The sequence below is a fragment of the Oncorhynchus nerka genome, linkage group LG25 (assembly GCF_034236695.1).
Source record: "Oncorhynchus nerka isolate Pitt River linkage group LG25, Oner_Uvic_2.0, whole genome shotgun sequence".
Taxonomy (NCBI): domain Eukaryota; kingdom Metazoa; phylum Chordata; class Actinopteri; order Salmoniformes; family Salmonidae; genus Oncorhynchus; species Oncorhynchus nerka.
In genome coordinates this window covers 46480123-46624301 of record NC_088420.1, presented here as the reverse complement: position 1 = coordinate 46624301, position 144179 = coordinate 46480123, and the positions used below count along the sequence as shown (strand labels likewise).

At 43.5% G+C, this 144179-nt stretch overlaps 1 protein-coding gene and 1 long non-coding RNA gene across 2 annotated transcripts in view; both read left to right on the top strand.

The window, feature by feature from the left end:
* The window catches only part of LOC135564547 (uncharacterized), a 3748-nt gene extending 3152 nt beyond the window's left edge, over positions 1-596 (top strand). Inside the window, exons 1-2 of the long non-coding RNA XR_010461134.1 lie at positions 1-329; positions 447-596. The exon at positions 1-329 is cut by the window's left edge and continues 3152 nt beyond it. This is a non-coding gene — a long non-coding RNA (uncharacterized LOC135564547). The remainder of the gene's footprint in view (positions 330-446) is intronic.
* Positions 597-39020: 38424 nt separating this feature from the next.
* Positions 39021-142522, top strand: tspan9a (tetraspanin 9a). Its single transcript, XM_029634646.2, has 7 exons — positions 39021-40191; positions 109125-109316; positions 112016-112090; positions 133742-133843; positions 134323-134454; positions 138591-138674; positions 142142-142522. Exons 1-7 carry the CDS (start codon positions 39808-39810, stop codon positions 142211-142213), a joined length of 1041 nt encoding a protein of 346 aa, XP_029490506.2. The 5' UTR covers positions 39021-39807; the 3' UTR covers positions 142214-142522.
* The last annotated feature ends 1657 nt before the right edge of the window (positions 142523-144179 follow it).

Sequence of the window (144179 nt, the reverse complement as noted above, 5' to 3'; positions counted from 1 at the left end):
TTGTGAATGAGACTGGTGAAGTGTGTGCAAGCCTGCGCAGGAAACAGCAGAGCTCATGCCTTTCATGCAACTTTTTTTCAAATCATCATTAGAGTCATTATGTGTTCACAGATACATGAGACGCAGAGATGCCTGGCACTCTCAACACATCCACCATGAAGTGATTAATAATAATAAGGTACAGCAGAAATGTCCAATAATAACAACACCCTTTTCATTCCATGTGTTGCTGATGAACTCTGCCTCAACTCTGCCTATTTCTACTGATGGACTGGAGATGCTATTTCCAGACGGCAGCCTCAGTGGTTTGATGGGGAGACCATAATTGGGTAGGTTTTTACCTGACCTGTTCAATCTTCCACATAGTACATGTTTGTGTGTCAGGTATTACCTAACCTAACTGCCATTGGTAATAGAACAGTGACTATATGTGTATGTGTTCACAGAAACATGTATGGAGCCAGCACATGGAGACCTGCAAGATGATGTGTGAAGTCCAGACTGAAAGACGGGCTTGATACTGATGTCTTCTGAATGGAGATAGTCCTGTCACTTTGCATTAAAATGTTGCATTAAATTTGTTCAGAAAACTTTGACTTGTATTGTCTTTTTTATTATTGAATTTATTGGTATCTGTCAACATGGGGAGAAACCCTGTGTATTCTGCACCAGGGTCAGGGGTCAGGGACACCACACAGGAAGGTATGACCACTCTGACATGTTTGACAAGGTAGCCCCATTACCACCAGACAAAATACTGATAGGAACAGTATCTGTATCGGCTGGGAAGGACAATGAAAGATGAAAGGTGGTCATTGTTATATTAGCAGAATACTGATTCTATGGTATTCAGTAAAGGGTTGTTTATTTTACATGGACCTGTTACTACATCTGAAAGTTATCCAAACACATAGTTTAGAATATCTACATCAATTCATCAATTGCTTTCTCATATTACTCTGTAGGCTACTGACCTATTCAAAGCTTGCTCCGGCATCTCACCATACATCTGCCTGTAGTTATTTGTTGTGATTGGAGGGGGATGGGTGGGTTTTGGTGGTGGCAAGGATACACTGAGGAAACATCCACATCAAATCACACCTCCAAGCCAACTCACGGTTGGCTTCTGTCGTGGCCGCCAGCATTTCTTGAGGAGAAAGGCAAAAAAACGAGGCCATAACAGCATGTGCAGTTCCCCTTTAAAAGCACCACAAAAAGAGAACATTACATGGATTGCTGCTGCTGCCTTGGCTGCATTATTTCTGAGGCGCCTTGCTGTTAACTTTTAGTTTTGATGATTCCAGATAGGGAAATGTCAAAATCCTTACAAATGACTAAGAGTGCGAAACCTCTACCTTAGCTTACCTTCTACCTCTTCCCCCTGCAGTCAGTATAGTTTAGAGAGAATTCAATCAGGCTGTGTTCCGTTCGTTTGCTCCGCTCAAGGGGATTTTGTCAAATCACAATGAAATATGACTTTGGTAAAAATGTGTCAATAAGTGAAAATGGGAGGGAGAGAATTGGGAGGCCAGTCAGAATGTGCATCTGTGGCTTGAATGTAAAAATGGTCCTTATTACATGCAGGCGTCTCCTCTAGGTGTGACCTCGGAGTTGCCTGTCTAGCTGTCATGTTTGAGGCTGAGTGTATTCACCTTGTCATAATAATGAAGCCATCCAAGACCTCTTGTCCCTCCCCAGAGCCCCCGACAGACAGAGCCGCTCCTGGAAAAGTCTTGAGCTCCATGGCTCAGCACTGTGACAATTATAGCTGTCTCAAAGGCTGCTGCCTCTGTCTGAGCTCCTGGGTCGTGTTCATTATGGAACGGAACCAGAACACTTTGAAACGTTTTGCAACAGAAACGGAAATTAGTATTTCTTATTGGGCAAGTCCAGGTAGTCCATTCCTTGTGTCAGTGAGTTTTCTTTTGTTTGGTGCCTAATGAAAACAATCTTGGAGAAGTATGTCACTTTTTTATCTGTGGGAATACTTCAGAACAGATTATATATATTTGTAGCTGAATTGCTGGTGATTGTACCTGTTTTACTTTTTTATTGCAGTACCAGTCAACAGTTTGAACACATCTACTTATTCAAGGGTTTTTCTTTATTTTCACTATTTTCTACATTGTAGAATAATAGTGAAGACATCAAAACTATGAAAAAACACATATGGAATAATGTAGTAACCAAAAAAAGTGTTAAACAAATCAACATTTATTTTAGATGATAGATTCTTCAAAGTAGCCACCCATTGCCTTGATGACAGCTTTACACACCCTTGGCATTCTCTCAACCAGATTATTGTGGTAGTCACCTGGAAAACATTTCAATTAACAGGTGTGCCTTGTTAAAATTTCATTTGTGGAATTTATTTGCTCTTAATGCATTTGACACAATCAGTTGTGTTGTGACGAGGTAGGGGTGGTATACAGAAAATAGACCTGTTTAGTAAAGGACCAAGTCCATATTATGGGAAGAACAGCTCAAATAAGCAAAGAGAAACGACAGTCCATCATTACTTTAAGACATGAAGGTCAGTCAATCCGGAAAATTTCAAGTACTTTGAAAGTTTCTTCAAGTCGCAAAAACCATCAAGCGCTATGATGAAACTGACTCATGAGGACTGCTGCAGAGGACAAGTTCATTAGAGTTAACTGCACCTCAGATTGCAGCCCAAATAAAACGCTTCACAGAGGTCAAGTAACAGACACATCTCAACATCAACTCTTCAGAGGAGACAGCGTAAATCAGGCCTTCATGGTCGAATTGCTGCAAAGAAACCACTACTAAAGGACACCAATAAGAAGAAGAGACTTGCTTGGTTCAAGAAACACGAGCAATGGACATTAGACCGGTGGAAATCAGTCCTTTGGTTTGATGAGTCCAAATTGTAGATTTTTGGTTCCAACCGCCATGTCTTTGTGAGACGCAGAGTAGGTGAACGAACGATCTCCGCATGTGTGGTTCCCACCGTAAAGCATAGAGGAGGAGGTGTGATGGTGTGGGGGTGCTTTTGTGGTGACATTGTCTGTGATTTATTTAGAATTCAAGGCACACTTAACCAGCATGGCTACCACATCATTCTGCAGCGATACGCCATCCCATCTGGTTTGCGCTTAGTGGGACTATCATTTGTTTTTCAACAGGACAACGAGCCATAACACACCTCCAGGTTGTGTAAGGGTTATTTGACTAAGAACTAGAGTGATTGAGTGCTGCATCTGATGACCTGGCTTCCACAATCACCCGACCTCAACCCAATTGTGATGGTTTGGGATGAGTTGGACCGCAGCGTGAAGGAAAAGCAGCCAACAAGTGCTCAGCATATGTGGGATCTCCTTAAAGACTTTTGGAAAAGCATTCCAGGTGAAGCTGGTTGAAAGAATGCCAAAGCTGTCATCAAATCAAAGGGTGGCTACTTTGAAGAATCTCAAATATAAAATATATTTTGATTTGTTTAACACTTTTTTGGTTACTACAGCCTGGAGCCATGCAACCACACTGACTGACTCAGAAAAGCCTGACCAACCAGAATGGAGTCACTGACCTGGCTCCTCAAGATTCCTAGTTTCACACAGGGACATTCCCTCGAATATATCTAAAGGCCACGCAGCTTCCATATTCCACAAATAGCGCTGCTGGCTTTGTACTGTTTACTGTACTGTAGTGTACTGACAGTCCTTCATATCTCACATTCAGCACTTCAATTAGTATCTAGAGTTGTCTATCGCACCACAGTCTGATGTCAATGGGGAGTAAACACACATAAAGAACAGATCCCTGCGCAGACAGGTTTGTATGTGTTTTATATTTATTTAAAGAGGTAGGAGTGAACGGGTAGGAGTGGAGAAGTTGTCCGAGGTTGTTTTCTCTCTCCAGTTAAGGTCAATGTCTGAAGAGGCACTCAAGGCCTCGCCTGCATTAAAAATACAGCATCTCTGTAGGCAAGTTCTGTCTTAGACCCAGTATCTGATTTCTAATGCCGCGTGTGGTTAACCCTTTACACTTTTGGGAATTGGCCTATATGGATAGGGCTAAATTGAAATGTTTCTTACAAAATAAATATGAAAGTGCATAAGCATGGTAGCAATTGAACGGGAACAGTTCACCTGACATAAGACTGAATCCAAACATTACACTGTTGATTTGATGTGCATTTTATATTTACTGTACTTTTTGCCGCACTTGTTTATAACGCAATCTGAACATACTCTGGATACATTCAGTAACATGATAAGAATATTCCTGGAAAATGTGGGGTTGGTGCAACATAAGACAAAAAAAATGGTTTGAGTGAGAGGACCAACTGGTGTCTCCAAGTGCCTTCACAGTTCCTAAATCATTTCAATGCGCTTTTACAACTTAAAGAAGAGTCTTCAACTGTAAGGTGTTTTTTTTTGTAGCTCTCCTAGGCTGTGCCGTTGAGGAACTAGAGTAAGCACACTTGTAGTTGTTTTGTTTGGTACACAACCCTGCATCCCACCATCACACAATTACTGTAGCCATTTATAAATTGTAATCTGAGTCAGGTGAAAGCTTGTTCTATGGCCAACATGACCAGCCACATTCTAAATTATGATTTTACAGTGTTAGTCTTCCACAGGGCAATTCAGAGAAGAAGAATGTCATTTTGGTGCATATTGAAAGGAATCATGAGTGCGTTCAGGTGCGTCTTCTGTTACAAATCTTTTTCACAATAGACAAACTCAGTCACATTCTGTTCAGAACAACCCAGAGTATGATGTCATGACATCTTGTAACTACATCAAACAGTGATCATAAACGTTGACACTGTATATGACATGAGTTTTAGGATTTGGAAATGTAAAGTGCACATTTGGACTCATGGGTGTTTGATTTGCTTGTATGACATCAAAGCGGTATTTATTATAATCCTCAATGTCTCATCTTTCAAAATACATTGAGTCCCTTTAATTTACAGCATTTCCCTCAGTCAGACAACAAACATTTGTAAAAGTTGCAAAATTAGCGAGAGGGATGGGGGCAGCTCAAGTTCAGAACAGCTGTCAGTCAAAACCAATGCAGCGCTGTGAGGTGCAGAGCCTGAGCTCTGACGTCATGTATAGCATGTTACTGTACAGCCACTGTGTTCCAATGTAGGTGTATATCAGTGCCTCAATCTGCCATTTTCAACCAGTATACAGGTGTGAGTGTGAAGGGCTACAGACTACGGTGTGAAACAGTATAGTAAGTGGCGCTGCATGTGAGGAAGTGATGCAGGCTTTATTAGAGGATAGACTGTGTAGTGTGACTGTCTCACTGCCATCCTGTACTGCAGTAACAGCTGTCAAATATTTTTACGTGGACGACTCATGGCAATGAGAAGTATCACATCCAGCCGGGTTCAGACCTGCAGAAAAACCACTCACTGCATAATGTGCATATGCAAGGTGTCTTTATCTTAGAAAGCCATGTCATAAAAGCGTGCAGGTCTGCTTTCTGCGTTTTGTAGCTCTCTCTCTCTCTGTCACACACACACACACACACACACACACACGCACACGTAGTTGGGGAAGTTACATTTATAATGAAGGAAGTGTGCCTGTCTGGATTAGAATCACAGGCTTGAGAGAAACTACTAAATCCAGCCCGAGCGCGTCTTTTCCTAACAGGGTTAATTTTTCCAGATGGAAGATGATGGTTTTTACACATGGGAGACATATATTATAGTCCAGTGCCATGGGCGCTCTGGGGGAAGCTATTTTCTGGCCCTAAATCATTATGAGTGGGACCTTGTGCTCCTTAGCGTGATTTAAAATTGATGACGGAGTGGCAGACAGGGTTTGTATGCCCTTCTCCACCTGCCACTTTCCTCTGAAATTTCGGAAAGCTGTCATACCCAATCTCACTCAAGGCACTGTTGGCACATTTTGCCATGGGGTGGGATTAACATGATATGCTAATTTGCCCCGTATTATTTACTTATAGCCGCATCTAATGTATATATGCATATATGGGTGTATTTAAAACATGTTCTATAATACATAATGCACTTTCCCACCCTCCCAATATGTATTGGTAAACAATAAAGGTGTTTTATTCAAATCATCTACAGGCAATTTTATTTCAGTATACAGTATCTCAGTGCCAAACCCTTGCTTGCTTGGAGTGCAAGTGCGGTGTTGGGAGCCCTCAGTGCAGTGTGAATAAGTGTAATATTAACAAAAGTAGCCTGAGCTAATTTAAACTAAAACCCCTAAGAGTTTCCTCCTTCTGAAGACCTTAATTAAGAAAATCTGTCAGCGCCACGCGCAGTTTGTTCAAATACACCATGTATTAGCAGTACAGATTTGGTTTTGTGAGGGGAATTAATAAATGTGGCTAATTGATTCAGGGCCGTAGCTACATATGACGACATGAGGTCCAGACCTCGAATTGAAATTCAGTCGGGGTTTCAATTTACTGTTGTGAGTTAGAATAGTAGAATTCAAAAGGTGCAATTTTGAAAATTGGTTGTGCATCAGTAGTTTTCTCTTGTTATACACTGAGTATACAAAACATTAAGAACACCTGCTCTTTCCATGACATAGACTGACCAGGTGAATCCAGGTGAAGCTATGATCCCTTATTGATGTCACTTGTTAAATTCACTTCAATCAATGTAGATGAAGGGGAGGAGACGGGTTAAGTAATGTTTTTTAAGCCTTGAGACAATTGAAATGTGCATTGTGTATGTGTGCCATTCAGAGGGTGAGTGGTTAAGACAAAAGATTGAAGTGCCTTTGAAGGGGGTATTGTAGTAGGTGCCAGGCGCACCAGTTTGTGTCAAGTACTCTAATCCTGCTCGGTATTTCACGCTCAACAGTTTCACAATTTCAACTGTCCCAAACTGAACTTGAACCATCCCTAAATGGGTCTAGTTCATTTGCAGTGATTTTAAAGTAATTTGTGTATTTCTGAGAAAGATACAGACAGTCTATAATACATCAACTTAATTTGTTAATTTTTGCACATTATTGATAATTATCATGTATTTATTGAACATGTTAACCACATGTATGCAATATATCTCAGAGAGAACAATGTTATTGTGAACTGGTTACTGAATAAAAGTAAGTTAGAAACATTACGTTCCACCACCAGCTGCCCCATTGAACAACATGACACAACAATATACAATACAATAAAGAACGTGTGTGTGTTCCCCAGCCTTCACTTCCTCTGCTTCACCCTCCCTCTTCAGTCATGAAAGAATGGTCGCCTTGACCCATTTTAGCGCCACCACTTGCTAACAGCCCTCTATGCCTTGTAGTCCTCAGTCTCCGGTGCATGGATGGAGATCAGCAGCAGACTGTTCATCAATGCTGGTGGACAGGCTGAACTCCAGTCTGACTTGATGCTCTTCATGGCCGAGAACACTCGATCACAGCAGGATGTCACCTCTGTCTCTTCTGCACTCACTCTTTTTTTTTAAATCGTAAAATGATGTCATGGTTGTTGTGCCGAATTGTTCTCTGTTTCAACTTAATGAATGGGTGTGAAACATCAGCGTATGTTGACTGGGCGTTAAACGGTGTTCCACTAGATTACATAGGCACAAAATCAGATTCCTCTTTCTTGAATGACCCGACACACGTAATTAGAAAGTGAGGAAGAGCTGTCAGTCAGGCTAAGATTCCACAGGCACAATCCTATTGTTGCATCTTCAAATATTCCCTCTTTCTAAGTTTCTACCATAAGGCTGTATATCCATCTCTGTCGCTGTCACGGTTGTCGTAAGAACGGGACCAAGGCGCAGCGAATGTTGAGTTCCACATATTTATTTCAAAAGTTAAACTTAAAGCAAAAACAATAAATTAATAAACGAAGAACGAAATGTGACTACGTGGAGCACAGGCGCAAACAAAATAATATCCCACAAACAGGTGGGAAAAATAGCTACTTAAATATCCCCAATTAGAGACAACGATTACCAGCTGCCTCTAATTGGGAATCATACAAAACACCAACATAGAACAATTAAACTAGAACACCCCCTAGTCACGCCCTGACCTACTACACCATAGATAAACAAGGGCGCTGTAACGGCGTTCTTCGTTTGTAGAAGGAAGAGAGTCGGACCGAAATGCAGCGTGTTTGTTACTCATGATCTTTAATGAAGAAAACGAATGATACATGAAATAACTGTGTACTATGAAAACAACAAACGGAACGTGAAACTTATTACAGCCTATCTGGTGAATACACAAAGACAGGAACAATCACCCACGAACTACAAAGCGAAACTAAGGCTGCCTAAATACGGTTCCCAATCCGAGACAACGAGAAGCACCTGACTCTAATTGAGAACCGCCTCAGGCAGCCAAGCCTAACAACACCCCTACTCAACCGCAATCCCAATAATACAAAACCCCAATACGAAATACAACAACATAAACCCATGTCACACCCTGGCCTGACCAACATATAACAAAAACACAAAATACAATGATCAAGGCGTGACAGGCGCTCTATGGGCAGGGCGTGACAGTACCCCCCCTCCCCCCAAAGGTCCGGCCGCAAAACCTGAAACCAAATGGGGAGGGTAGGGGGGTGATTCGTTCGGTAGCGGCTCCGGTGCAGGTGGTAGCCCCCGCCCAGACCCCGGATCCGGCCATCGCGCCGAGCTGAACGCCGTGCCTGGACTGGGCATTGGCACAAAAGAGGACTCCGGCCATGGAGCTGGGTTGGACGCCGTGGACTGGGCACTGGCGCAGAGGAAGGCTCCAGCTTTGGAGCTGGACTGGACGCTGTGCCTGGACTGAGCACCGGCACAGAAGAAGGCTCTGGCCTTGGAGCGGGACTGGACGCCGTGCCTAGACTGGGCACCGGCGCAGAGGAAGGCTCCGGCCTTGGAGCGGGACTGGACACCATGCCTGGAATGGGCACCGGCGCAGAGGGAGGCTCCTGCCTGGGAGCGGGACTGCACACCGTGCCTGGACTGGACCCCGGCACAGAGGAAGGCTCCTGCCCTGGAGCAGGACTGGACACCATGCCTGGACTGGGCACCGGCGCAGAGGGAGGCTCCTGCCTGGGAGCGGGACTGCACACCGTGCCTGGACTGGACCCCGGCACAGAGGAAGGCTCCTGCCCTGGAGCAGGACTGGACACCATGCCTGGACTGGGCACCAGCGCAGAGGGAGGCTCCTGCCTGGGAGCGGGGCTGGACTCTCCGGACCATTGACCGTCGCTGAAGGTTCCGGACCATGAACCATCGCTGGAGGTTCCGCACTGTGGACCGTCGCTGGAGGTTCCGGACCATGAACCATCGCTGGAGGTTCCACACCGTGGACCGTCGCTGGAGGTTCCTGATTAAACTAGAACACCCCCTAGTCACGTGACAGTCGCATTTATAAAAACCGCTAGCATCATGTGCGAGTTTGAGAATGGTGTTATCCCGTAATAGGTTTTTGAAACATTCACACATATGGCCGTGACGAGTGAACACATTGCTGAGCTTCAGTGGCGATTTTACAGTTGAAGTCGGATGTTTACATACACTTAGGTTGGAGTCAAAAAAAAGTTTTTTAACTACTCCACAAATGTCTTGGTAACCAACTATAGTTTTGGGAAGTCGGTTAGAACATCTACTTTGTGCATGACACAATTAATTTTTCCAACAATTGTTTGTAGACAGATTATTTCACTTATAATTCACTGTATCACAATTCCAGTGGGTCAGAAGTTTACATACACTAAGTTGACTGTGCCTTTAAACAGCTTGAAAATTCCAGAAAATGATGTCATGGCTTTAGAAGCCATCATTGAGTCAATTAGAGATGTACCTGTGGATGTTTTTCAAGGCATACCTTCAAACTCAGTGCCTCTTTGCTTGACATCATGGGGAAATCAAAAGAAATCAGCCAAGACCTCAGAAATTGTAGACCTCCACAAGTCTGGTTCATCCTTGGGAGCAATTTCCAAACGCCTAAAGGTACCACGTTCATCTGTACAGACAATAGTACGCAAGTTACACCAGATCTGTTAGGAGGAATGGGACAAAATTCACCAAACTTATTGTGGGAAGCTTGTGGAAGGCTACCCGAAATGTTTGACCCAAGTTAAACAATTTAAAGGCAATGCTACCAAATATGTATGTAAGCTTCTGACCCACTGGGAATATGATGAAAGAAAGAAAAGCTGAAATGAATTATTCTCTCTACTATTATTCTGACATTTCACATTCTTAAAATAAAGTGGTGATCCTAACTGACCTAAGACAGGGAATTTTTACTAGGATTAAATGTCACAAATTGTGAAAAACTGAGTTGAAATGTATTTGGCTAAGGTGTATGTAAACTTCCGACTTCAATTGTACATCTTGGTGGGGCAAACTCTTTTTATTTATTTTTTATGCATGACAGCAAAGCCACTACACAACACTAAATAACCCTAAATAATACATTCATTCCACTTTAACATTGAAAAACGGTGCCCACAAACTGTTCGGGCCTGTTATGGCCTACATAAAGCCTTCTTTTCAGCCCAATGGAGTGAATCCTTACCACTGCTACACCTGGCTGTCATCAGAGCCTTGTCTGGCAACAAAACAGTTCATTCAGACTCATTTACTGCCTTTAAAAAAACATAGCTACTTGCTTTAACAAATGTGGTTTCAACTGACAATTGAGTTGTACAAACTATGGCATAAGGGAATGATGAGCGGCTAAGAGGCAATTCATAATTTCGATTAAGACATTAATGAGTGATCTTAGACGGATGTAGTCAATATAACTATTTGTTCAGCACTTTTGAAATGTACAGCGACAGAATTCAGAACATGGTCCGTTCTTACAATATTCTCCCTGTACACAGTCAGAACCGTAGGATAAATAAAGGGTACATATTAGCAGACTATAAAAGCTCTTACAATATCCGATGATGACATTTTCTCTAAAATAGGCTATAGGCTACATGTGCACCTCGGAGTCGGAACAATAGTGTGAAGAAGAAGCCGAACCGGCGGATCGGACAGTGAGGATACAGACAGGATGTTCTGGTGCTCACCTCTCTTAGAGGCTTTTATTTACAATATGCAGGACTAATTGGCCAATAAACTTTGTACAGAAAATAACAAACAGGAAGTTGACAAAGACTTTAATAAATCAAAGATATTCTCAGTATAAACTATTCCAGCAACAACTATTTGTCTATAGCAAAACTCAGGCATGGCTCTACTCTAGCCAACCTGTTACCGGCCCAGCCTGCTCTCCCCCAGGCAAAAGCCAACTGAGCACCAAAGTACTCTTTCCAGAAACTCCCTTCAGGTCGGAATGTTCCATCATGATAGCCCCGAAACACATTTCTACCATAAATACGTAATTTCCCATGGACATATAACATCATAAACAACAGTTTTACATAAACACACACTTCAATAGCTTGTTCCATAACTTCTTCTTTAAGTCACACAATACATATTCATGAAGTAATTCACCCCCGGGATAATTCATCACTTTGGCTATTCCCGTCACCCAATAAATGTTCCTGGATGACTTGTAGACTAATTTGCCTCATGCGTAATGCACACCGGCACTTCAACAAGGAGACAGCACGGCGCTTAAGACAAACACACAAGGTAGGTTAAATTACATGATTATACTCTACCAACGCTCCGATTTATATTCAAATCATATATTTCACATTGCTAGAGCATGTACGTTTAAATGGGCAGCTTTATATACGGTATAAACATGATTAACTAGTTACATTGTTTTAGTAACTGGCTTGCACAACAAACACTCAACTTTGGCACCTTATGTGTTGTTGGCAAATGGAAAGCTCTACTCAATCCAACATATTCTCTTTTGTTTCAAGATTTTTGCTATACCTTTTATTTTTGTATTACTTTTATTTAACTAGGCAAGTCAGTTAAGAACAAATTCTTATTTTCAATGACGGCCTAGGAACAGTGGGTTAACTGCCTGTTCAGGGGCAGAACGTCAGATTTGTACCTTGTCAGCTCGGGGATTTGAACTTGCAACCTTCCGGCTACTAGTCCAACGCGCTAGCCACTAGGCTACCTTGAAGAGATACAATAAAGAGTCTTTCTCCAACCAATCATTTGTTTGAGTGTCATTGCCTACAAGTCATGGACATGCGCTCCATTACAAGTAGGCTAAGTTGTGAGGGGGTAAGGGGCCAACTTATTAAGGTGAGGCACATGGGCTACTAACAGCTTACTACACAACATAGCTTACTACACAACATACTTAGTATTACTTAGCTACAGTGTACATATCTCCCTGGCATATTACATCATTTATGCAGCAGCATACAAGACATTTTTGGACTCACCTTGTTGTGCTGTGCTCACTTGAAAAGGAAGGTGGTGCGGCGGTACTTGTGGGCAAATTTGGTCATCAAACTTTGTCATCAAAGTCTGTCATTCTCTGCATTTAAGGTGCTTTCAAGACAACTGTGAACTTGGCATAAAACACAGTCAAATCATGACGTCAGTGATCTTCAGGTCGGAGCTCTAGAAAGAGGCCCGAGTTCCCGACTTGGAATTCCGAGTTGGATGACCGTTCAAAACGTATTTTCCCAGTCGGAGCTTGTTCCCAGTTGTCTTGAACTCACTGAAGTCTGAGATTTCCCAGTTCTGAGTTTACAGTTGTTTTGAACAAGTCAGACGTCATGCTGGATTGACAGCATGGCCAATGTATTCAATATTTTCTGGCCCATGGTGTTGCATGTGAATCTTTATCCTTTTCAGCTTGGAAAAGAGACCCTTGAACCCATACTTGGACCACACACCCTCTCCGCCGAATAGCAGGCTAATGATTGCTTTGCAACGCTTGCAGTTAGCTACTGATTCCTTCCAAACCACTCATGCGATTTCCAACTTGTTGTGTTTATGTCCAATGGCCGATGAGCATCGATATGTTTTATCTATAATTTCTCTTCATATGATGAGGGTTGAAAAGGATTTACCAGTAGATTGTCGACTTGATTCATGATGGTGACTGCTTGTCTAGTTTACTAGCTAAGATTTTGAAAGTATGATGTTGACATGATCATTCACATCAAAGCAACGGTAGATATAACGTGATTTGACATCATTTTATCTGTGGCCAATGACCTTGAGCCTTCTTGGATGGGCACTTCTAATGTAAAACTATGGCAGCACCCAGCATTCAAGGGCCTTGAACTTTCTAGCTCTCTCTGTAGATTTTGAGGTGACACAGTGTTCCCATGAGTGACAGAACACTTGAGCCCATCAAATCAAAATGACATTTCATTGGTCACATACATGTGTTTAGCAGATGTTATTGTGGATGTAGTGAAATGCTTGTGCTTCTAGTTACGACAGTGCAGCAATATCTAATAAGCAATATCTAACAATTTCACAACATATACCCAATACACACAAATCTAAGTAAGGCATAGAATTAAGAATATATAAATATAAGAACGCGGTATAGACTAAGATACAGTAGAATAGTACAGTAGAATAGTTTAGAATACAGTATATACATATGAGATGAGTAATGCAAGAAATATAAAGTGACTAGTGTTCTATTTATTAAAGTGGCCAATGATATCAAGTCTGTATATAGGCAGCCACCTCTCTGTGCTAGTGATGGCTATTTAACAGTCTGATGGCCTTTAGATAGTTGCTGTTTTTCAGTCTCTCGGTCCCAGCATAGACGCACCTGTACTGACCTCGCCTTCTGGATGATAGCGGGGTGAACAGGCAGTGGCTCGGGGGGTTGTTGTCCTTGATGATATTTTTGGCCTTCCTGTGACATGGGGTGCTGTAGGTGTCCTGGAGGGCAGATAGTGCCCCCGGTGATGCGTTGTGCAGACCGCACCACCCTCTGGAGAGCCCTGCGGTTGTGGGCGGTGCAGTTGCCGTACCGGAAACTTGAGAACATTACCAACACCTACGCTGTGTATGTTCCGCTGGCTGCCCCATTACCACATAAAGCACTGAGCTAGGATGAAATACCTGCATGTTGGAGCATGTATTCAGCTTTATTAACTCAATTATAATTGTTTTTACATTGTTTGCAAACTGACATGTGACAAGTATTAATGCTAAAATATCATGCAAAACAGGCACAAAATATCTAGATATAGTACCAGTCAAAAGTTTGGACACATCTTCTTATTCAAGGGTTTTTCTTGATTTTTTACAATTTTCTAGATTGTAGAATAATAGTGAAGACATCAAAACTATGAAATAACACACGTGGAATCATGTAGTAATCAAAAAAGTGTTAAACAAATGAAAATAGATTTTAGATTCTTCAAAGTAGCAACCCTTTGCCTTGATGACAGCTTTGAAATTGACAACCTTTTTTTTCAAGCCCTGAACATGCATCCATTCGAGTTTGTTTCTGGCTTTTTAGAGTGTAATCTGCTAGTTTGTTGGGTCTGGTGTTACCCATAGTGTAGCACTGTGGTGTCGAGAGTGTGAAGCCACCGGGAAATTGAATTATACAGGTACTTTACAGGTACCTTCTGAATGTGAGCACTTTGTCACTTAAGTGACTCTCTGGTCATCCTTGGTCCTCTGATCCTCTGGTCGTCCTTTTACAGCCTGATACAGTATTTCCTGTGGGCTCACCTCCATGCACTGTCAGGTTTGTTAGCAGAAATGATTGATTCGCAGCAAGAGGGGAGCATGTCCACGTAAGAGAGGGGGGCTGGCCTCTTCCTTGGACCAGGGCCATAATCCCCTACTGGATGACGTCTCTAATGCTAATCCAAATGGAAGGTATCCAGGGAGCTTTGCCATGGTCCACTGCTTACTCTGCTCCTCTCTACTCCCGTTATCTCGCCACACCATCTGGGGTGGCTAAGGCCGGAGTAGGGCTTGGCCGGGTCTGCTTACTGCTGGTCTCCTGCCCTGTGTTTGTCCGTCCGTGGGTGGTTGGCCAGGACGGAGCGGCTGCTTAGATCGACTAAGGGCCATATTGGCCAGGTTTGGGCCAGCGTCCCATTCTCACTCTCTCTCACACACACACAGGATTGCAAAGGGAGGGTATATGACTGGAAACTTTCAAAGTTTCACAGGTGTCTGTAATTATCACATGATTATATGAAATAATTACATGAGATGATTTTAAAATAAAAAATGGAATGACAAAAGCTGTAAAACATGATCCTAAATATAAACCATCAACAATACCATTGGTGTTTATATGATTGTTTCAGAATGAAATATCCTTTATATGTTTTACACACGTATTTATTTTACTGTCAATATGTATTTTTTGTCAATGTTTTTGCATCAAACTGGTGTTAGTTGTGAAAAAAGTCAATATTTAGACGAGTTGCAGAGGTAATGGAAAATAATGGCATTGTTGATGAGATGCTTTTTTCATTAATTAGGCTATTTTCTCTTGAACCATATGATCCATCTACTAGAAACTCATCAACAGTATGGACACAAATATAAACATTTAAATAAAAATGACATATGACTACCTTTTTTTATGTGTATATTACTAAAGTTACCATAGATTGCCATAGTTTTGCAAACACACACACACACACACACACACACACATACACACACACACTGAGATGGTGTGTCCTAGTAGGAAGTCCACTGTGTGCAGCTCACCCTGCACTAACATACATAACATGAAAATATCTACTTCTGCTAAGCTTCCCAGTAAAGCAATGAAAACAAGCAAGCATCCCAAAAAAGTGCTCAAAATAGCCCATGTTAACATATGAACCGTTTGTTGAGGTAACGTAGGCTAACGGTTGAGGTAACGTAGGCTAATGCGATTAGCATGAGGTTGTAAGTGGCAAGAAAATTTCCCAGGACATATCTGACATATCTGATATTGGCAGAAAACTAAAATTCTTGTTAATCTAACTGCAATGTCCAATTTACAGTAGCTATTACAGTGAAAGAATACCATGCTATTGTTTGAGGAGAGTGCACAATGAACATGAAAAGATATTAATAAACAAATTAGGCACATTTGGGCAGTCTTGATACAAAATGTTGAACATAAATTAAATGATTCATTGGATCACACTAAAACTTTGTACATACACTGCTGACATCTAGTGCCCAATATCTAAATTGTACCTGGGCTGTAATAATACATTATGGCCTCTCTCTTGCATTTCAAAGATGATGGTACAAAAAAATACATTTTTTTCCTTTGTATTATCTTCTACCAGATCTAATGTGTTTTATTCTCCTACATTCCACAAACTTCAAAATGGTACCAAGAAAATGCATATCCTTGCTTCAGGGCTTGAGCTACAGGAATTTAGATTTGGGTATGTCACTTTAGGCGAAAATTGAATAAAAGGGTCCAATCCTTAAGAAACAAGGTTCATGAAATGAATAACAGATGACAATCATATTCTGACTATCTCTGAAACGCATTTAGACAATACCTTTGATGATACAGTGGTAGCAATACAAGGTTATAACATTTACAGAAAAGACAGAAATGCCAGTGGTGGAGGTGCTGCTGTTTATATTCAGAACCACATTCCTGTAAAGATTAGAGAGGCTCTCATGTTAAATACTGATGAAGTAATATGGCTACAGGTTTATTTGCCTCAACTAAAGCACATTATTGTGGGAATCTGCTATAGACCGCCAAGTCCTAACAGTCAGTATCTGGATAACATGTCTGAAGTGCTTGATAATGTACAGTATTGATACAACAGTAGCTAAGATGGGTGGGAAGTCCATAGTAAAGCTCTGCTCTACCTTCTTAACAGCACTATTAACAAAGCAGGTCCTACAGGCCCTAGTTTTGTTGCACCTGGACTACTGTTCAGTCGGGTGGTCAGGTGCCACAAAGAGGTACTTAGGAAAATGTAAATTGGCTCAGAACAGGACAGCACAGCTATTAGACTTTTTACTGTATTGCAAAAGTGATATTGAATTGTGTTTGGTTGTCAATGCCATATTGACATGAGGTGCTGCCCAGCTGGATCTGAGATCTTTCCCATTTGAAGAAGATATTTTGTGCCACTGACTTAGTCCGGCTTTAAATCCATTTTGTCTACAAATGTATAATTGATATGTTGTATTCATGTCTCCATCTCAACCAAAGAATCAAAGTTAAAGAATATTGTTTTTTTTAACGTGCATTTAAAGTTGGATTAGATTAGATTTAGTCCTATTCTTTAACTTAAATTTTTGGTTGAGGTGAACATGTGAATACAACATATCAATTATTAACTACAAGATTATATTTGAAATCAAACAAAGCGTGAAACCCTAGGACTACATTTACATTTACATTTAAGTCATTTAGCAGACGCTCTTATCCAGAGCGACTTACAAATTGGTGCATTCACCTTATGACATCCAGTGGAACAGTAGTGCATCTAAATCTTTTAAGGGGGAGGGGGGGTGAGAGGGATTACTTTATCCTATCCTAGGTATTCCTTAAAGAGGTGGGGTTTCAGGTGTCTCCGGAAGGTGGTGATTGACTCCGCTGTCCTGGCGTCGTGAGGGAGTTTGTTCCACCATTGGGGGGCCAGAGCAGCGAACAGTTTTGACTGGGCTGAGCGGGAACTGTACTTCCTCAGTGGTAGGGAGGCGAGCAGGCCAGAGGTGGATGAACGCAGTGCCCTTGTTTGGGTGTAGGGCCTGATCAGAGCCTGGAGGTAGTGAGGTGCCGTTCCCCTCACAGCTCCGTAGGCAAGCACCATGGTCTTGTAGCGGATGCGAGCTTCAACTGGAAGCCAGTGGAGGGAGCGGAGGAGTGGGGTGACGTGAGAGAACTTGGGAAGGTTGAACACCAGACGGGCTGCGGCATTCTGGATGAGTTGTAGGGGTTTAATGGCACAGGCAGGGAGCCCAGCCAACAGCGAGTTGCAGTAATCCAGACGGGAGATGACAAGTGCCTGGATTAGGACCTGCGCCGCTTCCTGTGTGAGGCAGGGTCGTACTCTGCGGATGTTGTAGAGCATGAACCTACAGGAACGGGCCACCGCCTTGATGTTAGTTGAGAACGACAGGGTGTTGTCCAGGATCACGCCAAGGTTCTTAGCGCTCTGGGAGGAGGACACAATGTAGTTGTCAACCGTGATGGCGAGATCATGGAACGGGCAGTCCTTCCCCGGGAGGAAGAGCAGCTCTTCCCCGGGAGGAAGAGCAGCTCCGTCTTGCCGAGGTTCAGCTCTTTCCATGACACAGACTGACCAGGCGAATGCTATGATCCCTTATTGATGTCACTTGTTAAATCCACTTCAATCCGTGTAGATGAAGGTGAGGAGACGGGTTAAACAATTATTATTATTATTATTTTAGGCCTTGAGACAATTGGAGACATGGATTGTGTAGGTGTGTAATTCAGAGGGTGAATGGGCAAGGCAAACAATTTAAGTACTTTTGAATGGGGTATGGTAGTAGGTGCCAGGCACATGGGTTTGTGTCAAGAACTGCAACACTGCACAGTTTCCTGTGTTTATCAAGAATGGTCCACCACCCAAAGGACACCTAGCCAACTCAACACAACTGTGGGAAGCATTGGAGTCAACATTGCCCAGCATCAAGGAAAAGGGTGGCTACTTTGAAGAATCTCAAATATAAAATGTGTGGGAAGCATTTGAGTCAACATTGCCCAGCATCAAGGCAAAGGGTGGCTACTTTGAAGAATCTCAAATATAAAATAAATGTTGATTTGTTTAACACTTTTTGGGTTACTACATGATTCCATATGTGCTATTTCATAGTTTTGATGTCTTCACTATTATTCTACGATGTAGAAAGTAGTAAAACTAAAGAAAAACCCTTGAATGAGTAGTTTGTGCCCAGTGGGTGGGCTCTACCGGGGGACCTTCTCTGTGCGGGCGAGCATCAGTGCCAGTGGGTGGTTGGAAAGGAGAGAGGAGGCAGGCTTTGTACCTCTCAGATTGTTTTTAGAGATAGGGCTGGCTGGACCTGCTGGGTCCTTCTCTATGATCAGTATGACTCCCTTCCCTAGGGGTAGTACTGTACGTGAGCAAGCATGTGGTATTTTATTTCACAATTATGCTAGCGTGCTAATAGTATGGAGATCAAGAATATCAAACATAAGACAATAAATCAGAGCAGCCAACATCTGGCAGTATTAGAGGAATGAGGAATGACAGTCTTTGTGGTGTGGCGCAGGAGCACAATGGCTCCTCAGTCATATAGCTGCTGTGGCTTGAATCCATCATGTCCTCCGAAACGTCCTCCAGTAGCGATAGACAGCGCTGAGCAGAATAAATAGACGGACGCATGTTCTCTCCATGTTCCATCACCCTCCCTCTCTCTCTCTCTCTCTCGACACAGCAGCGCGTCGACACGCCTTGCTATGTTTGCATTGCAGGAGACAGCCCCTGAAATATTAATGTGATTCATCTGACCTCTCAGCGCTGTGTCAGCAGGTTGGAATCTTGTAGCTACTACCTTGGTCCGCCTGGTTTTATTGACTAATGCTCATGTATAAGACACTCCACATACTGTTCCAGACGTGGTATTACCAGCTGTTTCCCACTGTAGGAGCCCCATACTAAACCCAAGTGACCTCTCTGCAGAGTCTGACCCCTTAATCCAGAACCATGGACAGACAGAGAGCCTAACACCACAGATCTATGGGTCTGTGGGATTTTCCATAGACTCCATTAGAGTCTGAGCCTAACTGGAAAACCACAGAGGGATCTGTAGCACCCCTTTTCTCTTGTCTTCCACCAGGTTAATAAAGGATCTGACCCAGGACACCGATTAAGTTGAGTTGGTAATCTCCTTTCAGAGAGATGGCGGTGCAGAATGCCTCATGAGAAATCGTAATATTCATGATCTGTAAAACGGACTAAATAGTAGCACACTGATCCATTTACTCGTGGGCAATAAAATTCAAGCTGGTGATAACCCCCCCAAAAATGTATAAGGCCAGATAAGTTTATTGATAAATATTACGAACGCAGTCGAGGTTAAAACATGTCAGAGAGGAACCAGGGAAAAAATGGAGTACCAAACTCAGAGAAAAACTACAAGAACTACGATGATTATGCTTTTCAAGGTAAGAGTGGAAACCGACCTGCTAAAGTCAATAAATAATCAATTGGGCGTACTTGAACTTGTCAGTAAGGAAAGGGGCGGCAGGGTAGCCTAGTGGTTAGAGTGTTGGACTAGTAACTAGAAGGTTGCGAGTTCAAACCCCCGAGCTGACAAGGTACAAATCTGTCGTTCTACCCCTGAACAGGCAGTTAACCCACTGTTCCCAGGCCGTCATTGAAAATAAGAAGTTGTTCTTAACTGACTTGCCTGGTTAAATAAAGGTAAAATAAAAATAAAGGAGATAAAGGCGAACCTCGAAATGAGTGACGGAAAAGCTGCGACAATGTGGAGAAAGAAACAAACAAGCTAAAAGTTACATTCAATACTATTGAAACGGACGTTAAATAACTTCAAAAGGACAACATGTTTCCGAGAGAAGCCTTCCTCGGAATACAGACTAGATCCATGCGAGAAAATCTGGTACTTAAGTCGCTCTGGATAAGAGCGTCTGCTAAATGACTTAAATGTAATGTAAATGTACTTAAATGGTATAAAAGAAAATGAGGGTGAAGAGCTTGAAAGCGCGGTGAAAGAATTCCTCCTTAATATAGTGCTACAGATCCCACGCGATACTGTCAACAAAATCACATTTGAACGTGTACACCGTTTCGGACAGGGAGGACAGCGATACGAGTGACCAATCATTGCCAAATTTGCATTCTTTGAAGATAAAATAATGTAAAAAGCCTGGGCAAAAGACTCGCTGGCACAAAAATAGGAATTAATGATCCGTTCCCGAAGGAAATTGCAGAACAGGGCCAAAGTTCTTTACCCACTCTTCAAGGTGACTTAAAGGGAAACGTGTAGCTCTTGTAGTCGATAAACTGTACATTGACAACCGACTGTTCGGAGACACCAAGACTACTCCATGGCTATTCTGAATAATACAAAGTTCCCATAGAGGTGTCAAATAATGGAACACCCAATACTATCCATGGTAGGGATTGTAATAACAAAAACTGGAACACGATCAAATACAACAATTGATAAAGAAATAAACTACAAATACACTATACCATTCAAGATAGGGAATGTTGTCAAATATATTGTCAACTTCCTATTCCTAGTGTTTATAAATAGATAAAAGGCAGCATTAGAAGAAAGGATAATAATAATCTTCATATAAGATAATCTTCAGCTAACAGAGGACACAGAAGTCACAGTATGTGGGTATGTGTGGGTGTAATGTGATGGAAGGTGGGGTGTGTGTTTCTGTGTTTGGAAAAGTCTGGAGTTAAGTAAGTGAAAAAGGAAAATGGTTGCAAATGCCAGAGCCCATGTGTGTCTGCGAGCAGAAGTTGTGACAGAGAGCACTTTCAATTTTGTGCAGAAATGTGATGTACGTTTCAAAATAGATTACAAATATAGTTTATTTATTTATTGCCTTATCATGATGGAGCGGTCCCCAACCCTGTACCCTATACAGCCACCTGAGCTACCCACACATCCTTATCTGCTTTATAGGCCTACTGCAAGTAGCCTATATGCAGCCAAGACAGAAAGATAAACACGGTCAGAGACCCACTAAAGCAGCGCTGCCCACTCAAGAGTCTGAGCCTGCCTGGCAGGGTTGGTCCAACAAAACCAAAGCCCCAGGATGGGTGAGCGTAATATTCAAGGAATTTCTCAAAGCTGCTAATGAGAACCTTGATGACCTTAGACTACCGGTCCAAAGTCTTAGAACACCTACTCATTCAAGGGTTTTTCTTTAAAAAAAAAACTATTTTCTACATTGTAAAATAATAGTGAAGTCATCAAAACTATGAAATAACACATATGGAATCAGGTAGTAACTAAAAAAGTTATATTTGAGATTCTTCAAATAGCCACCGTTTGCCTTGATGACAGCTTTGCACACTCTTGGCATTCTCTCAACCAGCTTCATGAGATAGTCACCTGGAATGATATGGTTTTAAATACCTCAATGGACCATAAAGGTAATCACACTACAAACTATCACCCATATGCACTTAAGGAAATCACGAATATCATTGAACTAGTGGATATATGGAGGCTTAAATATCCTGACAGCTAGTTGTCTTGACTACTTTCTTATGTCATTCTCTCTGGCACCAAAAGTTTAAAAAGTGTTGATAGGGGACAGAATGCGGTCGGACCATCAAATAATTGGCATATACATTACTCTTACAGAATTTCCACGTATGCATGCCTATTGGATTACAACTTGTTTTTCAACAGGACAAAATAATTGATAACTGACTTTTTCCTACATAACATAGGTACAACAGATCCCCTTATTGTATGGGCCACTTTTAAATGTGCCTTTAGAGGCCATGCAATGCAATACTCATCTTTAAAACAAAAGCAATTTAATTCAAAGAATGCATATTAAGAGAGGAAATAGAGGGACTAACACGGTGGCAATCCAAACAGTACCATAGAGGCACAGAATACGTTAGAGGAAAAACTCAAATAAATGGAGGAACTTATTCAAGAAAGATCAGGTGTACTGAGAAGGGAGGGTTAAAGCTCCCTAACATGAAATTGTATCAAGAAGCCTTTGTCGCTTCCCAAATAAGGTCTCTCTTTGTTGTGAACTCGACTAGGCCAATCTGGGTGGACATGGAAGAGGAACTTAATGCCCCATTTGAGGGAATCAGATTATTTGAGTCAACAAAAGGTGGGACCCCAGAATCCAATAATGTCCCATACTAAAAATATATGGAGATAGAGAAGAGAGAGAAAGATCTTCACCTTTCTTGATAAGCTATGCTTCATTATGGAACAACCCTGAATTGAAAATAGGGGGACACATGGTCAGGGACACATGGTCAAGGTCAAAATCCCAGTACATTCCGATATAAGCGTTTTGATAGAAATCCTATGCAAATGACCACATGCCACATGGCTTATATATTGCCACCGTATAGGTTCATTTAATGGAACTTGTAAGGGCCTAAAGGCCGTATGGGAAAAGACCTGGAGGGAACATTTGGAGAGGAGGAATGTAATGTAATAGTACAACAGATGCTCCTCCCTATGAGAGATTCCCGGTCCAAGCTGATTGAATTTAAAGTGTTCAATGGGATTTATTGGACTCCTCTGAGGTAGAACAGAATAGGTTTGATAGAATCCAGTCTATGCTGGAGATGTGGCGTGGTGGTGTGCGGGTGGGCGGGCGGGCGGGAGACTGGGTGCTTTCCGGGTGCTCTGTGTATTCATGTCTGTCAAGTTATTGTTTAATGCCAAATATAATTCAATTGCATTGTTGTTATATCGTAAAAGGAAACAAATAAAAACTACGCATAATTAAAAATAATAATAATAATAATAAATAAATGAAAGATAAAGCAATCTGGATGGAATATGGGGGGGGAAAATAAAAAATCTATCTTCAACATGGAAATGCTACCAAAAATAAATTACTGAAACTTGTTACAAATGACGGAGTCACCCATGATTCACCAAACTATATTTTGAAAGAGGAAGCAAAGTACTTTAAGCATATATTTTTGTTCCAGTCTCCATCTCCACTAACTGAATATAATTGTAACAATTATTTTCCTATTAATAATGTCAAATTAACAGCTGTACAGAAAGACTCATTTGAAAGCCAAATTGCAGAGGAGGAACTTATTTATGCCATAAACCCTAAGTACAGGAAAACTCCAGGGCTGGATGGTATACCAGTGGAGGTATACCGAACCTTTTTTGATGTACTCAGAAGACCGTTATTAGCATGTTTTAGCTAGAGGTCGACCGGTTAATCGGAATGGCCGATTAATTATGGCCGATTTCAAGTTTTCATAATAATTGGAAATCGGTATTTTTGGGCGCCGATTTGCCAATTTTTTTCAATTTTAATTTTTTAATCTTTATTTAACTAGGCAAGTCAGTTAAGAACACATTCTTATTTTCAATGACGGCCTAGGAACGTTGGGTTAACTGCCTCGTTCAGGGGCAGAAAGAGATTTTCACCTTGTCAGCTCGGGGGTCCAATCTTGCAACCTTATAGTTAACTAGTCCAACGCAATAACGACCTGCCTCTCTCTCTTACAACCAACCAAATTATGACAAGTGTACAATATTATGCATTGGATCACACACAAAAAAAGACTTTGACATTACCGTGTCGTTTATCAATAAAATGGTCTGACGGTGAATGTGGAAAGGAAAATACCTGGCTATTTGTGGGAAAAATCTCCCTGATTAACTCTTTAGTCATATCCCAGTTTACCTATTGTCACGACCTGGCTCGAAGTCCGTAACAACAAGGGAGACAATGTGGAGGTAAGGAATAACAAATATATTTATTAACTGAAGTAACCTAAATACAATTAACAATGGTGTGTGTAGTCAGTAGTCAGTAGTGTGAGTGGTTACGTGCATAAATGTGATAATGAGGGGTGTTGAAAGGTGCCAACGCAAACAAACAAAATGGCCACAAAAATGCCACGACCAAAATCCAACAGTGAGTCTGCATGGACAGAGTCTCCTCAATGAATGGGTAAAAGGTCTATTTACTCCGGGACACACACAAACCCAGGTGTGTCACATTTGATCTACCCCCTAAAAAAATCAAATAAAATAAAAATCGGACCCAGAGTCGAACGACCTCTCTCTCTGTCTCATCCTAGCAAAAGCCCAGGGTGTATATATTTCTATCCCTATCCCCTGTCGTGTCCTGTAACCTGTTTCCACAAACACAAAGGAGTATGAGTACGTGCCTTATTGCCTGTGTGGCGCCACAGGAATACTGCTCACAGAGGGAGCCGGACTGACAGACTGCTGATATAATCACATACTGTGCTGCCAGAGCCCTACATACTGTAGGTGTTGGTTGTGGCTGCAGAGCATCCACAGGTTTTTAGGAAACATGAATAAAACAGGGATGAAAGTATGTGCCCAGAGATACGATTCCATTACGGGTGGCTCCATGCGGTGAGGCCAGGGGGCTGTAAACCACATCCCCTTTTATCCGTCTCTCTTCCCCCTACTTCACCAAAATAAAAGCCCCACGTATTACCCATCTATTCTCCTACCAGTCTAGGACCAGTAACTTAACCCCCTGTCACTAACTATAGTAGAGGAAGTGTTTATTTCGGTCGCTGATTTCCGATGTGTGTTTTATAAGATTTGTGGAAGTGTCCAGACGGCAGGGCACCCACCATGGCAAGTGTAACTGATAATGACCGTTACTCGTATCTTAAAGCTAAAAAAAAACAGACTGCAGTTTAAAACTTTGCATCTCACAGCAATTTTGCAGGTAACTTTCTGCAGTGTGCAATTACTGTGTGTACACACAAAAAATACTATAGTGGTAAGAAATACAACCACTGTAGTATTTATTATCTTTAAAAAACTGTAGTGTTTTGCAGACATTTCTGTAGTATTTACTACAGTGGTTTTTGTGGATAACACTGTAGTATTTATGATAGTATTCTACAGTATACTACAAAACTCTATACTAAATTCTACATGTGATCGAGGGATACTACAGTGTGGGGCGGGTAGCAGGTAGCCTGGTGGGCAGGAGCTTTGGGCCAGTAACCGAAAGGTTGCAGGATTGAATCCCCGAGCTAACAAGGTAAAAAATATGTTGTTCTGCCCCTGAGCAAGGCAGTTAACCCACTGTTCCCCGGGCGCCGATGACATGGATGTCGATTAAGGCAGCAGCCCCCCACACCTCTCTCAATCAGAGGGGTTAAATGCGGAAGACACATTTCAGTTGAATGCATTCAGTTGTACAACTGACTAGGTATCTCTCTTTCCCATAGTATAGTTCACTACAGAATTATATACAGTGCATTCAGAAACTATTTAGACCCCTTAAATGTTCTACATTTTGTTACATTACAGCCTTATTCTAAAATTGATTATATATATTTTTTCCCTCATAAATCTACAAACAGTACCCTATATTGGAATCTTTGCAACTTTTTAAAAACAATCTAAACTGAAATATCACATTTATTCATACCCTTTATTTAGTTCTTTATTGAAGCACATTTGGCAGTGATTACAGCCTCGAGTCTTCTTGGGTATGGTGGTACAAGCTTGTCACACCTGTATTTGGGGAGTTTCTCCCATTCTTCTCTGCAGATCCTCTCAAGTTCTATCAGGTTGGATGAGGAGCGTCACTGCACAGCTATTTTCAGGTCTCTCCAGAGATGCTCGATCGGGTTCGTCCGGGCTCTGGCTGGGCCACTCAAGGACATTCAGAGACTTGTCCCGAAGCCACTCCTGCGTTGTCTTGGCTGTGTGCTTAGGGTCGTTGTCCTGTTGGACGGTGAACCTTCCCCCCATTCTGAGGTCCTGAGCTCTCTGGAAGAAGGTTTTTATCACAGATCTCTCCGTACTTTTCTCCGTTCATCTTTCCCTCAATCCTGACTAGTCTCCCAGTCCCTGATTTACATTTACATTTACATTTAAGTCATTTAGCAGACGCTCTTATCCAGAGCGACTTACAAATTGGTGCATTCACCTTATGACATCCAGTGGAACAGCCACTTTACAATAGTGCATCTAAATCTTTTAAGGGGGGTGAGAAGGATTACTTTATCCTATCCTAGGTATTCCTTAAAGAGGTGGGGTTTCAGGTGTCTCCGGAAGGTGGTGATTGACTCCGCTGTCCTGGCGTCGTGAGGGAGTTTGTTCCACCATTGGGGGGCCAGAGCAGCGAACAGTTTTGACTGGGCTGAGCGGGAACTGTACTTCCTCAGTGGTAGGGGGGCGAGCAGGCCAGAGGTGGATGAACGCAGTGCCCTTGTTTGGGTGTAGGGCCTGATCAGAGCCTGGAGGTACTGAGGTGCCGTTCCCCTCACAGCTCCGTAGGCAAGCACCATGGTCTTGTAGCGGATGCGAGCTTCAACTGGAAGCCAGTGGAGAGAGCGGAGGAGCGGGGTGACGTGAGAGAACTTGGGAAGGTTGAACACCATGATGCTAAAAAAACATCCCCACAGCATGATGCTGCCACCACCATGCTTCACCGTAGGGATGGTGTCAGGTTTCCTCCAGATGTGAAGCTTGGGATTCTGGACTTCAATCTTGGTTTCATCAGACCAGAGAATCTTGTTTCTCATGGTCTGAGAGTTTTTAGGGGCATTTTGGCCAACTCCAAGCAGGCTGTCCTGTACCTTTTACTGAGGTGTGGCTTCCGTCTGGCAACTTTACCATAAAGACCTGATTGATGGAGTACTGCAGAGATGGTTATCCTTCTGAAAGGTTCTCCCATCTCCACGGAGGAACTCTGGAGCTCTGTCAGAGTGACCATCGGGTTCTTGGTCACACGATTGCTCAGTTTGGCCGGAAAGCCAGCTCAAGGAAGAGTCTCAGTGGTTCCAAACTTTTTCCATTTAAGAATGATGGAGGCCACTGTGTTCTTGGGGACCCTCAATGGTGCAGAATTGTTTTGGTACCCTTCCCCAGATATTTGCCTCGATACAATCCTGTCTCACAACTCTATGGAGAATTCCTTCAACCTCATGGCTTGGTTTTTGCTCTGACATGTACCGTGAACTGTGGGACCTTATGAAGACGGGTGTGTGTCTTTCCAAATCATGTCCAATCAATTGAATTTACCACAGGTGGACTCCAATCAAGTTGTAGAAACACCTTAAGGATGATCAATGGAAACAGGATGCACCTGAGCTCAATTTTTAGTCTCATAGCAAAGGGTCTGAATATTTATGTAAATTAGGTATTTATGTTTGGGGTATTGTGTGTAGATTGTTGAGGGGGAAAATAATTTATAATTTAATAAAATAACTTATTTTAGAATAAGGCTGTAACTGTGGAAACTAAGTACTATAGTATTATATAGTAAACTGTAGTATGTTTTATGCGGTTAGACTTACTGTATGTAGGTTTTCTTGGTTGATTACTTCAATTGTCCTTGGTCCCCAGTTTCTCCAAGACAATGGATTCAACACATTTTACAGAGAGGAGGCAAAGGGTAGGAAACCCATGACTATCAACATTTATCACAGACAGTAGCTCCCAGGGATATATTTGTATAATCCAGCAGCTCAGCAGTTTGTGCATTGTTTACCTGAAAATGCAATTTAATTCAAAGGCTTATTCCTCTTTGTTTTGCCCTGTTCCCTTTTTCCTACACTAAAGGGCTTTTTAATATAATTTGTGTGCGTACATGTGTGTTTCTTGAGAACCTTTGAATTATCCACAGTAAGCTAAATAAAAATCACAAATCTTCAGAATCTAAGGTTTGAATGTATCTCATGTTGAGGATGACTTGATGGCTTCAAGGGGTGTTGTATGTAAGCCGTTCACAGGCTTACAATGAACTTGAATTACCGTACAGACAATAAATCGATGACAGGGACCTGACTTCAACACTCAGCTGATTTCCCACTGAACTGAACAAGATACATATTGCTGACGTTCCATTTTTTCATATACCATTATGGGCCTTTGAAATATTACGTTAAGTCTTCCACCGTCCAGAGGACTTAGCTGTTCTGCTCCTTTGATCAACATAATCATGATACCCTGTCACTACCCATATGTATTTTGTTGCCGTTTCGGATGCATGTAAGTTACTGTACAACTCCAGGAATTACATGCAGTTCTATGGTATTTAACATGGTAAACAATATTATGAGTTAAAAGATGGTCCTTTAACTGTTGCCTTTTTGTTGTAGCCTATGTTGTATTTCAGTGATGGGGAGTAGTGACCTACAGTATATGTAGTTCAACTAGTAATTTAACTACATTTGGCAGTAGCTTGGTGGGGGTTGAACTAAAATCCAATCTAGGTAGTGTTTTCAGTAGTTAATTACTTTTTTTTGTCATGTAGCGTTGTAGCTAACTTCTGGAACTACTATTCTACTTTTCTTGTGGAAAAAGAAAATAAACTTTGGATGAAGTAAGCAATCATTTCCTTTCTATTTTGGCATCAGACCTGCATAATTTTCACTTGAAACATAATTTTTGTACACTGAGTGTACAAAACGTTAAGGACACCTTCGTAATATTGAGTTGCAGTGGATTTAACAATTGTCATGAAGTAATTAGTAGCTTGGTTAACTATCTTTTCAGAGTAGCTTCCCCAACACTGTTGTATAGGCTGTTTTCCTTGGCTAAATGCTAAGGAACTAGCCTGTGTTTGTCTGTTTGTGCAGCCCTGCCTGTCCTGTCTTCTCTTAGCTGTTGCAGCTCTGTCTGACGGATGTGCCTGCAGGTCTACTGTTTAGACTGGGGGACTTGGCTTTTCTTGGTGTGTGTGGTCTGTCCGCTCTGTCATCTCTACAGCTTATTCACACTCCGGTTGACAAGAGAGCACAGACATGTGTCCCCCTTCTCCTGTCTCCTGCGGTCATTGGCTCGGAACTAAGAATATATGGCAGAGTTAGGCGTAGTTTTCCATTGTATTACAATAAACAGACCTGAGTATGTTTGTTAAAATGTGTGTGAAATTCACAAACACAAACACTGCCTTTTTAAACAACCACAAACCACCTCTCTCAGATTATGCTCGGTAGCAACTAGAGCAATATGCAGAAATCACTCCGCCATTACCTGGTTGCTAAAATTCTAATACATTAGTTTGCCTAATTTCAGTTTATGTGGCAAAACAAACAATATATAGTGTATAGAATTATTGTACCATCTAAACCGCTGGGAAATACATGTTCAATATTGTATTTTCAGCTGTTTGAAGCTGGTGTACAAAACCAAAAGTAAAAGATGCTAAATCTAAACTTAAGAACGGGAAGTATAGAAATAGCACATATAGAATATATCTACCACTTCTTAGACTTGCTTTCAATGAGAATGACAGATCTGTAATTTGGCAAAAAAGTTACACATTGCAGCTTTAACAACACAACCATAAATTGACACTGATTTCCTGGGACCTGACTGACTGGCACACACTCTAGTTGTGTCTGCTGAGGAGGAGAGCATGATGTCAGAAATCCCTAATTAGTTCCACCATCCAGACACCTTTATCAACTTTATTGTTGTAAGTCACCGGTAGGGACTCAAAATGTCCGCTATCGTCTTTTTGCCCAATTACCTGGATGCCAGACTTAGTCATAAAAGGCCAAGACAGAATCGTAAATATCCGATTGTATTGACGTCTGTCTGTCAATTCGATTTGGCCAAGTAGAAAAGCGCTTGTTAGCATACTGACAAGGACGGACAGGATGGTCAGTCTTAGACCACATGTCTATTTATAACCTTTAGCCAGCCGGAATGATAAGCAGGGAGGTGCCAGACACGCTGGAGACTGACTGGTGTCCGACAAATTAGGATGACCCCCAACCCTTTGTTCAGTTTGGACCCTGTGACATTTGAGTTCCTAGAAGTGTGTGGTCCATTTATGCAGTTTTTTCACCTGACAAGTACTACATGTTGTCCTTTTTGTACACAGCAACAGCCTTGGCCCCAGTATGTATAGAGTGTATAGAGTAACCAAGAGGAATGAGAGCTGAGATAGTGTGGGCAAACATGCCCTTTGTAGTCCTAAAAAAAAAGAAATCTGTCATTTAGCAGATGCTCTTCAGTCAACCTTATAGTTTTTTACCCCCTTTTTCTCCCAATTTCAATTACGATCTTGTCTCATTGCTGCAACTCCCCAACGGGCTCGGGAGAGGCAAAGGTGGAGTCATGCGTCCCCCGAAAAATGACACACCGTACCACGCTCCTTAACACACGTCCGCTTAACCCAGAAGCCAGCTGCGCTAATTTGTCGGAGGAAACACCACTCAACTGACGACCGAAGTCAGCTTGCAGGCACCCAGCCCGACACAAGGAGTTGAGCCAAGAAAAGCCCGCCCGGCCAAACCCTCCCCTAATCCAGATGACGCTGGGCCAATTGTGCACCACCCTATGGGACCCGTGGTCACTCCGTCTGACTCTGCCATATATTCTTAGTTCCGAGCCAATGACTACAGGAGACAGGAGAAGGGAGACATATGTCTGTGCTCTCTTGTCAACCGGAGTGTGAATAAGCTGTAGAGATGACAGAGCGGACAGACCACACACACCAAGAAAAGCCAAGTCCCCCAGTCTAAACAGTAGACCTGCAGGCACATCCGTCAGACAGAGCTGCAACAGCTAAGAGAAGACAGGACAGGCAGGGCCGCACAAACAGACAAACACGGGCTAGTTCATTAGCATTTAAAAAATATAGGACAAAACACACATCATGACAAGAGAGACAACACAACACTACATAAAGAGAGACCTAAGACGACAACATAGCATGGCGGCAACACATAACAACAACATGGTAGCAACATGGCAGCAGCACATCATGGATCGCAGCACAAAACAGGGTACACACATCATTGGGCACAGACAACAGCACAAAGGGCAAGAAGGTAGAGACAATACATCACGCGAAGCAGCCACAACTGTCAGTAAGAATGTCCATGATTGATTCTTTGAATGAAGAGATTGAGATAAAACTGTCCAGTTTGAGTGTTTGTTGCAGCTCGTTCCAGTCGCTAGCTGCAGAGAACTGAAAAGATGATCGACCCAGGGATGTGTGTGCTTCTTGGGAACGGGTGTTGCATGTGGAGGATGAGGGCTGCAGTAGATATCTCAGATAAGAGGGAGTGAGGCCTAAGAGGGTTTTATAAATAAGCATGTCATGTCTTTAGTATCATTAAAGGTGAAGACTTATTTTATCAAATTAATTCTCTGTCATTATTATTGCGTGATTAAACTAATCGTGTACATTTAATTAACTGGGAAGCCGGGAGACCACGGAAAATCTTCAGATTACAAAGTTATAATTTTTGGAATATAACTCTTGAGATATTATTATCTGATCAATTAGTTTTCTATTAATGAATGATTCTTTACCTTATATTAGTCTAATTTCAAACGTCGTAGAATTCTTGGTTAGCCTAAACCATGAGTCATCCATACACCAATTGGCTTAATAATGTATTTACTAACTAACTAAATAATCACAGAAATGCATAACAAACAGTAGATATTGGTTACTAACAATGATAGGGATGATCCCCTAGTGGGCTAAACCGGGGTGTGGACTGATAAAGGAGCGGGAAAGCCAAATGGATTCATAATTATATACATCGAAAAGCAAATCCTTCACACATGAACGGCCGCTCATTCGAGAATAATTGCAAGCATATATTTATGCCCGTATGTCATTGTTGTCTTCTCTGTTGGAATCCGGTCTGTCTGCTGGAGAGTTCATCAGAGTCTCTCTGGTTGCGTTTCCCCAAAGATCTAGAAGAACTATTTTGTGGTTAGAATGGATACTTCAGAGAACCATTCAGAAATGTTCTCATAGAATAGTTGTTTAGGCGTTTGTCGGTACTCGCATCCTAGGTTTACATCATTTCTAGCTGCAGTCTAGTAATTAGTATCTAAGATTTGCTCTTATTCTGTAAGGGTCAATCGTCTCAGAGTTGAACCACTTCCAGCCGTGTAACCAATGACCCATGTGGTATGGTTAGGAATTCAACAACCATTGCAACCTTAGCTTACACCGGGGTTTGCGTGGTCTGATGTGAATTTCCTCAGGAGGGGTTTTTATTTGTAGCAATAGAAAAGGCAGGTACCATGACGCCTGATCATGTCGGTGCTCACGGGGGCGTGGCCACTGACTAGTAAAACCTTACAGGGAATACAATTCTCTCAAATAAAAGATTAACATCACATTACATCATTTCACAAATAGTTTCATCTTTACTCATTCATTTTACACAAAAATTAGATGCAAACCCCTTAATTGAGAAATGTACACATTCAGATATATAGGTATGTGTGTTTCCTGTCCTTCATGAGGTCACCAAATGAAACACACTCAACATAACTGTCCCTTAAGTGTCCACGGACCATTCCCACACTCTCAAAAGTGGACATTTTGTTTAATTCTCCAATTTTGAGTATTTAGGAGTTTGGCCAAGTGAAATCTTTTGATCACTCTGTGGTCTCTCTCTGCATGACCAAGGGGAGAGAGTCTCCGCCAGGAATTTATGGCCTGAGATAACAGAACCTGGGTGTAGGAGAGAGTGAGAGAGAGGGGGAAGCCACGATCTACACCCAGAAAGGGCCACGTCATGACAAGCATGAACCAGTGTGTCTTGCGACGGGTATACAGAAATTACCAGTTTACAGAAGAGTATAGAGTGCAGTGATGTGTCCTATAAGGAGCATTGGTGGCAAATCTGATGGCCGAATCGTAAAGAACATCTAGCCACTTGAGAGCACCCTCCATAATCTAGCATGGGTAGGATGGTCATCTGAATCAGGGTTAGTTTGGCAGCTGGGGTGAAAGAGGAGCGATTGGGGTGAAAGAGGACGATTACAAAGCCTGCAGCTTTGAAATGTGCTGAGGGAAGGACAGTGTACCGTCTAGCCATACTCCCAAGTCCTTGTATGAGGTGACTACCTAAAGCTCTAAACCCTCAGAGGTAGTAATCACACCTGTGGGGAGAGGGGAATTGTTCTTACCAATCACATGATCTTTGTTTTGGAGGTGTTCAGAACAAGGTTAAGGGCAGAGAGCTTGTTGGACACTAAGAAAGCTTTGTTGTAGAGTGTTTAACACAAAATCCGGGGAGGGGTCAGTTGAGTATAAGACTGTATCATGTGCATATAAATGGATGAGAGAGCTTCCTACTGCCTCAGCTATGTTGTTTATGTAAATTGAGAAAAGCGTGGGGCCTAGGATCGAGCCTTGGGGTACTCCCTTGGTGACAGGCAGTGGCTGAGACAGCAGATGTTCTGACTCTTTGAAAGAGGTAGTTTGCAAACCAGGCCAAAGACCCCTCAGAGACACCATTACTCCTTAACCGGCCCACAAGAATGGAATGGTCTACCGTATCAAAAGCTATGGCCAAGTCAATAAAAATAGCAGCACAACATTGCTTAGAATCAAGGGCAATGGTGACATCATTGAGGACCTTTATGGTTGCAGTGACACATCCATAACCTGAGCAGAAACTAGATTGCATACCAGAGAGAATACTATAGACATCAAGAAAGCCAGTCAGTTGATAAAGTTTTTCCAACACTTTTGATAAACAGGGCAAAATAGAAATATGCCTATAACAGTTAGGATCAGCTTGATCTCCCCCTTTAAATAAAGGACTAACAGTGGCTGCCTTCCAAGCAATGGGAACTTCCCCAGAGAGGAGAGACAAGTTAACAATGGTCAGAGATGGGCTTGGTGATGATGGTGGCAGCAACCTTAAATAAGAAATGGTCTAAAGCATCTGACTCAGATGGATTAAGGAGCTCCTTTAGCACCTCGGACTCAGTGACCGCCTGCAGGGAGAAACTTTGTAGTGGAGCAGGGGGAAAAGAGGGAGGAGCATCAGGGCTAGGCACATAAGAAGGGGTGGGAGATGAGGAAATGTTGAACAGGCAAGGCTGAGTCCAATAGGAATCCTGACTTAATGAAGTGGTGATTAAAGAGCTCAGCCTTGTGCTTGTTGTCAGTAACAACCACATCATCAACATTAAGGGACATGGGCAACTGTGAGGAGGAGGGTTTATTCCCCAGGTCTTTAACCGTTTTCCAGAACTTCTTGGGGTTAGACCCACAGAGAGAGAACTGCTCCTTAAAGTAACTAACTTTGGCCTTCCGGATAGCCTCTGTGCACTTATTTGTCATTTGCCTGAACGAGAGCCAGTCAGCCTGAGTATGCGTGTGCCGGGCCTTTCGCCGAATGCAATTCTTGAGGTGGAGTAACTCTGCAAGAGTCCGGTCAAACCAGGGGCTGAACTTGTTTTTAATTCTCATTTTCTTTATGGGGGCCAGGACATAGACGAGTCCTAATCCATTCACACACTCAGTCCATCATGAGACATTCACAGTTCAACATATGCAGTGGGACGACTGTATAAAATACATTTAAAAAATAGTGAATTAAATTTTATGCTCCAAAAAATTTAAAATTATATTCTTAATACTAATACAACTGCTCAGAGAAAGATATTTATTTGAACACATAATCATTTATTTTTTCTCAAAAAGATAGGGGTCAAAATTATACCCACCTAAAATGTTTTATGAGACTGAAGAACACCTTGGGAGGGATCTTAGACCATTCCTCCATTTAAAATCGTTTCAGATCCTTGATATCCTTCGTCTGCACTTATGGACTGCCCTCATCAATTCAAACCACAGGTTTTCAATGGGGTTCAAGTCCGGGGACCGAGATAGCCATTGCAAAATGTTGATTTTGTGGTAAATTATTATACATTTTGGGGGATTTTGATGTATGCTTGGGGTTATTGTTTAAGTTTCAGCATCCTGGCAAGGGCAACCAGTCTGTTGGCTAGACTACATAAGCTTTACTCCAATAGAGCTCCACACAGATATGCCAGAATCAATGTTGTTTGTTTCATATTTACTCTGCCTGACACAGCCACAGGGCACTTTTACTTAGATTTTATGTTATACTCTTTCATACCATGATAGAAAAGCAGTAGTGTTTTGGCTGGAGGAGCCCTGAAAATGAGTATTCTAGGATGGATCTTCCTACTGAACTCCAAGCTCGCTTTCCAGTTTTCCTTTTAAACACGTATCGAAGGAGCTGCCAGGTTTATTCAGCATCAGAGAAAGTTCAAATGAAGAAACCCTGTGCAACCTTGCTCTGCTGCAACCTTGCTCTTGTCTAATAAAGGACTTCAGAGCCCCATGCCTTTTGGTTCTCTTCTGTTGAGTCGATGGCGATGAATGCAGCTGGGATCTGTTCACGTGGGAGTAAGAGGACGAACGTGCCCTTGTGTCGGGTGGAGGCATCAGCAGCACACTCACATGCTAGCTAAGGGCCCCCATAGCTCTCTGATAAATGCATGTCCTCCTATGAGGCAGCGGCTACTGACGCACAACGTATTGAATTAATAGTTAAGGGCCTGACGGGCTGTGATCAGACAACACACAGGAGCTGAGCCAACGCTTCTTCAGCTATCTGTGTGGGACCACTTTCATCGTTCTCATCCCACACCAGGCTTACGTGAACAGTGACGCTGACATTAAGGATTATTATTCAAGTTGAATGTGGCATGTAGAATAGTCTGTCACAGACACAGCTGCCCGTGGAGAGAGGAGCACTGCACTCTGAAACAGGAAACTGATTTTAGGTAAACAATTTGATTAAGGCCACCAGAGGAAAGTGGGAAAGCTGGTATCGCAGGTGCAGCAAAATGCTTATATTTCTAGCTCCAACATACCTAAGAATACACAGCAATACACATAAACCCCCCAAATAACAATTATGTAATTAAGAAACATCAGAACGGGCAATGTCAAAGTCCGGAATATATATATATATATACAGTACCAGTCAAAAGTTTGGACACACCTACTCATTCAAGGGTTTTTCTTTATTTTTAAGATTTTCTACATGGTAGAATAATGGTGAAGACATCAAAACTATGAAATAACACATGTTGTACATTTTTGATTTTAGATTCTTCAAAGTAGCCACCCTTTGCCTTGATGACAGCTTTGCACACTCTTGGCATTCTGCAAAGAAACCATTACTACACGACATCAATAAGAAGAAGAGACTTGCTTGGGCCAAGAAACACAAGCAATGGACATTAGACCGGTGAAAATCTGTCCTTTGGTCTGATGAGTCCAAATTTGAGATTTTTGGTTCCAACCACTGTGTCTTTGTGAGATGCAGAGAAGGTGAACGGAGGATCTCCACATGTGTGGTTCCCACTGTGAAGCATGGATGAGGAGGTGTGATGGTGTGGGGGTGCTTTGCTGGTGACACTGTCTGTGATTTATTTGGAATTCAAGGCACACTTAACCAGCATGGCTCAAATTTCATTCAGCAGCGATATGCCATCCCATCTGGTTTGTGCTTAGTGGGACGATCATTTGTTTTTCAACGGGACAATGACCCAAAACAGACCTCCAGGCTGTGTAAGGGCTATCTGACCAAGAAGGAGAGAGATGGAGTGCTGCATCAGATGACCTGACCTCCACAATCACCTGACCTCAACCCATTTGATATGGTTTGGGATGAGTTGGACTGCGGAGTGAAGAAAAAGCAGCCAACAAGTGCTCAGCATATGTGGGAACTCCTTCAAGACTGTTGGAAAAGCATTCCAGGTGAAGCTGGAGTGTGCAAAGCTGTCATCAAGGCAAGGGGTGGCTACTTTGAAGAATCTAAAATCTAAAATATATTTTGATTTGTTTAATACTTTATTGGTTATTATATGATTCCATATGTGTTATTTCATAGTTTTTATGTCTTCACTATTCTTCCACAATGTAGGAAATAGTACAAATAAAGAACAACCCATGAATGAGTAGGTGTGTCCGAACTTTTGACTGATACTGTGCATATGAAGCGGGTAGGTAAAACAGTATGTGAACATTATTAAAGTGATCAGTGTTCAATGACTGTGTACATAGGGCAGCAGTCTCTAAGGTGCAAAGTAGAGTACTGGGTGTTAGCCGGTTAGTAACACAGACTAAGATTCAGGGCAGGATACTGGGTGGGTGCCGGCTAGTGTTGACTATTTTACAGTCTGATGGCCTAGAGATACAAGCTGTTTTTCAGTCTCTCGGTTCCAGCTTTAATGCACCTGTACCGTGTCTGCCTTCTAGATGGTAGTGTGGTTAACAGACTGTGGCTCGGGTGGCTGATTGTGCCTCTGGTGATGCGTTGGGCTGGGTTGCGTACCAAGCAGTGATAAAGCCCGACAGAGGTTGCTCTCAATGGTGCGTCTCTGGAAGTTTGTGAGGGTTTGTCTACCCCGTCGTATAAACACCAGAGAAATGGATTAGTGTAGCTCTGTGTATATAAGGTAGTACTGGGTTTACCTTAAGACCATTCAGCTGAAACTCTGCCCCATCTGTCTCAGAGTTGCAGCCATCACAAGCACTCAACCTCGCCTTGCCGAAAGAGAGGGGGGGGGTCATTACCACAGCGCAGAGGTGTAGAGTTAAGACTAGGCTGTTTTCACAAACCCAACCTTGTGAAGGGGCTAGGTAAGTGGGTGTTACGGTGCTGGTATTGCTATTGTTTGTGCAGTAGTTCTCTGAGGGGAGAGAAGATGTATCCAAGTAAAGGAAGCGCGAGCGCTGTATCGAAAGGTATCAGATCTTTCATCCCCATCTCGTCACATCAGCATATGTACACTATAAAGGAAACGTCATCTCTCTCAGTGGGGGGGTTTGATATCTTATCAGGCTAAATGCATTTTCTCTTTGTTCACAGATCATTCACATTGAGTCATCTGGGGAGTGAATTTCAAACCAGATTAGATAAATATAAGGATGGTGTAATATGTAATATGTGTGTGAAACAACTGAGACAGTCTGTGTTTGACCCTTGTCTTCCATAGGATAGCTCTGAGTATCTTTAAGCTACTCTCCCATTTCCATGCTTGAAATGGTGCCATAATTCCAAAGGCAGAACCCCTGCCAATTTATCGGTGCTCCTTACATGGCAGTGAGCAAGCAGGTATTGAGCAACTGACAAGTTTGTGACAAGTCTGCAGAGATACAGTACTCCGCAAGTCTGCATGCAGTAATCGTCCTTATTATGACAGTGTCTTGATGTCATTATAGCCAGCTCTTCACAAATATAGGCGTAAACATAAGCGAATAATAAATAGAAGCGTAAATAAAACAGGGCGTGAATATAGCACGTGTCGTAATGAAATCGAAGGATTGAAGGTTGCATCGGAGAGCACTGGCCATCTCCACTATCTTCATGTGATATGTTTCACACTGACAGGAAAAGCCCCTCCCCCCATGCAGATATTAATATGAACCTAGCCCCTCCGCTCACCCTCCTCCGACACGTTTCCCTGGCCTCATGATATTTGAATTAATGAATGGCCTCCTGGACACCCTGACGCGCAGACAGCACAGATGAAATTGCTGAACTTGTATAGGCAAAGCAGTGCTACGATCAGCTTATTACATGGTCAGAGAGGAGGGGAGGATCCCGGGCTGCCTGCAGCCGCCTAATTGGTTGCTCCCTCAGCAGTGGGGAGGGGCCGAGGCGAGGCAAAGAGAGGAGAGGGAATGAGGGCAGTGTTCTAATTTAGGGGGGATAGGATTGGGAATGCCCGTTAGATGTGGCTTGCCGATAATAGCACACATCAGCCACAGCGCTGCAAATGAGAGCACAGGCAGAGAGCAGGGGACTGAGTGCAGAATGATACCATAGAGCACAGAGCGAGAGAAGGAGTGGGAGAGAGTGTATTGTCAGCACGTTGGAGAGCGCAAAGCACAGAGGACTGAGAGAGTGCAGGAAAGGAGGAGAAGAAGCGGAGAGAGGGAAAAAAAGATAGAGGATTGTGTTTTTGTAGGGGGGTAAAAGTTCCCACCGCTCCAGGCAGAAAGCAGACCTGAGGTCAGCAGCAGGGAGAAGTGAACCAGGTGGAAGAAGTGGAGCAGCTGACAGCAGGAGAGAAAGAGTCACAGGGGGTCTTGCTCTCACGGCAAACATCACAGCAGTGTGGAGAGCACAGGAGATCCAGGGGACACTATTGAAACTTACCGTCTCAAGGACGCAGTCTGCCGTCACTTGTCAGGGTGATAATGGTTCTCACTGGACTAGGGCTTCTCTGCATGGCTAACTCAAGAGCATGAGAGCAGACGCTGGGAATTGGGAATAGCGCCTGTGTCGTTCCTTCCTCTCACTTACCTGTGTTGGGGAGATAGAAAGATTCTGATATAGAAACATTCCGATTGTCTGGCCTTGAAGAGAATCAGTACAGAGCAGAGAGGGAGAGAGGAGCCGGTTAGAGTGGGAGAGTTCTGTCCTCTCATCTCTGAGACATGGTAGAGTGTGTAACAGTAGCGAGCCCCTCAGCAGCAGCAGCAACAGCCCCAGAGCATGGAGAAGTCCAGCAGTGAGGAGTCAGCCATTCACCGCAGCCCGTCCGTGGATAGCCGCGACTCTGACTTTGCCCGCGCCTCTACATCTGGCCGCCCGTTCAGTGGCCGCGGCTTCACCGCCGGCGCGTTCTACGGCTCAACGGGGCCACGTGGCGCCTCCGCCGCACAGGGGCAGGCTGGGACAGCGGCCGATGCCAGCGTCAACATCGGAGGAGACAAGAGCAGCAATAACAAGTACACGGCGCCCAAAGGCAGCAAATACGTGGTCTTTTACCTGGATCTATCCTTTGTGTTCCTTTTAGAATTCAAGAAGTGCAACATGGCACGGGGCTGTCTCTGCTGTTTGAAGTACACGATGTTCCTCTTCAACCTCATCTTCTGGGTAAGTAAACATGATTTATCTCTCTTCTTCTTCTCTCTCTCATGTCTCCATCGTGTTTGTTCTGTTTTGGGGACGGCTAATTATAGGATGCATTAGGATGAATTTGGGCCAACAAGCAGGAATGACACTGACACATGGTGCTGGAAATTACTCAGTGGATACAAATGTAAACGGGGTAGTCATTAGGTTTGCAGTAATATGAGTAAGGCAAGATGGTAAAATGTCATATTGCATAATACTTGTAAACTGATTTACGGATCATTTCAAGACTTCTGTTCAGGCGTATGTGAGATAAAGATTGGTGTTCAAGCTTATGAGGATCATTATGAAAACCCTTTTCTTCTCAAGGTGATACTGTAGGTCTTTGTGCAACCATGTGTGTTTCATAACTATGTCTGCCTCATCCTGGCATGAGGGGGCTCATTTGCATGTTACTATCGCTGGTTGTTATTGAGGCGTTGGAGTGGGGGTTGTCACTCCAACGCCTCAAAGTCCAAATTGGCTATATCGTAAAAATGGATGAAAACAAACATTTGCTGTTTGGTTTTAATTTGAGGATTAGGGTTAGGCATACGGTTAGCAGTGTGGTTAAGTTTAGAGTTAGGTTTAACATCAGATTTGAAAAAGAGTTTGAGGAGTGGTTGCTCCTCCATGTCTCCATGTGGGTGCTCTGCTGGGGTGCTGGGGTGCTGGCACTCATTCAGATGGCTTTACAACATGGCTCCATGTGGGTGCTCTGCTGGGGTGCTGGCACTCATTCAGATGGCTTTACAACATGTCTCCATGTGGGTGCTCTGCTGGGGTGCTGGGGTGCTGGCACTCATTCAGATGGCTTTACAACATGGCTCCATGTGGGTGCTCTGCTGGGGTGCTGGCACTCATTCAGATGGCTTTACAACATGTCTCCATGTGGGTGCTCTGCTGGGGTGCTGGCACTCATTCAGATGGCTTTACCACATGTCTCCATGTGGGTGCTCTGCTGGGGTGCTGGCACTCATTCAGATGGCTTTACAACATGGCTCCATGTGGGTGCTCTGCTGGGGTGCTGGCACTCATTCAGATGGCTTTACAACATGTCTCCATGTGGGTGCTCTGCTGGGGTGCTGGGGTGCTGGCACTCATTCAGATGGCTTTACAACATGTCTCCATGTGGGTGCTCTGCTGGGGTGCTGGCACTCATTCAGATGGCTTTACAACATGGCTCCATGTGGGTGCTCTGCTGGGGTGCTGGGGTGCTGGCACTCATTCAGATGGCTTTACAACATGTCTCCATGTGGGTGCTCTGCTGGGGTGCTGGCACTCATTCAGATGGCTTTACAACATGTCTCCATGTGGGTGCTCTGCTGGGGTGCTGGCACTCATTCAGATGGCTTTACAACATGGCTCCTGATGGATGCTGATTTACTGCAAACGTTTTGAGGATTTAGAGTGTTAAGCTGTCTAGTTAAAGGACAGGGGGCATTGCTTACATGTTTTAGATGGAACCATGACATATCTGGGGAATGGTTCTGAAAGATTTAGAATGATTGAGTGAATTTTTTGGAGAGCCACTGGAGAGTTGGATGGGAATAATCTGATTTGTTGGTTTTATTTTACACATTGGGATTTTTTGGGGTAACAAAGATATTTTTAAATTATTTAAAAAATACTAGCACTTTCACACATCATCATCAAATCCCCCAGATTGCAGTGGGCCTTATGTTGGCATCTGTCATTTTGTTTGTGAAAGTAGGCATCCCCAGAAATATTTAACCAGTGGATTACCGGGGGTTTAGTTGATGGACCGGAGCATTTTGTGTGGAGCCAGTCATGCGTGAAGCGTAATAACATCACAACACCACAGGGTATACCTCTCCAATCACGTCACCACTTGCCTACTACGTGCACCCTGCAATCTGGGGCACATTTAAGGCTCAGGCACCAGGCTGCTGCCCATTATTACTGAACCATGACGAGACCAATAGCCCACAGCACAGATTCCAATGTAGCTTTCGGGCAGAACACCCACACAGTGCAAGAGGGATATGTGTGTGCCTGATTGGCAAGGCCTGCTCAGATCAGGCAAGGTGTGTGTGCAGTACGTGATGCATGTGGAGGAATCAGAGGCCAGGCTACTGGATGGCGGCTGAGGTCATTGTGTCAGTGCTGCTTTGCCATCCGTGACAGCTACGGGAGGATTTAGCTGAGGCGCTTGCTCTCCCCGAGGGCTTTGTGTGGCTCAACCTGTACTTAACCCCTTGTGTTGGCAGTAAAACCCCCATGTTAATAACCTGATGCTCTAGCTCCACACTGGGAGGAGTGGGGAAAGAGACTTTGCCTTTGGCACTGAGCTGGATGCCCTAGACCTGCCTTATTGTCACTGACTCTCCTAGGGTTGGGGGGAGTAAGGAGGGCTATGGGCACCCTATGGTGTGAGGAAATTGTGACCTTCCTCTGTGTGTGTGTTGATCAGTGGGGAAGCCTCGAGCGGCCGGGGGGCTTTCACTAGCGCAGTGGCTCCCGCTGGGCAGTAATTGAGCTCCTCACACTGCTAATGTTCACTTAATGATCACGCCCCTTGCTAGTAGATTGATAGTCGTTGTGGCGCCTTGACTCCCTTTAATGACAGTTTAATAACTGTCCCAGGGGAGTCACTGTTTCCCTGGGTGGCCATGTATCCACCTCTCTGTGAAGGCAGGGGGTGTCTGTCTGTCTCTGTCTGTCTGTCTGCCTGCCTGCCTGTCTGTCTGTCTGTCTGTCTGTCTGTCTGTCTGTCTGTCTGTCTGTCTGTCTGTCTGTCTATCTGTCTGTCTGCTGCAGCCCCACCGGGTCCGGGTGTCCATAGGCAGCACTGAGGCTGGCTGAAGCCTGTGGCTGGATCCAGTTTAGGGAGAGACACAGGGGCTTGGGGACTGGGGGACAGGGTGAAAAGCAGCCCTGTATCCTGACACCCCTGGGACATTGCTGCTCTCCCTGTGGCACTCCATGAATCGCAAGTTTACGCTGCCTGCCCAAGGCCTCAGCTTTGACACCCCAGATCGGAGCGGAGTTGCATGGTGGCTGCCAGGCCTATGGCGTAACCCGACGCCAGGTGCAGACAGCGGGCCTCCCTCGAAACCCACAACCCCCAGCCCTCCACTCCCTCCACAGGGCTTACAGCGGTAACTTGAAGCACAAGGTAAATAGCGCAGGCACTCCAGGCATGTCCCATGCACTCATCTCCAGGCCTCTCCAGCAGTTGTTCCTGACCATCTGGCTTCTCTTTCTTATGGAGATGAGTGTTAGTCTGAGCTGCAGCATGGTTGGGGGGTCTGGGTCAGATCAGAGTATCTGGTGGTGTAGTAGTCAGGACTGAGAGCAAGTCTCCTTTGGATGACGGAGGACACCACCAATAAAGCCAGTGGTCAATCACACCGAATCACAGTGGCTATGCCCAAAAATACAGTGATGACTGGACGACATGTTGGTAGACACACTATGAGTCGGGGAGCAAGATTGGGTTGGCTGTGATTTCCTATGTGTGTCATCTTGCAGACTGGCTGTGGTGTATTTGCAGGCCCCTGCTCTGTGTCCTCTCTCTGTGATGTCTGATAGAATCTCTGGTCTGCTCTGCCCAGCCCTCCCTCCTTCACTCCCTCCACTATTAATCGGTTCCTTCCCTCCCTGAACCATCCTCCCTGTTTCCTTCCCTTCCCCAACACTGACACATAGTGCACCTTTGTTAGAGAGAGCTGCCTCCATCCCACCACTGTGTCATTATCATACCATAAGCAAAGCCTCATTTGATATTCATATTTGGAGAATAACTGGCCGCTCAGCATCCTTACCTTATAACGGGCCAAAGAAGTGGTGCAAATCCTTTGTTAGGGGAGTAGAAGATCCAACTGTGTTTAGCATTCATGAATTCCTATGCTTGCTTAGGGGATTGCTGGAGGATTTATATGCCATTTGGTCGAAGGAAACAAAAGATTAGTTTCCCCATCGATTTCATCACCTGAGTTGACATTTTAGTTTTAAATGTAGCTAGCACGCCGCCAGAAGAAAAGAGCTTGAAACCTAATGACAGTTTCAAGGTGTTTGTGTGTGTTTTCCTCATTGAACGGTGGCTTTATAAAGCATTGCCTTGGCAATCATTTCACTCATGCTGTCCCATTCCTTCATGCCACAAGGTTTCGAGCCAAGGTGCCGAAGCAATTTGCCTGCTGTTTTCCCCCTCACAGAGTGCTGAAAAGTTCACTAAACCCCTAGGCCCCAAGGAACTTCACATTGTAACAAACTTTCAGATGTACTCTCTCACCAGAAGTCTATCACAAGTTAACTTAATCCCTTACTAGGTGATGTGGAGGTTACACTGAAATTGAGGCGCAGTGAATTGTTTGACCTCATGAAACCAGCTTTCAATAATTCATGATGGATTCAATAATTCTTACATGGATTTCCAATACTGACATGCATACTGATAAAAAAAGATTGAACCTTTATTTAACTAGGCAAGTCAGTTAAGAACAAATTCTTATTTACAATGACGGCCTAGGAACAGTGGGTTAACTGCCTTGTTCAGGGGCAGAATGACAGATTTTTACCTTGTCAGCTCAGGGATTCAATCTAGCAACCTTTCGGTTACTGGCCCAACGCTCTAACCACCTGCCGCCCTGATTCAGGAGTGGCTTAAAAAACACAATATATTATTGTGAAGCTATATCAGTCAGTACTTTAGGGCAATATAATGTAGACAATTAATATCCGGAACAGTACAAGAGGACATGATCCTGCCATGTCAATTTTTACTCTCAAATAAGGACATGGCATATCTGATTCTCCTGCATTGGAAAATGTATTTCATTTATTTACATTTACTTAGAAGAAGTATTGACGTAGTTGATATGCATTTGATCATGTTAAGTGTTGTAATCAGCACAGGGCCTTTTGGGGGCCCTAAGAGAGATTTGGTAAGGGCCCTTTGGCACGTGCCCTTCATGCCCGGTCAGTCATTTTTGCCATGATTAATACAAGTTTAGACAGCTGGCTAGACTAATTTACCAATCAAAAAATGTTTTAATGAGTGACTGTCATTGGCTGACATAAAAAACTGCTGATGCACAACCATATTTCGAACTGTACAAAAATGTAACAATAATACTAAATTGGGGCGGGGGCCCCCTATTGGCCAGGGGCCCTACGCGACAGCTTATGTCGCCTATACCTGGGGCCGGCCCTGAATTAGCATCCCCACAGGAGAAGGTACAGCCTTGGCTCAATATTCCTACTCTAACCTGCACTCCAATATCTCCATATACTGTAACCCTGCCTGTGTCCAGTAGCTAAATGTCTGGGGAGATCATTTTAATTTACACATCTCCACCCGGCCTGCTCCTTCAATTGCCATCCTACCTCATTGTAGAGCTCTGCAGAGCTCATTAGCTTGTGTAACAGATCAAATGGGATATAGACGCATATAATGTGGTGGCTTGTGGTGGGTGTAGTTAGCCAGAGATTTAAGTCTCCCCACCCCCCATGCTGGCTGATTGGAAATTGAGACAGCCTGTTTTAGAGACTCACTGTGTCAGTTATGACTCATAACATACTAGGTGCCACCGTTCAATAAAAACCTGTTACTGGGTTCCCAGGGCAAGACCAAAATAGCATCCCCATGCCCTGTGAAAGAGGGGGTTTTAATGATCATGCTGACATGTTTATTTTTGTTTCTCGTAGTAAACATTGTAGCGTAGCGCATGAATCTAAACAGGCATTATCCTAGGGCAGGAGGACATTTTATTTGGTTTTAACAAGGTTTGATGGGCGGCTGGGGTGCTATTGTGTCAATATTGTGTTATTGACTAGAGTGTGCCAGGTGAACGGAGAGACATAGAGAGACCAGATGAAATAACAACTGCTATGAGAGAGGTAGCTAAGCTAGCTCCGTAAAACATTGGACATCTGCCATTGTGTGACAGTGGCTTGGCATCCCCCAGACCAAAGCTCTCTTATTCCTCCCACATTCCACACCACTGTCCCTCCCAATTAGGAGAACCATCCATACGGGAAGCTCTCTGGCCAGGGCCAAGCCCTGTATTCACAAAGGGTTTTAAGTCATGATTATTTAAAAGACACTTTGTGAACACAAGACCAGGGCTTGGCTATAATCCTTACTGTAGCGTTTACAGTGCAGTATTACTCCACATACCCTCTGACTCTGTCATATCTATAGGTCCCCTTAGTGCTAGATGACAAAACATGTACAGTACAATACACCTACTCATTCCAGGGGTTTTCTTTATTTTTACTAGTTAATACATTGTTGAATAATAGTAAATACATTTTAAAAAACTATGAATTAACACACATGGAATCATGTAGTAACCAAAAATGTGTGGAACAAATCAAAATATATTTCATATTTGAGATTCTTTAAAGTAGCCACCCTTTTCCTTGATGACAGCTTTGCACACTCTTGGCATTCTCTCAACCAGCTACCTTCATGGGGTAGTCACCTGGAGTGCATTTCAATTAACAGGTGTGCCTTGTTAAAAGTTAGTTTGTGGAATTTCTTTACTTCTTAATGCGTTTGAGCCAATCAGTTGTGTTGTGACAAAGTAGTGGTGGTATACAGAAGATTATTTAATTTGTATTATTTGTATTTGATGAAAGATCATGTCCATATTCTGGCAAGAACAGCTCAAATAAGCAAGGAGAAATGACAGTCCGTTACATTAAGACATGAAGGTCAGTCAATCCTGAAAATGTTAAGAACTTTCAAAGTTTTGTCAAGTGCAGTAGCAAAAACCTTCAAGCGCAATGATGAAACTGGCTCTCATGAGGACCGCCATAGGAAAAGAAGACCCAGAGTTACCTCTGCTGCAGAGGATAAGTTCATTAGAGTTAACTGCGCCTCAGATTGCAGCCCAAATAAATGCTTCACAGAGTTCAAGTAACAGACACATCTCAACATCAACTGTTCAGAGGAGACTGCATGAATCAAGGCTCCTGAGTGGCGCAGTGGTCTAAGGCATGGTATCTCAGTGCAAGAGATGTCACTACAGTCCTTGGTTTGAATCCAAGCTGTATCACATCCGGCTGTGATTGGGAGTCCCATAGGGCGGAGCACAATTGACAAAGCATCATCTGGGGTAGGCTGCCATTGTTTTGCTAGTAAAATAAAGGTTACATATTCATGGTCGAATTGCTGCAAAAGAAATCACTACTAAAGGACACCAATAAAAGTAAGAGACCTGCTTGGGCCAAGAAACACGAGCAATGGACATTAGTCTGGTGGAAATCTGTCCTTTGGTCTGATGAGTCCAAATTTGAGATTTTTGGTTCCAACCTCTGTGTCTTTGTGAGACGCAGAGTAGGTGAACGGATGATCTCCACATCTCCACTGTGAAGCATGGAGGTGGTGAGATGGTGTGGAGGTGCTTTGATGGTGACAATGTCTGTGATTTATTTAGAATTCAAGGCACACTGAACCAACATGGCTACCACAGCATTCTGCTGCATCAGATGAGCTGGCTTCACAATCACCCGACCTCAACCCAATTGAGATGATTTGGGATGAGTTGGACCGCAGAGTGAAGGAAAAGCAGCCAACAAGTGCTCAGCATATGTGGGAACTCCTTCGAGACTGTTGGAAAAGCATTCCAGGTGAAGCTGGTTGAGAGAATGCCAAGAGTGTGCAAAAGCTGTCATGGGTGGCTACTTTGAAGAATCTTAAATCTTAAATATATTTTGATTTAATTTAACACTATTTTTGGTTATTGCATCATTTCATATGTGTTATTTCATAGTTTTGATGTCTTCACTGTTATTTTACAATGTAGAAAATAGTCAAAATAAAGAAAAACCCTTGAATGAGTAGGTGTGTCCAAACTTTAAACTGGTGCTGTATGTGTGGACTGGAGTGCTTGTCTTCACGAGTCTAGTTAGTGATCAGCTCATCAAGGCTGACGGATGACACCTCAGGCCTTCAGGGCTCTTTTTTTTTCCCGAGAGAGAGAGAGAGATGACCATCATTAGTTCTGCATAGATAACCAGGACCTCTTATTAAACATGTCATGTCAAACCATGTGTCTCTGGTGATGAGGGATGTTTTCCCAAGCAATAGTGTCACTGAGTCACAGAAGGTTTCTGCCTTTAATGATCAGTGGGAGGTGTCTTTTGTGCTGGCAATATCACTTTTTCACTTCTGAGAACTATCCGTACACATAGTTAACGACATAACCAACAGATTGACCACAAAAGGATAATTGAATTGATTCCTAATTGCATCTCCATGTCAAGGAATAATGTGTGGATTGCACATTGCACAATAGAGGATGATTGAAATGCTTTCCTCGTGAAATGAAATGGGTCTGAAAGTGATTGTCATTGTGTTGATACAGCATGAGGCTGTGTATCAAATCCGCTGTAGTCGGTAGGAAAGGCTTAGGCACACATTGTATTTTGTCATATTCCCCCTGGAGAATGTATTTTTCTCAGTAAAAGACTTTGAGGCCTCTACTTAAAATAGGCCCTCTCTTTTGTGGCATTATATGATTATATAAGGCAAACTTTTGTTGTGCCAAAGTATTCTACCAACAAAACTGAGATGTGATGTTCTGGTGCTGTTTGTCTATGTAAAAGCCTCTCCTTAGTAGAAGAAGAACATCAACATGAAAAAAATGATTCATAACATTTTACTTTGTAATGTTTAAACGACTGACTTAAAAAAAAAAACTGAGGCAAAGAAGCGTGGGAGTTTTTTTACGAAGTCCCAGTCCCCTGGAGTGGAGTGACGCACAGAAGTGAAACCTGTCAATCAAACATGGTTTGACAACACAACAACAAACCCACTCACTGAGAGAGCATCGGTGGAGTAATACATAACATGGTACAGTGGAAGTAAAGTATGTACATTGTCAAGGGCTAGCTAGTGAATAAAGCAGATATTCAATTTGTCATCTACTGTATGACTGTCTCAATGTGTGGAGTTACCTTGACACTGCAACAATTAAGTTCACTTTCTTTTCAGAGACAGCCAGGTTCTTCATTCGGTCAGAGATACTGCTCTATTTTTAACACTTTTACAAAAATCCCCAGCCTTTAATATCTCGAATAATGGGACTCTCAGTATGTTTTATGATGCTAAAATATTTACTAAGGAGCTTCATGCAAATAGGTGTTGAGAATAAAACGTTATCATGCTCATGCTTGTCCTTGTAGGGGGTTGTAAACTTGTCTCCATCTCAGGCCTCCACTCACTCCAGGCATTCCGATCGATGCTATTCTGCACCTAAGCAGTGAAGAATGTTAGAATAGCTTGCCCGCCTCGCCCTACTCAGCATTTTCCTCTGTCACCCAAAGGCAAATTAAGGAGAAATCAATACCCCAAGTCGCACTTGCTCAGCCTCAACTCTGAGGGAGAAGGTTTGGGACTATTTCTTTCCACTTGGTCTGCTGATGAATAACTGGGTTTCGACCGGATTACCTCTCTGCTATTTAATTAATTATTTGGGGCGGCTGGCTTTGATGCACCTTGGCTGCAGACCCTAACACACTCAGTGTCCTGTGTTTGATGTAGCCGCCATAGTGGATGTTGAGCTTCTCTTTAATGGTCATCATGTGAGACTGGTGTCAGGTAGATATTGGGAATCCCTAATGTTTTCCAATTGAATTGATCAGGAAATGTTCTTAGCTGGCTTGTCCGTCTTACTGGCTGGCCAGGGCATCCAGGGTTTAGACACCATGGGCTGAGGATCCGCCATTGACTGGATCTAAGGGCTATCATCTTACAATTGATTCTATTGGGCTTGATTGCTTTCCCACCATGGTCCTCGTTCCCTCATACCCAGATACCATCCTCCTCCTCCTCCTTATTAAATATCTTCTCCTCTCTCCAAACCAAACATAGAAAACCCAGACATGTCACATCCTTTTTAGCTTGGCATTTCGCTCTCGAATAGTGATGCACTCAAAATATGAGCCTCAACTTGCCTTTGAATCTGTGCATTTCAAGAGGTTGTCACCTTGCATTTGGGCTTGGGGACCCAGAGGTGCACAGTCTGAATGAGAACGGGCCCTCGGCGACAGCGTCAACAACTTGGTCCCTTGCCAGCCTCCAATAGGACACAAAGCCCTAAATAAGACCCCACTCAGAGGAAGGGGGAGGGGGACTCATCCATTGGACACAAATCATTGCCATGTTTCTATCGTTGTTTTTTTAGTGGGCTAATTTTATTTGCCACATACGGAGCCTGTGATATATACAGTACTGTGTGCTCCCATTGGAAGTGTATGTATATACATCTATCACGCTGGGCTCAGAGAGAAATCCAGATCCACGAAACAGGTTGTTGCAGTGCTCTCTCATTCTTGCAATTGACTCGTGTTCTTTGTGCATGAGGTGTTCACATAAACAGCTCTGACATTCTCCCTGAAGATAGATGGAGAAGCAGCATCAAGGCAACATCGACTCTATTTGTAGCTAACTGGCTCTGAAGCTTATAGGGATATTAACATGGTTTCTGAATGCGGATTCCCAATCTTCTCTCCTTTCTTGAACTGAGCTTTACCGTGTCTCTGTGACCTTCCTCGTGTCTTATCAAACGCCGTACACTCGTATTCCTCATTTATTTCACAGCCGAACAGATGCGGGTGGATATAGATAGAGGCTTGAAGAACTGGGATTTGTACACTAATATGAACTCATCACCGCTATCACCTCTGCGTGATCTCATACAAGCGTTGAATCTGTGTGATTCGTAATACAGCTCTTTTGACACAAATGGAGTGCTACTACTCATCCTTACTGGGCGGGATGACGAACGCCATCATGATGTTTCCAGGTAGTGCTAATGGACAGGGAAAGGTCAGTGTGTTGCCCCATTCATTTCAGTGCTGAAATGGTGCTCCGAGCTAGTTCGTCATAATTCTCTGCACTAGGTGTACTACTGTATGTCCTATTTGGTAGTGGGTTTTGCTGTAGCTGGCATGGCCACATGGACCATATTGTCCTCAGCACCTGGAGAGATGGGGAACAGACGGTGCTGGACAGGGTTCCTACATCCTCCCTCTGAACACACAGACCCAAAATGGCTTCCTAGCCCTCAATCTGTGTATGGAGCATGGGCTCTATGCATGGAGTTGGGGTCGGGTGGGTGGTAGGGGTCCTACTGCTACCCCAGGGACCTGACAGCCCAGCCAGGTGAATACAGTGATGTGTAGTGGCAGCTCCCACCGAGGGGATTCACACAGCCGTATCTTAGTGGTCCTGTTGGCTATCTCTGTGGAAGGCATACTAATCATTCCAGCCCAGTTTTAAGGGATAATAACTGTATAGATTTTGGTTAGGAATTGTTCTCCCCTATTTGCAGCAACCACTCAATAGCACAAGTGTTTATATTTGTTATATTTGACCTACAGTACAGTGTCGTGGGTGTTTCTTGTTGTTGATTAGCTAGCCATTTGCCACACACTATAAATGTAATGTTTCCAAGTGGCTGCACACATTGATTAACAAAAGCACAAAACGCTCTTGAAGATGTTTATGAGTCATTTGCGCTGATGAAATGTTCACTGTGCAACAAGATTGAACAGATAGATAAACAGAAGCAGCAGCGTATGTGATTCATTTAAAAAAAGTTCAAATGTAGATAGTCCGGCTAGCTATTTGGTTTAATATTTAACTAACTATTTAGCAATCTTATAGCTTGGAGGTAGAAGCTGGTCAGGGTCCTGTTGGTTCCAGACTTGGTACATCGGTACTGCTTGCCGTGAGGTTGAAGAGAGAATAGCCACTTGAGTGGCTGGAGTCTTTGCCAATTTTTGGGCCTTCCTCTGACATCGCCACCTGGTATAGAAGTCCTGGATGGCAGGGAGCCAAGGAACCTGAAACTCTTGACCCGCTCCACTAAATGCACACCTGAGGGGCAGATGTGAGGGTCAGCGTGGCAGATGTGTTCTTGCCTACCCTCACAACCTGGAGGCATCCCATCAGGAAGTCCGGGATCCAGTTGCAGAGGAAGGTGTTCAGTCCCAGGGTACTTAGCTTAATGATGAGCTTGGAGGTCACTATGATGTTGAACGCTGAGCTGTAGTCAATGAACAGCAATCTCACATAGGTGTTCCTCTTGTCCAGGTGGGAAAAGGTAGTGTTGAGTGCAATAGCATCTGTTGATCTGTTGGGGCAGTATGCAAAATGGAGTGGGTCCAGGGTGTCTGGGATGATGGTGCTAATGTGAGCCATGATCAACCTTTCAAAGCATTTCATGCTCAGATGTGAGTGCTACGAGGCGATAGTCATTTAGCCAGGTTACCGTAGCGTTCTTGGGCACTCGGTCTATGATGGTCTGCTTGAAACACGTAGGTATTACAGATTGGGTCAGGGAGAGGTTAAAAATGTGCAATTCGTGCAAGACTGGGCAAATGTCTGCATACTTGATCTGCGGAAACATTGAAGTGCTTGGGCTCTCCTCGATGAGAGAAGTTTTCCGGCTTAGTAAAGCCTCAAACATAAATTGTCCGCAACACTGAAATTGACTACTTTTATGTGAATTAATGAGGAGGCAGAACACACCTTAATTCAAACTGTTAGAAAATAAAACTTCAGTTTCCTTCTTCAAAACAACTAACCAAAGCATCACCAAATTTATATGGGGCAATAAAAAACCTAGGATCAAGTTTTCCACTCTATCGAAACCTGAATCTAAGGGTGGTCTTGCCCTTCCCTCCCTTCAATTGTACTACTGGTCTGCCCAAATCCGCAACATGCTAACATGGATCACAAACAGACGTGAGTCAACGTGGATTCAGATAGAAGCCCAATCCTGTGGTTCATTGCCCTTAAGCTCAATTATATTCATTAATAACTTTAGTGAAGTGGGCAACATAGCCAAAACCTTTGTGATTTACAGGACCCTACTAGCGTGGAGGGACTGTAAGAAATACCTGGGCATTTCCTCCCAAATATGTTCTCACTCGCCTATAGTAGGCAACCCAGACTTGCCAAAAGCCCTGAGGGATGCCAACTTTAATCTTTGGCATACTCTAGGAATCAGGACCTTTTCAGACCTATTTCATCAGAAAACCACTACACTGAAATCCTTTCACGAGCTCTGCAGTGAATTCGATGTGCCAAGATCCCATTTAAAAAATATATATCTTCAAATTAGACATGTAATTTCCTCATTTACCTCCAAAAGGAGGTTTAGAACTCAGTTGAATGAAGTTGAAACCCTTCTTGTCACAGCATAATCCATTAAAGGCAAAATATCTTACATCTATAGACTCCTTTACCCCTTTGAAAATAATCTGGGAAAAGGACCTTGGTCTGACTATCAGTGATGAGTTATGGGCGGAGGTTTGCTACAGGGTATACTGCTCCTCTACTAATGTAAAAATGAAAATCTAATTACACATTTTTGTACAAATTTTATTATACTCCTTTGAGACTCCATAGAATGAAAACATATATGCCTCCTAACTCTAAAATATGTACCTCTGAAAGTGGAACCTATATGCATGTATTTTGGAGCTGTAGAGAGATTGCCAGATTCTGGCAATCTGTACATACTGCTGCACAGAAAATACTAGAGGTACAGTTTGATATGACCCCGTGTATCTATCTTCTTAATGCCCAGCAGGACTTTGTTCTTGATCCTGACAGAGATAATTTGCTTATGACTATTACATACTTTGCTAAGAAATGTATTCTTCTATTGGGGGCCTCTAATACCCCTCCTACATTTCAAATGTGGATTGACCAGATTGTTGACTTTCTTCCTCTTGAAAAGCTCACTTATGACCTCCACAAGAGACACCGCAAGTTTGATAGACTCTGATCTCCACTATTCAACTATATTTCAAACTGGACAGAGTGAACGGGGTGACTAGGGAAATGCGCAGATACATGTTGTGTAAGGTGCTGTAAAACCTAAAAACAAATTATTGGCCCGTCGTCTCAGCGAAGGCTAGAAATAGCTGATAAGAACCTTGATAGTACTGCTGCAAGTTTTATATATGTTTTTTTTGTTTTTTTATTTTTGAGTACGTGTGTGTACGTATGTATGTACGTATGTATGTATGTATGTATGTATGTATGTATGTATGTATGTATGTATGTACGTATGTATGTATGTATGTATATATGTGTGTATGTGTGGGTATGTGTGTATGTATGTATATATATATATATATGCACCAAGGAAAATAAATAGATAAAGTCAAATAAAAACACTTATTTTTCTTAATCTTTCATTTTAATTGTATTTTAATTATTTTCAAATGTATTATTATTATATTTTTTGACTTTTTTTTTTAAAGCCTGTCACATCTGTGAATGTGGAATGTGTTTTGTTGGTTGATTGAAAAACAAGAAAACTTAATAAAATTTTAAATTGAAAAAAATAAGAAAATAAAACTTATTCGAAAATCATTTGAAATTGACAAATTGAAACAGCCTATAGATAATTAGCAGGCAGTGCGTGTTAACTGTCCTATTGCGTAATAATCACATTTTGGAACAGTGAGTGCTTTCTGACATCATGTGCGTAAAACAACTCACGCTTGGAGCGACCGTTAGAAGATAAAGTGTTTCCAATGACATCATCAAACAATCAATGCCTACGCATAATTGGTTAAAATCACAGGATGCACACAGATGATGTCATTTATCATCCACTATCTTTTTTTGCTACAAAACATAGAAACTGGCCATTTCCACATATGTTGATGTTGGGGTGGTGCTGAATATGAAGTTGAAAAACTGTGACATTTCCCTTTAAACTGTACTATGCTAGATTAAGAATGACTTTGACTTTACCACGGTAGGTGGATAAATGCCTTCATTTGTTTGTTTATCCATCCATCATGGCCCATAATCACAATATTTGACGTGTTTTTAGATAATTGAAGTTAAAGGACAAAAAAAAGACAATTTTAATTAAAAAATAAATAAAAAATCAAGAAATTATCAAATAGTTTGACAACCGTGTTTGTAAGCATTTAAATGATATTAAACTCAACTGTTTACGTTTTCCAGTGATGAAGACGTGTCATGTTAGGGGCTATGCAAAATTGGTCAACTTTTAGCATGTTTTGACATTCAGGTCCAAAAAGTGACTTTGTGACCATTTTCTACGATGGGCAAATGTGTATAGAAGGTGTCATTCTAATCTAAAAACCCTGCAGTCAAAAAGGGATTCAAATCAAACGGAACGACCGTCAAATTTGACATGTGGCTAATGTATACTATACTTGTATTCCAAACATGATGACAGAGTTAGATGTGTCAACACCCACTGTACAGTCCGTTCCCACACACATCAATTGACACATTGTTTATGGGCGGTGTGACGTTGGTGTGCTGACTATGCTGTGTATTGACCCACCAGTTGAGGTCATCCTGTTCACGGCTGGACCTCAACCCGGGCTGGCGGTTGGCTGGTTAATTGTGTGCCAATGGCAAATTATGATGCCATTCTCCAGAAATAGGCTTATCCAGGGACAGCTGGGCGCAGGAGGACGTAACCGGAGTGGCCAAGACAAGAGCAAGTCAAGAGTTGCCGTCATTGCATTGACCCTTTCGTGTGATGGATGATACACTGAGTGTACAAAACATTAAGAACACCTGCTGTTTCCATGACAGACTGACCAGGTGAGTCCATGTGAAAGCTATGATCCCTTATTGATGCCACTTCTTAAATTCACTTCAATCAGTGTAGATGAAGTGGAGGAGACAGGTTAAAGAAGGATTTTTAAGCCTTGAGACAATTGAGACATGTATTGTGTATGTGTGCCATTAAGAGGGTGAATGGGAAAGACGAAATATTGAAGGGCCTTAGAACGGTGTATTTTAGTAGGTGCCAGGCGCACCAGTTTGTGTCAAGAACTTCAACTCTGGGTTTTCATGCTCAACAGTTTCCTGTGTGTATCAAGAATGGTCCACCACCCAAAGGACATCCAACCAACTTGACACATGTCACGTTCTGACCTTAGTTCCTTTGTTTTGTCTTTGTTTTAGTATGGTCAGGGCCTGAGTTGGGGTGGGCAGTCTGTTTGTTTTTCTATGTTGGTTTTTGTGTACGGCCTAGTATGGTTCTCAATCAGAGGCAGGTGTCGTTAGTTGTCTCTGATTGAGAATCATACTTAAGTAGCCTTTTTCAACCTGGGTTTCGTGGGTGTTTATTTTCCGTGTTTGTGTTTGTGCCACACGGGACTGTTTCGTTTGTTTCACGTTGTTTGTTTTTGTATGTTGTGATGTTCAGTTTTCTTATTAAATTATGGACACTTACCATGCTGTAAATTGGTCCAATCTATCTTACTCCTCACCAGAGGAAGACGACGATCATTACAACACAACTGTGGGAAGCATTGGAGTCGACATGGACCAGCATCCCTGTGGAACGCTTTCGTCACCTTTGTAGAGTCCAAAGCCCCGACTAAGTGACGCTGTTCTGAGGGCAAAAGAGGGTGCAACTCAATATTAGGAAGGTGTCCTTTATGTTTTTAGCACTCAGTGTATATCAATTATCGGTCCCTGTCACTTGTGTCTGTGTTCATGTGACATGAAAGCACACCTCATCTCACTATTGGAGGAATAACGCTATCCAGGAAATCTCACTCACAACCCCACTCAATAAAAGTGCCTACCTTGCAAAGGTGATAGGAGAAGAAAGTGCTATCCTGAGGCGTGTTCTTTCATGAGTTCTCACCTAGGTTTGGAGGGGAAAGAGGGTACTTTATACCTTCAGTTGTGGTTGAGTCTCATTTGCTCCCTTTGGAAAACATCTAGGTGTTTCTTCACTCTTCACTAATGAGGGTTTCACACTACAGATGATACTTCTTCTGGTCCAGCTCTTCTCATGTCTGGATACAGCTCAAAATATCCTCAGAGTTTTTACTTCGCAGCTAACACGCTGTTAAATCTTCCTGAAAGGGAATCACGGAGCCTACTCTCCTCTATCTCCCCCTGTCTATTTATCTGCTTTAGTTGCAGACACAACATTGCCGCTTGAAGATTCTCCGCCAGAGGAAGCTGGCTGTTTTACAGACATTAAGCAATATAGACGGCTGCCTCTAAAAGCCCTGAGTTCCCTGATGATCATCGGTTTCCATTCTCGTCTCGCCGACAAGAGTAACTTCATTCGGTGGCACGTTAAGTTACCCAGAAGCCCCGAAAAACAAACAAAACAAAACATTGATAAGTCGTCGATTACACAATCTCCCCTCTGCATCAATACCCGAGTGTGACTCTCATTACATCATGTGCATTTGGTGCATTTGGAATTCACGGAGAAGAGCCCATTGGATATGCATGGGCTTGCTATACAGCAGTGAGCACTTAGATGAGCGGCTTGCCATCTTCCCCATCGGTTATCTTGCTGTCTGCATTTCGTTTCTGCGTAAAGTAGTCCACGATGAGACCCAGCAGAGTACAGGAGACAGGCACGGTCAGCAGAGCATTCCCCGTGTATCGTCATTCAAATGTTGTATTTAATAAAAGAAAAAAAGAAAAAAACATGTTGTATTTACTGCAAGCCTCCTGACATTAAAATAAGCACCCAGATAATAGGTTTCCTTAGGAGTTTCAGTCACTGTGGGCTCCAGCTCTGTGCCCCGGCTAACTGTGTGTACACATCTAAGCCGCCACTACTTAATAACATTCTTTAAAGCCCCACTGATAGCATATGCCAGCTGGATCGGGATCCAGCGCTGCTGCTCTCCTTTTGTTCTCTTTTTTTGATGGGTTATTGTCTCGCGTCGCAAATGGAAACAAAAGACGCCCCACAAAGTGTAGCCTCGTGACAGGAGGAAGGTAAGAAGAAGAGTGGGCTGCCATTAAACGGGAGACTTTCATGGATGGAGAGATGCCCTCCTCGCCTTCTCTCGCTCCGTGCATCTTTGTTTCACTTTCTTTGGCGGTAATGTGACCTATTCTTCCCAGGCACAGGGGACATAAAGTGACAAAAAGTGGTCACAACTCAGAGAGAACGAGCGACGGCCCCTCTCTGTGTGTTTCCTCCAGTAATGAGGGGAAGAACAAACACACAGCAGAGAGAGTGGGCTCTAATGATTAGAGGTGACCACCATGACCGGACGGCCTTGTGATCTACCGTATGCCACAGCTTGTTAGTTGCCTTTTTATTTCATTGGATTACACTCACCATCTGTCCCCCTTCCTTTAATACGTTTATTTGAAAGACACTATCAACGTGGGTTGGATTGCCAAAGTGCAAAGCGCAAAGGATTGATTCAACTTGGTGACCAATCCTTTACATAACCAACATTTATGTCTGTGGCTGAAGCCCTAAGGCAATGTTTACAGTTGTGACTCATTTATTTATTGTCTTCCTCCTCCGTTCAGCATAAGTAGACAGAAGTAGACAGATGGTCGTTCTTGAGGGACCGCATGCTTGGGGTAACTTTGCTTGTCAGCCCGATAAAGGTTGACAAAGACCATGAAGCCTGCAACAAATAACTAGACGCGCTCAGCTTGTTAAGTTATGGTCGTATTGTGTGTTAAGTAACTCGGATGACCACTTCGGCATCCCAAAATGCTATTGCAAGCCATTCGATTCAGAGTTATAAAGACACCTCTTTAGTCTGTATCTGGATGTGTTGATAAACAGGACATTGGTGCATTCTGTCACTATGGCCACTAAGCATGTACAAAGTCCTCTATTGATCTGAATGTCCCCTGCACCTTCTACCATGTCCCCAGGTCATGTAGAACATGAGACGCCCGGTGGTTAGAGGGATCACAGTCGTCTTCTCCAGAGGCCAGGCCAGAATGTGCAACACAATAGAGTGGCTGCGGTCTGGCACACAGGACCCGAGACAGCTTTTTCCATCTCATAAACACCATTCATTATATATAACCAATCATATAGGGTGCACGGCAGTGGGGGTAACTCAAGTAGCTAGAGAAGAGGAACAAATGGCCACATCAGCAACTGCAATAATACCTCCTCCTCTTCCTTTGATATTAATGGGTCGGCTAGTGAAAGAGTTGAATTATGCTCTTAATTATACTCCATGCAACAGGAATGGAAATACTTGGAATCAGAATGCTTTTTGCAAAAAATAACCATAATAACCCATAATGACACCATGTAGCTCTAATCTAAGGGTCGGGTGATGGGTGTCTGTAGAATGCACAGATAAGTAGCTGTTGCGTGGATCAACCGTTGCTGTGTCGCCTGCGCTTCATTGCTCCTGTTTGGATTGGACAGTTGGCAACCAGGCTGCGGTGACAAGGTGACATTGGCCAGTGGTCATTTAGCACCTGTGTGACGGGCGTACGGACTGGCACCTGTCACATCCGCATGGACCGCCTCACTGTCACATGGGGCGGCAGGTAGCCTAGCTGTTAGGAGCGTTGGGCCAGTAACCGAAAGGTCGATGTGCCCTTGAGCAAGGCACTTAACCCAAATTGCTCCAGTACGTCGCTCTGGATAAGAGTGTCTGTTATTTGACTCAAATGGAAATGTAAACATCCACCACCATCGTCCCTCCCCGGCTAGGACAATTAGAAGGCAAAGTAGTGGAGGTGTCTGTTAACACTGCGTTAAGCATCAGGCTTTGTTGGTGTTCGAGCCGCAGGTGGGCTGATGGAAGCTTTTCCTCAGAACAACTCTCTACGGTATCTCTCTGCAGGAACTGTGAAATCTTTGGAAGATGAAGCACGAGGCTTTATCCTGCATTCAGTACAGGACTCTCCAAGCCCTCTCGCCATGTGGATCCATCTTAGGTGGGCCACTTGAGAGACAATGGGCTCCGGCACTTATCTAAACACACAAGCAATCTAGAGCCATTGCTCAGTAAACACACCGACTCTGAAGGAAGGCTATTTGCATAATAAGACGAGGGGGAGAAGGGGAAACCTGTTGCAGTAGTGGTTGGAGGATGGCTGTGATGTACTGTGATTTATAGAGAGAGAGAGCACTGCTGTGGCTCAATGTGTAGCCAACTATGCTCCCCGTTGAGATTGGAGTGTTTTTCATCTGCATTCAAAGTACTTTTTAGGTGCTCACTTCCCCATTCTCTGGGCTCAGGCTGAGAAGAAATGCTAAATATCAAGCTCTTAGCTGCAATTACAAACTGAAAGTTCCCAGCACCTAGAAACGCTATAGAACCCGCTAAATAGAACTCACTCGGACCTTCTACACCTCTCCTGAATGGACATCTTCGATTTTAAGGTTATGCTTGGGACATAGCCTATTTGTGGCGCAGAGCAGCCTTCCAACTGCTGTCTGACTGATTGTGCTCCCTGCAGGTTGGAACCTAAGTATGCCTGAGTATTAATAGCAGAAGAGAAAGCTGATATTTCCTGAGCCTCATGTACTGCGGCCTAGTTCATGAGCAGAGAGCTCCCGTGTCTGCAGGCCTGCAGCGACAGGCTACTCTCTAGCACATCCTGTAGTATCCACACATCTTCCTGCAGTCTGCACAACCCTCAAACCACAGACCCTTTCCATTACACTGAAACTAAGAGCCAGGGAATTAAGAGAATTAGAATAAACCGTTTGAAGGAGGCAGATTTCATTATAAGTTTGCCCAAAGACGATGGCTTGTGGAGAAATGTGTTTTCTCGATCTGCAATTACCTTGTGGCCGCTGCAGCAGAGCTCTTTTAATTCCAGTAATTGGCGTAAAGGCTGAACGGTTATTGGTTTATGTGAACCCCCCCTGTGGTATTGCTAATGCTGCTCCCTCCCACTGAGTTGTGCCTCTGCACAGTGACACTGACTGTACCCAAAGGACGCATGGTTACGGCACCAAGGACAGTAGCCATGGAGATATGAGGCTGCATGTAATTACTCTGTGGGTTGGTAAGCCTATATCCCTCCACAGGGCTGTCAATGTTTCGCAGTTGTTGGTGTTGTTGTTTTTTTCACGTGAACTTTACATTCGCTGTATCTCGACTCCCCTCTCTAGTTCCCAGTGGACTGCCTGTCCACTGTCTGTTTGGTTATCTACACCGTCTCCCTCTGAAGTTCCTGGATCCTGCACGTCTTTGAAAACTTCCAGCACCTCAACATATCAAGGGGAAGGAACACAACACAGAGCAGTGCTTTGGCTTTGGTTTACCCCTGAAGGGTGACTGGAGGTTGGAGAGGGATTCAGCATACATTGTCTCCTTAAAAGTATTCAAATACTTCCTCCTTATCGGTGTGGGCAGATGTTGTTTTGAGTGGGAACGTCTCTTTAGTGGTAATTTCATGGAGTGCGCATTTAATATTACCTCCTTCTTGTTTTTGTTTTCTTTCTTTCTTTCTTTGAATACTTGATTGATAAAAAGGAATGATTGAAACAGACCATCATCATCTATACGACAGTTTTCAAACCAAATATTTAGCTCGGTATGTTATACAACAGGTGCATTTTTGATTAAAGGATTCATCTTGTCTCCTCTAACGGGAGATAAATCCTGGCGTTTTGTTTACCCGGTAACTCATCTGAAACATCTGGAGACACATCAATTGGATGACGGGCCCTGTCCTGTAGATGCGTGGCCTGACCTTGTTCTGAGGCAGAGTGCAGTTTTTCAATACGAATGTGAAGAGAGGAGGTAGAGTAGAGGACCCCAGCTCTGCTCTGAACATATACAAGGAAATAATGTTTTCAGCTCTGCTGCCCTCCATCTATTAACAACCTTGTCTATTCTGTTTATTGCTGTAGCCCGAACGGCGGGAGTATTATTGGTGAAACAGTTCCTCTGACCTCGGTATGATGGAAGGGTTTGGACGCAGATTAGATTAGTGCCCAGTCGAAATCTAGGCAGAAATGATCAATCGTATTTGTTATTATTATTGTCATTACAACCTCTCTCATACTTCCTCTCGTTTGCCAGCCAGAGCGTATAAACAAATGGGAGTCAAATTATTACTGTAAGATAGAAGGACAAAAAGGAAAATCAGTAGAAATATTCAGCTGGGGTGGTGGAAACCACAGTGGTTGCTGTTTGAGGGCCAAATGTGGAGTTGGGTCTGTTAGAAGTGAAGGATATGACAACTGTGAAATCACCAGCAGCCCTGTTGGAGTTTGAGTCAACCTTGTTCAGAGTCGACACAGCCTATACACCTGCTGTTGTTGCTTTAGACACGGAATGGTGAGTTGTCATGGCCACAAAGCCATCTGCTGACATTTCTAATCAGTGAAGGGGTCTCGGTTGGCGTCACCCATCCAATTAGTGTCCTGTGGGTTAGAATACAAGCACACCCCACTTTACCTTTTGCTTTTTATCACACCCCGTCATGTCACACACTCCTGTTTATACACAGGATGACAGTGTAACTATAACCAAGGGCCTTATTAACTTTTGTGAGAGGACATTTGCATAGAGAAGTTCAGCGGCCATTTTAGCTCCCCATTTCTCTTTATTTCGACTGGAGGCTTCATGACCTTCTATTAGAATCTTCAATATTCACATTGTGCTCTGCTTTGATTCCAACTGGAAATCATATCAAGAGATTGAGGCTATGGGATTTTGGTGCGAAAAAAAGCTAATGGCAATGGCCATTTGGATACAAACACATTGGAAATGTGTTGAGTCCCCCAACATATTTTTGTAGTGATATGGCTCTCAGAGTGGACAGCATGGAAAATGTGAGCTGAAAGAGGATTGTGATTTCTCAGAGCTCCGTGGAGAAAAATACTAAGATGGGAGGGTATTGATCTTTCCAGCAGGTGTAGCTTCACAGACCACTGAGTTTCTCAGGCAGGCAGGCATTTAGCTCCAGGAGGGATCTCCTCTCTCCCTTTGGTTATCACCACTGCATTGAGCTGGGACTGCTAAGAGGCTTTATGTTATCATTGGCCAGAATATGAATGACCTTTTATCCCCTCTCTGTGGGAATAAAAACTACTCCAAAAAGATAACGCGTGCACGCGCGCACGCACATATTTGCGTGTGTATTCGCCGAGGAATGATGTCATAAATGAGACAGATTCCACTGCAAACAAGCCCATCCCGGTTCCATACTCCACAGCTCGCCCTTTCCAATTTGAGATGTTGTCATACTATAAAGCTCTCGTGTCATATGTAAACATCTAGACGCCACTCAGCTTGGCAGTGCCACTCGTGAAATCAGCGCGTTGAATTTGTGCCTGAGGTGCTCCCATATTGCGAGGATCGCAAGTGCCTGTCTGCCTCAGTGGCGGGGGGAGGTCTGTGGCAGTGGTGTCACAGCGTGGGCGTGGGTGTTTGTGTAGAGAGGATTCTCAATGGCCACTCATGCAGAGCAGTTACACCGACTCCCCCTCCAGGGATGAGCAGCAGGCCACTTTACCATATGATCTTCTATGTCTATCTCTTCTATAGCCTCCTCTCCTCTCCGCTAATCACACTGCAATTACCCACTGAGTAGAGTGGAGATGAGGACTCCAGGGAGAGTAGCAGCCTTGACATCTAATTTGTCTAATGTATGTTCTATGTAGGTGTGTAACTGTGTGTAGTGTTATGTGTGTAATGCCGTTGATATGAGTGAGCGAGCGAGGTGGCTGGGTCGGGAGTGTATTAGCAGAGGTTGTCCTGGGGATGTTTGCAGGGGTTTTCAGGAATTAGCGCCAGCGAATGAGCCCGTTGATTCATTAGCCACTGTGTGGTCTCCACTCTCCGTGGTGGTTTCTGTAACGTGGAAACATCATGGCAGTGTCTCGGATGTATGTGTGATTAAAGAGTGTTTTTTTTGTCATAGAGAAGACCTTTCGATGGTAGTCAGGGAGAAAGAGACCTCGCAACATGTGTAGTGCACTCACATATTTTACCATTGGCCTTGACAGACAGACAGACAGACAGACAGACAGACAGACAGACAGACAGACAGACAGACAGACAGACAGACAGACAGACAGACAGACAGACAGACAGACAGACAGACAGACAGACAGACAGACAGACAGACAGACAGACAGACAGACAGTATGGAGGGGAAGCTGGATCCTATTGACTCTGTAGGGCAGACATTTGACGAACTGACTTGTTGGAAAGGCGGCATCCTATGACGGTGCCACGTTGAATGTCACTGAGCTCTTCAGTACGGGCCATTCTAATGCCAATGTTTGTCTATGGAGATTGCATGGCTGTGTGCTCGATTTGATACACCTGTCAGCAACGGGTGTGGCTGCAATAGCCTTATCCATACTCTTGTATGTATAGTGTGCATACTGTAGGCAGCCAACCTCCACATCAAACACACAGCACAGGGCCCTGCTCACGTAGGGACTGTCAGGAATCTCAGTAATGAACCACTGCATGTTAAATTGTCGAAAATGATGTGCCGCGGCAGAAAACAGGCAAAAGATGGCAATTGAGACGTCATTTTGCCTTGTTTTCAAAGTTAACGAGTCACAGCAGTCAGTGTCTGGAGAGGGATGGCAAAACGTTTGGTCAGGGCCTTATCGTTCTTTCATATTGCATATGGCAGAGAAGGTCTCCATCTTTTCTTCATCCCTGTAATGTTTGTTTCCCACTGCGAGACACACTCTGGTCAAAATATCTGAAACATTACGATAGTTAGCCGTCGATGTAAGTGCGGAGCCCCGCTTTTATTTTAGGTTGGTTTTGCTAACTGTTCTCCTTGGTGCATTGTACAGAGGCGGGAAGTCTTACGTTTCGAGTTTCAATGTCACGTGCACAAATACAGTGAAATGCCTTCCTTGCAAGCTCAAAGTCCAACAATGCAGTAATCATTATCAATGTAGTACTAAAAATAACATAAGGTAGAACAAAAACACAAAAGAAATAGAAAAAAGAAGAACACGCGGAGTAAGCTGGCTGGCAGACAGGCAGGCAGGCAGGCAGGCAGGCAGGCAGGCAGGCAGGCAGACAGGCAGGCAGGCAGGCAGGCAGGCAGACAGGCAGGCAGGCAGGCAGGCAGGCAGGCAGGCAGGCAGGCAGGCAGGTCCAATCAGGAAGAGAATTAACAGTGCACAACTATGCCAAATGGACTGTTTCATTCTCTAAATATGTAAATGGTTATTGGCAAGTATCAGGGCACGGGTTTAATAGACAATATCATAATGGTCAATGCGAGACCGAGTTGCAGTGGACCCCAGGAAGAGTCCACGGTGGCACTTCCATACAAAGAGTCCGTCTGTCATTTATCTTCCCTTAAGTAAACTTAATTAGCCTACTCCTTCCTGTTAGGAGCCACTGTGTGGATCTGTGGCAAACACAGCGCCCCGCGGAAGAGGGGATTGGGCCTGAAATTGGAGTCAGAAAAATCCCTCCGATAATAAATTGTTTAGGTGGTGAATACAGACGATAGGGAGGGAATGTATGACTGCAGGTGCCAGGGTTTCTGTCCATCAAACGAGGATAGAGATGTGTGGAAGCAAAACATCCCCTCTCCTTTGGGAGCTTGAGTCTGCAGATGCTCTGTTAGCCAGGGCAAAGTTAGCTGGCTTCTTCTTTTATTACACTTCATGTAAATGATGCCAGTGGTTTTTCATTTGGGAAATTATGCAATAGAATTATGTAAGGGGTCCCAATGAAGACCATAGTTCTGGTTAGAGTGTTCCTCATACTATGCTTAGGGAGATGTTTTATTAATTATGACTGCCCTGAGCTCAGGCTTGGTGATTCTTAACGAATGTCCATAAAACGTTAATCAGTATTTCAATTTCTAGTGTAAAAGCCCTTTTTTAAAACCTTTATTTAACTAGGCAAGCCAAATTCTTATTTACAATGACGGCCTACCAAAAGGCAGAAGGCCTCCACAACACTACATAAAGAGATACCTAAGACAACGACACAGCATGGCAGCAACACATGACAACACAGCAGGGTAGCAACACAACATGGCATGAATGCAGTAGCAATACAACATAGCAGCAGCACAACATGGATCGCAGCACAAAACAGGGTACACACATCATTGGGCACAGACAACAGCACAAAGGGCAAGAAGGTAGAGACAACAATACATCACATGAAGCAGCCACAACTGTCAGGAAGAGTGTCCATGATTGAGTCTTTGAATGAAGAGATTGAGATAAAACTGCCCAGTTTGAGTGTTTATTGCAGCTCGTTCCAGTTGCTAGCTGCAGCGAACTGAGAAGAGGAGTGACCCAAGGATGTGTGTGCTTTGGGGACCTTTAACAGAATGTGACTGGCAGAATGGGTGTTGTATGTGGAGGATGAGGGCTGCAGTAGGTATCTCAGATAGGGGGGTGTGAGGCCTAAGAAGGTTTTATAAATCAGCATCAACCAGTGGGTCTTGCCACAGGTATACAGAGATGACCAGTTTATAGAGGAGAACAGAGTGCAGTGATGTGTCCTACAAGGAGCATTAGTGGTGGCCGAATGGTAAAGAACATCTAGTCGCTCAAGAGCACCCTTACCTACCGATCTATAAATTACGTCTCATTTACATTTAAGTCATTTAGCAGACGCTCTTATCCAGAGCGACTTACTCCTTAATCTAGCATGGGTAGGATGGTCATCTGAATCAGGGTGAGTTTGGAAACTGGGGTGAAAGAGGAGCGATTATGATAGAGGAAACCAAGTCTAGATTTAACCTTAGCCTGCAGCTTTGATATGTGCTGAGAGAAGGACAGTGTACCGTCTAGCCATACTCCCAAGTACTTGTATGAGGTGACTACCTCAAGCTCTAAACCCTCAGAGGTAGTAATCACACCAGAAGGGAGAGGGGCATTCTTCTTACCAAACCACATGATCTTTGTTTTGGAGATGTTCAGAACAAGGTTAAGGGCAGAGAAAGCTTGTAGAACACTTAACACAAAATCCAGGGAGGGGCCAGCTGAGTATAAGACTGTATCATCTGCCCATATATGGATGAGATAGCTTCCTACTGCCTGAGCTATATTGTTGATGTAAATTGAGAAGAGTGGGGCCTAGAATCGAGCCTTGGGGGTACTCCCTTGGTGTTTGGCAGTGGCTGAGACAGCAGATGTTCTGACTTTATACACTGCACTCTTTGAGAGAGGTAATTAGCAAACCTTCCAGTGAATTACTACAAAGTATCAGGGCCTGAGCACAGTAAAAGTGTGAAGGTGTTTCATAGGCATGGTGAGATCTACCCAGGCCAGTGCTCATGGTGAAGTGAATGGGGGCGGCAGGGTAGCCTAGTGGTTAGAGCGTTGGACTAGTAACCACAAAGGTTGCAAGTTCAAATCCCTAAGCTGACAAGGTACAAATCTGTAGTTCTGCCCCTGAACAGGCAGTTAACCCACTGTTCCTAGGCCGTCATTGAAAATAAGAATTTGTTCTTAACTGACTTGCCTAGTTAAATAAAAAAAATAAAAAAATAAATGTTGGCTAGAGTGTGCAGAGTTTAATACACTGTAATTGCAGGGTTGAGAGAGTGTTTGACAAATTGCCATTCTCATAATTGGAAAACAGCACTAGGTGTGTAATTGCAGAGGATTAGCGCAGGTTACCAAAGCACTCAGATGAGTATTTCAGGTCTCAGACCTTGCCTGACAGGAATAAAGAACAGAGACATTTTGTCCTCTTCTTTTCCTCGTCTCTCTTCTCCCCTCCCACATTTAGGACTTTCCCACAGTCAGGAACATGTCTCTCCAGACTCTGGAGTTTTAGAGAAGAGGAAGTAAAAAAAAACACCAACAGCCAATCCCTCTCCTCTTCCTGCTTACTCAGGATAAAATGACAGCATAGATCAGTAGCCGTGCTGCAGAGTCTAATGAAGAGGACTGAGAGATAGACAGGTTGGGGATGTCAACAGCCTAGACAGCCTTCATGACCCTCTTACTCTCGCAGTATACAAACACACATGCACATAGCAAGCATCCAAAATGTATTTGCTACTAGAATGGCTAATACATTCTCCCATTTGTCTCAATTTAGCATTTACATCACTGCCAACATTCCAAATATATTTTTATGACTGAGTGAGTTTTCATTACTCTCTTTAGACACATAACAGGCTAAAGATAAAGATGAGAGAAAAACGCAGTCCTACGGTGGCGTGGTAAAAAGAGATCTTTGAAGACAGGAAATTGCCCGACAGGATTCCTCAGCCCACAGTGTTTGTACAGTAACTGTTCTGTTTGTTGCTTAAACGAGGAACTTCCAATCGGGGGAGACAGTCATGAAATAATACGATGTAATGGAGATTATGGAAGCTGATTGAAAAGCAGTATAGTGAGATCAATGTGTATGCTATGTGCCTGGTTGGTACGTCATACTGGAGATAACGCCAATAAAGCCTGGGGATCTACAGACATCTCAGCCTCAGACCAGAGACTAGTAGAAGTGACAGTATATTAAGTCCATGGTTTTCTCTGTTAGATGGACACCTGGCGAGAGATGTTGTACATCGCTATGACGTTTCAGTCCATGGTTTTCTCTGTTAGATGGACACCTGGCGAGAGATGTTGTACATCGCTATGACGTTTCAGTCCATGGTTTTCTCTGTTAGATGGACACCTGGCGAAAGATGTTGTACATCGCTATTACATTTCCGCTGTCATGCTGCTACAATTATCATGATGACAAGGCTCTATAGCCTCCCTCTATAGCCTCAGCTTTAAGGGGGCTGTTCTCTATAGCCTCTTGCTCCACAGCTTTAGGGGAGCTGTTCTTTATAGCCTCTTGCTCCACAGCTTTAAGGGAGCTGTTCTCTTTGGGGAGCTGTTCTCTGTAGCCTCTTGCTCCACAGATTTAGGGGAGCTGTTCTCTATAGCCTCTTGCTCCACAGCTTTAGGGGAGATGTTCTCTATAGCCTCTTGCTCCACAACTTTAAGGGAGCTGTTCTCTATAGCCTCTTGCTCCACAGCTTTAGGGGAGCTGTTCTCTTAGGGGAGCTGTTCTCTGTAGCCTCTTGCTCCACAGCTTTAGGGGAGCTGTTCTCTATAGCCTCTTGCTCCACAGCTTTAGGGGAGTTGTTCTCTATAGCCTCTTGCTCCACAGCTTTAGGGGAGCTGTTCTCTATAGCCTCTTGCTCCACAGCTTTAATGGAGCTGTTCTCTTAGGGGAGCTGTTCTCTATAGCCTCTTGCTCCACAGCTTTAAGGGAGCTGTTCTCTATAGCCTCTTGCTCCACAGCGTTAGGGGAGCTGTTCCCTATAGCCTCTTGCTCCACAGCTTTAGGGGAGCTGTTCTCTTAGGGGAGCTGTTCTCTATAGCCTCTTGCTCCACAGCTTTAGTGGAGCTGTTCTCTATAGCCTCTTACTCCACAGCTTTAGGGAAGCTGTTCTCTATAGCCTCTTGCTCCACAGCTTTAGGGGAGCTGTACTCTATAGCCTCTTGCTCCACAGCTTTAGGGGAGCTGTTCTCTATAGCCTCTTGCTCCACAGCTTTAGGGGAGCTGTTCTCTATAGCCTCTTGCTCCACAGCTTTAGGGGAGCTGTTCTCTATAGCCTCTTGCTCCACAGCTTTAGGGGAGCTGTTCTCTATTGCCTCTTACTCCACAGGTTTAGGGGAGCTGTTCTGTTCATAGACTTTGGCACCAGGTCAAGGCCTGAAAAGAGCATAATGTCAGCCTGGAAATAGAGCTGGCCAAGTTCTGTCTGGCCACCTGGAAGAGATAGGCCACTATCAGGGCTGTGAGTGTTACCCGGCGTGATGGATGAGGTGGAGGAGTCAGTCAATCACAAGGGCTCCCAGTTCCCCTAATTGATCACGCCACATCTCACTCCAGACCAGAAGTCACAGGTGTCAAGCTTGTGTTAGTATTCAGCATCACCTGGCCCCAAACATCTGACTCCAGATCAGAGGCTAATTACAATGCATGTTGTTACTGTCTGTACCAGTTAATGTCCCGTCAAGCTACACCTGGAAGCCATTCTCTGTTGCAGAGCTACAGTAGCCTATATCTCCATGTGGCAGGACTGGTGAACAGTAGGAAGTCACTTGCTGCGGGACACAGCTTTACCACTGCATTACGGTTCGTCACCCAGGCAGCAATGGAAATGTACCAGTCAACGTGCCACCGCTCACAGGATTTACATGTGTTTAGTGCTCTTCCTCTGGGTAATCTCTGTCACTCCTACCTCTGTCCCCCAGTGCAGCCCTCTCTCTTTATAGAGCCATCTGTTCTTGCTCGTTTTGGGACACTCTTCAGATTTCAGATTCCTAAATGAGTTTTCAGGGCTGCATCCTCTCCCCAAAGAGGGAGATATGGGCTCGAGTTAAAAAATGATTACATAAACGCCGTAGCATTCTGATATTCAGAACATGAATTTGACTCGATTTCTGCCTTGAGGACTCACCTCTCCCTCCCTCTCTGCCTCCCTCTCTGCCTCCCTCTCTCCCTCCCTCTCTGCCTCCCACGCTAGCCGTGGCATGTTGAATTAAGGTTACGCTTGGTTGCGTCTCCTCTCTGTGTTAGTGCCTGAGGAAAACCTTGTTTAATGTGTGTTAAAAAGAGCATGCGTCAGAGGGCTTCACATGTATCTATGTGCTGTTGTAAGTCTCTGTCTTCCAATAATACACAGAAAACAATTGTGTATGCGTGTGTTATGTGATTATGCTGAATTATGCTGAGTTCTTTTCAGCGAATATACGGTACAGTACATGGGAGCGTTCACTGTGGTGTTTTCAAGGGTGACAGAAAAGCACTCTTAATGCTTAAAATTGAATGCCGCACAACATTTAATTGAAATTGCATTTGTGTGATCTCAGCTAGGACTATGATATAGCACACAAAGTGTTTAGTAACTGATGAACTTGTAGCTCTGTTCCATCATTACAGATTTAGTCAATATTTCTGTTTGGGGAATCGTTTGTATTTTTATTGTTCCTTTTTTTATTGCCTGGTAATCCCTTTAAGTTCCTATGAATTAAATGCACAGTATTATTGCACTACAACTTTATAATGTTGGGGAAGTGACGTTTATTGATGAGATCATACCCTATATGGGATTAGCTGTTGTTACGCACGCACGCACGCACACACACACACACACACACACACACACACACACACACACACACACAGGATATTGAACTCAGGTGATGTGCTTGCTACTAGCTGGTCCAGTTCCAGTCCTCGGGGGTAAAGTAGAGACAGAGGTGATGACTGGACTGAGGTTCTGTTTGTCTGTCTAATCTACTTTCCCCCTGGGTAGTGAGTGTTCGCCTCTCATACTGGCCTGCTCTGTGCCAATGTCCAGTCCAAATGAAATGTTCTCAACACACAAAGGAGACAGGGATGATCATATTTGAAAGCCGGGGCGGCTCCTTAATGACTGTTACCTTAAGATGAACCTTTCCTGAAGCATCAGAATGATGATGGGCCCAGCAACACGAAGTGGTTTTTGTCTAGAGTCGTGAGTCAGGGACTTGGGGGTAGATGAGATGGGCTGAGCTAACTGTGGATAATTGTGGAGTTATTTTTTATTACGTGAATCAAGGAATCAATTAGTCAAATAACGCTTGAGAGTTTGTCAAGCGTTATAGACCTATGTTCGGCGTCTGGTTAGACTTGGGGACAGTGATGAGGCAGTTTTCTTCTTGCAAGGCTGCCTCTAGAAATCTGTTAAAAAAAAATATTAAGAGAAAATAAGAAGTTGAACATTGGGTCCATTCACATGTAAACAGCATTGGGACCTTGAATCAAAGTTCCTTAGTTGCCCTGAAAACTGCCTGTATTGTGATTGTGTTTAGATAGATGAAGTGGGATGATAAGTTATCCTTCAGCGATAGACATCTTCGAGCATCTGGACCTCAACACTCAGTAGGCTTTGTGTGCACGACTCAAATGCCAGATGATTAAAATGGTATTTTAAAGAGGGTTTATAGCTAAAAATCTAATGTTGATTACATTTCCATCTACGTTCTTCTCATCTGATTTGCCTTTGCAAAGAACAACACACTATATTGATCAGGTGAGCTCTACTGTTGGCTCTACTGTAATACTCAAAATGCACCAATGTGGATGTTTAAATCTGTTTGTAAAACAGTGAAAGGTCCTTTCAGTGGAAACTCTCATGGCAGATGTAGTACATTCTAATCTCCTCTCACTGACTATGTTAAAGGTCCCTGTTTCTCCAATCCCCGCAGAACAGAGATTACTAATGTCAGCCCCTCTCACTAAGCCCACTGTGAACAGCCTGGCGTGACAGATGCAGCCGCCTTGGTGGCTTAATTCATTAATGAAGATATTTACTAAGATACACCCCCTGTGTTCCTCTGCCCAGGTGGAACATACAGTATGTGTCACACACCATAGCAGAGGATCTTGGTCAGTCGAGGAGATCTCTGTGTGTGTGTGTGTGTGTGTGTGTGTGTGTGTGTGTGTGTGTGTGTGTGTGTGTGTGTGTGTGTGCGTGTGCGTGTGCGTGCATCCTTCTGTCCATGCACATCCATCTGTCCACATGCGGGAGTGAGTAAGGGAATGTGTGAGTGTATTTCTCCTGTCCATGAAAAATGAATTCCCTATCAGAATAGTGTAACAGAAGCTCTCTGTACTGTTAAAGGCTACGGTTACACTGCTATGAAAACCCTTTAGTCTAGAATAAGAGCACTCGTGGTGCATCAATGTGCCGGCTTCACAAGTGCTTTTGTGCGTCAATACATTTTCCATTGGAACAGTGAATTGCTTCAGACTGTTTCAAATACAGGGCCTTCAGAAAGTATTCAGACCCCTTGACTTTTTCCACATTTTGTTACGATATAGCATTATTCTAAAATGGATTAAATAAAACAATTTCCTCAGGAATTTATACTCAATACCCCATAATGACAAAGCAAAAACAGTTTTTTAGACATGTTTGAAAATGTTTTAAAAATAAAAAACTGAGATATCACATTTACATAAATATTCAGACCATTTACTCAATACTTTGTTGAAGCACCTTTAGCAGCGATTACAGCCTCAAGTCTTCTTTGGTATGATGCTACAAGCTTGGCACACCTGTATTTGGGGAGTTTCTCACATTCTTCTCTGCAGATCCTCTCAAGCTGTCAGGTTGGATGGGAAGCGTCACTGCACAGCTTCTTTCAGGTCTCTCCGGAGATGTTCGATCGGGTTCAAGTCCAGGCTCTGGTTGGGCCACTCAAGGACATTCAGAGACTTGTCCCAAAGCCACTCCTGCGTTGTCTTGGCTGTGTACTTAGGGTCGTTGTCCTGTTGGAAGGTAAACCTTCACCCCAATCTGAGTTCCTGAGTGCTCTGGAGCAGGTTTTCATCAAGGATCTCTGTACTTTGCTCCGTTCATCTTTCCCTCAGTACTGACTAGTCTCCCAGTCCCTGTTGCTGAAAAACATCACCACAGCATGATTCTGCCACCACCATGTTTCACCATAGGGTTTGTGCCAGGTTTCCTCCAGACTTGACACTTGGCATTCAGGCCAAACAGTTCAATCTTGGTTTCAGCAGATCAGAGAATCTTGTTTCTCATGGTCTGAGTTATTCAGGTGCCTTTTGGCGATCTCCAAGTGGGCTATCATGTGCCTTTCACTAAGAAGTGGCTTCTGTCTGGCCACTCTACCAGAAAGGCCTGATTGGTGGAGTGCTGCAGAGATGGTTGTCCTTCTGGAAGGTTCTCCCATCTCCACAGAGGAACTCCTCCCTGACCAAGGCCCTTCTTCCCCGATTGCTCAGTTTGGCCGGGCAGCCAGCTCTAGGAAAAGTATAGGTGATTTCAAATTTCTTCCATTTAAGAATGACCTTCAATGGGTAAAAGTATAGGTGATTTCAAATGTCTTCCATTTAAGAAGGACCTTCAATGCTGCAGAAATGTTTTGGTACTCTTCCCCAGATCTGTGCCTCGACACAATAATGTCTCTGAGCTCTACTGACAATTCCTTCGAAGTCATGGCTTGATTTTTGCTCTGACATGTACTGTCAACTGTGGGACCTTATAGGGTCAGGTGTGTGCACAAAATGATTGCTCTAAAATCCTATACTTGGAGCATTTCGCAACGTATTTCACCCAGCTGGTTTCCCCTCATCAGTTAAACACAGACAGGGCAAGTTGCTTGCCTTTGCATTTTCTGGAGGGTTCCATTTGATAAGCTTCTCAAATGGAATTAAGATCAAATGAACGCGCCAGAGCATGAGGGCAGATATTTATGAGCAGGCACCGAAATTAACGCAACGATTAAACATGTCTCCCTAACCCGACCCCTTTCATTTAAACTAGGTTTTATAAGCAGCAGCATAAAAGGCTCATCTCAGCCATGCTATGCCATGAGACCAACACCGGGACGTGTTGTGCGGTGTTTGCTATGCCAGGCATGCCTAGAATCATGGCGCTCGGATGGCGCTCAGGGGACCAGTACCCACTGCCGCTCTCTACTAAGGTCCCTGTAGCCACATTTAAGTACATAGCCCATAGAGATTGACATCACACTGGCACACAATGCTATTCAGGTCATGTCTGAATTATCTGAATCCCATGGGCACGATCCCTCTAAGGCACGGACCAGTTCAACAGTTCCATACCACCCACTTTCCATGCCTTGCATAGGAGATCTGCTCTTACTCCGCTGCGGTGGCTGTGGCCTTTCATAGTGTATTGGCAATTAATGGATCATCCATTTATGTTGAATTGGTTCAATCCACTTAAGGGGAAATATTATTAACGTCTCTGTAACATCTCTTTATAATTGGTATGCCACTGTATTCAGTCCTCTGTCTCTGTAACATCTCTTTATAATTGGTATGCCACTGTATTCAGTCCTCTGTCTCTGTAACATCTCTTTATAATTGGTATGCCACTGTATTCAGTCCTCTGTCTCTGTAACATCTCTTTATAATTGGTATGCCACTGTATTCAGTCCTCTGTCTCTGTAACATCTCTTTATAATTGGTATGCCACTGTATTCAGTCCTCTGTCTCTGTAACATCTCTTTATAATTGGTATGCCACTGTATTCAGTCCTCTGTCTCTGTAACATCTCTTTATAATTGGTATGCCACTGTATTCAGTCCTCTGTCTCTGTAACATCTCTTTATAATTGGTATGCCACTGTATTCAGTCCTCTGTCTCTGTAACATCTCTTTATAATTGGTATGCCACTGTATTCAGTCCTCTGTCTCTGTAACATCTCTTTATAATTGGTATGCCACTGTATTCAGTCCTCTGTCTCTGTAACATCTCTTTATAATTGGTATGCCACTGTATTCAGTCCTCTGTCTCTGTAACATCTCTTTATAATTGGTATGCCACTGTATTCAGTCCTCTGTCTCTGTAACATCTCTTTATAATTGGTGTCCTCCGTGTCCTTTCTGCTGGGCTGAACAGTTCATTGGGGGAACCCTGTCCGGTCCCCTCGTTGCTGGCCCAGTGTCGTCTCTAAATATAACCCCCATCATCATCTGAGTGACTGGCTGGACTTGGTATGACCTTCCAGAGAGGCCCCGTGGTTTAACAGTGGGGGAGCTCGAACTCCAACGGGGTGAGCAAGGCCCTCTGACTGCCTGGTGTGTGAATTGTGAAACAGCTGAGTGAGGCGAACAAGCTGTAATGACACTTTTCACACTCCCACATCTGAGAGGTCACAGTCACATAGGCACTACGGCGAGGGCAGGACGTTACCTGCTCAACCTGATAACATCAAGCCAAGACAGCCTCTCTGTGCAGATAGTGGCTATTATCCGTTGGTTCATTTCAAGCCTTTTGCAGTAGTTTCAGAACAGTAGTTTAGTTTTTGTTCTGTTCCTTTTCACCCACCCACACATATCCTGTTCAATTCAAACGTATGTCCCGGTACAGAATGCAAAAGGACATGTTGCCTGGTTTGATACAAAGAGATGTGAGAGACCCTGTAGGTATCTTAGACACTGTAAAGTAGCTGTTTATGAGACCTTGAGAGCCGAATGGATTAATACATACGGTGGAATCATTGGTATGTGAGGATGGAGAGCATAGGGGGTCCAGGGCGGACAACCCCATAGCCAGAGGTCACATTGACCTGACATTTCCCATGAATGAGCCTCCGGAAATACCTGAAGGGAAATCTATGCCTGGGTGTGTATGAATGCTGACGTCGTGTTTCCTCTAAACTAGCCTTCTTCTATACCGCACAGAAATAGTAGGTTTTCACGGTACATGACTGACTCAAGTCTTTCTCTGAGCTCGAGGGCAGCATTCACTGCCTACTATTTATCTTGAACTTGAATGCTGTTGCTGAGCAGATAGCGCCAAGATTGTACCCTGCAGTGTATACTTAGTCTCCCCTACAGCCGTTGGCATGTATTTCTCATTTCCTGCAGAAGATTGCAACTTTGATTTGACATTATGCTGGTGATGTGTGATCTGTGGAGGTAGTCTGACTAGCCCCTCACTTTGACCTGGGCCACGTGCGTGCTCCGGTGCTCAGCCAACCACTAAATCAGCCCACATGCCACCGTGTTCCCACAAGGGTTAGTGTTAACGAAAGCAGCCCGAGAGGCCTGGCTGGAGCATTCTCCTCTGGTCACAAACACCCCTCTATTCCAGGAACAGGTTGTGGTTAGGAGGATGGAGGGAACTTACGGCCGGAAGGGGGAAGGTGCCTGGTTGAGAGTGCGATAGGGTCAAACGTTTTCACGGTTCAGTGCATTTGAAGATTAGATGAGCTGCCTCTACTTATGCAAGGTCAGGACTAACCATAGAAATAGAGTTACTAGAACAGGGAAATTCTTCTTCTATGGGACTAATGGTGAGCACTAGTAGGATTGCCTCGTCTGAACCCAGCCATCACTGCATGCTAACAAGACTGGTTCATCTTATGCACCTGCGGCAGTACAATGTGCTCTGCTCTTTAGATTCCTATGACATTGAACATAGATTGCTGGTATCAGTCTGATAAACCAGGAAGGATTTTTCTTCCAGCAAGCCCCCTGAGCCAATACACTGTACATGGCTTGTTTTGATAATCCCAAGGTTGTTGGAAGAAGCCTTTACAAATCTGATTTCCAAACCTGTGTTCCATTTTCTCTGCATTTCTTTTTCATGGAAGTTGACTACACAGCACTTTTACAAACTTGGGAATGGAATGTTGAATATGGAGGAGCATATGTACAGTACACTCTCTCTACAAAATGGAGACCTAAGGCATTAGTGTCTTTTCATTGTGGAATCATGTTTTAGGGACAGAGTAGACATTTGTCTGTATCAAATCTGTATCAATTCCCTGTGAGTCTGTCAATGTGAGTGTCTGGCTTCTGCTGCCCAGCAAGAGCACTCAGCAGCACGTCCTCCAGATCTGTGTATTTTCGGGCTGAGTAAACAAATTATCAGCAGGACATCTCAAAAGCCACTTGAATTGTATAATCAACCATCCACTTTCGAAATGAGAATGCTTTTTCCCCACTTTGATGTTTTGATATTTAAAATCCTTAAACAACGTTAATTGGGTATGGAATAGGGTTGGGCGGGAACCAGATTTTCATACCATCATACCGTTTCTCTACCATACAACAACAAGAAATAAACAAAACAATTTAGGCAACAGGGATCTTGATCCAGGAGGGGCTTGAATATCTCTGCTGTAACCAAGAAGATTGAACTTGACATCTAGCCAGTTAGCTAGCAAGTCAGCAAACCAAATGCTTAGCTGGAGCCCTGAGCTGAATATCATTTATTTCAAATCTTCGATTTCTTATAGTTATACTTAACTTATACGCAATGGAGTAGCATGCACCCCTGCATACCCCACCCCCCACATATTGAAAATCATACTGTCAGTATTTCAAAATACCCTGGTAATGGTATAAACGGTATACCGCCCAAGCCTAGTATGGAAATGAGGAAATTGGGTCTTTAGAATTAGTCAAAAAGACTCATACATATTTGATGACTTTGACGTTTCAGAAGTAGTCTGCTGCCCCATTTCAGGCCCAGTCTCTGTCCTGTCTTTGAGCAGTTTAACTGGCTTGATATATGGATGGCGCCACTTCAAAGAAGATATCCAACCGTAGCGACAACAGTCGGCTGAATGATATAGCCAGCACCATTGATTGGAATTAGGGAAAAGGTTAAGGTCTGGGGGACTACCATCATTTATTTTTGAAGACCCCGTGACAAGCTCTGTCACATTCTCCCAGTGTACTTTAGCCCTTTACACTCGTTCCTGTATACGGGTTGAAAATGGCAGATTTGGTTAATGATAAACGCCTAAATTGGAACACAGTGGCTGTACAGTAACATGCTATACATGACGTCAGAGTCTGGCTCTGTGCCTCACAGCGATGCATTGGTTTTGACTGACAGCTTTTATGAACTTGAGCACCTTGCCTGACAAGAAGCTGCCCCATCCCTCCCACTAATTGGGTAACTCAGTGTATTTTAAAAGATGAGACATAGATGATTATAATAAATAGCATTTTGATGTCATACAAGCAAACCAAACCCCTGTGAGTCCAAATGTGCACTTCTCATTTCCATATCATAAAACCCATGTCATATACAGTGTCAACGTTTATGATCACTGTGTTGGATGTACAGTTACAAGATGACATGGTTCCAGACCCTGGGTTGTTCTGAACAGAATGAGTGAACTCACTCATGACTCCTTTCTATGCTCACCAAAACAACTATCTGTTTCTCTGAATTTCCTTATGAAAGACTAACACTGTAAGATCGTATTTTATATCTTAGCTAGTCATGTTGGGGATAAAGAGTTGTGTTCCAAACAAAGAAACTAAAAGTGTGCTTTCGCTAGTTCCTCAACGGCACAGCTAGGAGAGCTCCAAAAAGCACCTTATAGACGAAGACTCTTCTTTGAGTCATTACAGTGCCCACTTTGGAGAGCTGTGTGGCCACTTGAAGACACCAGTTAGTCCTCTCACTCAAACCCTTGTAATTCTTCTGCATTGTGTGGCACCTACACCCTCAAATTTTCCAGGAATATTCTTATCATGTTTCTGAATGTATCCAGAGTATTTTCAGACTTGGTTATTGTCAGAGTCGTGTGTGTATAGGTGGCAGGGAAGTCAGGCGCAGGAGAATCAAACGTGGTAGAAATGGAGTAGTTTAATAACTTTAAAAAACATAACTCCAAAACCATGAATACAATAAAACAAAGTGGGTACGAGGACCCGTGGCGCACCAATACAAACAACACGAATACTGAACAACAAATCATCTCTGACAAAGACATGAGGGGAAACAGAGGGTTAAATACACAACAGGTAATGAATGGGATTGAAACCAGGTGTGCAGGAAGACAAGACAAAACCAATGGAAAATGAAAAATGGATCAATGATGGCTAGAAGACCGGTGAGCGCCGCCCGAACAAGGAGAGACATCGACTTCGGCAGAAGTCGTGACAGATATCAACAGATGCCGTGGAAAGTACAGTAAATGTAAAATGAACATCAAATCAACAGTGTAATGTTTGGATTCAGTCTTGTGTCAGGTGAACTGTTGTGTGCTCTCCTTTTGGTCTAATCATATTCCCATAATCTCCAAACTGTTCCATTTCAATTGCTACCATGCTTATGCATTTCATATTTCTTCTGTAAGAAACATTTCAATTTAGCCTTATCCATATAGGCCAATTCCCACGAGTGTAAAGGGTAAGGCCTTGGCCAGGAACCAAGCTCCAAGCTAACCTCCAACAGTAAGGGAGGGTAGTGTGGTGGTTACGTAAAGTCACAGAGAGAGACAACCTCCCGTTAGCGTTCACTCCTCCTCCTGCTGCTGCCTGACTTTGTCTTTGAACCTGCGTCTGGTGACCGGTGGCCAAGCAGCCTGGGAGGGACTGGAGATGAACTGAGCCGCTGTCTCAACGCACCCCATAACCCCACCACCCGGCCTAAACTACCGCAGCGCTCTAGCCAGCCCTCAAGGGAATAGGCATTACTTCATTATTAAACAGGTGGTTAACCTTTGAGAGAGTCAGTGGAGGATTGACAGAACATATATAGGATTATCTTAAAGGTGCGGGAATAATTCAGATGGATTGCGCCGTATTCCACTGTGTTTTTATTATTTATGATTATTTGTTATTATCTCACACCTTCATGCTTATGTAATGAGTAATGACTTATTCAGGGCCAGTCTTCGGAGCAACCCAGGGATCCATATTCTCCCCAATATCTTTTCTCCCCATGTGCTGACCTCCTCACCTAGGAACAATCGGAGAGACATTGGAGTATTTCAATATTGTTAAGGGGGAAGGTCTCTCCGCACCCTCTCCTGCCTTCAAACCCGCCTCTCTGAGATGATTTTATTGATGGGCCTAGTGAAATGTCTTATGTGTATAGCTAGGACTATAGGTGTGTAAATGATAGGCAGGCTGTATGTCTGTTTCTCCAATGTTCTATGAGTTTATGGCAGCATTGGGAGGAAGGCCAATGACAAGTTGATGGGGTTGTTTGGCTCTTTGCCCTCCAGCACTACCCAGACTCCTCTGCAGTGGAGGTCATCGTTTGTATCACATTACCAGCCGATCAGTCTAGAGGAACATAACTGTCAGACCGGACTCGCATGATACCTCACCCCTCCTGCTGACTGGAACAGACAGTTACACACCCCATAAGCCTTCCCTTTGTGCTAATTAGCATGTCGACTGTAAAGTTCCCTTCATTGAGCCGTTAAGGTGGAGTAGACTAGGGGTGAGGATAGAGTGGGGGTGGGTTGATGGTAGATCCTGTGTGCTCCATTTCACCCAGCGCCATAAAACCTGACCTTTCGACAGGTCAAAGGGTTCATAGAATGGGAGGAGCCAAGTCCCGGACTGGTGACGAGGGTGTCAATGCCTGTGGTGCTGTGTGTGTGGGGGTGTGGGGAGGGGAATGTGTTTGTGTGGTGGCAGGTAGCCTAGGGGTTAGAGAGGCGAGATAGCAGCCAGAGGGTTGCCAGTTTGAATCCCGGGTCCGACAGGAAACATTTGGTAGGAAGTTAGCTGGCAACCGGAGGGTTACTGGTATTAAATCCTAGATATCATTGCTTTACATTGTGCCTTTGAGCAAGGCACTGAACCGATCCCCGGGAACTCAGTGTGGCAGCTCCCCGCACCTCTCCAAAACCTGTATATGTGTCTTTGAGGGGTTGGGCTAAAAGTCACATTTCGGTTGGACCTTGTGTGCAATTGACAAATAAAGTGATTGGTGTGTGTGTACGCTCGCACGAATGCATTGGTGTCTGCGTGCGTGAGGGCAGGTTTTTATTACTCAGTGTCGTGAGAATTACGTGTGACTCGGAGATCAGTGCTTTGGGAAGCCCTCCATGAGAACCTAGTATCCTCACACATACAGAGACGCACACAATCCCACCTCCACACAGGCCATCAGTGGATGAATACCAAGCAGGAAAAATAATAGGGTCCAAGACAAGGTGGATGCTGGAAAGACAACAGGGGATTCAAGATGAGCTAGCTACTGCCTCTGGGGAGCTAGAATGTAATTTGAAAGAAACCTGCATAAGTTTGAAATTCTGAAGGACGTTTCTTGATTTAAAAAAAAAATCCAAGCTCCCCTAACACTGAGCCGCTCTCTTATCATTTTTATTGTAGCTGGAGGGAAATGCATGCGTCCTCTGAATATTATGGGTAAACACCGGGGAGCTGTCAAGGCTAGGGCTGCGGCATTCATGACATTTTGTCAGCAGTGATTGTCATGCAAATAACTACCAGTCTCACGGAAATTGACAGTTGATTAACATAAACACATTTAGGATCTCCGGCATTCCACACACCTACAAACCACTGATGCGGACCTTTGCAACGTGTACACTTTCAAAAGTCTAATAAATCTATTTAATATAGCCTACATCATCACAATAAATCCATTATTTATTTTAGACAGGTCTAAAGAAACATGATATGAAGGAAATGTACAGAACAGAATAGCATATTCTGAGTTGTCTATGTTAGGCCCTGATCTGACTATGCCGTATGGCTGTGGGCTACACAAGTTAATTTAGCAGACACGATTTGCTTATAATTCCTGTGTCTTTATTTGATATTATTTTATAGTAAGAAGATTATTGAACATAGCTGAATAAAATAGAAAGGACAATTTCTCCAAGCAATTTCTGAGGGAGTGCTCACACGTGTCTAATTCTATGTTGAGAGGTTAACAAAGAAACTGGTCCTCCTATATGCTTCATTTAGACTTATTTATGTAACATTAAATATGGCATCACCAGAAAGCTGGGATCCTCTTTTAAATAGTGGCCAGTCAAAACTATGTTTTCTGTAGGCTATGGGCTCTCTAACCCTGTTCCAGGGGTCCTAGGCATGTAGGCTACGTTTGGAGTTATTTGGCCACTTTAGTTGTGATATCAACAGGGCATTCCCTGTTTCTTACCTTAGACTGCACATGCTGGGCATCATGCCAGCCAGGTAGGCTACTCTGGTTGTAAAGCAAAGCCATGTGCTTAATATTAGTAAAGTTGAGAAATAAATATAGTAGGCCTAGCCTATAGAATGCTGATGGGATCCTCCTATTTTTAATAGAGGACATCAAAAACTGTTTTCTCACGCAATTGCATAGCCTATAGAATTGTCGGGAAGGAACCTGCAAGTAAGCATTTCACTAGGATCTCCGGCATTCCACACACCTACAAACCACTGATGCGGACCTTTGCAACGTGTACACTTTCAAAAGTCTAATAAATCTATTTAATATAGCCTACATCATCACAATAAATGATGTAGTGATACCACTAATAAAACTTGAAGTTGATTCTTATTGTGAACCAAGCCTATTTTATTCTTATCCCATGGTGCTAAGTGTTTTCCGCGACGCGGATCCTGTGTTCTGCCTTACAAACAGGACAACGGAATGGATCGCATGCAGCGACCCAAGAAAACGACTCCGAAAAAGAGGGAAACGTAGCGGTCTTCTGGTCAGACTCCGGACAAGGGCACATCGCGCACCACTCCCCAGCATTCTTCTTGCCAATGTCCAGTCTCTTGACAACAAGGTTGATGAAATCCGAGCAAGGGTAGCATTCCAGAGGGACATCAGAGACTGCAATGTTCTCTGCTTCACGGAAACATGGCTTACTGGGAAGACGCTATCCGATGCGGTGCAGCCAACGGGTTTCTCCACGCATCGCGCCGACAGAAACAAACATCTTTCTGGTAAGAAGAGCGGCGGGGGCGTATGCCTCATGACTAACAAGACATGGTGTGATGAAGGAAACATACAGGAACTCAAATCCTTCTGTTCACCTGATTTAGAATTCCTCACAATCAAATGTAGACCGCATTATCTTCCAAGAGAATTCTCTTCGATTATAATCACAGCCGTATATATCCCCCCCAAGCAGACACATCGATGGCTCTGAACGAACTTTATTTAACTCTTTGCAAACTGGAAACCATTTATCCGGAGGCTGCATTCATTGTAGCTGGGGATTTTAACAAAGCTAATCTGAAAACAAGACTCCCTAAATTTTATCAGCATATCGATTGCGCAACCAGGGGTGGTAAAACCTTGGATCATTGTTACTCTAACTTCCGCGACGCATATAAGGCCCTGCCCCGCCCTTCGGAAAAGCTGACCACGACTCCATTTTGTTGATCCCTGCCTACAGGCAGAAACTTAAACAAGAGGCTCCCACGCTGAGGTCTGTCCAACGCTGGTCAGACCAAGCTGACTCCACACTCCAAGACTGCTTCCATCACGTGGACTGGGACATGTTTCGTATTGCGTCAGATGAAAATATTGACGAATACGCTGATTCGGTGTGCGAGTTCATTAGAACGTGCGTCGAAGATGTCGCTCCCATAGCAACGATAAAAACATTCCCAAACCAGAAACCGTGGATTGATGGCAGCATTCGCGTGAAACTGAAAGCGCGAACCACTGCTTTTAATCAGGGCAAGGTGTCTGGTAATATGTCCGAATATAAACAATGCAGCTATTCCCTCCGCAAGGCTATTAAACAAGCTAAAGCGTCAGTACAGGGACAAAGTGGAATCTCAATTCAATGGCTCAGACACAAGAGGCATGTGGCAGGGTCTACAGTCAATCACGGACTACAAGAAGAAACCCAGCCCAGTCACGGACCAGGATGTCTTGCTCCCAGGCAGACTAAATAACTTTTTGCCCGCTTTGAGGACAATACAGTGCCACTGACACGGCCTGCAACGAAAACATGCGGTCTCTCCTTCACTGCAGCCGAGGTGAGTAAGACATTTAAACGTGTTAACCTCGCAAGGCTGCAGGCCCAGACGGCATCCCCAGCCGCGCCCTCAGAGCATGCGCAGACCAGCTGGCCGGTGTGTTTACGGACATATTCAATCAATCCCTATACCAGTCTGCTGTTCCCACATGCTTCAAGAGGGCCACCATTGTTCCTGTTCCCAAGAAAGCTAAGGTAACTGAGCTAAACGACTACCGCCCGTAGCACTCACTTCCGTCATCATGAAGTGCTTTGAGAGACTAGTCAAGGACCATATCACCTCCACCCTACCTGACACCCTAGACCCACTCCAATTTGCTTACCGCCCAAATAGGTCCACAGACGATGCAATCTCAACCACACTGCACACTGCCCTAACCCACCTGGACAAGAGGAATACCTATGTGAGAATGCTGTTCATCGACTACAGCTCGGCATTCAACACCATAGTACCCTCCAAGCTCGTCATCAAGCTCGAGACCCTGGGTCTCGACCCCGCCCTGTGCAACTGGGTACTGGACTTCCTGACGGGCCGCCCCCAGGTGGTGAGGGTAGGCAACAACATCTCCTCCCCGCTGATCCTCAACACGGGGCCCCAAGGGTGCGTTCTGAGCCCTCTCCTGTACTCCTGTTCACCCACGACTGCGTGGCCACGCACGCTCCAACTCAATCATCAAGTTTGCGGACGACACAACAGTGGTAGGCTTGATTACCAACAACGACGAGACGGCCTACAGGGAGGAGGTGAGGGCCCTCGGAGTGTGGTGTCAGGAAAATAACCTCACACTCAACGTCAACAAAACTAAGGAGATGATTGTGGACTTCAGGAAACAGCAGAGGGAACACCCCCTATCCACATCGATGGAACAGTAGTGGAGAGGGTAGCAAGTTTTAAGTTCCTCGGCATACACATCACAGACAAACTGAATTGGTCCACTCACACTGACAGCGTCGTGAAGAAGGCGCAGCAGCGCCTCTTCAACCTCAGGAGGCTGAAGAAATTCGGCTTGTCACCAAAAGCACTCACGAACTTCTACAGATGCACAATCGAGAGCATCCTGGCGGGCTGTATCACCGCCTGGTACGGCAACTGCTCCGCCCTCAACCGTAAGGCTCTCCAGAGGGTAGTGAGGTCTGCACAACGCATCACCGGGGGCAAACTACCTGCCCTCCAGGACACCTACACCACCCGATGTTACAGGAAGGCCATAAAGATCATCAAGGACATCAACCACCCGAACCACTGCCTGTTCACCCCGCTATCATCCAGAAGGCGAGGTCAGTACAGGTGCATCAAAGCTGGGACTGAGAGACTGAAAAACAGCTTCTATCTCAAGGCTATCAGACTGTTAAACAGCCACCATTGAGTGGCTGCTGCCAACACTCTGTCATTGACACTGACCCAACTCCAGCCACTTTAATAATGGGAATTGATGGGAAATGATGTAAATATATCACTAGCCACTTTAAACAATGCTACCTTATATAATGTTACTTACCCTACATTATTCATCTCATATGCATACTGTACTCTACATCATCGACTGCATCCTTATGTAATACATGTATCACTAGCCACTTTAACTATGCCACTTTGTTTACTTTGTCTACATACTCATCTCATATGTATATACTGTACTCGATACCATCTACTGTATGCTGCTCTGTACCATCACTCACTCATATATCCTTATGTACATATTCTTTATCCCCTTACACTGTGTATAAGACAGTAGTTTTAGAATTGTTAGTTAGATTACTTGTTGGTTATCACTGCATTGTCGGAACTAGAAGCACAAGCATTTCGCTACACTCGCATTAACATCTGCTAACCATGTGTGTATGTGTGACAAATAAAATTTGATTTGATTTGTATGGATAATATATGGTGTTGTTTTCACTCACTGTTCTCTCTACTCTTTAAGCTTGTTAGCCACACAATGAAACCAGTTTCTCCGCTACGTTTGGAAAACTAGGTCCATTTTCTAGTGTGTGCATGTTTCTTCATGGGCGTGGGTGTGTGTAACCCATGTGTAAACAGTGTATGGGTTTGTGGGTTTCTACACCGCGCTTTGTTGGTATTCCCAATACTTGTTCATGGCAAAATCTGTCGATTCAGATGCGGCTCTTTGGCTGGACTGAGCCGAGTGTGTAGGAAGTACTAAAACACACCAGGGTTAAACCCTGGTTCCATACATAATCCATAACTGAGAGATAGACAAGGAAGCAGTAAAGTGGAATGTGCCCATAGAGAATAGTGAGAACAGCTAGAGTCTACACACCAGAGTTTACTAGGCTCTCTCTCCTCAGAAACATAACATTTCTTTAGCAGTCCTCTCTCTATCTACACTAGAATGACCAATAGTATGTGGACACCTGCTCATCGAACATCTCATCCCATGGGTATTAATATGTAGTTGGTCCCCCCCTTTGCTGCTGTAACAGCCTCCACTCTTCTGGGAAGGCTTTCCACTTGTTCCACACTGTTGGAACATGGCTGCGGGGACTTGCTTCCATTCAGCCACAAGAACATTAGTGAGGTCAGGCTCTGATGTTGGGCGATTAGACCTGGCTCGCAGTCACCGTTTCAATTCATCCCAAAGGTGTTCGATGGGGTTGAGGTCAGGGCTCGGTGCAGGCCAGTCAAGTTCTTCCATACCGATCTTGACAAACCATTTCTGTATGGACCTCGCATTGTGCACGTGGGCATTGTCATTCTGAAACAGGGCTTTCCCCAATCTGTTACCATAAAATTGGAAGCACTGAATCGTCTAGAATGTCATTGAATCGTTAAGATTTCCCTTTATTGGAACTAAGGGGCCCGAACCATGAAAAACAGTCCCAGACCGTTATTCCTCCTCCAAATTGTACAGTTGGCACTATGCATTGGGGGCAGGTAGCGTTCTCCTGGCATCTGCCAAACCCAGATTCATCCGTCGGATTGCCAGATGGTAAAGCGTGATTCATCACACCAGAGAACGCGTTTCCACTGCTCCAGAGTCCAATGGCAGTGAGCTTTACACCACTCCAGGCGACGCTTGACATTGCACATGGTGATCTTAAGCTTGTGTGTTGCTGCTTGGCCATGGAATCCCATTTTATGAAGCTCCCGGTGAATAGTTCTTGTGCGGATGTTGCTTTCAGAGGTAGTTTAAAACTCAGTAATGAGTGTTGCAAAACGAGGACAGGCAATTTTATTCGCGCCACGCGCTGCAGCACTCGCCGGTCCTATTCTGTGAGCTCGTGTAGTCTACCACTTTGTGGCTGAACCATTGTTGCTCCTTGACATTTCCACTTCACAATAACAGCACTTATAGTTGAATGGCACAGCTCTAGCAGGGCAGAAATTCGAAAACTGATTTCTTGGAAAGGTGGTACCCTATGACGGTGCCACGTTGAATGTCACTGAGCTCTTCAGTAAGGCCGTTCTACTGCCAATGTTTGTCTATGAAGACTGCAGGCTGTGTGCTCCATTTTATACACCTGTCAGTAACGGTGTGCCGAATCCACTAATTTGAAGATTTGTCTACATACTTTTGTGTATACAGTTTCTCAATCCCTTTCTCTCTTTTTCCATCTTTCCCTCCCTATCTCTCTCTCCCTCTCTCTCTCTCCCTCACTCTCTCTTTCTGTTTCTCTTTCTTTCTCTCTCCCTCTCTGCCTTAAGAGTGTGGTGAAATATTTACTGAACAACAAACATGAGAGATATTATTATTAAAGGGAGGGAAACTTTATCCGGTGGGTTGGCATGCAAAGTGGCCCTATTGATTAGACTGCCTCCACGCTGAATTTCCTTGTCCTTACTTGGGAGGTACCTGACGACAATGCTCGTCTAGTTTGGACATAAGCGGATGCGCATATTTTATTTTGTGTCTTACTTCTTCCCTCTAGGGGAAGATGTTATGAACATTGTATAACACAAGTGTGTTTCCAACACAGGGTTGGATGCTTCTGGAATAAGCGTAATATGTTTGATGTTTCGTAAATATACCCTGCATTTGTTAAATTGCTTCTATTGCCAACCCCCCCCTAGGCAAAGCCTAGTCAACAGTCTGTTGATGTCTCGAAGCACGTACACTTGCTCAAGTAATGTGCAGTTTCGTGCAGCCCGCCAGTCTAAGCGATTGTAACCCAACCTCCCATCACCTTGTGGTGGAATGGTTTAGGTCATTTGGCTGCCACCTGGTCTGATGGATGTTGGGGACTATGGCTGGAGATGAGAGAGGATTCCGGTAACCAGAGCCCACTTTCAGTTACCTGCCAGACCCAATAACACAGGCAGGCAATGCAGCCCCAGCCAGGCAGCAAGGCCACAGCGGTCAATGCCCTTGAATTAGACAGAAGCTCATAAACCCATTTGGGCGGCTCACAATAGCCCCAGCCGCCCCAGTGGCATTTCTCTCCATGCAGGAGGTAAAAATGGCCGACCTTCCAGATACCATCACCCTGGCCTCCCTGGCCTGATACCTAAGCCACCCAAGCCCTGTACTTGTACCCAGGCCAGGGAGACCCCTGGGCTATTGTTCAGCCCACTTCAGACTAGCTATGGGACTATTCTCAGACACTTTGAATGGACTTATATTGGCGTTTCAGTGCCTCTGGCTCTACTCAGGCCTCTCTGACTGCAAGGTCATGACAGCTCTGACAGCCCCACTGCGTGCCTGGAAAGGCCAGCAACACGGTTGTTGTTGTCGTTGTGTTTCCTGTAGGGAGAGAGGCTCCCTCTCAGATATGCAGCATATGGACAGCTACGTCAGTGGACAAATTAGAGTGCATGCAGCCGGTGTGCATCAGCCCTGGGGATATAACTCAGCTCACCGCCCCCTTTAATGTCCTCACTCTGAGTGGGTGAGAGAGTGTGTGTGTGTGTGTGTGTGTGTGATGATTTTGCGGCACAGCGTAGCCTACATGAATACAACATGTTGGACGCGTTCTTCACGTTTTACCAGTGAAACCTCCAAACTGCATCTCAATCAGTTTCATGGGAAGATGCATTAAGATCTTCTTGAATGACTGTTTTGTGAGCCAATTAGAGCAGATGGTGTTAGCAAACTATTATACTTCCCGTATTTTGTGTCAATCCATGCAAATTCTGCCTCGCTGCGCACGCTGTTGAGATTTGTCCCATGACCATTCAGCTAACCATCCTCAAATCTCATAAGACATGACCAAGGTGGTGTCTTTGGTGTAACAGCAACATTATACTAGTTGGTTCTGTTACAATACTAATCATTATGTGATCTTCCAAGACATTGATTCAGCTTTGATCTAACTTTACTATGAGAAGTGGCCACTACACCCCTATTCCTGCTGCACCGAATTAGCTAATTGAAGCACACATGGACTACTACTCGACGTGGAACAAAGAGACAAAATGCGGGACTGTCCCGCACAATCCGGGACATGTGGTCACCCTAGTGTGTGTGTGTGTGTGTGTGTGTGTGTGTGTGTGTGTGTGTGTGTGTGTGCCTGTGTGCGAGCGCGCACTTGTATGTGTGCACATCATCTGTACATAGTCCACTCTGAGTCTGTATGTCCCTGAGACACATACCTGGTGATGATTGCTCAGTGTGCCCAGTGAGCTGTATCACTCACAGCTTCTTCTGAACTGCCCAGGCTACAGTACTGCAGTAAAGCTCCTGGAGCTCACCACGATGCTGCAGCCCTGTGGACCTGTGCTCCGGGCCAAGTAGCCAAGTGATGGAGCTTCTAGCCGTACTCTCTCCTCACTAGGCTCGAGCTGCCTCTGACCCTGTACCAACTCTACGCTAGACAGAAGCAGGGCAGGGGGCAATGACAATTGTAAGTCCCATTGAATAAGAGGGATGGATGCACTGGCAAGCCAGAGAGAGACTGATCTTTCTATGTGTGTGTACCTCGACAGATGAGAAGTTTGTGTGGAGGGGAAATTGCACTCGTAAACCCAGTGCCACGTTAATAGATATTTATATTTCAGCACTTCCACTTATATTGAACTGCCATGGTTAGTTCTGTTCATAGAACCCCGTTGTTGGATGTCAACAGCAATCAGTGTCTCTTGTCGTGTGTCTCTCTCTTCATCAGCTCCCTTTTAGGTTTTGTGTTGTATTGTCCTCGTTTGAACATCAAGGACTGTTTGAGTTTGTGATTATTCATCTCTCTAAGTTAAAATAAAAGGCTTTTGGGTGCCTTTGTTGCTCAGCTGGGGAAAGTTGTGTGAGTTTTTCAGCAGGAGCCAGCTGCCTCTGTGATCGCTGCTTTAGTCTACTCATAGAGCAGGGAGGTGGAGAGGGAAGCTTTGCTTTGTTGCATGGGCTGTTCTATTGCTTTGCTTACGGTGCCCATCCCTGGACCGGTCTGTTTCTCGGTCGGCCCATCTCGGAGCTCTCCATGACAGCTGTGGCGAGCGGAGAGTGAGTTCCAATCGCTGTAGTTGTGCTCTCTCTCTCTCTCTATCTATCTGTCCTTGTTTCAATACATACTTGAAGTGCCGGCGGCTACCCCGGCTGATTGAAGAATCCTGTTGGGCTGCCTGCATGTAGATCTGCAGCAATGAATCAGCCAGAATTAGCCAATGGTGTCTAATAGTTTGTGCTTTTCTTGTTCTTCCCCAACCCCTAACATTGGAGGTGGTTGTCAGGAGGAGTATCAGGACGGTGAATGGGATTGTGTGGAACAGGCTGAGAAAGAGCCCTGTCGTTTAGTCCTCTCCTGCCAAGACCTGATTGATTTCAAGTCACTCCTGACTGAATGGGTCTTTCAGCACTGCCCAGGAGGCAGTCAGAAGGGTCTCTCTCTCTCTCTCTATATATATATATATATATATATATATATATATATATATATATATATACAGTGGGGCAAAAAAAGTATTTAGTCACCCACCAATTGTGCAAGTTCTCCCACTTAAAAAGATGAGAGAGGCCTGTAATTTGCATCATAGGTACACTTCAACTACGACAGACAAAATGAGACAAAAAATCCAGAAAATCACATTGTAGGATTTTTTATGAATTTATTTGCAAATTATGGTGGAAAATAAGTATTTGGTCACCTACAAACAAGCAAGATTTCTGGCTCTCACAGACCTGTAACTTCTTCTTTAAGAGGCTCCTCTGTCCTCCACTCGTTAACCGTATTAATGGCACCTGTGTGAACTTGTTATCAGTATAAAAGAAACCTGTCCACAATCTCAAACAGTCACACTCCAAACTCCACTATGGCCAAGACCAAAGAGCTGTCAAAGGACACCAGAAACAAAATTGTAGACCTGCACCAGGCTGGGAAGACTGAATCTGCAATAGGTAAGCAGCTTGGTTTGAAGAAATCAACTGTGGGAGCAATTATTAGGAAATGGAAGACATACAAGACCACTGATAATCTCCCTCGATCTGGGGCTCCACGCAAGATCTCACCCTGTGGGGTCAAAATGATCAAGAACAATGAGCAAAAATCCCAGAACCACACGGGGGGACCTAGTGAATGACCTGCAGAGAGCTGGGACCAAAGTAACAAAGCCTACCATCAGTAACACATTACGCCAGCAGGGACTCAAATCCTGCAGTGCCAGACGTGTCCCTCTGCTTAAGCCAGTACATGTCCAGCCCCGTCTTGAAGTTTGCTAGAGAGCATTTGGATGATCCAGAAGAAGAAGATTGGGAGAATGTCATATGGTCAGATGAAACCAAAATATAACTTTTTGGTAAAAACTCAACTCGTCGTGTTTCGAGGACAAAGAATGCATCCAAAGAACACCATACCTACTGTGAAGCATGGGGGTGGAAACATCATGCTTTGGGGCTGTTTTTCTGCAAAGGGACCAGGACGACTGATCTGTGTAAAGGAAAGAATGAATGGGGCCATGTATCGTGAGATTTTGAGTGAAAACCTCCTTGCATCAGCAAGGGCATTGAAGATGAAACGTGGCTGGGTCTTTCAGCATGACAATGATCCCAAACACACCGCCCGGGCAACGAAGGAGTGGCTTCGTAAGAAGCATTTCAAGGTCCTGGAGTGGCCTAGCCAGTCTCCAGATCTCAACCCCATAGAAAATCTTTGGAGGGAGTTGAAAGTCCGTGTGCCCAGCAACAGCCCCAAAACATCACTGCTCTAGAGGAGATCTGCATGGAGGAATGGGTCAAAATACCAGCAACAGTGTGTGAAAACCTTGTGAAGACTTACAGAAAACGTTTGACCTCTGTCATTGCCAACAAAGGGTATATAACAAAGTATTGAGATACACTTTTGTTATTGACCAAATACTTATTTTCCACCATAATTTGCAAATAAATTCATAAAAAATCCTACAATGTGATTTTCTGGATTTTTGTTCTTCTAATTTTGTCTGTCATAGTTGAAGTGTACCTATGATGAAAATTACAGGCCTCTCTCATCTTTTTAAGTGGGAGAACTTGCACAATTGGTGGCTGACTAAATACTTTTTTGCCCCACTGTATATATATATATATTTTTTTTATCAGTCTCTCTCTGCATGTCTTTCTGTCTGTCTGTCTGTCTGTCTGTCTGTCTGTCTGTCTGTCTCTCTCTCTCTCTGTCTGTCTCTCTGTCTTTCATTTTCTCTCTCTCTCCCTCCCTCTCTCTCTCCATTTATCAGTCTCTTTGTTTGTCTGTATCTCTCTATGTCCCTCACTCTTTCTATTTATCAGTCTCTCTCCCTCGCTCTCTCTATTTATCAGTCTCTCTCTCCCTCGCTCTTTCAATTTATTAGTCTTGCTCTCTCTATTTATCAGTCTGTCTCTCTCTCTCCCTCGCTCTCTCTATTTACAGTCTCTCTCTCTCTCTCTCTCTCTCTCAAAAGCCCTTTATTGAATGCCCTAAAACTGGCCAATCGCACACACACTGGGTTCAGAGAACTCAACCATACCGCCAGCATAGCAGTTTATAGTGCCAAACTGCCGCAGTCAGCAGAATTCTCTCTGAATCAGAACGCTTGATTAAGACTCTGATGGAGGGAGCAGACTGGATGGGGCATTAATGAACCAGGACTATATTGAGACATTTACATTTAAAAAATGCACCATTTACACAGTAGAGTGCCTAGGGTGCCAGCTGCTATGCCTTTATCAGTATGTCTGTCACTGTGCTTTTCAACGTAATCTCACAAAATGTCTAATTCCCCAAAACTCTCTGGTGTCACAACTGAAACTTTAACCAGGCGTTATTGCTTTTTAATCTTACACTCTGAATCTCTCACTTTTTAAGAATTGTTCATGTTTATTCTCAGTTCATTCTCATTGTACTGTTCTCATTTGTTATATGCATGCCAGCAAAGCCACAACACAACACTAAACAACACATGAATTGCACTGTAAAGGTGACAAACTGTTAGGGCCGACATAAAACTGTTCCAACAGCAGAGCTTTCTTTACAACACCACTGCTACACCTGGATATCAGCGGAGCCTTGTCTGGCAGCAAAACAGTTCATTCTGCCTCATTTACTGCCTTTTTTAAAAACATAGCTGATATGGCTGACGTGCTTAAACAATGTGGTTTCTACTGACAATTGAGATGCACAAACTATGGCATAAGGGAATGATGAACGGATAAGAGGCAATCCGTAATTTTGATTAAGACATTAATGAGCGAGCTAGGATGGACGTAGTCAATATAACTATTTGTGCAGCACTTTTGAAATGTACAGCCACATAATTCAGAACATGGGCCGTTCTTACAATGTTCTCCCTGTATACCAAGGGGGCATATTAGCAGACAATAAAAGCTCTGACAATATTTGATTATTAAATGTCTCTAAATCAGGCTATAGGCTACATGTACACCACCAAGTCAGAACAGTAGGCTAAGTTATGAGGGGGAAATGGACCAAATGATTAGAGTGAGGCACATGGGCTACTAACAGCTTACTACACAACATCAAATCAAATCAAATGTGATTTGTCACATGCGCCGAATACAACAAGTTACTTACAACCCCTTAACCAACAAAGTAGTTTTAAAAAAATGAATTAAAATGATTTACTAAATAAACTAAAGTAAAATAAAAATTCATTAAAGTAACACAATAAAATAAGAATAATGAGGCTACATACTGGGGATACCGGTACCGAGTCAATGTGCCTCATGCTGTACAGCTTAGTCAAGATCATTTGTGGTAGGGGTAAAGTTACTATGCATAGATAATAAACAGTGAGTAGCAGCAGTGTAAAAACAAAGGGAGGAAGATGTCAATGCAAATAGTCTGGGTGGACATTTGATTAATTGTTCAGCAGTCTTATTGCTTGGGGGGGAAGAAGCTGTTAAGGAGCCTTTTGGACCTAGACTTGGCGCTCTGGTACCGTTTGCCGTGCGGTAGCAGAGAGAACAGTCTATGACTGGTGATTGGAGTTTTTTACAATTTTTTGGGCCTTCCTCTGACACTGCCGAGTTTATAGGTACGAACGTCCCTTACGGTCAGATGCCGAGCAGTTACCATACCAAGCGATGATACAACCGGTCAGGATGCTCTTGATGGTGCAGCTATATAACTATTTGAGGATCTGTGGACCCGTGCCAAATATTTTCAGTCTCCTGAGGGGGAAAAGACTTTGTCGTGCTCTCTTCATGACTTTCTTGGTGTGTTTGGACCATGATAGTTTGTTGGTGATGTGGACACCAAGGAACGTACACTTAGTACCACTTTCTTAGCTACAGTATACATATCTCCCTGGCATATTACATCATTAAGACATTTTTGGACTCATCTTGTTGTGCCTTGCTCACTTGAAAAGGAAGATGGTACAGCAGTCCTTCTTGTGGGCAAATTTTGTCATCAAACTTTGTCATCAAAGTCTGACACATTGGTGTAGCTGGATTCTGGGTTAAGCGAGCAGTGTGTCAAGAAGCAGTGCGGCTTGGCAGGGTCGTGTTTCGGAGGACGCATGGCTCTCGACCTTCACCTCTCCGGAGTCCATACGGGAGTTGCAGCGATGGGACAAGACTGTAACTACCAATTGGATATCATGAAAACGTCCCAAAACATAAGTCATGCTGGATTGACAGGATAGCTAATGTATTAACATTTGTCTAGCCCATGGTGTTGAATGTTTATCCTTTTAAGCATGGAAAATAGACCCTTAAACCTAGACTTGGACCACACACCCACTCCACTGAATAGCAGGCTAGTTATTGCTTTGCAATGCTTGCAGTTAGCCACTGATTCCTTCCACTCATTGTTGAATTTGTGGTTTCCAACTTGTTGTGCAATGCTTATGTCCAATGGGCAATGAGCACCGATCCTATAATGAGGATTGAAAAGGATTTGCCAGCAGATTGTTGACTTGATTCATGATGATGGCTGCTAGCTAAGATTTTGAAAGTATGATGTTGACATGATCAGTCCATTCAAAGCTACGGTAGATATAATGTCATTTTATCTGGGACTATTGACTTTGAGCCTTCTTGGATGGGCACTTCTAATGTAACTCTATGGCAGCACCCAAGGGGCTTGAATTTTCAAACTCTCCCTGTACATTTTGCAGTGACATAGTGTCCCCATGAGTGACAGAACACTGAGCCAATCACGGCGCAACTATAGAACATTACCAACCCCTGAGAGACCATGTTTTTTTCCGGCTTTATTAACTCAATGATTTTTTTAAATTGACATTGTTTGCTAACTGATATGTGACACGCAATAATGCCCTGAATGACCAGTCGCCACTGACTGTTCTGGACATTGGCCAGACTTATTTAGTGGGAATTCCGCTCACATCTGCTGTACAATACTGAAACTAGGAGCAGACAGAGTAACAACCCTGGAACTCACCAAGGAGATAGTGTACACAACATAGTATACGTTTTACTGGAAAGCAGAGAGAAAGACTTACTGTATGAAATATGGTCCAGCAGGCAGCAGTGGAGTCATCGGTCGTGTGTGTTTGTTATGCCTGTTGGGTGTTGAGAAACCATAGTCGTGTAGATCGAGATTGGGCTATGAATGCTGAATTTGTTTTTGCATGCAGATTATTATTGAGCGCAATCAATATTGAACATGCACACATACTTGCATGCACGCCCGTGAACACACACTTGCATGCACGCCCGCGAACACACACACCCATAGTATAATGATACCCTGTGATTTCTGTGGAGCTGCAGAAGAGATGCAACTGTATTGGGTCAGAATATAGTTTTCTGAACAGAGCTCCAAATAGAGTTTTCCTCCCAGATGGTTTTCTCTGATGACTTGGAACCAGACAGAGCCGTGAGAACCAGACAGAGGTGTGAGAACCAGACAGAGCCGTGAGAACCAGACAGAGGTGTGAGAACCAGACAGAGGTGTGAGAACCAGACAGAGGTGTGAGAACCAGACAGAGCTGTGAGATCCAGACAGAGCTGTGAGAACCAGACAGAGCTGTGAGAACCAGACAGAGGTGTGAGATCCAGACAGAGCTGTGAGAATCAGACAGAGGTGTGAGATCCAGACAGAGGTGTGAGATCCAGACAGAGGTGTGAGAACCAGACAGAGCTGTGAGAACCAGACAGAGATGTGAGAACCAGACAGAGGTGTGAGATCCAGACAGAGCTGTGAGAACCAGACAGAGCTGTGAGAACCAGACAGAGCTGTGAGAACCAGACAGAGCTGAGAACCAGACAGAGGTGTGAGAACCAGACAGAGCTGTGAGAACCAGACAGAGCTGTGAGAACCAGACAGAGCCGTGGGAAGCAGACAGAGCCGTGAGAACCAGACAGAGATGTGAGAACCAGACAGAGGTGTGAGATCCAGACAGAGCTGTGAGAACCAGACAGAGCTGTGAGAACCAGACAGAGCTGTGAGAACCAGACAGAGCTGTGAGAACCAGACAGAGCCGTGGGAAGCAGACAGAGCCGTGAGAACCAGACAGAGATGTGAGAACCAGACAGAGGTGTGAGATCCAGACAGAGCTGTGAGAACCAGACAGAGCTGTGAGAACCAGACAGAGCTGTGAGAACCAGACAGAGCCGTGGGAAGCAGACAGAGCTGTGGGAACCAGACAGATATGTGAGAACCAGACAAAGCTGTGAGAACCAAACAGAGCTGTGAGAACCAGACAGCGATGTGAGATCCAGACAGAGATGTGAGATCCAGACAGAGATGTGAGATCCAGACAGAGATGTGAGAAAAAGACAGAGATGTGAGAACCAGACAGAACTGTGAGAACCAGACAGAGCTGTGAGAAGCAGACAGAGCTGTGAGAAGCAGACAGAGCTGTGAGAAGCAGACAGAGTGGTGAGAAGCAGACAGAGATGTGAGAACCAGACAGAGATGTAAGATCCAGACAGAGATGTGAGAAAAAGACAGAGCTGTGAGATCCAGACAGAGCTGTGAGAACAAGACAGAGATGTGAGAACCAGACAGAGCTGTGAGAACAAGACAGAGCTGTGAGAACCAGACAGAGATGAGAACCAGACAGAGCTGTGAGAACCAGACAGAGCTGTGAGAACCAGACAGAGCTGTGAGATCCAGACAGAGCTGTGAGAACCAGACAGAGCTGAGAACCAGACAGAGGTGTGAGATCCAGACAGAGCTGTGAGAACCAGACAGAGCTGTGAGAACCAGACAGAGCTGTGAGAACCAGGCAGAGCCGTGGGAAGCAGACAGAGCTGTGAGAACCAGACAGAGCTGTGAGAACCAGACAAAGCTGTGAGAACCAGACAAAGCTGTGAGAACCAGACAAAGCTGTGAGAACCAGACAGAGCTGTGAGAACCAGACAGCGATGTGAGAACCAGACAGAGATGTGAGATCCAAACAGAGCTGTGCGATCCAGACAGAGCTGTGAGAACAAGACAGAGATGTGAGAAAAAGACAGAGCTGTGAGAACCAGACAGCGATGTGAGATCCAGACAGAGCTGTGAGAACCAGACAGAGCTGTGAGAACCAGACAGAGCTGTGAGATCGAGACAGAGCTGTGAGAACCAGACAGAGCTGTGAGAAAAAGACAGAGCTGTGAGAACCAGACAGAGCTGTGAGATCCAGACAGCGATGTGAGAACCAGACAGAGCTGTGAGATCCAGACAGAGCTGTGAGATCCAGACAGAGCTGTGAGAACCAGACAGAGCTGTGAGAACAAGACAGAGCTGTGAGAACCAGACAGAGCTGTGAGATCCAGACAGAGCTGTGAGAAAAAGACAGAGCTGTGAGATCCAGACAGAGCTGTGAGATCCAGACAGAGCTGTGAGAACCAGACAGAGCTGTGATAACCAGACAGAGCTGAGAACCAGACAGAGCTGTGAGAACCAGACAGAGCTATGAGAACCAGACAGAGATGTTAGAACCAGACAGAGCCGTGAGAAGCTGTGGGTCACTATGATCACTGTGTACTTCACTTAAAATAGTTTCTGCCCTGTTCAATCTGTCTATCTGGGTTATTGTATGGCTCACTCTTATAGGCTACAGCATGAGGAAACCTAGAAGAATCCACTTAACAGACTGCCAATACTCAAGCTGTTATGTTGTAAAAGAACAGAAAGGGCCACACACTGTGTGCTCCTTGTTAGGGTTGCAAAGGGAGGGTATATTACTGGTAACGTTTCAAGTTTTTTAAAACATTTTTATCACATGACATCTAGTGGCCTTTTTGGGTACTCCGACCCTCTGTGTGGCCTTATCACATGTCAAATATATCAAACAATCAAATACAATGATTTTCACATAAAAATAGAAAGACATTATCTTACATTATCCTAAATATAAACCATCAACTTACCAAAGGAATAGCACTTATTTCAGCATTTTTTGTATTTATTTTACTATATCAATATGTTTATGTTGTAAAAAAAAAACATAAACATTGGTGCCAAACTGGTGGCAGTTGTGAAAGAAAAGTCAATAGTTGGAAGAGTTGCAGAGTTAATTGAAAGTAATGCCATTGTTGATTAAAGGCTTTTTTTCATTAAGGCCATTTTCTGTTGAACCATGTGGTCTATCCACTAGAAGTTCATGGACAATATGGACACAGATATACAAAACTAACACTATTTGATAAAACAAAATATATATACTCAAGTGTAAAGGACCAAAGTTACCATAGATTGCCATAGATTACCTGTTAATTACCAAAATTACTGAACGTTCCGGTAACGTCAAAGTTTTGATCCAAAAAGGATCTTCGTCAGGTCAAACATAATTCAAGTGTAGACACATTATCCTTAGCCCAGCACCTATGTTTGTTGAAGGATGTAGTTTAAGAACACAACCACTGTTGACTATGAAAACATAAACTATGAAAAAAGAACTATGAAAGCATAAAACATAGATTCATCTGTCTGTTGGTTTTTGCTGGATCTTTTTTTTTGTAGTTGAAAAGGCTGCGACTGTTCTGGATGCATCACACAGCACTATGATAACTCATAGGCCATTAGAAGGAGAAATCGTTATTTATTTTCTTTTACCCGTTTTTTCTGCCCAATTTTGTGGTGTCCAATTGGTAGTTACAGACTTGTCTCGTCGCTGCAACTCCCGTACGGACTCGGGAGACGTGGATGTCGAGAGCCATGCGCATCTTCAGAAACACAACCCAACCAAGCCGCACTGCTTCTTGACACAATGCCCACTGAACCCGGAAGCCAGCCGCACCAATGTGTTGGAGTAAACACCGTGCACCTGGCAACCCGTTGCAGCGTGCACTGCACTCGGCCCGCCACAGGAGTCGCTAGTGCGCGATGGGACGAGGACATCCCTGCCGGCCAAAACCTGTGGCCGGCTGCAACAGTCTGGACTCGAACCCGGAATCAGAAACAGAGTTTAATGATGGACCACGACCCTCCCCGATCGTTCCAACTTGACACATAATCAAATAAGATGTTCTGTATAAAGGCGACTTTGATTGAATTAGTATTTGATGTGATTCAATCAAGCAGAGTATATATTTAAGTGTAAGGGATGTTTTTGTAAAAAAGAAAAATAGCTAAATTGCTATTCTCATTTGCTTCTCTCTCAAATGAATGTATTACTCGTAGAAACTACATTTCCCTACATTTATTCATGCCTTTTCATATTTAAAGATGTCAGCTTTGGTCAAGCCGTATGAGTCAAGGCTAGACATGTTCAGGTTAAATAACTGAAAGCCTTGCTGAGAGATGACTGGTAAAATTGATCCTTTTGATTCACAAAGTTTCCTGATGCAGTATTTTTATTTATTTATTTAATTTAGCCTTTATTTAACTAGGCAAGTCAGTTAAGAACATATTCTTATTTACAATGACGGCAATTCTGTAATTTCTCATTTGAAGTGTACACTGTAATTTGTGCAGTCATTTCAGATATTTGCCTAAAGTCACTGTCAAAAGTCAGTTTCCCTTAAACATTTTTGGAGGGATAGTGTTTTTTAGTATGGCCATATGCCACAGTAATGTCCGAGCAGCATTGTAAGCCTTCAGAGAGAGAAAGTTATTGTTTTCATCTGAGGTGCTAGACATTCTCTCTCTTCATGATGGTATACAGTATTATCAATAAGAGCTAACTGTCCTTTTAAAGGAGGGAACCCATAGTTGCTGCTAAAAATATGTTTTCTCCAATAACGTGAAGAATAGCGTGGCACTCAGGGGATGATAGAGGGATAGAGCAGCACTCCTTCTCATAGCCAGCACAGTCAGGAGGCTTTGCTACCACTCTTTACTGTTATTGCACTGTAATGTTAGAGCTATACTTTAACAAAACACACTTTCACTGAAACATTACACTCCCGAAGAGCATTTTATGTCCAGAATGGATGACTTCCATGCTGGCCAGGCCAGTCATCAGCTTTAGCCCCTGTATTGCAAAAATCTGGTGGCAAGCCATTTAACAAGAGCAGAGCAAGTCGTTTGGAGGGTCAGTTTCACACTCACGCCCGCCCGCACACACCCCAAACCCCTTCCGAAATCAACCTCCATTGTAATACTAAGAGTCCAAGAAAAGGACTGACGCAGTTTGACAAAAGCCATTGAAATCATTCCGGGTGGTTTGCGGGCCGTTTTCCCCGTGACCTCTGAGAGGGAGCGTAAAAAGATCAGCTCCACCCGGCCACACTCAGCCAGTCGCAGCCCCTCCCCTAGTCACCTCCCCTTTCCTGGCCTGCTTGCACCGTCAGTGGGGGAGATTGAAGTGGCGTCCCGAATCGGGTGGCTCTCTGTGTCACTGAGCAGGTTACTGTCGCAGCTGATAAAGCACCCAGCCAGTGTGATGGAGAAGGGCTGTTCTCTCGCTTTCTCTTTCTGTTCCTCTTCCTCTCCTCGCTCTCATCCTTCGCCACCCTCCCTCTCTTTCTCTCTCTCCACTGATGAATTTGCTCCACAGTTTCAATTACCCTGACCTTGAGCATTGAGAAGGACCCACACAGCAGGGCTCCATTCATCCAGTCAAATAGAGCCATCTCTCATGTTCTCCAGTCTTGTCCCAAAAGCTAATATGGTTCCACAGGCCTAATTTGCTCCTCACCACTCACCACAGCCACAACACTGACAGCGAGCTAGCCTTCCCATGACATTTGGACTTTAGACTTAGCACAACTCAATCTGACCACAAAAGGCTTGGATAAAAGGAACATTAGTCTAGTCACAAATCTTTGAACCTTGACACTCCATGTCCTCTTTCTAGCCTAAAGAGATGTCTATGTAACTTTTTATTAAATGTTGAGACCTATAGACTTGTATTGAATTGAGTATTGTGTACTCCAGCCCCTCAACCACAGAATAGGTTGAATTTGTGGTCACACTTTATCTGGATAGTTTGGATTGTCCATGCTCTACAGATGGTCATACTATCAAAAAACTACACAACATGACCAAAAGTATGTGGACACGTGCTGGTCGAACATCTTATTCCAAAATCTTGGGCATTAATATTTAGTTGGTCCCTCCTCTGCTGCTATAACAGCCTCCACTCTTCTGGGAAGGCTTTACACTAGATGTTGGAACATTGCTGCGGGGACTTGCTTCCATTCAGCCACAAGAGCATTAGTGAGGTCTGGCACTGATGTTGGGCGATTAGGCCTGGCTCGCAGTCTGCGTTCCAATTCATCCCAAAGGTGTTCATTTAGGTTGAGGACAGGGCTCTGTGCAGGCCAGTCAAGTTCTTCCACACAGATCTCGACAGACCATTTCCGTATGGATCCCGCTTTGCGCACAGCGCATTGTCATGCTGTAACAGGACAAGGCTTTCCCCAAACTGTTGCCACCAAGTGGAAGCACAGAATCGTCAATCATGTCATTGAATGCTGTAGTGTTAAGATTTCCCTTACTGGAACTAAGGGGCATAGCCTGAACCATGAAAAACAGTCGCAGACCATTATTCCTCCTCCACCAAACTTTACAGTTGGCACTATGCATTCGGACAGGTAGCGTTCTCCTGGCATACGCCAAACCCAGATTCGTCCGTCGGACTGCCAGGACGCGACGCGTGATTTATCACTCCAGAGAACATGTTTCTACTGCTCCAGAGTCCAATGGCGGCGAGCTTTACACCAATCTAGCCAACGCTTGGTACTGCGCATGGTGATCTTAGGCTTGTGTTTAGCTGCTCTGCCATGGAAACCCATTTCATGAAGCTCCAGATGAACAGTTTTTGTGCTGACATTGCTTCCAGAGGCAGTTTAGAACTCGGTAGTGAGTGTTACAAACAAGGACATACGACTTTTACAAGCTACGCGCTTCAGCACTCAGTGGTCCCATTGTGTGAGCTTGTGTGGCGTACTGTACACTTCGCAGCTGAGCCATTGTTGCCCCTAGACGTTTCCACTTCACAATAGCACCATTTACTGCAGAAGAGCAGAAATTTTACGATCTGACTTGTTGGAAAGGTGGTCAAGTTGAAAGTCGGTAAGGAAACTTCAGTAAGGCCATTCTTCTTCCAGTGTTTGTCTATGGAGATTGCATGGCGGTGTGCTCAATTTTATACATGTGGCTGAAATACCCGAATACACTAATTTGAAGGGGTGTCCACATACTTTTGCATATATAGTGTATCTGTTGATAAGCAACTGCTTGCTAAGGTTAGGGTTAGGTTTAGGTTAGGGTAAGGGTTACTTTTAGGGTTAGGATAAGGGTTAAGGTTAGAGTTAGGTTTAGAATAAGGGTTTGGTTTAAGGCTAGGGTAAGAGTTACGTTTAGGATAAGGTTTAAGGTTAGACTTAGGTTTAGAATAAGGGTTTGGTTAAGGTTAGGGTAAGGGTTACGTTTAGGGTTAGGATAAGGGTTAAGGTTATGGTTAGGATAAGGGTTAAGGTTAGAGTTAGGTTTAGAATAAGGGTTTGGTTAAGGTAAAGGTGAAGAGTTACGTTTAGGGTGAGGATAAGGGTTAAGGTTAGAGTTAGGTTTAGAATAAGGTAAAGGTGAAGAGTTACGTTTAGGGTGAGGATAAGGGTTAAGGTTAGGGTTAGGTTTAGAATAAGGTAAAGGTTAAGAGTTACGTTTAGGGTGAGGATAAGGGTTAAGGTTAGGGTTAGAGCTAGAGTTAGTAAATTGAAATGTTACTGATAGTCTGTTGATAATCTGTAGAGCATCTACAGATGGACTATCCAAATAATGTGTTACCAAATCAGTGGAAGTGCCCTTGAGCAAGGCACTTAACCCTAGTTGCTTCTGTAAGTTGCTCTGGATAACAGCGTCTGCCAAATGCCTCGAATGTCCAATATATAGGATGTTCCTAGGTATTATGAAATCTGGAGGTAGACATGTCCTCCACTTCTATGGTTCAATAAACTGCATCGCTCCCTACCTACCATCCCTTGTCATAGTATCTCCAGAAATACACTATATACACATAGTACGCCAAAAACGATTTGAACGTCATGATGCAACTTAAAACGTTGAACACATCTCCATCAAACAGTAAAAGCTTGTTACTGTAACTCTGCCTGAGGAGAATTCCTATCAGGTAATAGAAAGCAGTGTACCAACCCCACACACTCCCAGTAATGGCTTAATGAGAGAGGCTATGTCGCTGCAAGGGTGCGCACAAGGAGCCAAGGGGATTGTGGGCGCTGAGACGGAGCAGAACCTGCCCCCTCCTCTCCTGGCCGACAGAGTTAAAAACTGCAGCCGGTGCCTAAATACCTAACTGACATGTTACTTTAAGCTAAACACTTATATATCTTCCCCTATAGTTAGCCTCGACTCCAGGTTTTCCCCTCTCTGAGCAGAGGGATAAATAAGTCTTGGGGTTATGGTAACGCAGGACTACTAACACATCATTTTAGGGAATGGGAACCATTCGAGATTAAACTAACTTTCTCACATGTGGAAGGGCATTTGGCCCATCATTTTCATGTGGTTTTTAACTACTACTGTAAACTTCTGTACATTATGTCTGTTTACAACCCCTCATCCTGTACCTTGAAATCCTACTGTGACATTATACAATATCCATCCACATAGATTGGATGTGAAAAGAAGCCGAGTGTCTGAAATTAAAACAGGATAACCGCCTCAGGCAGGCCTGAGGTCAGTCACGACCATCGAAGGTCATACCACCAATTGGCAGGCCTCGCTCTCTACTCTGGGCTTTCTTACAGAACATCCTTTCACGTTTGACATTGGAGCTGGTAGCAGTGGTGTAGTGAGACAGAGATTACACCGAGAGAGATCAGACAGATTGGGTGGGGGCTGGGTGGCTTCACAATCACTTACAGCAGACAACCTTGGATGCTTTCCTACACTCGGGCATTAGTCACAATCAACTAGAGGCACGGGATCCTCCCCCCACCTGGACTGGCTTACCTCTCATGCTCCCTTTCCTCATAAAGATTACTGCACCTGTACATAGCCCACCTATAATTTAGCCCAAACAACTACCTCTTTCCCTACTGTATTTATTTTATTTATTTTGCTCCTTTGCACCCCATTATTTTTATTTCAACTTTGCACATTCTTCCACTGCAAATCTACCATTCCAGGGTTTTACTTGCTATATTGCATTTACTTTGCCACCATGGCCTTTTTTTTGTTGCCTTTACCTCCCTTATCTCCTCATTTGCTCACTTCGTATATAGACTTGTTTATACTGTATTATTGACTGTATGTTTGTTTTACTCCATGTGTAACTCTGTGTCATTGTATGTGTCGAACTGCTTTGCTTTATCTTGGCCAGGTCGCAATTGTAAATGAGAACTTGTTCTCAACTTGCCTACCTGGTTAAATAAAAACATTAAAAAATTAAAAATAAATCCAACCTGCCTGTCCTCATAACGTACCTGGGACATTCCACCAATTTGGGCTTTACATTTTTTTTTTTACATTCTGTCATAAAGAGCACAAGTTCAACTTCATAAAAAGTGAAAGAGGATTGACAGAGGGACATGTCAAAATGCTGAATTTTGGTAGTTTAGTATGTCCTTATTCATATTTTAGAAATCGGATTTATCGAATTCTCCATATGGTCTATATTAAATGGCACTTCGTTTAATTTAACAGGCTTTTAAAATTCTATATTGGTGCACAATTTCAACTTAAAATATCAAAGCTTAGTGAGAGAGACTGTGTCACTGCAAGGGCGCGCACAGGGAGCCACTTACAATTGTTTTTACCCACCTAGTTTTTACCCACCTAGTAGTACCCACCCACAATGCACCCTCTCACAAAACAGGAACTTTGGCCATAGAGATAAAATTACTAGAACGACAAAAGCATGTTATCTTGCTTTATTCCTACTCAATATGGCTGCCGGTCCACCCATTGACATGAATTGGAAAGCCTGTTGTAGTAACTCTGTTTTAATGGCTGTGGCCTCATGAGCTGGGAGATCTATCTGCATTTTATCCACTCAGCATAAAGACAAATGTGACCTTTCACAGCATTTCCAGTTGACATTTCCATTTTCCATTTTTAATCCGGGACCATCCCCCCGGCTCACTCCTCCTAGTAGTTAGTTATGTATTATTAAGGTGATTGAGGCCCATACTGAGCTGAGGGTCGTTCAATCGAACGCCACTCAAACAAACAACTGATGCTCCTGAGTCTCTCTCTTACTCAGTCACACAGCAAGTTAGTCGTTTGTTTTTACTGCTGTTTTTCCGAGGGAAAGGAACAAAAGCTCCCGTGTCCTTTTGAATAGGACGCCCATCGGTTGGCCAAACGACTGTGCTGCTTCGGGAGGGATTGAACTCTCCGTGATCCGCTCAAACGAGTGTCCCTCGCTATGAGGCTTCATGGACTCATCTCTCCATCCTCCAACCTTCACAGGAGCTTATAATGTGTAGCCTTTATTTGACAAGTCAGTTAAGAACCTGTGGTAGAAAAAGTACCCAATTGTCATACTTGAGTAAAAATATAGATACCTTAATAGAACGTTACTCAAGTAAAAGTCTAAAAGTATTTGGTTCTAAATATACTTAAGTACCAAAAGTAAAAGTATAAATAATTTCAAATTTCTTGTATTAAGCAAAGCAGGCGGCACCATTGTCTTGTTCAAAAAAATGTATGGATAGCTAGGGGCACACTCCAACACTCAGACATCATTTACAAAATATGCATTTGTGTTTAGTGAGTCTGCCAGATCAGAGGCAGAAGGGATGACCACGTGTTGTCTTGACAAGCGTGTGAATTGGACCATTTTCCTGCCCTGCTAAGCATTCAAAATGTCATGTGTAATTTTGGGTGTCCGGGAAAATGTATGGAGTAAAAAGTACATTATTGTCTTTAGGAGTGCAGTGAAGTAAAAGTAAAAGTTGTCAAAAATATAAATAGTAAGTCAAGTGCAGATACCCCAAAAACCTACTTAAGTAGTACTTTAACACCACTGTTAAGAACAAATTCTTATTTACAATGACAGCCTACCCCGGCCAAACCCAGACAACGCTGGGCCAATTGTGTGCCGCCCTATGGGACTCCCAATGGGACTCCCAATCACTCCCAAACCAAGGACTGTAGTGACCCCTCTTGCGTAGAGATGCAGTGCCTTAGACCGCTGCGCCACTCAGGCAACACATTCTCTTTGGTAGAATCTCAATACTTTCCACTCAGCAACCGTTTTTGCTGAGCTGAGGTACTGACGTACTTATTTCACAAGGTTTTCCGTTAGCGCCTCCTGATTTTTAACAACCAGGACATTTTCGCATCCATTTCAGGTCTTAAAAGGATATGCAGTCCCCCAGAAGCTCCCTGTATATACAAAGCAGTATCTCCCGTCAACTCTATCCTACACAAACACAGGCCACACAGCCTGCCCAATGGAAATGTCACAGGTTAATGAGCGTGATCCTCCACTCAACACACGGCCCCTGGGGGGCGTTTGATGGGGGTTTGACGGCCTGAACTCTGTGACTGGCCCCAGGGTTTATACAGTATGTCCAGAGTTACAGGCCCTGTAGGACTCATTAACATGGAGACGTCTCTCGACGCCACCATCATCAGCAGACAGGAGTTTACCCCTCAGGCCCAGTGGGACAGCCCCCCCATCAAACAACCTTCACATAACCATCACACAACCCTCACAGACCCCATTCTCATACACACTCGTATATTCACTACCAACCCGCTTAGACCCACTCTCATATGCGCCACCAGCGTGGAAGGCGCTTGTTTTGTTTTTACTGTATGCTGTGAAAGGTCACACTTTTTGGTGGGGCTCTTAGATGAGGGTGTCGATGATGTTGAGACAGGGTGATAGAGCCATTTGTCATCTCTGGATGTAAGCCAAATCAAATCCAATTTTATTGGTCACATACACATGGTTAGCAGGTGTTTATGCGAGTGTAGCGAAACGCTTGTTTGTTAAGTGCTCATCGCTTAGTTACTGAAGGAGCTATTTGTCAGTCCAATTACCCAACTCATTTAGCTCGGGGATACACTGTACATGTGATTCATCATTTTGTTTTTGTCTAATTCTCTTCAGAAATACGACTCCAGGTTCGCCTGTGTTCGTTCCTGTGTTGGGGCTGAAGGTTTTGCAGGTTGATTAGTGCACAGCACACGGCTCCATATATCGCGGACGGGCGTTAATGTGTTCAGGAGCACTGATGTGTTAACGTCTAGAGATGACTGCACCGTCAAAGACATCCAGTGTCAAGAGTTTTAAATGTACACTTTCCCTCCACAAGGAAGGAGGGATGGAGGAAGGTGCTAAGATTTACCATGGCGTCTAACCATATTTCACCTCATTGTAATTTGTTATTCATGACAAGATTGCATTGGATATTGAATTATATTAGGCGGAGTGAAAATGTCACCACTTACCTACCCGCTGATATTTCACTGGGGCCGGCAGGCATGGCGGACTGTCTGCCCAAATCATAGTATTAGGCTGTGTCTCAAATGACGAGAGCTCCATAAGCCTCTGGTCAAAAGGAATGCACTATATAGGGAAAAGGTTGCCTTTTGGGATGCTGCCAGTGTCTGTCCTGTCTGCTCTTTCCACTCGTGGATGGGCGGAACACCCACAGACAGAACCCGGGCAACTCTCTGCCCGATCAGGCTCTTCCAAAAACACTGCGGTGCATTAATGGAGTGCATGCTAGATCTGAGAGACTTTCAACGAGGCCCCGCAGAGTGAGTCTCTGTAGGGGGCAGTGGACTGTAGAGGAATTCCAGCCCTGGGGAACTGCTCCCCTTAGAGGTGTGCCGTGTCCCTACAAGTGGTATAAGCCTAGACTACATTCAGTGTGTGTGTGTAATTCTGTGTTTGTTCTATGTCAGTAAGCTCAGACCTGCAGAAAGCATTTCTGCTCATCATTTCCAGTGGAGCTCTTATTGGTTTAACAGAATCCGTTCATGTTCTGTAATAGTTGTAAAAGCTCTTGTTTTGTGTGTGTTTGGGATGGATGCTGGTGCGTAAAGGGAGGTCTGCCTACCAACACAGCCTTTCTGAGGATATTTACATGGTCCCTATGAAAATACACATTTTCTCGGGGAATATAACACTTTGCATTATGTGTGAATATGCATATGCTCGTTTCGGACCTGCAAAGAAACTGTGGAAGCATTGGATGGCATGTTTTCTGCCGACTCCAATTCATCCTGAACAGATATTTCTTTGTGATGAGTATTTCCTACCTGACTTACCTGGTTTCCTCTCTTCTGATCTCTTGCGTTGCAGTTGTGTGGCTGTGGGCTGCTCGGCGTGGGCATCTGGCTGTCTGTGTCCCAGGGCAGCTTTGCCACCTTCTCGCCCTCCTTCCCGTCGCTCTCCGCTGCCAACTTGGTCATCGCCATCGGCGCCATCGTCATGGTGACCGGCTTCCTGGGCTGCCTGGGCGCCATCAAGGAGAACAAGTGCCTGCTTCTGAGCGTGAGTTATGATCTCTCTCTCACGCGCACGCGCACACACACACACACATACATATTAAGTCCATCAGGCTGCTGCAGCAGGAGGTGGAGGGGGTCTGTGCTGTACAACTGGGCTCGTTCAGAGATTATTTACAGCGCTATCGCTAAGAACAGATAGGTGTCGCACCTTGATCCATTAGTGGGGAGGGGTGTCTGTTCTGTAAGGAGAAGGAGACAGTGTAGCATCAGTTTTTTTCTCGTTCCAGGCTGGTAGGGTTGTTTTCTGTCCTGGGTGGGTGGTGTACAGACCTAAGGTTCAGGCTGACTCTGGACCTATATGTCAGAGGGCCTAAATATAGCATAGCCAACAGGCAAAGGGACTGCCTAAACTACCTGTTGGTGCAGACAGAAATGGCGGTGTGGAAGACCAGGAAACATGTAATGCAGGAGGCGGGAATCACGGATCCCAGAGCTGTGCTACTGGGGCTGTTGTGGGCTCGGCTGGCAAGTGTACAGTATATGGGGGCTGGTGTACGATCTGGAGGACTGTGTAGGGGTGTGGGGCATCAGGGGGATTCTTTACAGTGGACGTGGAGGGGGGCTGGTGTACGATCTGGAGGACTGTGTAGGGGTGTGGGGCATCAGGGGGATTCTTTACAGTGGACGTGGAGGGGGCTGTGGAGGGGGCTGGTGTACGATCTGGAGGACTGTGTAGGGGTGTGGGGCATCAGGGGATTCTTTACAGTGGACGTGGAGGGGGGGCTGGTGTACGATCTGGAGGACTGTGTAGGGGTGTGGGGCATCAGGGGGATTCTTTACAGTGGACGTGGAGGGGGGCTGGTGTACGATCTGGAGGACTGTGTAGGGGTGTGGGGCATCAGGGGGATTCTTTACAGTGGACGTGGAGGGGGGCTTGGTTCTAACTTTCTAGGTCTGTTTAAATGAAGTAACGTTTGTGCTTTTAATGATGTAACTACTGGGCCAACAAAGACATTGTTAAAATAAAACAAATCTCACATACACACTCACAGCAGCCTTATTTGTATTACTCTTCAAATGGGTCATCAGTAGAGCAGCCAGGCTAACGAGCTCAACGGGGAGTTGAATCCTCAGTAAAAACCTCAGGGGTTCAGAGAGAAAATTCGACCCGAGCGCCAGCCGCTGCGGGAGTCTCCCATTCTGAAAATGAACAGTAACCCATCGGCTCTCCTCCATAGCCGTGGTCACAGCCTGATTGAAAGATGTGTCAGTGTGAGGACATGTGTGTCACTTACATGATTGAATTATGTAGCGCTCATAATGGCACATCCATTGCATTGGTAAGGAAAAAAAATTGAACGCCCTGAATTATTTAACACAAAGAATACTCTTGTTTGTCTCTAGACTCATGTTGTTCCTGAAAAAGTCTCAAGAGTTTTCTCAAGTTTGATTTAATCAGCAAAGTTTAAAAATAGGTTTATGTAACTGGATGTGAAACTTTTTAAATCAACTTAAAAATGAGAGTTGCGGAATATCAAACATCTCCAATCCCTTGGAGAAGCTAGCACACGCCTCAGTTAAGAGCATACCAAATCCTCCACATCAGCACAGCGGTAGGTATACACTACCTGCTTTAACAACACGGAGAGACAGAGAGAAAGAGAGGGGGGACAGAGAGAGGAAAAAAGAGAGAGAGAGAAAGCGGGAGAGAGGGCCTGGATCTCAGTCAGAACACCATAGTGATAAATAATGAACTCTGATGTAAAAGTTTCATACCACATCTCTGTTAAGTCATATTAGATTGAGCCAACGTGTATTTCATATTCGCCCAAACCTGGGATGTTTTGAACAGTCAGTCTTTCTATCTGTCAGTCTGTCTGGAAACATCAGAGTGAAGTTAGCCCTCCTGGGGGCAGCCAGATCTGAGGTACCAGTCTGACATATTATTTGTGAAGTTCTTCTGTGAACAAACTCTCTTTGGATTAGAAATATTTGAAATAGATAAAGGTCAGAGAACCTTTGCCGTCAGGAGATTCAAGCTAGGCTAGACAAGTTGAAAGAGCCCATCGCAAAATTCAAGGGAAGATTGAAATGTGTAACACACTCGGCTGACATTGCAGACATGAAAGTGGGTGTATGAACGCACAGACACACACGTACACCCTCACACACATACTCAAACAAACACACTCACACATATATCGTGTCTGTTTAAGCAATCAGAGCACCCACATTGTGTCTATATAATCTGAAACTTTCCACACCTGGAGGAACCATGACAAACAGACTTTGTGGGACCTGTCAACAAAAGACAAAAGATTCAATGAAACAATCAAATGCTGACCTGGCCACCTACAAATTCAATAAACAACTGTCCGTGCAGTTTTCACTGTGATCCTTTTTCATATGTACCATGACCCAAATAATACATCCTAAACAAACAGGGCAAAATGAATAGAACTCTCCTCAAATTGAATTTCTGAATCTGCCGGTTGCTGAGCTCCCATGCTGTGAAGAAGGGATAGAGTCAGTATTTAGCTGAAGGAGTGAGGAGATGCTGGGCTACGTGGGAGAATCTGTGGAGAAATTAAACCTCCTCCTCGGGATGTTCACTGGCCCCCAGGCACTCACCTTATCTCCATCTCTCTCCCTCTGTATCCCTCTTCCTCTGTCTCTTCATTTCCCTCTCTCTCTCACACTCTGTCTCTCTCTCATTCTCTCCATCTCCTCTCTCTCTTGCAGTTCTTCATTTTCTTGCTGATAATCCTGCTGGCAGAGCTGATACTACTCATCCTGTTCTTCGTGTATTCAGATAAGGTAAGGATACTTCAATGTCCCCCATGTTAACTTATGATACTGTATATTATATGATCCCATGTTACACATATGAATGTAAATGTGCTGAACGACATCAGAATTCACTTAGCATGTAACTACTTACCATTTATTGACGTGAAAACGCTGCATGTTTGCACACACACACACACACACACACACACACACACACACACACACACACACCAGAAACCTCAAGACACAAATGGTGTCACGTACATAAGCATGGCCCAGTTGTTCCATGCTGAGAGTGTCCTCAGTCTCCTCTTTCAAAGACACTTGTCTCACAGCGAGAGGTTAAGCGTCTTCACCCCACAGGGCTGACCCCCGGGGTCAAAAGGATCACAGGTCAGCCAACAAAATGCAGTCTCACCCCTGGCCAAATGGCTCAGTGTAATTAGTCCTTAGCTCTGTCTTAGCCCCACTCTCCTGCTATATGTCCCACTTACTCTGAAGCTTTAGCTCAGAGTTTCCCATGACCCTTAGGGCATGGGGTGGGGTTTTGTGCTGCTATGTATGGCCAGGGTCTGAGAATCTGAGAACATTGGATGGCATGTAAAGCCCAGGAGGTTATTGACAGCCATGGGGGAAGTCTTAAAATCAAACCTATAAATGTCCCCAGATAGATGAAGTAACCAAGCCTGAGGCAAATGTTTTGTGTTGGTCAAATGGATCAGCAATAAAATGGTCCTCTTTTTCCAGGGACATTGTGTGAGTTAGATTTTTATTCTTCTTTATATTCAAATTCTTTGGACATGAGGTCATTGTTCAAGGTCAGCCTCTCCGACAGATAAAGGAATTCATTTAGCAGTTAGCACCCAGTTCATTCAGAGATCTGGATCTCTCCCCGTCTCCCATGCATGCAGCAGGAATAAATATGTCTGCCGTCTATAAGCGCCATCTTCAGATATCACCAGCTTAACGTCATAAACCCAAACTAAACCTTTCCAAAGGATCTTATGGGAGGGTACTTGACTTGACAGCAGTGCAGCAGTCTCAGATAATCTGTGAAGGTGTAGGATGATCATCAGTCAAAGAAGCCTGGACTCGTATCCACAAAGCATCCCAGAGTAGGAGTGCTGATCTGAGATCAGTTTTGCCTTTTATATTATCAAGGATGGACAGGGGAATCTGGGTCCAAGGAGGAGTGCTAATATAGGATCAGGTCCACCCGTCCATGTAATCTAAAAGGCAAAGGCATTCCTACTGAAACACTTTATAAATACAGGCCCTGATCCTAGATCAGCACTCCTACTTGGAGAGGATTTGTAAATACGGGCCATGACGTTTTTTGCTGTAAGGCCCGACTTTAGGCTTTACTGTAAGAGTCGTCTCAAGGCAGGTTTATGAGTCCTCCATCTCCACAGATTATTGTGTTTGTATCTCCACTTGCACATTAAAGTTAGATGAAGTGATGATAACACTGATGGCCTGAAATGTATCAATGAAATGTGAAGCTGTTACTGCAAATGGCTAGTTATTGAATGTGGCATTTCTAGCTCACATCAGACCAGGAATGGTTCAACACAGGATTTTTTGTCTTTAGATTACATGAGGCTACCAGGGTTGAGGTAAATTCTAATTTAATTTGAAATTCCAATTACATTTTTGAATGAACTCATGAAGTGGATTTACGTTCAATTCAATTCAAAGTTCAACAATATTTAAGTTAAGGAATTGGGATAAAAATAAATTAATTGGAATTTGTTTATTAAATTGAATTGGAATTCATTATGTGTACATTTAATTCACTTAGTATCAAATGTACTTAGTATCAAACATTGACTGAAGGATTTGTTTTAAATCATTTCAACTTGTATTTATATTTTTCCAGTATAGCTAGGCTGTCTGAACACTAACATTATTAGCCTAAAATGCTGAGGCAATTGAATTTGAGAACTTGTTTGTCGATAATGTTGAATTGGGAAATTAATTATTGGAAATTATTATAGACACGACAATAATAACATCTAATATAGGCATTGGTTGAAGCTCAGTGTTAAATTCAGATCTCCCTATCATTGGTTGAAGCTCAGTGTTAAATTCAGATCTCCCTATCATTGGTTGAAGCTCAGTGTTAAATTCAGATCTCCCTATCATTGGTTGAAGCTCAGTGTTAAATTCAGATCTCCCTATCATTGGTTGAAGCTCAGTGTTAAATTCAGATCTCCCTATCATTGGTTGAAGCTCAGTGTTAAATTCAGATCTCCCTATCATTGGTTGAAGCTCAGTGTTAAATTCAGATCTCCCTATCATTGTATCTAAGCCAATATGACACCAATCTCGATGAAAATCCGTAAATCAACTTTATTGGAGGTACACAACACACACCCCCCTTTCTACACGAGGCGTCTGTCTGTTATCAAGAACCTCATACCTGATTTTTTAACCCTTTGATGCGTACGATCACATTTTTGTAATCATTGTTGAGTGGTCCTGTCAATGTTCCAGGTGAATGGAATAAAACGTCAGGCGCAGGACACAGGTATAAGTAAAGCCACGATATTTACTCAATATCAACAATAATCCAACAAGGATAAGCATGAACAATCCAGAACACGTACACGGAACACCTTGACAGAACAATCACGCACAAAACAAAAGGGGAAGCCAAAGGGTTAAATAAGGAACATGATTATGGAATGGAAACCAGGTGTGTACAATGAAGACAAAACAAAACGAAAATTAAACATGGATCGGTGGTGACTGGAAAGCCGGTGGCGTCGACCGCCGAACGCCGCCCGTACAAGGAGAGGGACCAGCTGAAATGCGGTCTTTCTCCATCTCCACCCCTGACGCGGAAAAGTGGTACCCTTGAAAGGAGACGGACTGTTGGAAGAACAGACATTTCTCAGCCTTGACGTACAGGTCATGCTCCAACAGTCGACTAAGCACCCGGCGTACCAGGGACACATGCTCGGCGCGTGTGGCGGAGTATATTACCACCACACCCTGCCCGTGCAGGTCCCTGAAAATCTCATCTACAAAGGATTGGAAGACTGATGGCACATTCATCAACCTGTACGGCATAATGTCCATAAATGCTGTCTTCCACTCATCCCCCGCCCGGATATGCACCAGGTCGTAAGCGCTCCTGAGATCCAATTTTGTGAAGATGTGCGCCCCATGCAATGACTCTGTCACACCGGTTATGAGAGGTAGCGGGTAACTATACTTCACTGTGATCTGATTAAGACCTCGATAGTCAATACACGGGCGTAAACCTCCATCCTTCTTCACAAAAAATAAACTTGAGGAGGCAGGTGAAATGGAAGGCCGAATGTATCCCTGTCCCAGAGATTCGGTGACATATGTTTCCATATCCGCCGTCTCTTCCTGTGACAGAGGATACAAGTGACTCCTGGGAGGTGCTGCGTCTACCAAGAGATTTATCGCACAATCCCCCCGTCGATGGGGTGGTAATTGAGTCGCCTTCTTTTTACACAAGGCGAGTGCCAAATCGGCATATTCGGGGGGAATGTGCATGGTGGAGACCTGGTTTGGACTCTCCACCGTAGTTGCACCCAAGGAAACACCTACACACATCCCTGAGCACTGACGGGACCATCCCTTGAGAGCCCTCTGTTGCCACGAAATAGTGGGGTCATGTGAGGCCAACCAGGAAAGGCCCAACACAACAGGAAACGCAGGAGAGTCGATCAGAAAGAGACTAATTCTCTCCTCATGACCCTCCTGCGTTATCATACAGAGTGGAGCTCCCTAAGAGTGGCCTCCCTTATCAGCCCCGACCCCAAAGGACGACTATCTAAGGCATGTACAGGGAAAGGAACATCAACAGGAACAATAGGGATCCCTAAACTATGTGCAATGCAACGGTCAATAAAGTTCCCAGCCGCGCCTGAATCGACTAACACCTTATACTGGGAATGCTGGGAAAACTCAGGAAATTCTATAAACAACAGGGAGCTCTGGGTGAGTCAGGTGCCTACTCACCTGGGATGACCCACCAGCGCTCCGCCTGCTACCTCGACTCCCTGGGGAACCTCCCCAGCACCGACCAGCAGTGTGCCCTCTGCGGCCACAGGTGGTGCAGGGAATGGTCCCCCCTCATAGCAGCACCTCCCAGCTCCATCAGCGTTGGATCGGAAGTGCTGGGGGATGGAACTGACGGACCCCGATCCGGACGTTCGCGGGACGCCAACAGATTATCCAGCCAGATGGATAGGTCCACCAGCTGGTCAAGGTTAAGGGTGGTGTCCCTGCAGGGTAGCTCCCTGCGAATGTCCTCGCGTAAACTACACCTGTAGTGGTCGATCAGGGGCCGCTCATTCCATCCCGCGCCGGCGGCCAGAGTGCGAAAGTCCAACTCTTGTGCGCTCCTCATCCCTGTCTGAGATGATATAGTCGTTCCCCCGCCGCGGGTGAAATCTTCATAATCATCCAACGCCGGTCCTTCCCTTCCCCGGATGGCGTTCGCCCATTCCAGTGCTTTACCCGTCAGACAGGAGATGAGGGCGTTCACACTCTCGCGTCCCGAATAAGGAACATGATTATGGAATGGAAACCAGGTGTGTACAATGAAGATAAAACAAAATGAAAATGAAACATGGATCGGTGGTGACTAGAAAGCCGGTGACATCGACCGCCGAACGCCGCCCGAACAAGGAGAGGGACCAACTTCGGTGGAAGTCGTGACAGGTCCCTGCAAATATGTGATTGGAACAGGAGCAACATAACGAATTATGCAACAAACACGTCTAAAAAGCATTGTTGTCTAATAAAAGCATCTAAACAATGTTTTGTACTGATGGAAAATAAAGGTCTTCACAATTTTATTCCTAAATTTCACCTTTTACTGTAAAAGATATGTGAACTTCATCATCCAAGCATCACACGGAACACATCCACAGCCAAACTCATTCCATTAACCAGTCTAAATAATTGGTTGCACTGACAAAAAACAAAACATAAGTTAGCGACCTAAGCGCTAGACTTGTTCACAATGTACCACATCTCTGGTGAGCACAAGGGAGAAAGGTAGCATTGTTTAGAAAAGAGATGTAACATCAGTTACATTCTTTGTGATGGTAGCCATGTTTGTTTATGTTTGGCAAGCAAAAACTAATCCCAGAATACCATTCACTATAAGACGGAAATAAACAAAGTCAAGGTCATTGCCTGAAAAATATTAATTTCGTTTGGCCAATTTTCTGTATATTTCCAAATCTTCAATGTACTCGTTACACTGTATTACAAGAACCGGAGCACATGACTTGACAAGTCGTTCACAGTTTTTGACAAATCACAAAGTTAATAAAATGATTACCTCACAGATCACCCCAAATGCAATCCTACTGCCTAGCCTAACCGTAGCGCCAAAGCTAAACAGGGTTGCCCGATATGGAAGAAACCATTATAGGGGGGGTTTGTGGGGGAGTTCATTTCATTTGTAGAGGGTTTTCAAATCCACGGGGGAAGATTTCTTGGGGGGGATATGATGCAGGAAATATTACTATGATGGGGGGCATCATAGTATTTAAAAGCGAAATAAAAATAAAACCCTGGAAAGGGGGTCTGAGCAGGCAACCCTGAGGTACCATAGTCTGATGCCGCATTCAAAACAACTGGGAACTCGGATCTCCAACTCCCGACTTCAGTGCGTTCAAGACAACTGGGAACTCGCTTTGAACATTTGTCCAACTCGGAAATCCAACTTGGGAACTCCAAATTTTCCAACCTGAAGATCACTGGTGTCATGATTTGATTTTTCAGAGATCCTGTTGTCTTGAAAACACAATAAGTCCGTCGAGTGAACCATCCCATCACCTCATTTTGTTACAACATCTTTGGTCTGACAGACGCTTATTTGACAACCAGAATGCACTGTATGGCGTCAATAAACATGGCGCCAAACATAGCTGGCAAATAGTTTAGCAGTAAAAAAGTATTTTACACATGTATCCATTACAATCTATGCAATAATTGGATGCATGATTTATCACCAGTACTTGAAAATGTGAATAAAACAGTAAATACGGTATGCTCCATACATACTGTACATATGATATTCTACAGTAGAAACGACAACACGATATACAGAAAATTAGGCACTTACTTTGAGAGGAACGCACACATATCCAATGTTATTATTTGTAAGAAAAATAATGAAGGCAATGCGGGTGCCAGCCAGAAAATGTCGCAGGGGGGAAGGTTTGTGGAACGCCTGTTCTGTCTATAGATGCGTTAATGTCTGCATACTAAATCTGGGGAAATACTGGGGACGTGTTTTGGCTCTAGTCGAAGAGAGAAGTAAAGCCTCAAACATAAATTGACCCCAACAGTGAAATGGGCTACTTCTTATGTGAATTAATGAGGAGGCTGAACACACCTCAATTCAAACTGTTCGAAAATAAAACTTGTTAGAAAATAATTTGAAATTGACGAACTGAAACATAGTCTATAGATAATTAGCAGATAGCGTGCCTTGGTTTGGTGGCAGTGTGGGTTAACTGTCCTGTTGCGTAACAATCACATTTGTGCATAAAAACTCACACTCTGGCGACCGTTAGAGACATTTGGAACTCAAACGTGAATACAGATCGTGAATACAGCCTCAAGCTCATTACCATAACGCAACGTTAACTATTCATGAAAATCGCAAATGAAATTAAATCAATATGCTAGCTCTCAAGCTTAGCCTTTTGTTAACAACACTGTCATCTCAGATTTTCAAAAATATGCTTCTCAACCATAGCAAAACTAGCATTTGTGTAACAGTATTGATAGCTATTGATAGCTAGCATTAGCATTTAGCATTAGCATTCAGCAGGCAACATTTTCACAAAAACCAGAAAACCATTCAAATAAAATCATTTACCTTTGAAGAACTTCGGATGTTTTCAATGAGGAGACTCTCAGATAGCAAATGTTCTGTTTTTCCTGAAAGATTATTTGTGCAGGAGAAATCGGTCCGTTTGGTGCGTCACGTTTGGCTACCAAAAAACCCCGAAAATTCAGTTATCCAAACGCCAAACTTTTTTCCAAATTAACTCCATAATATCGACTGAAACATGGCAAACGTTGTTTAGAACCAATCCTCAAGGTGTTTTTCACATATCTCTTCGATGATATATGGTTCGTGGAAGTGTCCTTTCCCCTCTGAATTGCATGGCAAAATGCATGCAGCTGAAGATTACGCAACAATTTAGACAAAGGACACCGGGCGGACCCCTGGCAAATGTAGTCTCTTATAGCCAATCTTCCAATGATATGCCTACAAATACGTCACAATGCTGCAGACATCTTGGACGAACGGCAGAGAGCTTAGGTTCATTCATCACACATTCACAGCCATATAAGGAGACGATGGGAAACAGAGCCTCAAAAATTCTGCTCATTTCCTGTTTGAGGTCTTGGTTTCGCCTGTAGCATGAGTTCTGTGGCACTCACAGATAATATATTTGCAGTTTTGAAAACGTCAGAGTGTTTTCTTTCCAAAGCTGCCAATTATATGCATAGTCGAGCATCTTTTCGTGACAAAATGTTGCGCTTAAAACGGGCACGTTTTTTTTTATCCAATAATGACATAGCGCCCCCATAGGTTGAAGAGGTTAATAGGGTCCTTAGCGCCTACCTGGCTCAAACGTCGGATTACAATGAGACAGCGTCCATACAGTTACCACTGGTCTTAAAAAATGCAGTATTAACTAAGTTTGTAGGTGCAACAGTTTTTATTAAATGTATAATTTATCGCTCTCACGTGCACATTTCCGTCTGTTAAGAAACAACGATGTGATACCTTCTTGTAGCTTTTTCAGCCGAAACTCAAGAGTTCTAACTCCTGGTTGGTTGCTCGGCAACAACACAGCTGCTTGCATCATGCTACCAAGACGAACAAACCTAGGCTACTGTAAATAGCTAGCTGAGGTTAATCAATAAATGCAAACTGATATTTTGATTAGCTAAGTATCTAACTAACTTAACGGTATACCCAACAGATAAGAGCTAACGTTGGCTAGGTAGCAAACCAACAAGCGAGGAAAGCTAGCTAGCTAGCTATATTTTGCCAAATAAGTTTTTCCATACAAGGCAAAAGTCATCATGTGTAAACTGCTGATCTAGACACTTGCGTGTAATTGGAGCACAAACAAATGTGCACAAAATAATCTAGCGGACTTCCTTGGCTGCTATGATAGCCAATTCACTTTAGCTAGCTAAGTAACCTTAGCCAACTTAAGAGTGTAGTGTTAGCTAACTTGTATGGCCAGTTCATGCACCACAATATATAATACTTTCTAGTTAGTTACATTAAGTTTAAACTCACCAATCTTTGGGAAACTGCCATGCTAATCAGGTTCATTTGCATTGCACAGACCAAGCTATGGTAACATCAAGACGAGGTAGACAGATTTCAGACAGGGCAAACCCTGCAGTTAACTACGCTACATTTCCTCGACTAAGAACAACCAATACCACTATAAAAACCAAAGCTAAGAAAACAAATTGCTTTGTTAAGAAACAATAATTTAGCTATGTTGAACCACATATAGTAAATGGTTGAACCCCAAACGTACGTGTAAACAGAACCTCAGTTGTGCGTGCTTAGACTGACAGCATCGCTGTTTAAAACACCTGTAGAATAAATTCCAGCTCCGGCATAAACTCCCTCTCCTGCCGTCTTAACATTTATAATACAAATGCGTGCCGACTGATCAACACAGTGTCAAATTCCTTTTCAGTGTGTTCACAGAAAATCTGAAATCGCCATTCCAGAAGTAAAATGTAGTCAGGGGCTCCACACGCTGGACCAGGTTAAAACAACAACAGGATCATTGCTTGCTTACATGACTTGCTGTGTGCCAGCCTGGTCTCATAGACTAGATGTAACATAGTAAATGCAAATCTAGGACCCTGAAATCAGTATGATATGTCAAATTTGGTATAGTTACTAAGGACAGGCGGTTACTTAAAAGATAATTGTCCTATTTCTGAAGTAAATCTCAATTGTTTGTAAATGGAATGTTATAGAAGGGTCCGACACTTTTTTTTGTGTGATTTGTCTAGTTTTTGACAAACTTACCCCAGCTGCGATTCACTTCCTCTTTGCTCATTGTGCAGAAAGACATGAACAAAAGCACCCAAATACATCCTTTTAACATTTGACACGGTCTCAGTATAATGATGTAGGACCGAGTTTTGGAAACCCTGCCCTACGGGACTACTAGTGTCAGATTGTGTGGGCATGTGCCTGTCACAGAGAAATGCAAACACCAGCTGGTTGACAGAACACTAGACCATCTCTATGTGCTTGTTGATGTCCTCCTCCCACTGGAACATCTCACTGCATGATGTCAGAGTAGACCACCGTTGTCCCAGGGAACATTCAGATGGACTTCCTCCAAATCAGCTTGCATTTGACACACCGAGGAGGATGACTATGATATATTCACGGTAACAGCTCGCCTTAGCGAGAGAGAACTTTTAAGAACCCTTCCATTGAAAACAATTAATCCATATTTTGCGCTCCTATAGTCATCTAGCCAGCTACATTGTTTAATCGCATAGTAAATATTTTCTTTAGGCTTTGCTTCCTTGTTCTTGACAATTCTTTAGTAGGATTATGAGCTGGAATCTTGTCTATAAATAAAATCAATATTGTGAGGGTTCACAAGGAGAGCATGTATTATAATGTTGTATAATAATGTTGCATAATCACTTTACGGTGTAAAAACCATGGAAATGAATAATGAAAAATGGAATTTTAAGTGATAATTGGCATTGGTCTGAAGCCGGAAAATAAAGGAAATTCACATGAGCACCACAATGCCTTTTCCACCCATGCTCTACTAAGGTTTTCCAGCACACAGCTTTGACCTACTACAGTAGCTATGTTGTTATTGTACTTCAAACTATGTGTAGGCAGGCTGCTTAGGATTGAAACCTTCTCAAACAGCCTAATTCAGGCTCTTAGAGGAGGTGCTTCCACAATAATGGGATTTGTACCGCATGCAATGTAAAGTATTGGATTCTTCACACACCACAGTAAAACATTATCCCATTACGTTACCTTCTCATGCTTTTAATTAAATGAAAGCAAGCCATCTGGCTTTATTGAGCTGTTTTGTCTTGTAGTAATGTGGTCTATGCCTGTCTTTTCTTAAACCTTTATTTTAGCAAAACATGTTATTGAAAAAAAAAATCATAATAACATCCTTTTTTGATCAGTAGGTGCCCAATATAACAACAGGTATGTTGGACACATTAGCTCAGATAGATCAAGCCTGTCTGCATTCCTGATTTCTGTAGCTGTTAGCTTACCTGAGTAATATTGACATAAGCTCAGAACTACTTGTGTTTCAAACATGGTCCTGTTTTATCAATTGCTGTGCTTATCGAGGGACAGTTTATTAACGCTGTCAAAATAATGTGTAGCTTAATGTTATGTTTGTACTTGTATTTAGTTTTGAATCCTAAGCAGCCTGCCTACACGTGTTTGAAGTACAATAACAACATAGCTACTGTAATAGGTCAAAGCTGTGTGCTGGAAAGAGGGAGAGGGAATTTAATTATAATTTAATTTGTGGCATTAACCCCATACCTGAAGGCTACTGTATCTGAGAATTGAATGGAGATCAGGCCCTGATCATTGCTCTTGCGCTTCCGCGCTCTCATTCATTCATATATATATAAATGAGAGAGGAGAGAGGAGAGAGGAGAGAGAGAGAGAGAGAGAGAGAGAGAGACGTGTTAGGCTCTCCACATCCCCAAAAGATGGAATCGTTAATTTACTAAGGCTATTTGATCTGGAAATCATAGACATACAGCCACTTTGGCAGCATTTGGCAGTCTATTAATAGAGCTCCAAAATTGAGATGTGTGATTATGCTCTAATGTTCATGAATATGTCAATTTACTGGAGTACCTTTCTAGCCTGGAATCTAACTGATATGCTACATTTCACCAGTGAAACATAGCATATCAGTTTGGATTTCAGGCTAATAACTTCCCCTCCTCCCATGGTTGCTCTGCAGTGGAAGCCTTGCCTCCAGGTATGGCAGAGACACAGGTACGCCTCTTTCCACTGCAGAGTGCTCTATAACAGTGCTCTATAAGCAATCACAGGCTTCATCTCTACTCCAGTATTCTACTACTGGCCCTGCAATGACCCACTATCTGACTACAGTAGATGGCAAGGCCAGAGACCAGATTACACCCATCCATCTTTAGCGCTGTGACCTCATTCTGGGTGAGCTACTTTATTAAAATATTAAAATATATTAAAATATATATATTTCTATTACAAATTTGAAATGTATAATTGCAGCAGTAGTTCCTTTTTTTACGAAAAATAGTGCCAACCGCCCTCCCTAAAAGGATTTGGCAAGGGATCCTCAAAAGGTTCTACAGCTGCACCATCGAAAGCATCTTGACTGGCTGCATCACTTCTTGGTATGAAAAATGCACCATCCTTGATCGCAAACTTCTACAGAGGGTATATCACTGGGGGTGAACTCCCTGCCATCCAGGACCTCTATATCAGGTGGTGCCAGAGGAAGGCCCGAAAAATTGCCAAAGAGTCCAGCCACCCAAGCTATAGACTGTTACCACTGATGGCGTCCAAACAGTACCAGAGCACCAACAGGCTCCGAGGCCGTTTCTTACCCCAAACCATTAGACTGCTAAATAGCCATAAGACTGCTAAATAGTTCATTCATGGTTACCTGGATTACACCTTCATCTGGTTGGTTGGCTAGCATAGCCATTAGCATTAGCGTTAGGAGGCATTTTATGTGGACTGGTGAGGGCGGGGCCCTGGGACCAGTTCCAAACTATGTGACAGATATGGGATGGGACACAGCCTGGCTGATTGTCTTACTGTAGGTGAGGCCTGGGAAAGGACGCTGGGTGATGCACTGGGACAGGTTCCAAACATACAGTAGGACCCAATCTGGTGACAAGTGAGCAGTGGAAAGGGGACGCTCAGTCCCAATTCAACCCATGTGACTGATACGATGGAGGACCCAGCCTGGCTGAGTGTTGTTGTGCCAGCTCTTAGCATGGGAACCCATGCCTGTCTGTCTGTGTCCTAGAGTGTCCCAGGTGGTGTAGCTGTGTCAGCTCTTAGCATGGGCATCGGTCTGTCTCTGTCCTAGAGTGTCCCAGGTGGTGTAGCTGTGTCTCAGTAGCAGACCTGGGTTCAAACACTATTTGAAATAATTTTCAAATGCTTTATCTGGGCTTGATTGATCTTGCCTGTCTCAATGGATCCAATCGAATACTAGCAAAAGGGCAAAACCATCTGGCAATTAATGGCAGGCTAGAGCAAATGCTAAAAGTATTTTTAAAATTCTGAATAGTATTTGAACCCAGGTGTGCTCCGTAGCAGCCCTGGCCAGGTAGCGGAGTGTTCAGTGACCTGTAGATAGAGCATATGCTACAGGAGCAGGTCAGGAGAAACAGGTTGAAGGGATTACAGAAGGATTTGACAGTGGGGATTTGAAAGTGTGGAGCTCTAAGAAATGTTGTCTGATCACAGTTCTCCCTCAGTAAGCATTAAGGCACCTCAAGGCCACAGTAAGCTGTAAGATGTGTGGTAAATACATAAAAAGCTGTTGTAAGCTATTTTTGTAGCTCTTTTTATCTTAATGTAACCTCATTTGTCCAGGTTTAGCGAGCTATGTCATTTAGAGTTTTAATTCTTGTTTTCAATTACCATCTGGTGAAATTACTTGAAAAAGGGGATGTTGTGTGTGTGGGACCTATCTTTTATACAAATAAGTCAATGCTGGGGCTGTAATTCCCTGCACCACAAAGGAGAAAAGCATGGCATGTGAACATGTCACTTCATGTGTGTAAACATGTCAGGCAATGTGCTCTCAAGTGATCCACCTACTTAGGGACTCGTAGAGGGTTCACAGCGAAGCTGTGAAACATATTGTTCATCTTAGATTTTTCCCCCCTTGAAATGGTCAAATAACTCAAACAGAGATTGGTAACTTAGAGGCCATGAGTAATTTGGTCAAAAAGAATGGCCCCGATTGGCTTATAGGTGGCGCCGTTATCAGCAGTCTCTCTTAAACCCTCATATCCGCCTCTCCATTTGACCTAGAGACTTCATGCTGCACACATTTGCCTCAAGGACCCATAAAGTCCTTCAGGATAGATTGTCCTTCAAATTCATGGTACATCTCTAAACTAGGGAGTTTTTTTCTCTCTCTCTCTCTATATATATATATATATATATATATCAACAGAATATAGCGAAGCAGAGGCAAAATCCTAGTGGAAAACCTGGTTCAGTCTGCTTTCCATCAGACACCGGGAGATTAATTCACCTTTCAGCAAGACAATAACTTAAAACACAAGGCCAAATTTACTGAGTAGCCGAGTGACACTTTGACTTAGATCTGATGGAAAATCTATGGCAAGACTATGGTTGTCTAGTAATGATCAACAACCAATTTTACAGAGCTTGAAGAATTCTTTAAAGAATAATGGGCAAATATTGTACAATCCAGGTGTACAAAGCTCTTAGAGACTTACTCAGAAAGACTCACAGCTGTAATCACTGTCAAGGGTATTTTAAATAACATGTATTGACTCAGGGGTGTGAATACTTATGTGAATAAGATATTTGTGTATTTCATCTTCAATAAATGTGCAAACATTTCTAAAAATATGTTTTCACTTTGTCATTATGGGGTATTGTGTGTAGATGATGGTGAGAAAAATGTTTTTAATCAATATTGAATTCAGGCTGTAACACAACAAAATGTGGAATAAGTCAAGGGGTATGAATACATTTACATTTTTACACTTTAGTCATTTAGCAGATGCTCTTACAGTAGTGAAAGCCCTGTATGTAACGCTAATGCTCAAAATCATCTGCAATCATTGTCAGAACCAATCGTCAGATTCAGTCCAGATTTTGTATTTAGACTCATGATTGCACGTAAAGGAAGACCGTTCCTACATGATAGAGCTCTTGCTTTGTTATCCAACTGATCTTGTGTCCTTTCTGTCTGTCATCCTGTGACACCCGTTCATTGCTGTTCGTAAATTATTTTAAAAATATTTTCAAACATTATATTCTACTTATAAAGCATTGACACTAAGAATGTATTCTGACATCTGCTTGCATTCACGTGGCCATCGTGACCCAAGTCCCAGAGAGAGAAAGCCATTGTTCCATCACAGAGGAGAAGCATGGTGTTCCATGACAAAGGAGTCAGAGTAGCCAGACATCCCCCCCAGGTCTGTAGGTCATTAGTAGGCAGGAGGTGTTAGTGCTCCTCCCTCTCACACTGGCCCAGGGCCCCATTCTGACAGCAGTAGTGGCGTGTATTCATGGTTGCCAAGGGAAGGCAGGCTTCCTCAAAAAATGTACCCTGAAAAGAAATAATAATAATTTATCTTTCGTCTTTCTCTGTGTTTTCAGAATTTCCCTTCAATTTGGTAAGGCTGAATGTATCTCACCGGAGAAAGCATCCGAGCGAGCGAAACAGCACCCCTCTGTCTCTGTATTTGCTGGCCATCTATCTGATGCGGTCTGTTCAAAAAGAGAGTGACATCGTAACATTGAATGGAAGGGAAGCCAGGAAGCATTTGGCCTCCCTTGATTAAAAAAAGCATACAATAATACCCAATCAGCGTTGAGATAAACTGAGTGAGCTCAACCGGTCCTGGCGCACCAAAAAAAAGTGTCAGCGGGATGCAGTTTGGATTTGGCTTCACTCTTATCACATCGCATCAAGAGAAATACGTCATTGACAGAAACAACTTGAATTGTTGAATCTTGTTGTTGTTGTCCTCCAGTGGCTAGCTAGCTAAAATTGTCCCTTTCCTAAATTAGCCATTTATTTATTTTATTTTACCTTTATTTCACTAGGCAAGTCAGTTTAGAACAAATTCTTATTTTACAATGACGGCCAAACCCTCCCCTAACCCGGACAACGCTGTGCCAATTGTGCGCCGCCCTATGGGACTCCAGATCACTGCCAGTTGTGATACAGCCCGGGATCGAACCAGGGTCTGTAGTGACGCCTCTATCACTGAGATGCAGTGCCTTAGAGATGCAGCGCCACCCGGGAGCCCTAATACACACAGTAAAAATATAAACAGGTTAAGTTACAGAGTAGGCTACAAAGTGCATCTCCTGAATGGCACAAGGCATTATTCAAACAGGTCGAGACACAGGGTTGTTCTTTACGCATGGATGACGTTGTCTTTATACTGTAAATATCCTTTAATAGGCTACAGGCCTAAACGGTACCAAAGGGGAAAGAGTGACATGCTGAGAGAATGACCGTGGTTTAGTTTCCTCCAAATCATTGATCAGTGAGTGATAAGTTGCTAACGGAACCTTGACGATAACCTATAGCAAGACGCATGGTCAAATGATGAGCAGGAATAAAAGTGTCAATCGATAAAAACTGCAAAGGAGCATGTAAAGCACATGGCTTTATAAATGAATAAAGTGTCAATCTAGAAGTAGCCTAAAGAGTCCTTCGTATTGAAGCCTACATTATATTGGACAGTGGCCTTTCTTGTGCTTACAGGAAGCTATGCGCCTGTTTGCACATCTTCTGCACTTTTTTGATAGCTGGAAAATGCTCAAAGATTCAGAGAATAGAATAGAATAAAATTGAGGATTGTAATTATAATACCAACGTATAATTTTCAAATCTGATATTTGCAACTGGAATAGACTATTCACCACCCGCCCACCGTACATTCTGGCTAGATCTAAAGGTACAGGTGAAACTACACACTATACCTGGCCATGCACTGAGCTCTTCTACTGCAACGCCATCATAATCCGTCCCTGCATGCATCCCCAATACATAGTTCAGTTTAGATTCTGCTATTCCAATCCTTGGCCTTTCTGTAGCCTACAATGTTTTCAAATATTCGATTTTGCGCTGGCATTGGACATGGGAACTGTAGAACACTTTCTCTCAATCGGGATGATATCTCTTCAGAAATATATGTGTTTCTATATGCCCTGTTTTATTCAGAGCTGGACATGGTGTTGGATTGTGGCGTCTGATCCATCGGTTTCTAATGAAGACCATGATCTAATTCAACTGGCCGGTGTCATTTTCGTCAGAGCGATACAACCGTAACGTTTACCATATGCTTTCCTTATCCGGATTTGTTTACACTTCAAGGATATCCGTACAAGATGCGTCTTCGACTAACTCCGGAGGTGGTCAGGAAGAGTTAATCCCAATCAGATCACAATGTGTCTTTTGATTGTCTACACCTGTCGACAAATGTGGGCACAATCAGAATGTGGACAGGATCGGGGCAACGGCTGGCGTCTCTCTCCCATCCCATTCTGCTGATGCAGGTGGATCTGCAGCTCAAATGAAGCCAGCAGCGTGCTCCATAATGAGAGAGATTTTACACTCTGTCAATATATCTCCTTGAGATATTCTGTTGATGCATTTTGACAGGTTCTGAGGAAAGTTAATGAGTGATGAGTGACAGTTTTCTCTAAGAACGGCATAGTTTTGCTATCAGAGAACAATTTTGCCGTCTGCATAGATTTACTTGATTCGAGCATGTTATGAGAACTATCTCACACAAAATAATTGTTTGTATCCATTTCTGCCGCAAAGGGAGAAAAATAGGTCAAAGCAGTGAGAGATCAAGCCTGTCGTTTGTTTCATAGTCATTTCTATGCCTCTCGTTAGCGGTGGTAAAAACTAGATCATTATGTTGCATTTCAGGACAATGGGCTTTTGGGCTCAGAAGATGACTGGTCCCCTGTTCTCTCCTGTGATTGTGTGGCTGTGGGGAGGAGTAATGAGGAGAGACAGAGAGACTCGTGGAGGAGAGGAGAGATGGAGATGGGACTGAGAGAGGCAGAGATAGATTATGGTGCTTTTCATCTAATTTCCCTGCACATTGACAGATATGACGATGCCTTCACGCTGATGAGGAACAATACAGATACACTGCTCTACTTTGGGAGAAAAAAATGATGATTTGAAATGATGCAAATTTTATTTCAAAAGTTTGGGAGAATTTAAGTGGGTTATGAATAATGAATAATTTGTTTGTGAAATTACTCTTTTATGATTAATTCAGCAAATAGTTTATTTACGCCCTTTATGGTAGAGCAATTCTGTGGGTTTTTTCCAGACCGATAACGAATCACCTCTCGAGAAAAACAAGTTCAAAAGTTTTGCTGTGTTTCGCTCACTGTGACACTGAATATAAGAGGGTTTCTTCTGGTCTTTCAAAAGGGGAATCTGATATTTGAATGTCCTCAGCAAGACCCGAGTGTCATTATAAGTGTTATTCTCCAGCTGCTCAATTCCTGTTGAGCCAGAAGTGTATTTTGATGCCTGAACCATAATAATTATCCCCTCTTGCTATACAGCAAGACCCTCTATAATAACAATGTTCAACTTCTCCCCAGTCAGTCTGTTAGTGTTTCATCTAAGAGTGTAGATTAGTGAGGAGAGGCACATTAGTCTGTTAGTGTTTCATGTAAGAGTATAGATCAGAGAGGACAGGCACGCTGCATCTCCTTCCCAATGGGCACAAATTGGTCAAATCAATGTTGTTTCAATATTGTGACGTGGAATCTAGGTGGAAAATACATTGGATTTGCAAAAAGGAATCGACGTAAACTGTTATTTTATGGGTTAACCGCAGGATTATGTCATTATGGTAACCAATTTTCAACATAGACAAACCTTGTATAAATGATGTTGAATTTATACCTTTGAAACAATGTCAGGTCTTCAACGTTGTATCCACTATCTGAAAAAACAACAGGCTGGGCAGCACCTCCTGCTGCAGAGTTGATTTATCTACAGCTATCCATTTAGTCTCAAATCCGGGGTTTTAACCAAGCCCAGCTTTGATATTTGTCACTGACTACTACCAATGTGCAGTGGCGACCCGTCATTCAGGGCAGAGCCCCACCTGTTTTCAGCCCTACATTTTTTTGGGGGGGGGGGGTTCCTGTTTGCGTGTTAATTTTGCATTAATACGTGTCACATATCAGTTTGCAAACAGGGTAAAATAAAATTTTAAAATCATTGAGTTAAATAAAGCCTCCATACAAACCTGGTCTCTTTTTTGTTTTCTTGAGTAAGGCAGCTCCAAAATGCAGGTGTTTCAGCCTAGCTCAGTGCTTTATGTGGTGGTGGGGCTGCCAGCGGAAAATACGGAGCATAGGGGTTGGCAATGTTCTCTAGTTGACCCTGTAATCATCTAATATTGTAAGAGCTTTCATTGTCTGCTTATATGCCCCCTTTATTTATCCTACAGTTCTGACTTGGTGTACAGGGAGAATACTGTAAGAACTGCCCTTGTTCTGAATTCTATTGCTGTACATTTCAAAAGTGCTGAACAAATAGATATATTGACTTTTTCCGTCCTAGCTCACTCATTAATGTCTTAATCGATATTGCCCCTTATCCGCTTGTCATCCCCTTATGCCATAGCTTGTCCATCTCAATTGTCTGTAGAAACCACATTTGTTTAAGCAAGTCAGCCGTATCTGCTATGTTTTTTTAAAGGCAGTAAATGAGGCTGAATTAACTGTTTCGCTGCCAGACAAGGCTCCGCTGATAGCCAGGTGTAGCAGTGGTAAGGTGTTGGGACTTTGCTGTTGGGACAGCTTTATGTAGGCCCTAACAGTTTGTGGGCACCCTTTGTCACCGTTATAGTGCAATTAAGGTATTTGTTTAGTTTTGTGTTGTGTAGTGACTTTGCTGGCATGCATCCTGGAAATGTTTGTGTTTGTTTGCCCCCACCAAGATTTACATGCTAAAATCGCCACTGCCAGTGTGCTATCGTGAGAAAGATTATTGAGAGATCTCACTGTTGCTATCGAAGTCATTCCAAAGGGTAGGTATAACAGAGCAAATTAAATGTTAACCATGTTTTATAAGTCATATACTGTATCATCAATGATACTATTTAGGCGTATATCACATTTGCAAAGTCATCAACAGCTGTTGTTTCAATTCAACCCAGGGTTCAACTAAAAACAGACAATACGTGTCCTGGGGTTTCAACCTTTGGTTCATTTCTCATTTCATCTTCAGGTTAATCATTCAAATGTTGGATTCACGTCACCATCTGAACCAAAAATCTAAGTTAAAGAATAGGACTAAATCAAGTTTGACTTGTTTCGATTTAATCCTATTCTTTAACTTGGATTCTGAGATGGAGATGTGAATCCAACATATCAGTTATTCATTTGTAGACAAACTGGATATTGAATTGTGTTTGGTTGTCAACACAACTAAATATCACCAGATGCCCTTTAAATAAAGTTTGATTTGATTTAGTCATATTCTTCAACTTAGGTTTTTGGTTGAGACGTGAATCCAGCATATCAATTATTAATTTGTAGACAAAATGGAATTAAAGCCAAACTAAGTCAGTGGAACAAAATATACATCTCCTTCAAATGTTGATATTTTGTTGCATTGACAACAAAACACAAATCTAGATCACTTTTGAAATGCAGTAAATAGCCTATTAACTTGTCGACAAGTTAATTAACAAATTATATGTTTGATTCACGTCTCTAGCTAAACAAAAAAAAACACGTTTTGTGATTTTGGCAATGAGGCCCTTTATCTACTTACTTCCCCAGAGTCAGATGAACTCATGGATACCATTTTTAAGGTGGAGGTAGTTTCGCAAGCCAATACTAACTAGCGTTAGCAGATACTCATAGGCTTCCAGGCATTGTGCTAATGCTAGTTATCAATTACACTAGCGCTAGTTAGCAAACTACATGCAGAGACGTAAAAATTATATCCACAAGTTCCTCTGACTCTGGGGAAATCGATAAAGGGCCTAATTACCAAAATCCCTAAGTAGTAATTTAAAGAATAGGATTAAGCCAGTGGCTCAGATGAAACTATCCAAGCATTAGATACATTTCCCTTAAAGTGTCAGTCAAAAACGTGATTTCTTTCCCGCTGTATTTGTTTTGTATTTTTGTATCAAAAAATCAACAGGAATGAATCAAAAAATGTGTTTTAATTGAGTAAATATATTCCCACAAATAAAATGTATGTCTCAATGTAGTCAAGCTATGAAATGATTGTTATTTTCAAATATAATATATTTTTGGGCTTAGTTGTTGTCAATTTGCAGTTTACAAAATATTATTATAATTTTCCAGCCCCCCCAACCATAATCTCAGATAAAAATCGGCCTGTGGCTGAATCTAGTTGCCTACCCATGTTCTCTAGACTCTAGACGATCCTATCCGCCAATTATGGCTGTGTATGTAAATAAATGTATCAACATGCCCACACAATCAGTATTTCAATGGCTAAAGGAGGCTCATGAAAATAAATGATATAATATTATATTTGGAGTTATTTTCAAGAAATAAATGCACATTGATTTATTAGACATACAGTGATGATTTAATATTTAACATATTTTAAATGTTGATATTTGGTTGAGTAACCAAACAAACACAATTCGATATGACTTTTGTAAGACAGTAAATAGCCTAAAGTTAGGTTCTTACAAACGAATAAAACAGTATTTATTCAACCTTAAAATGAGTAACACATCCAAAGCCACATTTTGAGGTTACTGTAATTATAAATGTTTTCTAATGTAGACCTAATCATAGAAAGAGTGCATGTTCAAGATAGCATTCAAAGGTTGCAGGTCTGTGGAGATCTTTTGCTATAATAATCTGTGCATAATCTCAAAAGCATCGATCACTTGCAATATGTATTTTCAATGTAGTATCAACAGCAATGTGCATGTCATTTGGTTGTGATGAAGCACAGTGAGAAAACTGAAGTAGAAATACAAAATATCTGTTTGTTGTGCTTTTAAATGGTTGAAAGCGCAGGAATAACACATTTAGATGACAACTGAATCAAAAATCAGACATGGTTTTCCCATTGGAATTTGGTTGTCCTTTTAGATGGTTGAAAGCATAGTGATAGATAACACATTAGGAATTCAACAAACTTCTGTGTTGTTTGTTGTTGTTGTTGTGGGGGAATAAAGGTTCAAGTCTCATTGATCAACGTCTCAACCAAATATTACCCACATTTCCATGTTGAAATGACGTGGTGTGCCCAGCGGGTTGTAACTTCCACTGACAGCGTTGCCACGGTTATTGTGCCATTCGTGTCAATGGGGGGACATCTTGTACTTCTACAGACATTACATTACAGTTGCTTTATGCTTTAAAATTTCAATATGAAACAAATTGCCTGTTTTATGTCCTGTAAGACCAGCACGCACTCCTCTTACAGACACAGTGTCATTTCTCCATATAATGACTCCCATCTCTGCACACCGCTTTCAATCTTCCATGGTGGTTTCCCAGCCCTCTAGGCATACACGGCTGCTCTGGAACAGCCAAGCATAGATTGTATGCAATAATCTCATTAACACGTGTGATGAAATATTTATATCCATTAGAAATGACATGAGCACTGATCGTATTGTTAAGATCCGGTCGAGAGGAAAACGCAATAGCTATGCCAAAAGGCATATTTAAATGTAAGCTCAGTGGAGGGAATCGAGCGACGTCAAAGTCAAACCTTCAGATTCAACAAATGATATACGGCATAATCCAATGTGTCTGACAGATTTCTAGGTCACCTGGAGCCATCTATCTAACCAAGGTCTGTGTGTTGTGTGATCTGTCATCAGGTCAGCGAGAATGCCAAGCAGGACCTGAAGGATGGCTTGTCTCTGTACAACACAGACAACAATGTAGGCCTCAGGAACGCATGGAACATCATCCAAGCAGAGGTATGTAGTATGTGACATTCTAGGATCATGACCATTCGTGAACAATCCACTTTCACATGTAAAACAGCAAAATAACTTTCATGTGGACTCAAGTTCACCTCAGGATAGTGCATAAATGCATTTATAGCGAAGCCTTCGCCGGAAAGCATTTTTGCTGTAAATACCATGGATGGTTGAATTAACAGAACAGCCGGGATGGAACATCCATACTGTTTCTTGGAATATGCTATGGGCTCCTTAAGATACAGCATCTTAAGGGACAGCATCTTAAGATACAGCATCTTAAGGGACAGCATCTTAAGGGACAGCATCTTAAGATACAGCATCTTAAGGGACAGCATCTTACAGGGAGCGTACATACGTAATTACAATAGACTAACCTACTGACGTATTTATCAGAATTGTTTTAAGGACTCTTTGGACGGGTAGCACAGGTAGCACTAACTTCTGCCGTCGCCCTCCGTGTGTGTGTCCTGCAGTGGAAGTGCTGTGGGGTGGTAGGGTACACAGATTGGCACGAGGCCCTCAAGGAGAAGGTGGTGCCCGACCGCTGCTGCCAGGAGCACTACCAGGAGTGCGGACGCAACTCCACCAACATGTTCTGGACACGGGTGAGTGGGCACACTGGACACCAGGTGGACACAGGGTAGTCACTGTCATGAGATGTGGATCCTCTGGAATAAATTGAAGGCTTATAGGTCATATATTAAACAATCAAATGTGATCAATGTCACAAGCATGGGAAAACAAAGAGCATTTTAACACCAGAAAAGCCGTGCCCTTTGACCCAATGACCCTTTGACCCAACAATGTAATAAATACATTTCATATATGGTATCGGAAAAAATATATATTTTTTGTGTTTATGAAGGTCTTGGGTAACATCAGAATATGACAACAAAAAAATTGAACACAATAGCATTTTCAATAGTTTACGTTACTGTGGCACATGCTCATGTTTGGAGTGCATGGAACAGTGGTTATCATTGAAAAACGTTTTATTTGGAAATAGAGCTTATCTCTTTAATTTTGAGAGTTATTTGGCAATGGTAAGGGTTTTGGTAACCTCATAACCTGATCTTTCTGATAATATATAGAAATCAAAACATTTTACCTGCATGTAACTATGTAGGAGGATTTGAAAAAGTTATTTTTTTGCGCTCCAAAAAAATAAATACAAGAAATCCTCTTGAATCTGCTTATAACACATTCCGTTTGTGATATCGAAATATGTTTTTTTTTACAACATATGTGAGTTAAATAGACTTATATAGGAAAAGTCAAGGACGGAGGACGGCATGACGTAAACATGGGCTCTTCTAGTGCCAATCGAAGACAGATTCTTTCTGCTCAGACAAAAGGTGCATCTAAAAGAAGTATATATTTCAAATGACTATACAATAGTTACTTTGCAAGTGTGTTGAGGTAAGGCTTTTATTGTTTTGAACATCATTTTGATTTTAAGTAGCCTAACATTGCTTACTTTGCATTTTGGTCACCGTGTGAACTTTTGCTTTCATTAACTAAACCTAAAACAGCAGTTTGATTTTACAGCACAAAACTTCAGGGTCTACATGTTCCCTATATTTCTGTACTGCAGAATGGGAGATTCCCTATAATAAGAGGTGTGCAACCTGTGCCTAAAGATGGGTTTGAGTTCCATGTAAATCTCTGCAATAGAAAGTTGGAGACTTTTATTTTCCTCACCAACTTCAAACATCAACTATCTGAGCAGCTAACCGATCACTGCAGCTGTACATAGTCCATCTGTAAATAGCCCACCCAATCTATCTACCTCATCCCCATACTGTTTTTATTTATTTACTTTTCTGCTCTTTTACACACCAGTATCTCTACTTGCACATCATCATCAGCTCATTTATCACTCCAGTGTTAATCTGCTAAATTGTAACTATTCACTCCTATGGCCTATTATTGCCTACCTCCTCATGCCTTTTGCACACACTGTATATAGACTTTCTTTTTTCTACTGTGTCATTGACTTGTTTGTGTTATTGGCTTGTTTATTGTTTACTCCATGTGTAACTCTGTGTTGTTGTCTGTGTCACACTGCTTTGCATTATCTTGGCCCGGTCGCAGTTGTAAATGAGAACTTGTTCTCAACTAGCCTACCTGGTTAAATAAAGGTGAAATAAAAATTAAAAAATTAAAAAGCCCCTTTTCAAATGTTAAGAACAAACGGTTTGTGTTTTCAACTAATGCAAACATCACCATGTGAAGATACTTGTAAATGTGTGTGTATGTATGTGTGTACAGTATACTATATATTATAGGTATTTTGTTTTATTAGTTGTATTAATAGTTCTAGTTGTATTATTCGTTCTAGGTCTATTAGTAGTTTTACAACAATGTCCACAATGTATTATTATTATTATTTAATTGTTATTATTATTAGATACTAGTTGGCAATACATTTGCAGAATGACCACTTGTCTCTCAAATACATCGTTACAGTTCGCTAGCTAGTGAATTTTTTTGCCATATTAGCATTGACATGAAATCAGTCAAAACACCTCAAAAGCTGACTTCTGCCCCATGGAAGCACGCACATTGTTTTCGTGACATTGTCAGCCAACCCATCTATTGCAACAGCTGAAACTGTCACTAACTTCCCTGCCACATGGTTCTCACTAGTTAACACAGCCACAATGTCTTAATTATAATAATACATCATAATAAGAATACATTTAATTTGAATAGAGCATTTCATTACAGAGTTGTCTCATCATTAGGTTGCTACAACCTAGCTTATGAATGCAAGTTTACAACGTACGCTAGGTGCACAGGTCGAGAGAAATTTGAGTAACCAAGTTGACAGACATTGGCACATTCAATACTGCCTTGCACACCCTTGCCTGCATCTAGATGATCTAGGGTGTAATCATTAGTCCAACAGTTGCAACGAGAGTTTCTATTGGACAAATTCAGGTATGTTTATCCCCGTTTCATTCCGTTTGCTTCCTTTTAAGAAACGTTTTTCAACAGAATTGATTTAATGAATACACCCCTGATCACACGCAAACATAATTCACTTTCATAGCAGCCACATACTGTAGCATGATCCCTTTGGTAATTGTATCATTTAATCTCGCATCTATGCGCTCTCCTCCTCACCCTTCGCTTGTGGACTTCTGTGCACAACATGCACAACATGTCAGCTGTCTGTGACCGCTACACACAGCCTACATCGCTGTCTCCATATTATAACGTCATAGTCAACATAGCTACTAGAACTAACACGTTAGTAAACCCGCAACAATCATGCAGTACAGTGTACAGTCAGCAAGGAGGTTAGCAGTTACACCGGCAGGCCCTGGTGGCAAGAAATTAATACAACCAAAAGCTTACCTTGACATGGCAGAGTAAAAGTGTTGGATAGCCATAGGCAGCTAGCTAACTAACGTAGCATCCCTCTCTGTTTGAGCCGGATGTTTGAGTAGGCTAAACTAGCTAGCTGCATTCGCTAGCTAAGTAAGGGAAAGTGAAAAAAAAATTAAATATAACTCTCTCGCTTCTCCTTCCTTTTTGAAAAAATGTATTTACTCAAAAATGTTCAACTATTGTCTTTCTCTCTCTTTTTTTTTTTAACCTTTATTTTACTAGGCAAGTCAGTTAAGAACAAATTCTTATTTTCAATGACGGCCTAGGAACAGTGAGGGGGCAGAACGACAGACCTTGTCAGCTCGGGGATTCGAACTTGCAACCTTTTGGTTACTAGTCCAACGCTCTAACCACTAGGCTACCCTGCCACCCCAAGTACTCACCAAATCTTATGCACTGCTGTGCTAGCTAGCTGTACTTTTGCTTTCAGTACTAGATTCATTCTCTGATCCTTTGATTGGGTGGACAACATGTCAGTTCAAGCTGCAAGAGCTTTGATAGGTTGGAGGATGTCCTCTAGAAGTTCTGATAATTACTATGCAAATCTATGGAAAGGGGTGAGAACCACGAACATCCTAGATTTTGTATTGAAGTGAATGTATCCAGAGGAGGACGGAAGATAACTGTCCTCCGGCTACACCATGGTGTTACCCTACAGAGTGTTGTTAAGGCTACTGTAGATCGTTATTGCAAAACAGTGTGTTTTAATCAATAATTTGGTGACGTGAATATGTTTAGTTTTATATAGTTTTACATTTAGTAGAGTGTATGGCTTAAACGATTTTCCGGGCCTTCCTTCCACACCGCCTGATACAGATGTCCTGAATGGCAGGGAGCTCGGCCCCAGTGATGTAGTAATCTGTCCGCTGTAGTGCCACGCGATCGATGGCGTTGCTATTGCCATACCAGGCAGCGATGCAGCCAGTCAAGATGCTCTCAATGGTACAGCTGTAGAACCTTTTCAGGATTTGAGGGCCCATGACAAACTTTTTCAAGTAGTAGTGACCTGTGAATGAACCTGTGATTGATAACATCTAATAATATTCATGAACCAGTGATGATAGCTACAGAAGGGCCACTTCAGTGATTTTACTATCTTTCCTCCCCAACAACCTTGTGCGTCCGAAATATTAAATGTCTTGCCATATTCAAAATTGAACGATCCAAAGTGTTTTCCAATTGCTGTTTTTGACAGAATGTTATTTATCTCCATCGAGTGACTCTTACTATTCTTCCATATTTCCTCCATCACCCCCTATTCTATCTTTCTTCTATATCTCTCTCTCTCTCTCTGTCAAGTGCTAGTGTCCGCTCACACTTCTATTGTTGTCCCTCTGTCCCCTAGGGCTGCTATGAGAAGGTGGAGGAGTGGCTCGATGACAATAAGCATCTCATGGGAACCATTGGCATGTGCATCTTGGTAGTGCAGGTAAGCAGCAAGCTCTCTCCATGAAGCGTGTGTGTGTGTGTGTGTGTGTGTGTGTGTGTGTGTGTGTGTGTGTGTGTGTGTGTGTGTGTGTGTGTGTGTGTGTGTGTGTGTGTGTGTGTGTGTGTGTGTGTGTGTGTAACTTCACAGCCATACACTCCCTCTCCCTGTGAGAGACAGGCCAGTAATAAAATCCATGCTCAGTGGGCGTAGTAGTATCTACACATTCTGCCGTACTGAAATATCGAAGATGGTGTCTGGTGTTCCCTGGTCCTGTCTGAGAAAATCAAAGCACCTTGGCTCTGTGCCCAACGCTGGAGCCAGACACCAGGAAGTGATATAAGACCTGATAAAGAGATATCAGCATGCTGCATCCCTATGTTCCTCCTGTCTGTCCTTTCTGTCTGACTCTCTGTCTACCATAAAGTACCTGTATGACTATCTTTTCTCGTGGTATGTCTCTCTGACTACCCTAAAGTACCTGTCTGACTATCTTTTCTCGTGGTATGTCTCTCCGTCTACCCTAAAGTACCTGTATGACTATCTTTTCTCATGGTATGTCTCTCTGACTACCCTAAAGTACCTGTCTGACTATCTTTTCTCGTGGTATGTCTCTCTGACTACCCTAAAGTACCTGTCTGACTATCTTTTCTCGTGGTATGTCTCTCTGACTACCCTAAAGCACCTGTCTTCCCAACCTGTCTGCCTCCTTGTCTACGCTTCCTGTCTTGCCTACCTGTCTAACTCCAGCTGCCTCTCTGCTCTTCCCTACCTACTCTGTGTCAGAGGCAGGAGAGCCCAAGCTCTTTAACGTATAGAAGTAGAGTTGTCACCATGATTTTAGACTGTACCACAGGGCTGGTCTGCACTCTCTCTGCTCACACACATGATCAAATCCCAAACACGCCTGTTGCATAGGGTGTTTTTGAGAGAGGGATAGAAAGAGAGCAGGAGAGAAGTAGAGGAAGAGAGAATGAGAGAGATATAAATAATGAGGATATATAGAAGGCTGAGCCTGCAGCAGCAGAAGGATAATATACTGTACATAGTTTACTTTTCCTTTGACCTTTGGCCTGACCCCACCACCTAACATTCCCCAGCCCATTACTGAGAGAGTAGCAGAAATGGGTCTCATTAAAAGGCAGTCTGCAGAGAGATGGCCAGTGTGGTCCAGCGGTTAGTGTTGGCACACGTGTATCCCTGTGCCAGCATGGGTTTGAATCCGGTCCACTGCCTACTGCCCTTTGACTCAAACTCCTGTCTTTTCTGTATTCATACTATTGTCCTATCTGCTTAATAACAAAATATGGAACCTAGAACCATAGATAGACTTTGCTTCAGACCTCTACTTTGCTCTGTAGAGTAAGCTGGAGAAAGCTGGGGAGAGTCCGCATGAGTTAAAAACCTCTCTGGGATATGTGGGACGGTAGCGTCCCACTTGGCCAAAAGCCAGAGAAAATGCAGAGCGCCAAATTCAAATAAATTCCTATAAAAATCTAACTTTCACGAAATCACACATGTAAGATACCAAATGAAAGCTACACGTGTTGTGAATCCAGCCAACATGTCAGATTTCAAAAAGGCTTTTCGGCGAAAGCAAACAATGCTATTATCTGAGGATAGCACCTCCATAACCAGAAGAGAGAAAACATATTTCAACCCTGCAGGCGCGACACAAAACGCAGAAATACAAATATAAATCATGCCTTACCTTTGACGAGCTTCTTCTGTTGACACTCCAATATGTCCCATAAACATCAAATGGTCCTTTTGTTCGATTAATTCCGTGCACATATATCCAAAATGTCCATTTATTTGACACGTTTGATCCAGAAAAACACCGGTTCCAACTTGCGCAACGTGACTACAAAATATCTCAAAAGTTACCTGTAAAGTTTGCCAAAACATTTCAAACTACTTTTGTAATACAACTTTAGGTATTTTTTTAAGTAAATAATTGATAAAATTGAAGACGGGATGATCTGTGTTCAATACAGGAAGAAAACAAACTGACGCATGCTTTCTGGTCATGCGCCTCTATCAAACAGTACACATGAAGTGACACTCGTTCAAGATGGCCGTACTTCTTCATTACACAAAGGAATAACCTCAACCAATTTCTAAAGACTGGTGACATCCAGCGCAAGCAAGTCCCTTAGAAATCTGGATTCCCAATGAAAACGCATTGAAAAGAGAGTGACCTCAAAAATAAATAGTTTGTCCTCAGAGTTTCGCCTGCTACATAAGTTCTGTTATACTCACAGACATGTTTCAAACAGTTTTGGAAACTTCAGAGTGTTTTCTATCCAAATCTACTAATACTACGCATATCTCATATTCTGGGGATGAGTAGCAGGCAGTTGAATTTGGGCATGCTTTTCATCCAAAATTCCAAATGCTGCCCCCTATCCTACAGGTGCATCCCTAATGAAGACATACTGAACAGGGTGTGTGTCTGTGTGTGACAGGGTTGGGGTTGGAGTTTGATCTGTGATGTGTGCTTGGCATTGCTCAAGAGCCTGGTATAATAACTGTTAGCTTTTTTCACCACACTGTGTTAGATATTAGGTGGGACTGGCAGGAGTTTAAGAAGGTATCCCTAAGCATATGGACCCAAGTTTGTCTGGAACGAAAGGGAAAGTCAGCAGCAGCTTATGCTAATCACAGTAGCAAAATACTTCCTACGGTAGCTAGCGAGCTAACTTCCGGCTACAGTAAGTGTGGTCTGCATGTGTAACTGACCTGGGTTCAAATACTACTTGAAATAATTTATAATAATGTATCTGGGCTTGACTGAGCTTTCCTGGCACAATGGAACCAATAGAATAGTCAAAAAAACACAAACCCCGCCCATATGGCACTCTGGGCAGGCTAACGTTGTTTTTGAAAGATTTCAAATAGTATTTGAACCCAGTTATGTTCTGTAATAAAGAGTTTTACTCACTCCAGTCCTGACTGCTTCAGATAATGGCTTTAGGATCAGCCTCCCGACTTTGATGTGAAAGTAGTCCTACGTATCACAGGCTATTCCTTAATGGAAAACTTCAAAGAATAAACTTTTTTTTCATAATTTACCTCATTGACATAATGTGCTCACTTATCTCACGGTATTTCATCAGCGACATACAGAGGCATGTTGTTATATTTGATGTTTCAAGACGGCCTGAGAGAGAGAGGTGGTAGCCAATCTCTATCCATGGTTTGGAAATAGGAAAATGTGGGTTGTTTTCAAACTCTGCTGGAGGATTTTTCTTCAGTGTCATAAACTCAACACAAGCCCAGAAGCACTAACAGTGAATGTATTTCACCTAGTGTAGCAGAGTACATAACACAGGAGTTTGCTCACATCACTCAGAACTGGCTGCACTGTACCATTCACTGTGTCCTCTGACTTTGATACAGTAATGATAAAACATCTTTATAGAGACTTCAAAGACCAAATTCATTTTTCTCCCTCTCCTCCTCTGCAGCTCCTGGGAATGGCGTTCTCCATGACACTGTTCCACCAAATCCACAGAACAGGGAAGAAGTATGACGCTTAGCGTGGGACAGACAGCACACAGGGAAAGGAGCCCCATGTACTGCCTGATGGGATAGACTCTGGATGCCCCCCCCCCCCATACCTCCTGTATCACAAAGCCTCCCACTCCCCACTCTTCCCAGAAACCCTGTACAGACTGCAGCTGTGTCACCCTTGTCCTCTTCTCTGTCCACTCCACCATTCATTTGCCAAAGATAAATGGGACTGGAAGATGTCTTATGTCGTCTCTCTCCTGTTCAGAAGTAAATATAAATGTTTTGGGCGCTTGGACTAATAGTTTTGCGGGAGGCTTTACTAATGCTCCCCCCGCAAGGCGAAGAAAGCGGCGAAAAGAAAGATTAGATTGTAGTCTCCAGGTTTTCATGGATTTTGTCGTGTTGATTGTTCATGTTAACTTCCTCTTTCCCTTGTAAATGATGAAAGGCTCCGACATGCTATGCTAGTTTTCTACTCCCCGGAACCCTTTTTCATTGAAAATGTCAGACAACATTTTTTCCCCAATACAGTATGATTTGTTTCTTCTAAATGTGTCCTTTATGCTCCTATGAAATGGAGTGTTTGATATGCTAAGTCAAGACTCTCAAACCCTGTTCCTGGAGAGCTACCATCCTGTAGGTTGTCACTCCAACCCTGTTCCTGGAGAGCTACCATTCTGTAGGTTGTCACTCCAACCCTGTTCCTGGAGAGCTACCATTCTGTAGGTTGTCACTCCAACCCTGTGTCCTGGAGAGCTACCATTCTGTAGGTTGTCACTCCAACCCTGTGTCCTGGAGAGCTACCATCCTGTAGGTTGTCACTCCAACCATCATCTAGTGCACCTGATTTGTATAATTGGCTGGTTTATAAATTGAATCAGCTTAGTTACAACTGGGGTTGGAACAAAAACCTACAGGAGGGTAACCCTCCAGAAACAGGGTTGGAGAGCCCTGTGTTATCGGTTGTCAGAGGTGTGGAATGGATGAGATGCACAGGAGGCTGCTGAGGGGAGGACGGCTCATAATAATGGATGGAATGGAGTGAATGGAATGGTATCAAACACATGGAAACTATGTGTTTGATGTTTTCGATGCCATGCTATTTCATCCGTTCCAGACATTACGGCCACCTGTGATGAGATGTGATGAGTTGCTGTGGATCAGGGATGGGCAACTCCAGTCCTAGGGGGGCGAACTGGTGTGACACTCTTCTCCTAGCCCTATAGCTAACACACCTGATTAGACAAATTGCATGAATCTAAACTGAAGACTATGGGCGCGTTCCTCTGCCCAGGCGTTGCTGACGCATGCCAGATCTTACAATGCCTGGATAGGTATTTTACTTATCAGCTAAACACATCATATGGTAAAGCAATCGGTCAGTCTATGACACAGTCAATGACGTGGCACGCAACCATTGGCACGTAATGTCTGAGCAGGTAGCACAGGATCCATGATCAGTTGATTATTGGAGTCTGGTGTTAGCAGTGGGTGGGGAAAACGTGTGTCACCAACCAGGCCCCCGAGGACTGGAGTTTCCCATCCTTGCTGTGGATGGTCAGGGGTTGGGGTGGGTCGTAGGTCAAGGTTGTAATGCCATGAGCCCTAAGTGGGTGGTGCCCTGGATTCGTAGAGGTGTTTCCTGTGATGGAAAGAATTACACTTCAGAGGAATCAAGTTAAGAGTGCAGGGCTCTCCAACCCTGTTCCTGGAGAGCTACCCTCCTGTAGGTTAACTCCAACCCTGTTCCTGGAGAGCTACCCTCCTGTAGGTTTTCGCTCCAACCCCAGTTGTAACTGACCTGATTCAGTTTATCAACCAGCTAATTATTAGAATCATCTGCACTAGATTAAGGTTGGCGCAAAAACCTACAGAATGGTAGCTCTCCAGGAATGCCTGAACTCTTTAGTTTTTATTCCCTCTCTTTCTCCATCTCATCCTTTCGCTCTCTCTCTTACTTTTTACATGTCGGAACGGTAGGGGGGCGAGACA

Coding starts and splice junctions, on each gene's coding strand:
- tspan9a (XM_029634646.2), top strand. CDS start 39,808: ATGGAGAAGTCCAGCAGTGAGGAGTCAGCCATTCACCGCAGCCCGTCC. Junction 40,192..109,124: donor TCTTCAACCTCATCTTCTGG/GTAAGTAAACAT, acceptor CTTGCGTTGCAG/TTGTGTGGCTGTGGGCTGCT. Junction 134,455..138,590: donor CCAACATGTTCTGGACACGG/GTGAGTGGGCAC, acceptor TCTGTCCCCTAG/GGCTGCTATGAGAAGGTGGA.